General features: G+C 37.4%; 1 pseudogene; it reads left to right on the forward strand.

Moving 5' to 3' along the window:
• Window positions 1-42812: 42812 nt before the first annotated feature.
• Window positions 42813-113399, forward strand: LOC149142052 (F-box protein At-B-like; annotated as a pseudogene).
• Window positions 113400-124330: the final 10931 nt, after the last annotated feature.

The raw sequence follows: 124330 nt of genomic DNA on the forward strand, positions 1-124330 counted from the left end.
ATGTTCTCTGGGTAACTGATTTTCAACATGGGCTGTCTTTTCTCCCTCAGTTTCAATAATATGCCCAGTTCTTAACTGAAGATCATTACACTCCCTCAGATCAGCTCCTATTTATGATGTTTCTATTATTTGGACAGATTGGACCGGTCTGTTATTTGGATTGGGGTTGGGTTGCAGTCTCAGATTAGACTGGGGATTTTGTTGTAAGGCTGGCAGTGTAGGTTGAGGGAGCGGCATGGTTCCTATTGGCTGATGCATCGGTCTTTGCCAGTTTGTCTGCCAGGCTGAACTTTGTGAAGTAGGCGGAGTCCATTATGGTGGGTATGTGTTACTTTGCCAATATGGTGGAGTATAGGGAAAATTCGGCCAACCAGATGGGCTTGCCTGATTCAGCCACGGGGTTGATGAAGGAAACGACTGAGGTGACCAGTTTGGGGGCGGGGGTTGGGATTGAATTTGCCACATATTATATTGTTGAGCATTATACTGCGGAGACTGAAAAGAAGAGGTCGGGTCTGAAAACATACTAGATTGTCGCGGCTGCCACTGACGGCGCTGGTTGAGAAAATATACCGATTCTGGCTCTTCTTCTACTTCCTTATATACTGCTTTTAATCCGGGAAGTGAGGGACAGCTTTCCGTAAGGTGATCTTTTGTGCAGATGGCACATGTTCAGACTGCATCTAGTGGACACTCCTTATGGCTATGTTTCTTCCTACATCGGGGACAGAAGATTGCCAAATTCTGTTCTGCCTCCATTTGCTTCTGCTTGGCCTGCATAACATCAAGTTGTGTAGTTAGCGTCCCTAGTATATCAGTTTTAAAATTTTCCAATAGATTTCCAATTTCTACACGCGTTACTCCTTTTGTCGAAATTTTATTATCTCTTACAAACCGATCATGTTCTGCCGGTTTCAATCTTGTGCTGCCTCTCGAACTCCTGATACATAAGTCAATAATGTTAGCAAAATTTTCCTGATAAATATCTCCTTTTCCCATAATATTTAATGTTTCAATCCATTGTTCCTTCATGCCCCTAATTAATGCTGTTTTTAACACATTATCAGGTAAAGGTAGTGATGCATAAGGAGATCTTTGAAGATTATACTGAAAACGTTCCACATACTCCTCTAATGTTTCATTTGGTCTAGCTACCATCTGGAATATTTCATCCTTTAGTTCTCTAGACCTGCAATAGTCCTGATATTTCTTTAGAAAAGATTCTTTCATTTGATCCCAATTATATATAACCTCGCCACCTAATCCCATAAACCATCTTAAGGCAGCCCCTTTTAATGTAGAGGGAAATAATTTTAGTTTCTGGGGTCGGTGGTGTAATCATATCCCCTACACAGCACATCGAATTCAAATAGAAATGCATCTGGATCTTCTAATGTAAGACCGTGGAATGTAGGGATATGTTGAAGAGGAATTGATTTCATGGGTGCATTTGCTGCAGTATCCACTATGGGGTATTTCAATGTAGAAGTTTGGGTGTTTGGCTGGTTTTGAGCCATTTGGTCGAATATATGCCAATAACCTTCTGGGATATCTAGGAGGGTATTCCTAGGTTGAGAAGGAATGGCTTTAACAGGATTGGTTTTAATAACACTTCCTCTATCTGGGATAATAAGAGTGCCTAATGTCTGAGGAGATTGAGTTTCTTCAACAATGATTTTTGCAGCACTTCCCTTGTTTGGGCTGTTTAATGGCTGAGTTGTTCCAAGAGGAGGCCTTGGTTCCTCAGTTTCCCTTATTTCTCCTCCTCCTTAACAAAGATTGCTGAAATTTCCTTCTTGCAATAGTTCTGGAGTAGAATTTTCAATTTCTTGAAAGTCCTGCTTTTCAGTTTGACTATGCACCTCAGCAAAGGCTACAGATGGTGATCCTGTGGCCTGAAGGGAACTAGTAGGCTGTCTAGAAATTAACTTTTTTGGGTCCTACTGAAGGCTGAGATTCTGCTTTCTTGAAAATTTCGTCTATGAAGGTTGATCGGCCAAGGGTCACCGACCCTTAGCTTTTTCTGGCTTGGGTAGAGGTTTGGAATTCTTTTCTGGCTTTTTCTGCTTAGTCATGCACACAAATCAACTGCTAGATTCTACCCAGACAAAACAGTAGCAAATCTATAGGAAAGTGGGCAGGGGAGCAGGTTTGTTACATACTCCACACGTAGGTTCTTACCTTCCATTTTTAAAACCCAATTCTTCCCTAACAGGTTCTTACACTACTCTGAAAAAAACAAATGGCTACACTCTTTCCCCGGCAACGGCGCCAAAATGTGGAGCTAAGAAAAGGGTCTCTTTCACCTCTAATTACCTCAAATTAGTTGTCAATCCAGGAACATTTTGTTATTTCAAAGAGTGTCTCAGTCTGAGGCTATCATTTGTCAGAGTAATGCTAGTAGTACAGTGTTCAAAAATACAAGAGTAAACAAATGCTTGTTTACAGTAAACGACTTCAAAAGATTAAACTACACATTCAGAAAACTAAGCAAGTTATCAGTCAAGGGTTCAGTAGCAGTAACTCATCCCTTTGTAAACTGATGGAACTAAGGTAAATCAGAGAACGATCGTGGATCTGGGAGCCAGGCAGTAAATGTCAGTGCTCACTACAGCCCTGCATCGTTCTTCACACCAAAATGACAAAGAACAGGAAATAGAATGGTAGATAAGAAATGGAACAACGAAATAAGAAATAGAAAAACAAATCTGAAATGGAACAGCAAACCTGAAATAGAATAACAAATCTGAAATAGAACAACAAATAGGAAACTGTAACAGCAACTAAGTCTAGCAAGCAGTAACACCTTAGTCTACAAGATCAAATGCACAAATCGTGACCTACAGGAATCAAATGGCAATCCTTCACTCTTAAGGACGAATTGAACAACACACCAAAATGGAATAGCTCTGATTAATGATGAATTATAGAACAGTACTTTAAAACCATATATGCACACGACACACCTTAATAGTAACCTAATCTCGGTAAACCAATTATCACTCTGAGTTATAAAAGATTACGACTGCATTTCAAAATGGAACAACAATGTCTATAGATCCAAAAATCGCAAAGAACATAATCACTAAGATGAATTCCATAATATCAATGAATAAGTGCACAAAACAGAGACTCTGTAATTGAACAACAACAATATTCTGTAAAGACTGACAATATTATATCAACACTTAGAAGAACAGTGATACGTTGCAGAGTCAATGCGATAGTTCTGTCTCAGTAAAGTAAACATAACAGAGCATGTGATGTAAACTAACAAAACACATCAGATTACCAAATAATGCTGATAAGAAAACCACGCATAAACCAAACGTAATAGTACAGGAGCAAGTGTCCTCCAGGGCCGGGCCCTTAGCCTCCAGGGGTACACCGCTTGAAGTTATTCCAGACTCAGGGATGAAATAGCAACCGAGTTTGTATTAATGCATAAAATAGAATTACAGTAGATCAGTTCTCAACGAGACTCGATGATCAAAGTTCCAATCTTCAGAGAAATTACATAAAACATAAGGATTCGACCCCCTCGAGCTAACAATGCTACCCCTTTTATAATGATGAAGGCAGAGATGTCTAGGTGCAAAAATAGTTAAAGCAGTGATCTCTCAGGATCAAAGGATCCTGAGGGATTCACCGAACCATTAGTTCTCAGTTATCTCTTTTCCTTCTTGCGCCGAGCCGACATCTCCACTTCCTTTCTAGGGCTAATTCACTTTGATCTGTTTTGCCTTGTTTGCATACGGTTCCCCGTCAAAGGGACATCGGTTAACCCGGCGTTGTTCTTTCCTTCAGCACGGAAGTCTTTTGTTTTCCCTTCTTTCTACATAAGAAAATGACAATTGTCAGTGTTTCCGATTTGCACATTAATCTCACAGGTTTCATTACAATTTCTTATCATTTTCCTAGTTCTTGATGCAAAAGGTTTGTAAGTTCTAATGAAAAGATGCTAATTACCAAAAACATACCTTCTTTAGTACTCCACATCCTCCTTCCACGATTCCCCAAACATCCGTTCCAAGCGATTGTAGATATGCTATGGTTCTTATCTTCCAGTGGACAAAGTTGCTCCCATCAAAAAGTGGTGGCCTGATCGATGCCTCTTTCTCGTAGCTGCCCATGATGAGAGATCTTCCTTCAAGCGGTCAAGCTTCTTCTGAAGAACCTGCTCTGATACCAATTGTTGGAAATAATACTGAGAGGGGGGGGGTGAATCAGTATTATCAAATCAATAAAACTTTTTCATTTCCATATTAAGATTCATATATGCTACTTCAGTTAAGGATACCTGCATATATACGCAACTATGTTTAATGCAACTAGCGTATATCCAGTAAACTTATGATTCAGTTAGTTGATCTTCAATGAGTGCATCAGAACATTATCAACCATATTAACAGTAAACAAGTGTAGTAAAACAGAACATATCATCACACATAAGGAGCACACATGAACACCATGATATAAGGTGGAAACCCAATGTGGGTGAAAACCACTTGCTGCAATTCGTCTCTATCTTCCTTTAATAAGAAACTTCTTTTTACAATAGTACTAGTGCAGTCTTATACCAGTATGCAGGCTTTTACCTGCAGAAGGCTACAACCTTCTCTCATTCTCCAGACTCTCCTGGAAAGGAGCTACAACCCCCTTAGCTCTTGTACTAGTTGAAGTACTAGTACGTAGGTGCTGGCCTACAGAAGACTACAACCTTCTCTTTTCTTCCAGGGACCATGTTTCATAAATTTTTAGACTGGATCCATAAATACAAAACAATCACTGCTGCAATACAATCATCAACTTATACCTGCATCATAAATATCTAAATCACCCAATACTAAATCACTAAAACCCTATCATCAAAACATAGTTACCAGAACACAGACCAGAGCCCAGAACTCTGCAACAACCACTAGAACAAAACAGCAACCTGAAACACCAAATCTCATAATGCATATGCTACTTGACTATATCAAAACTGCGTGTATACGCACTTTCACCAGAGAGAACCCGCGTACAGATCTAAAGATAATTACTTATATCTTCGTTGCCATTTCCAACTTGAGCCAAGCATCACAAACCCATAACCAGCATACTAGATCTTCACACTTCGTTAGACATTCATTACTTGCTCATCTACCTTTGCCTAATGATCTTCTCCTTATATAGGCTTAGGCTTCTCTACCATGGTCCAAAACCATGTAGAAACAATACCTTAGACCCAATACCTGGGATCAACACTTCAGACCAAATACCATGAACCAATACCAAAATACCATGGACCAAATACCACAGACCAAAACTTAGTTTTCCAACATGTACGCGCCTTTCCTTGCGTGAAAGTGCGTGTATATTCATATGCGTCTTTGGAACGTCTAACCCACGTGTATACACGGCTTGGACACGATGAACCTGCGTATATCTCTCTCTTGACCTGCTGTACTAAATCTGTCCTCTGATTGAGTTACCATCACCTGTATCATACCTCTGAGTGAGTTGCGATCAAGGACAACACTTGTATCATAATGCCAACATTAAGAATCTCTATAAGTTGGAGGTAGAAGATTGTGCCGCCTTGAGCATGAAAGCAAAGATGGTGCAGATCTGAGACATCAATGAGTTGTGGCACAAGAGGTTGGGTCACTTGCATCATGGGGCTTTGAAAATCATGCAGCAAATTTATACTGGTCTTCCCAAATGTATACTAGAGCAAGTTAATACATGCAAGGGGTGTAATTTGGGAAAAACACACCAAAGATTCCTTTCACGACAGAGACATCAAGCACAGGCGATCCTTGATCGAGTCCATTTAGATGTGTGTGGACCATTCTTGATAGCATCCATGAAAAAACACAGGTATTATGTTATATTTGTTGATTATTTTTCTCATAAATGTTGGATCTTTTTCATGTAGAAGAAATATCAAACTTTTGAAAAGTTTTGTGAATTAAAGCATTGGTCGAGAAAGATACAGGCTAGAAGGTTAAATCTCTCAGGAGTGATAATGGTGGTGAGTATGTCACAAATGAGTTTAAGAAATCCTGTGCGACAGAAGGGATTAAACAAGAGTTGACAACACCCCATAACCCACAACAGATTGGGTGACTAAAAGGAATAATAGAAGAATTTTAGGGGCAGCATGGGCGATGTTGCATGACCAGGGTCTACCACTACACTTGTGGGCTGAGGCATGCAACACAACTGTTTATTTGCAAAACAAAATCTCTCATTGGATTCTTGGGATGAGTACACCAGAGGAGGCTTTCCCAAGGAAGAGACCAGATGTTGGTCACTTTAGGATTTTTCGGTCATCGGTATATTTCCATGTGACCAAAGATGCAAGGAAGAAGCTTGAGCTGATAACAGATTTGGGGATATTTGTGGGGTACACTGGTACACCTCACAACTATCGGGCGTACCTGCCAACCAACAGGATGACAATGGTTCGTAGTGATGTCATATTTGATGAAGAGAAGGCCATGCGATGTTCCCTTGAGAGGGAGATTTAGCTACATGCAGTTGAGGAGAATTTATCTCCTTAGGAGGAGGAGCCTCAGATTGATGTGGAGCATCCACATGAAGAGGAGCTAGGAGTGGAGGCACCCACTCAGGCAGAGTCTTCCAGAGATGGGAGAAAGCACAACAGAGAGGCTGACAGGTTATTGCATGATGTGAGAGAGAATGTGGGAGCACCCACATCACAACGCAGGGAGAGGAGGTTACCTGAGAGGTACACTAGATACATGGCTCTTATGAGCCGATGTGTTGAGATAGAGCCATCTTCCATTTAGGAGGCAGTGCAACAACTAGTTTGGGTTGATGCCATGGTGGAGGAGTATGACTCCATTATTCGTAACATTGTTTGGGATGTGGTCCCAAGATAGACAGACAAGTTAGTGGTGAGCTTCTGATGGCTTTACAAGGTAAAGGAAGTAGCATATGGTAGTGTGGAGAAGCAGAAGACCAGGTTTGTGGCCCGAGGCTTTTCACAGGTACAAAGGATTGACTATGATGAGACCTTTTCTACTGTTGCAAGGTACTCATCAATCATATCCATTTTGGCACTACCACTGCAGATGGGTTGGAATATACATCAGATGGATGTTAAGACAACCTTCCTTAATGGCATGATTGAGGAAGAGGTGTATATTGAGAAGCCTGAAGGTTTTGATACCTTTGACTGTGAGTTGCATGTGTGCTAACTTAAGTGAGCATTGTATGGGCTGAAGCAAGCACCTCGTGCTTGGTACACCAAGATCGATAGCTACTTCACCAAGTTGGGCTTCACCAAAAGTGAAGCAGATTAAAACCTGTACCACATTGTGGTGGAAGGTAAATTGTTGATTATTGTTTATATGTCGATGATTTGATCTTGATAGGTGATGATAAGTTGATCAAGTCTTGCAAGGAGGATCTTGCAAGAGAGTTCAAAATGAAGGACTTTGGGCTCATGCATTACTTTATGGCCATGTAAATATGGTAAGGTGATGGGGAACTGTTTGTCTCTCAGGGAAAGTATGCCAACGAGATACTAAGGAGGTTCCGCATGCAGAGGAGTAAACCCATGGAGACTCCTCTAGCACGTAACTGGAGGAAAGAGGATGCTACTTCGGATGAAGTAGTGCGAGCTACTGTTTATGGAAAGCTTGTGGGTTTACTAATGTATTTGGTGAACACATGACCAAACATGTGCTATGCATTTAACTCACTTAGTCAAGCGATGGTTAGGACTACCAAGCTGTATTGGAAGGCGGCTAAGCATGTGTTGAGATATCTCAAAGGCACTACTCAGTATGGATTGCAGTACAAATAGACAGAGGGAGTGAAGCTTCAAGGATTCACCGATGCAGATTGGGTATGTAGAAATTTTGAATAATAAACACATATTCAACAGAGATTATCCTGATCATGCACTATTGTGGAATACATGCACAATACATAATCTCCTCTACGTTGATCATCAATTTAGCAGCATCAAAAACAATGAAACATCAATCGCATGCACACATTAACACAGTATGTAACCCGGGGAAAGCTTACAGTTGAAAACCCCACACTATCTGTATATTAATGATTGAGAACATGTAACAATACATAGTACAATACTCCTCACAAGTATCCAACACTATCTCCACTTGTTACACACAAAAATAGCTCAGATCTGATCAATCACTGCTCAAATCTCCTCCACTGCTTTGCCTGCCTCCACTGCACAACCCTACAAGAGAATGAATGATGAATGGCTGATCCAAACTCCTATTTACCTTGTGAAAATCACTCACATTGGAAATCACGTGAGCATAGGCTATTCTACTGGGCATATGTTGTGCAATCCTCATGGGAATACTCAATACATTGCTTGTGCAAGATCTCATGAACAACTATAGTCACAACTGATAGTAATCTCAACCTCTAACACCTGCCTCCACTGAACTGTACATGCACTGAGTTAACTGATGTATTCTTCAGTTTCATTATGAGTTAATAATTAGTGAATTAATTTAATTAATTAATTCACATCACTCATCACTAGTCTATTTGCAATTAGACTAATTACAACTAGTTTAACAAAGTCAAATTGAACAAAACTCCATCAAATCCACATCCAACTCCACAAAACTCACATGCATGAGTTCTAACTGAAGTCCTCCATGCAATAGCTCAACTAACACATAAGAAACCATGTGATTCCTTCTGTCATCTGCATGTTCCACATTCGTAGCTCGAACTGAAGTGCTCCAAGAGAATAAGATAATGTTTAAAGTCCAAATATTACTGAGAGCTAATAATATTTGACTGTTTCTATTTTTAGCCTGGAAGTCTAAAAATAGACTCTGATCACCCGCTGTGTACCAAAAATAGAAGTCCATCTATTTTTCCCAACATGACCAATCATCCATAAAAAACATCCTACAACTCATGGACCATGATCCATATGTCTAAAAATAGACATAGTCTAAAAATAGACTTTGCGCCATAATTTGCCTGCGGGCCCACTTAGTGAAGGTGACTCCTTTCCACTAAGCTCCATCATCTTGTTGCATTTTCAACACTCCCTCTCAACAAGATATGGATTATCTGCAACCCCTATCCTGCCTCTGTAATGTTCTGCATGCAACACATTTGCCCGGTCCACTTGCTCCAACAACACTTGGAACAAAAGCACTCCCAACTGACCACTCTGTTGGGCTAGGAACATACTCTGATGCTGAAGCTCTACCTGTCGCTGAAAAGTGCTCCCTCTCTGACATCCACGCTACTGCAACATCTCCATGCATCTCGCACCATTGCACACCTCTCTGTGCCACCTAGCACTGTGCAAAACACTTGTGCCGCTTGCATTGCTGCAGCCTGCTAGCTACGCGTTGTCCTGGGATTCCCTACACTGTCGCTCTCTCTGCCGCTCCATCTGCATCTGTCTCTACCAAATCAGTCAGTTCCTGCTACTCCACATTGGGTCTCCCGTAGCAAGGTCTCATCCAAGAGGTTGGGTACCTCAAGGATCCTGCCCCTCCTCCTTGGGACGATCAATCCACATTACCCCACCTCCTACCTAGAGGTATGGCTGCATGTGATCCCTCAGCCCACCTGGCTCGAAGTTTCCCCCTACTGGAGGTCTCTGCATGAGTAGATGTCTCTACTCGATCTCCTCTCAGCTTCCCTTGCTGTGGCTGCTCCACAACCTCCTGAAGCTGCTGCACCAATCGTGGCTCCTCCACAATTGTCTGGGACTCTTCTGGCTCTGCATGTTGAACGGTAATATATGCTCCCTCTCAACCACCAAGTCTCCATTAGTTTCCTCGCTGCTCAAGGCCTTGCATGCATCTTGAACCTCAAGAGCATACAGGTTCTTGACCCGTGAACCAATCTGCTTCACCTATCTAGTGATGATGTGTCTAAGGAAAACCTTTCCCTCACTGAAGACTACACCATAGCCTCTGTCTTCCAGCATCGTGATCGACACCAAGTTTCTCTTCAGTCCTGGTACATACTTGACATCGGTCAAGGTAAGGCGAGCTCCATGCTCCCTCTGAAAAATAACCATGCCTACACCTGAGACACTATACTTCTCATCATTACCCATCGCTATGTGCATCTGGAGATCTTTCTCCTCCAAAGTACTGAACAAACTTTTGTCACCAGTCATGTGGAAAGAAGCTCCACTATCAAGAAACTAACCACTTCTCACCATGGATGAAACCATGCATGCGAAGAGTGTGAAATCCAACTCGAACTGTGAAGCAAGTGCCTCACCTTCAGATCCTGCCCCGGATCCCTTCTTGGACTTCTTCTTTGGGCAATTAGTAGCATAATGCCCCAACTCATGAAAACGAAAGCATCTCACCTTCGACTTGTCAACCTTCTTCCCATCATTGGAAGAACTGGATTCAGAAAGAGAACCCTTCTCCTTCCCCTTCTTCACCTTACTCGCTAAGGCATAATTCTCCTCATCATGCATGGATGAAGAACTATCTCTGGTGCTCCGTCTGATCTCCTCTTGCACAAGATCCGACCAAAGTCTCTCCCATCCTGGAAATTTATTCCGACCATTGACAGAGTCCTGATAGGAATTCCAACTCTTTGGAAGACCAAGGAGAGCCAAGCTCACCAAGTCCTCATCATCGACAGTCACCCCCACACTTCCCAGCTCATCCCTGCACTGGGTGAACTTCGTGAGATACTGGGGCATACTGTCTCCATTCTCACACTTGATGTTTCTGAGTTTATCTTTGAGCGCCAGCTTCCTCTGATTGCTCTTGCTTTGGAATAGATCTGTCAATGCTTTCCACATCAAGTATGGAGAGGCCTTTCCATGCAGGCTGGACACAATGTGATCCTTCACGCCCTCCAACAGAATCCTTCGACACCTTGCTATCTTCTTTTTCCAAACCACAGCTTCAACAACATCAGTAGGTTTTGGGACCTCAGCCTCTATGAAATCCTTCAACCCATTATCATCTAACACCGCCTCCATCCTGTCTTTCCATGCAATATCATTCGAGCTGCCTTCAAGAGCATACTCCAATCGCAATCTGTTGAAATACATTTCAAGTTTGACACCAAGAAAACACTGCTGCAAATTCGAATTCCACCAGCTCCAAACTCAACCGCCTCTGATCTAAGATTCACGAGAACAAAGTATTTCTCATACAGAGATTGACTGTATGGGATTTTACTGGATATCTCACCTTCCAAAGGAAGGATGAATCCAGAGGCTACCTGGCCCGATTACGGACTCTGCCTGAATAAGATGTAAACACTTTCTGAATAATAGATCTGATGATCAACAACTCTGATACCATGTAGAAATTTTGAATAATAAACACATATTCAACAGATATTATCCTGATCATGCACTATTGCGGAATACATGCACAATACATAAGCTCCTCTACGTTGATTATCAATTTAGCAGCATCAAAAATAATGAAACATCAATCGCATGCACACATTAACACAATATGTAACCCGGGGAAAGCTTACCGCTGAAAACCCCACACTATCTGTATATTAATGATTGAGAACATGTAACAATACATAGTACAATACTCCTCACAAGTATCCAGCACTATCTCCACCTGTTACACACAAAACTAGCTCAGATCTTATCAATCACTGCTCAAATCTCCTCCACTACTTTGCTTGCCTCCACTGCACAACCCTGCAAGAGAATGAATGATGAATGGCTGATCCAAACTCCTATTTACCTTGTGAAAATCACTCACACTGGAAATCACGTGAGCACAGGCTATTCTATTGGGCATATGTTGTGCAATCCTCATGGGCATACTCAATACATTGCTTGCGCAAGATCTCATGCACAACTATAGTCACAACTGATAGCAATCTCAACCTCTAACACATGTCTCCACTGAACTGTACATGCACTGAGTTAACTGATGTATTCTTCAGTTGCATTATGAGTTAATAATTAGTGAATTAATTTAATCAATTAATTCACATCACTCATCACTAGTCTATTTGCAGTTAGACTATTTACAGCTAGTTTAACAAAGTCAAACTGAACACAACTCCATCAACTCCACATCCAACTCCACAGAACTCACATGCATGATTTCTAACTGAAGTCCTCCACGCAATAGCTCAACTAACACATAAGAAACCGCGTGATTCCTTCTTTCAGCTGCATAGCCACATCCGTAGCTCGAACTGAAGTGCTCCAAGAGAATAAGATAATGTTTAGAGTCCAAATATTACTAAGAGCTAATAATATTTGACTGTTTCTATTTTTAGCCTGGCAGTCTAAAAATAGACTCTGATCACTCTGCTGTGAACCAAAAATAGAAGTCCATCTATTTTTCCCAACATGATCAATCATCCATAAACAACATCCTGCAACTCATAGACCATGATCCATATGTCTAAAAATAGACATAGTCTAAAAATAGACATAGTCTAAAAATAGACTTTGCGCCATAATTTACCTACGGGCCCACTTAGTGAAGGCGACTCCTTTCGACTAAGCTCCATCATCTTGTTGCATTTTCAACAGGGTAGAGAGTCCATTCGACAGGAAGAGCACATCAGGAGGGATCTTTAGTATTGGGTCAACAATTGTTTCTTGGTACAATAGGAAACAAAAATCGGTTGCACTCAGTTCGACAGAGGCAGAGTACATGGCTGCAAGTCAAGCAACATGTGAGGCCATCTGGATGAGGAATATTCTAGTTGGTTTGTTTGGTTAGAAGATGGATCCAACTGTGATTTTTTGTGATAATTAGAGTTGTATCAAACTCTCTGAAAATCTAGTTTTTCATGATCGGTCCAAGCATATTGATATCTGATATCATCAACTTTGAGATTGTGTTTTGAGGTGGATTATGTTGTTGGAGTACATTCCCACAGAGGAGTAGGATGCTGACATTTTGAAAAAGGCATTGCCAAGATGTAAATTCTAGTTTCATAGAGACAAGATCGAGTAGCAAATAATCCCTTTCTTTTTGAGAGGGAGTGTTGAGAAATGGCTATAAGAAATTCTAGTTTAATTTGTCCTTGAACTAAATTGTGAATTAAAATCGAATTCTATTCTCATAGAAACTTGTAAATAGTTAATTAAGTTTAATTGACTTAGGAATTTTGAGTTGGTGTGATCCCTAAATTTTAGGGCTACATATTGAGTTTATTGGAGTTGTAATTAGATAACTCAATTCCATTGAGTCATAGTCAGTTAAACTAGTTCTAATTGTTGGATGAACTAGTAGAGGTCTAGTAGTGAGTTGGTGCACTAGTGAATCCTTAGTGCCACACCAACTAACTAAATATTCACTCAAGAGAAACTCATGCATGCTAGTTCAGAGGAGTACCCAGTTGAGTTTAGAGTGTAGGGACAATGTACTATCAGTTGTATTATTTTCTGAGTTGTACAACTCATGCATGCAATCAGTTGAGGACTTAGTTTTGGATTGAACAGTTATGTAGGAAGGATTTCCAAATTAAATATGGGCTAATCCTCTTAGGAATTGCACAAGGAAATGGGGGCTTGGCAGGCAACATAATTGGCTAAGTGTTTGGCAAGAGTAGGCTTGTGAGGCAGAGAGTTGATTATACTTGTGCAAGAATGGTTCTAGGGAGAACAAGCTTTGCATTTTCTTCTCAAATTTATGATTAGTGCAATATATATAGTGATGGTTTTGAGTAGTGGATTTCCCTAGAGAAATATTGTGTTATGTGTCATTAATATTCTTCCTCTTGTTGATTATTATTTTTATTGATCATTGGTTCCGCTGTTGAGATTAGAGTAGATTCTTGTCTTGTGTTTTAGAACATTACATGAGATGCATAATATACATGAAAATCTACATTATGAAAAAATCCCTTGTAATAATTAAAGTAATATCCCAGGAATGAAACCTAGGTGTATATTCGTTTGTTTGATCGAAACCCTAGTTTGGTTAAAATTATTTAATATACCGATCTTAGGTTTACCTAATAGATATCGATGTGAAATAGATATGCATATGAAAATATGATAATTTAATTTTTTAATTTGTAAAATATAGGGTTTGTAACAAAACCCTAATAGAGAATTGTATTCTAGGGCATGATGATATTGATATGATTTAGCTTTGATTGAGGGTTTGCAACAAACCCTAGTAGAGTTTGAGGTGTAATTCTAAAAGTATATTGTTGAAACCTTAGATTGTTGATATCTATGGCCCCGTGTCTAGAAGATGGAGTCTAGGGTTTATAACAAAACCCTAATAGCAAGTTAAAGTCTAGTATGTAAAAATATGTGACCCTTGCCGAATATGAACCTAACTACGTTTAGGTATTTGATGTCTAAAGAATGAATGGTTTGATTCTTCCATTGTAATGACATAATTTTGATATAATTAACTTCATGCTTTGATTTGTATTTCGTTTTACTTGCTATTAAAGTTTTGCAGGTACATGATCCTTAAGATGTTGAAGATGTTCATAATTATGAGCATGATGAAGGAAGCTATAAGTGATCCAAAATGGATCTATCATGGCCCCTAAGTCTAAAAGGCATCAAATAGAGGTAAAGGTAGAAAAGGTGCTAATAGCGCAAACCGCATGTAAATCCGAGTTCAAATAAAGAAAATAGAACCAAGTCAAACTTCGGGCCAAAGAGTCAATGGCTACGTCAACAGGACATGTGGCAACCCAGAAAAGAGTTGCGGGTTTATGGTGATGTCAGCGCAGCGGATGATGTGGCAGTCGAAGGCCTTTGATAATGAAGAACAGGGTCAAAGGCGAAGGATCATCCGATCAAAGGAGATCAACGCATTTTACAGCTAAACCTACAAGCAAGCAGATCTGAAGAGTTTATGGAAAATAAGCTAAACCTTTTGAGTTCCAGAAGGAGGGCAGTAAACGGTATTTCGGGCGGGCTTCAGGCGGTAAGTGGTATTGGAAGGGCTTCACCCGATTCCATACACCAGCCGACACGTAGCACGCCGCAGGAGAGAGAAAACTGCTTTTTCAGGCGGGTAATCTCCGTGCAAGTGGGCCACTCGAAATGGCTGTCAGCCGTTGGATTGGAGATCGTGGATCAACGGTGGAGATTGAGCAGACTGCTTGATGTTTCAGGTTTAGTGCGAACTGTCGGATTAAACAGGGAATCAACGGTTAGGATCTGATCAGAGATTGCTGATCGGGGAAGCTTAAGGGCTGCGGATCATGGAAGCAGCGACCACCGATAAGTGATATAGTGATAGTGTTGATAGCCGATGAGGCACCGATCGGAGTGATCAGAGATCCGGAGATCGGAGCGCAGCAGAGCAAAGGGGGAAAACAGACCATTCGACATTACGATTTGTGATGGATGTGTGGACCCGAAATATTATAGATGTGGGTTGATGATCTTCGAGATCCGGATTAATCTGTTTTGCAATGCATTTCCCTGTATATTGCATATTGTTTAAGTTTGCTCTGTTTTGGGGATTTTGTTATGGAGAAAGGTCGGACGGTGGGGATTGCCGCACCCACCAGTCCTTTCATCTCCAAACCATTTCTATTTTAAACATCATTGTTCCCCACCGTAAGGAAATGATGAAATAGAACGTGTCATGAAAACACGAATTAGAATGTAGAAGAGAAGGCGAAGAGACGGAAAGAAGGGTCCAGCACAAAGGAAGGTGTTTTTGGGAGCCAAAAAGGTTTTGGTAACCATCTAGGGGGTCTAGAGGCGTTATTATTGTGGACTCGAGGAGTTCGAGCCATCTTAGGGATAAATCCCATTGTTGTGTAGAGACTCAAGGGGAGCTCACACATTGTAATAATTCGAGCCAGTGAGAGGAGAATAGAGAGAAGCCACCAGAGGTTGGAGGTAGTTATTCTCCCTACAAAGAGCCAAGAGCTAGAGCCAAGAGCAAGAGCCAAGAGCCAAGAGCCAAGAACCGAGAGCTAAGAGTCGAAAGCCAAGATCCGAGAGCCGAGAGCCGAGAGTCGAGATCCAGAGAGCCAAATAGCTAGGGATAAAGATAGCATTCTAAGCCCATTGGTTTAGTTGTAAACCTATGGAGTTGAGTGTGGAACTTGTAAAAGAATTTAAGCCATAATCCCAAAGAGCCTAGTTGAGTTGACTAGAGCTCACAGAGATGTAGCCCAAGAGGTTTGGGTGAACTCCTAATTATATTGCTGTTATGTGTATGATGTTTATTTGCTGCACTGTTTCACTATTATATGCTGCATATTAGTTTAAGCAAATAAACTTAAGGCATTTGGTCAGTTAAAGGAAAACTAAAAGCATACACCTATTTCAAGTTCTTTTAATTCCACAAATTATCAATCATAAGCATAGATCTTGGAAATTGTTTAAGCTTTGGAGTGGGAGAGGTTCTTGTAAGTTGACAAGAAGCCTTTAGGTCCCCATTTCAGATCAGGTGGTATCAAAGCATCAGGTTGATTAACCCCACCTTCAAAGAAGTTGGTGTCAGAGCTGGTTATATCAGAGCAAGTTATACCAGAGCAGGTGGTATCATGATGCTTGATTGATCAAAGCAGGATGCTTGATTGATAGAGCAATCTATTTGCTTGCTTAACTTGAAAGGTGTTTAAACAATCGAGGATTGATTGTTTGTAAACTGACTGTTGTTTGAGTTTGCAAAGGTGAAGGGAAAGCTATTGATAGCTAAGTCTAGGAGAGGACAAGAAGGAAGAAGGGCTGAAGGCATTCTTCTTATCCCAAAGGACCTCAAAGCAATCCTTGAAGCACAAGAGGTTTGTTGCAAAAGGTTGCTTGAATAAGCTCTTTGTTAATCTTGTTTGAAGTTCTTTTGTTCATTTTGATAATGACTACTTCTACAAGTGAGTCCTCAAATTCTTCCTTCATCACAAGATTCTTTGATGAAGACATGAAGCAATACTTGTTCATCATGATGGATATGGTGAGAGAAATGTATGACGATGGAAGGAAGAGAATCATACTTCGAGAGCAGTTGAATTCCATGAAGGAAGAGAATCAGTTGCTTTCTGACAAATTGCAGGAAATGGAAAGACAACTTCATATTGCAAATATGAGCTTGGAAAGGATGCATGAGTTGGAGACACAACTCTTTTTTTCCAAAGAAGACTTAGTCAAGTATCAACTTGAAGAAGAGGTAAATAATTCTAGTTTGTCTTCAATTTCCTCTAAGAATGTTTATATTGGTTCTTTTGAAAAACATACCAGAGGCATAGTTTCCAAGTTAATGTCCAAAATGGGATATGAAGGAAAAGGATTGGGAAAACATGCACAGTGTATTGTTGAGCCAATAATGGTTGAGGAAAGGCCTAAGTATTTGGGTCTTATCTATGGAAAACCTTATGGAGAAAGTTCCAAAGCTGCCATGAAGACAATTGAAACAGTTCCAAGAAGGAGTTTCATTTCAGGTCTTCTACCTCAAAAGTGTAAAGATTGTATTCATGGGGAATGCAATAGCTTGAAACATCATTTTCAGGAAGGTGTTCATAAGCATACACTTGAACCAGAGAGTTGTGGAAACTCTGAAATCCTTGAAGAGATTGATGGTGTTCCAAAGGGAGCCACTTCTTCATTTGATTCACCTCCTCATGAAGGTAATAAAGGTGAAAAAGAAAGGTATAAATATGGTTCTAATCATATTCATTTTGATTATGTAAAGCATGGTAAATTTCCATATAAGCATTGGAAAAGAATTGCATGTTCCTTTTGTGGTTGGGATAACCATAATGTTTCTAGATGTTGGAAGATGATGGCCACATGTAGGAATCTTTGAAAGGAAAAGAAGCAAGAAGCCAAAGGTCCATTGGAAAAACAAATCATGTTGTCAAGAAGATGCACATGCATTTCACTTACTGCCATAAGCAAGGACATATTGCTGCAAAATGTTGGACTTTGAATCCAACAATGCTTCCACGAAACTTGAAGAAGGTGGAAAGAAAGAATGGTAGGAATGGAAAGAAAGATTACATGATTGATTTGTTTCAGGATGATTCACATGTTGATGCTGATGTGCAGACAAAGGTAGCACCTTTGAAATGGATTGGTAAGAAATGGTTAGAATTCTTATCCAATTAAGATTGCATGTCTATTGATATAATGCATCTATTTGCATTTCTTTGTTAATGGAATGCAAGTTGCAGGGTTTTACCAAGAAGGTGAATGGAAAAGTTGAGTAGGAGACTCACTTTATTGCTGCAACATTATGTTCATTTCAGCTTCGAAAGTACAATGTACTTAAGTGAAAGTTGAAGGATGAAATGCATGCATGAGAATGATGTGCATGAACACAGGGATGTTGATGATTTCCTTGTATTTGAACATGTATGTGTGATTAACTTGAAGGGTTGATTACTTTGTTGTAAACATGCATGTAAGGTTTTGTTGGCTTGTTATCTAGTCAATCATTTGTATGCAGATGTAAAGACATGGAGGTGTTCACAAGATGTGAAATCCGTTTCTTCTGTTGAACCAAGAGTTTAGGCCATCCAGTTGTTGTATGTAATTCTGTTGTTGTTGACAATATGTCAAATAGAAACAAATGTAAATTTTTGTGAAGAAGATGTAACTTCACATTTGTTTGAGCCACCTTGGATCAATGATCAAAGAAGAGAAGTTCAAACTACCTTCTGTAACCTTCTCAGCAGGATTTCTACATGAAGTCAAGGAGGAAGACAGTTCTTAATCGGAGGACCAGCACATCCAGGAAGGAAGTGTTCAAAGGATTTGGTTCAGAGGCACTATGCAAGGCAAGTGTATGGAGGCTGAAAGAAGAGGGTGTTGTTACTCTCATCTACTGTTTAGATCAATATGTTAGTCTTTTGGGGTCCAAAAGATTCCCAATGGGGAGGCGTGATCCAAAATGGATCTAGCATGGCCTCTAAGTCTAAAAGGCTTCAAATAGAGGTAAAGGTGGAAAAGGTGCTAATAGCGCAAACCGCATGTAAATCCGAGTTCAGATAAAGAAAATAAAACCAAGTCAAACTTCGGGCCAAAGAGTCAATGGCTACGTCAACAAGACATGTGGCAACCCAGGAAAGAGTCACGGGTTTATGGTGATGTCAGTGCAACAGATGATGTGGCAGTCAGAGATTGGTTCAGGCCTTCGATAATGAAGAACAGGGTCAAAGGTGGAGGATCGTCTGATCAAAGGAGATCAACGCATTTTACAGCTAAACCTACAAGCAAGCGGATCCGAAGAGTTTATGGAAAATAAGCTAAACCTTTTGAGTTCCGGAAGGAGGGCAGTAAATAGTATTTCGGGCGGGCTTCAGGCGGTAAGTGGTATTGGAAGGACTTCACCCGATTCCATACACCAGTAGACACGTAGCACGCTGCAGGAGAGAGAAAATCGCTTTTTTGGGTGGGTAATCTCCGTGCAAGTGGGCCACCCGAAATAGCTGTCAGCCATTGGATTGGAGATTGTGGATCAATGGTGGAGATTGAGTGAACTGCTTGACGTTTCGGGTTTAGTGCAAACTGTCGGATTAAACGGGGAATCAACGGTCAAGATCTGATCGGAGACCGTTGATCGAGGAAGCTTAAGGGTTGTGGATCATGGAAGCAGCGACCGCCGATAAGTGATATAGCGATAATGCCGATAACCGATGAGGCACCGATCGGAGTGATTAGAGATCAAGAGATTGGAGCGCAGCAGAGCAAAGGGGAACAACAGACCATGCAACATTGCGATTTGCAATGGATGCGTGGACCCGAAATATTATAGATGCGGGTTGATGATCTGCGAGATCCGGATTAATCTATTTTGCAATGTATTTCCTTGTATATTGCATATTGTTCAAGTTTGCTTTGTTTTAGACATTTTGTTATGGAGAAAGGCTGGACGATGGGGACTGCCGCGCCCGCTAGTCCTTTCGTCTCCAAACCTTTTCTATTTTAAACATCATTGTTCCCCACCATAAGGAAATGATGAAATAGAACGTGTCATGAAAACACGAATTAGAACACAGAAGAGAAGGCGAAGAGACAGACAGAAGGGTCCAGCACAGAGGAAGGCATTTTTGGGAACCAAAGAGGTTTTGGTAACCGTCCAGGGGGTCTGGAGGTGTGATTCTTGTGGACTCGAGGAGTTTGAGCCATCAGAGGGATAAATCCCATTGTTGTGTAGAGGCTCAGGGGGAGCTCACACATTGGAAATAATTCGAGCCAGTAAGAGGAGAACAAAGAGAAGCCACCAGAGGTTGGAGGCAGTTATTCTCCTTACAAAAAGCCAAGAGCCAGAGCTAAGAGCCAGAGCCGAGAGCCAAGAGCTGAGAGCCAAGAGCCGAGAGTGAGAGTCGAGAGCCAGAGAGCCAAACAGCCAGGGATAAATATGGAATTCTAAGCCCATTAGTTCAATTATAAACATATGGAGTTGAGTGTGGAACTTGTAAAAGAATTTAAATCATAATCCCAAAGAGCCTAGTTGAGTTGACTAGAGCTCATGGAGACGTAGCCTAAGAGGTTTGGGTGAACTCCTAATTATATTGCTTTTATGTGTATGATGTTTATTTGCTGCACTGTTTCACTGTTATATGTTGCATATCAGTTTAAGCAAATAAATTTAAGGTATTTGGTCAGTTAAAGGCAAACTAAAAACATACACCTATTTCAAGTTCTTTTAATTCTGCAAATTATCAATCATAAGCATAGATCTTGGAAATTGTTTAAGCTTTGGAGTGGGAGAGGTTCTTGTAAGCTAACAAGAAGCCTTTAGGTCCCCATTTCAGATCAATAAGAATGGTGATGCTCAAGATGAACTTGATGCCATGAGAAACAAATGAAGCCTTGAAAATATGAAGTTTCTCTGATGTTATGAAGTTTTTAGTCTCCCTAAGTTGAGAGGGAACTTGGATAGAAGAAAAAGGTATATCTCCCCAATTGAGAGGGAGGGAATATTATGACAATCATAGTGAATACCTTGAAGAAAGATTGAATGAAAGTACTACAAATGGATCTACAAAAGACTTAAAGAGTACTGAAACTATTTGGTGTTGCTAAAGAAGTGAAAGAAGAATAAAATTTTTGACAAGTTGTATTTGGATAACTTGATGATGATATAAGTAGCATTAGGAGGATTGAGGACCCCAAAGGTTTGTGTTTACCTATATATATATATATATTTGAAATTTTATTGTTGTTTTGGGTCGTGATTGTGCAAAATCTCTCTGTAAATAAATTAAACATTTGTGGTATGCTTAGATTGATGTATATATATTTGGTAAGGAGAGGTGAAGCATCTTATGGAAACAAGTTGCTTGGGAGGACATCAGGGTAGCCTATGTGTTTATTTCTAGATCTCAAAGTAGGGAGGGTGGCATTGGTCATGGAGCTCTGACCTTGGATACACACCTAGATCCTTGGGTTGGTGATAGAGCATAAAAGCCTAATGGTACATATAGAGGCTAAATCTTGAGTTCAACTTAATCTCACCCGATTAGAGTACCCTGGTCAGGTATCTAATTTGTATCACTGCGTCTGCTATGACTCTTCATAAATTATATCACTTTGAGATCTTATATGTACCTTTGTATATATGTAATTATAAATACCTCCCTAGTTAAGAGGGAGTGTTGAAGAATTTAAATAGTGTCTGTCTTCAAAATTGTATTTGAGTCATGATGTAATGTATTTGTTAAAAGAAAGAAAAAGGAATTTTATTATTTAAAGAAACTGACTTATTAAAGCATGGGTTTCATCCCTGGGTCAATGGTTTATAGGTAAATTCTCCATTGTAGGTTTCTAGGGTGTTAGTTCCAGTCTTCGTAGCCTCTCACCAGGGATCAAAATAGGCTTTTACTATGCCTAGTTTTCTTAGCTATTTTGCACATGATCTTCAGTGAAAAACATTTCATAAGTGTGTCCATCAGAAGCAGCTCGGAAAAATCTCTCCAACATTATATCACACTCCCAAAACTAGCTCCCGGATCAAAAGATATGACCGAATGAGTGATTGACTCAAAGATCTCCCCGTGCAGTTGTTTATGTGTTTAATGATCCCGAGTTGTTTATGTGTTTAATGATCCCGAGGAAAATAGGAGATGTCAGTGGCTGGACTGTGATAGAGAAGGAAATAAAATAGCATTTGCGGTTTATTGCTGTGTTGTTAATCCTCATCTCAACATATGGCGAGCTCGTATAAAAGAGATATCCATGAATCTATGCAGAGGGCATTGTACATTGCTGATAATGATATTGCTGGTGAAAGGTTGGTTTACAGCTGCTGGTCTCATGGTTATAGAGAGGAATTACTTGGAGATTTATAAGTATGAATCTTGGGAAGGTTGAAATTGATGAGAAGGTAGATGTCATTATATCGGAATGGAGCAAGGGTTCCATTATCCCTGAAACAGGCACCCTAAATAACTGCTCTAGTCCCTATCAAGGAGTCTCAGTTGATGGCTAAAGATAAATTTAATGCAATTGAAATAATTGAAAATTCAGAGTCTGATTCTGTTGGTTCTACAACAACTGAATCAAATATGTCAAGGGAATTCATTTATCCCTTTGACAAGGGAGGGTGGAGGACATCAAACAGGCTTACAGATAAATTTAATGCAATTGAAATAATTGAAAATTCAGAGTCTGATTCTGTTGGTTCTACAACAACTGAATCAAATATGTCAAGGGAATTCATTTATCCCTTTGACAAGGGAGGGTGGAGGACATCAAACAGGCTTACAGATAAATTTAATGCAATTGAAATAATTGAAAATTCAGAGTCTGATTTTGTTGGTTCTACAACAACTGAATCAAATATGTCAAGGGAATTCATTTATCCCTTTGACAAGGGAGGGTGGAGGACATCAAACAGGCTTACAGATAAGAAAGTGGTTGCTGTCACAGCCCAAATTGATGCAGTGAAAGTAGGGAGAGCAAGTGTTCAACGTTTTGGTGTAATGTGTGAAGACAATGATGAAACATCCAAGGTTTACAAATTTCCCGGAGCTGGAAGAATTGCGGAGATACTCCCTGTGAAGAGATGAAAAGCACACATTTATCATAATGTAGACAGTGGTATTGTTACAACTTGCAACAACACTATGAGAGTATTGGTCCCATGGAAGTATCGTCGAAAGTCCAGCTCAGCTCCAAATCTCAACGCCCTTGCATCCACAACACATAAGTCAAAAATCAAAGCCATGCCAATTTACGAAGGAGGCGCTGCACTTCTGAAGTGTGATGCTGCGCGTAGCTCTTTGGCGCTGTGCGTAGTGGTTCAGCAGACCAGACTTACTTTTATCATTGATACATTTCACTCTTTTTCAGAATGCATTCGAATTGACTTCCTTCTTTTGGTTTTGGTGGCAGTTTGGTTATGACTCTTGTTTTCTCCGTCCACATTTGCATGTCTACATACGTCTGATGATTACAAGGCAGTGTTGATACCACCCAGAATCAGAAAAACAATTGAAAGGTGGGGGAAAGAAGCGAAGAGGAAAACAAGTTTTGGTACGGTGACTAATGACTCAACTGTAAGAAGTTGTGATTGAAGCACTGTATGTTCAAGTGAAGATAATCATCAGGCCATTTGTCAAGGCAGTTACGCTGGCAGATCCACTAATGAGATAAATTACAATGGAGTAACCAATTGTAATGGGAATGGTCCCATGGCTGTAGGTGCAAATTTGAATCGTGATAGTGTTCCTTGACAAAATTCAGCTTTAGTTCCTCAAGGACGAAGGCATCAAACTTTTTATTCTATTGAATCTCAATAGTTTATTGAATGCCGTGATTGTGGTGACTATTTGCAGAAAGCTGAGAGAAGGTTAAATGAAGAGATAGATAGGGTTTCACACTATCTTGATTCAAAGAGTGAGGTAAAAACTACAGATGTTGTTGAGAGAGAAATGATAACAATATCGTGGCTGAGGTAACCAAACAGCTACAGTCACGGTTTTTTCCCAACCCTACTGTAATAAAGAAACGAATAGATGAGCCAGACACTCATGTCAAGGCCGCCAGAATAGGGCATCAAGTTGCTCGCGTCTTCTTCTTCTGCCCCAAAGGCGAGGAGGTATTTGTGCCCCTTCGAGAGATGCAGGTGGAACTAGAACCACCTCAATTTCATACCTTTGAAATCGATAACTTCTCTGAGGAACCATTACAACCGTAGCCACTGCCCGAAGATGTATACTTGCCACAAATGCAACAAGCAGTTCTCGGTCATGGGAGACCTCAAAACCCACATCAAGCACTGCGGGCACAATCCGTGGCGGTGCTCCTGCGGCACCATGTTCACCAGGAAGGATAAGCTCTTCGGCCACGTTGCCCTATTCCAAGGCCACAAGCCGCTCCTTCTTGACCAGGAATTGGCTCGCCCTCCTGCACCCAAAGGCTCAAGGCCACCAGCAACGGCGGGGCAACAAAGGCACAATCTGCTGGAGACGACGATGATGGAAGTATCACTGAATTTCTCACTGAATATTTATCAGGTCTGGTTGACAACAAATTTCAGTGCTACGACACTAGGGATGATGATCTGTTCTTTGCACTGAAAGTGAATTAGATTGGCCATCGGAAAACCGAAGTGGCAATTGAGAGTCGGTTCTCGGAATCTGACTTTTGGGCCAATTTCTTAGGGGAGTTTTCAGAGCAGGAGTTCTTAGAAAGGGATAAGACGGACTGGAAATTGTTCAGATATCCTGCTTGAGATATTGCTGAATTTTTTTTACTTATGATCTAGATAAATTTGTACATGTCAGCAGAGAGGCTAGGGGCGCTGCGCGTAGGGCCATCCTCATGTGGCGTTGCGCTTCTGGCAGGAATTGTGCTGCGTGTAGCCCTTTGGCGCTGCGCGTAGGGGCATCCTTAGGTTCACATCAAGGAAAGATGCCAAGCATTCGGAGGCATCACCCATCATCTGCAAGAATCATTTCCAAAAGCAAGAACCATTACAGTGTGCCAAATGACAGCAAAAAAAATATTTATGTTTGGTTTGATGCTTTGACAGGGTCGAAACTGCCACAACGCCAAACAGGGGTAGCAATGACCTTGTCATTTGGAAGCAAATTTGTGCAAATAAAAGAGTTTCATATGGTGGGCCTGTATATTTACGTCGCCTAAACTATAAAAAATGGTTATACCAAATATTTCATCTGGAAGAGCGTTAAACAAATCACTGTAAATTCCCATCGCTCACCACTCGTCAAACACCAATCATTTGATTGATGGTTACAACCACCTCATCCATGCAGTCCGACAAATGAACACATATTACTGATGGCAAGTGTTTCAGCCATGAAATCAGCAGCATCGAGTTTTTAAAGGAGAGGTGGCAGTATTTAAAACATTCAATGAACAAATGGCAAAGATTTCAGGAAGAAATAGTCTATAACGCGACTTTTTGAAAGTCTTTCCGGTGAGTTTTTCCGGTCGAAATCCGACAGGAATTTATTGGAATCGGAAGTTTGATAGCTAGTTTCTGCACAATGAAAGCGTCCCAGGAGTTTTCGAGGGTGCTGAATCCAAATATGCAGTTAAAAAACCATTTTAACTGCAACAAATCAAGATTTAACCTCAATTTCTTCTGCCGGATTCCGTCACCGGAATCTCCAAAAAGTCGCATTATAGACAACTCCTTTCAGGAATCTAAAGTTTTTATAGGGGGCAGGTGCAGGATGATTTCATCAACATCCCAGATTATTCTGGGTTTCAAGCCATAATTCCAAACTAATTTTAGCAGCCAATTCCACTTGTGGCGGGAGATTTGATTTTTTAGATTTAATTTAATTCGTAAATTGTAATTTAATTTATATTTAGAAGAAATACATTTTATATTTTATTTTATTTTTGATTCCTATTTAATAGGAAAGATTTGATTTTTTAGATTTAATTTAATTCTTAAATTGTGATTTAATTTATTTTTAGAAGAAATACATTTTATATTTTATTTTATTTTTGATTCCTATGTAATAGGAATCAAAATAGATTTGTAATTTAGTATATATAGGATTATTTTTAAGAGATAGGGGTTCGATTTTTGCAGCACAGAGAGGCTGCTGGGGATTGTGTAAAGTTTTATTGAATATCATTTTAATAAAGCAGTTTTTGCCTTTTAGGCCCGGGATCCATCACGATGTTAATGTCTAGTATGTTTTTCATGTAATTCACTTACATATTTTGTTTTTCTACCTAGTTACAACATTATGTAAGAGATGTGTTAGGAATTCATCTGTACACGATGCTCCTTTCATGATGATTTTGTTGTTAAATGTAGTGGTTGTCTTTGTAGAATCCATCCTCTGTTAGATGCTCTGCTGAGTAACCCTGTGTTTCTCTTTCGTCTAACGCTGCTACTGTAGATCCATCCCCTGTTTGATGCCTACAGGGCATGGGGCTTTCTCTCCTATTCTTCTCACATTTGCAATATTTTATCTGGCTGAACATTTCACTTACTTTGCCCAAGTTTGCCGACAGAAACTAGCATCGACTCCATAGCACAATTGTCCTTTCTCTTGCTTTTCTTGACCCAAAAACCTTTCAAACAAATCCCCGCACTCCATAGCTAGCCTAAGATTCAGTTTATTGCAGCTACATCTTGTTGGCAAAGAGAGAGCCCTCTCTGGTATGGCAGGGCTAGATGCTAGATCGAAAGATTGGTATATGGTTACCTTGGAATTGCCTCTTCTCAGCCTTGAGGTTCATTCTGAGTGATAACATAGGGTTTATATCAAGTGTCCTTGTCCATGTCATAATGTAATAGATCATTCTTGGGCATTGCCAATCAAGAAACATATTTATTTTGATGTAAATTAGGTCTTCTAGGCCTCCTCCACCATGTCAGCCTCAAACTGGACAAGTTGGCCTAATTGAAGGGCACAATATCTTATATATAAAGGCAAGAACTCGACCTCATTTGGAGCACTCACTCATCAAGTTCGATCTACAATTTCTGGGACAATTAAAAGTACAAAATTCGAGGAACAAGGAGTAAAGGGCTAGTGAAAAAGAAGGAGGACTTTGTCAAGCACAAGAAGTAGAAATTTTTCTCTCTTTCTCTCACACATGTGAACTTTCTCAGTTGATGGAAGGGTTGACACTGTAGTCTTGAAGCTAGAACAAAATTCTGAAGGTGGAGGTCAAAGCTTGGAAGTTGGGGGTCGAAATTCTGGGTTGAATCTACATTTGAGAAGTTGCCACTTGGTGACTTTGGGAGAGATAATATATTGGAAGGAAGGGCTGACTTGGTGGAGGAGGAAGGTATTTTGTTCTAGGGTCTTGGTCTACCTTAACTTGAATTTACTAGTCGAAGAGTTTGAATGGTTTTTCCCCTATAGAGGGGTTTTAGCCTTAGCCGAGTGCCTACATTTGGTGTCATGATCTTCGTGTTTTTGTCTTGATGATTGCTTGATGAAACAAAGATAAAAGAAGAACATAAGAAAGTTAATAAGAACACAAATATATCACAAGTAATTATCAACATAAGAAAATATTTCTTCCTTTCTAATTTTCTAACACTGTGTAATGTTTTCAATAGGTAATTTACAATATATTTTTTTCATAGTTGTGTTTCTACAGGTGTAATAATGAAAAAGATGTTAGGTCACAAAGGAGATAGTGGAACATGTGGCAATGAATCTAGTCATATGGACAAACAATTTGCTCATTTTGCTTCCACAATAAAGAACAAACCAGAGTCTTCACATTTACACATTAATAAATTTTTGCTTTTTATTTTGCCATTTTAGTGTTTTTAAAACATAAAAAAGATACGAAGAGGAATGGATTTTCATTTCATAGCCAAGAAAAAAAAACAGTTGAATCGTCCATAATCGACATTTGCATGGGAAACTAAACAATTTTTTTTGAAAGATATGTGTTAGTGCTTCTAATTCAATTTCTTTCTCACCACCAAAGGGTCAAGTTGTACATGCTAATCTTGTTGATGTACATGTATAACTTACAAAAATTGTCAACATAAGTGATAAGCAAATTTATCGATTCTTGTCATATTTGTTTGTTGGGAGTTGTGTTCGTATAACAGATTCATCATCATAAAAAAACAAATATGAAAGAGGCAATGCTAGTCATTGCATCTCATTGGCTCCAACATCTGTTGTTGATACAATAGCAATGCTTTGTTTTGAATGTCATCTTGCTCCAGATACTACGATTGCGATGCTTTTAGAAGGAAATAAAAACTATTCTATTGGAATTTTTGCAACACTTGTTATAGGATGCCAACAAAAAAATCATCAATTTGAAATATATGTCAAATATGGTGAAACAAATAATGACAGAGCCACAATATTCTGTCGAGTCTTATATCTCTATATGGTTTTCTTTTTACCTCTCTATTTTTCCCCCTTTTTTTTGGTTTTTTTCCATTTGTTAGTTAAAGAGTTCATGTTCTCATTCTATTTTTGTTGCAACTAATCAAATTCATCACTTTGATTTCTATTAGGTGCATTTGGTTAAACAATAAAAACAAAAAATTATTGAATTGCAAAAAGATATAGCAATCGAAAAGATAAACATGCTTCTGTTCAAAAACATGGTTTGAAGAAGTCCAAAAGGATTGCATAACATACACACATGGTTATCAAGTTTCTTTGATTCACTTAGTGACGCATAAACACAATCTTATTTAAATACACTTGCAAAAACAAATTTCCAGACAAGTTTTTTATTGCATTTTGACTGTTTATAACCTTAAATCTTATCTACAGATTTTGTAAAAAGAAAATGTCTAGGAAAGTTTTCAATTGCATTTTAAATTTTTATAAGATTTCTTCTATTCTTTCTTTTGGAAAAAACTTGACCCTTCTACTACTCTTTTTCTTTTCCTTACATCGTTTATATACCGTAAATCTAACAAAATTGTATGTTGATTCACAAACAAACTAATGCAAATTACTAGAATCCTTAAACCAACAGATATGTTTTTCCTGCCATATAAGCCATTCTACAACGTGTATAAATAACTAATTAGAAAATTAGACTATCCAATAGATAACATGTTTTATTGCACAAACCATGCTGACAAGAAGTTATTTTCTTATGAACACAATTTGCAATGTAGAATCAAGGATGTAGATGGCAAGCTAGATTTCACCGTTTCAAAGGACCTTCTTCAAGTCTTCTTACCAAACCTTCTTCAGATATCATTTTCACAATACAAACAAAACATCTCAATGATTGCTTTCCTATTACGTGGATTCTTAATAACTGGAACCTTTACAATTTCGATGGAAAATATCTTTGTCGACATCAAAAGGATTTGACATCCTTGATTACTCTATTACAATATAGTTTGGTGTATTTTGTATATTCAGAGTCTACTCATGAATGATGCAAAGAATTAAGACATAACATTTTGTATCAAATGTTCTATGGCTCTGTAGCCTATGACCGTGAACATAAGTATTAATTGACCGTGGTTTTTCAAAACTATATTACACCCTTTCAAAGGATCATTTTCAAATCTTCTTCCCAAAGCTTCTATATATATCATTTGTAGAATACAAACAAAACATCTCAACAATTGTTTTCCTATTACGTGGATTATCAATAATAGGAACTTTTACAATTTCAATGGAACCATAAGTTTTCCAAGCACTACTCTTAGGTTATATATTATATCTAATGCTTTGTTGATCAATATGAATATAAATATTTGACAGGAGTTTTGTGTCTCACATATGTGTTCCATGTATAATATTGATTTTAAATCTAATTTGAGTTCTTGCTTCTATGGCTCTATTGGTTGTTATGTATGATTTTGTTAATGTATACAAAATAACCCATATTATATTGTGTCTTGTTTCCCACACATCCCTATGTTCCGTGCATCATTGTTCCCCACAATACTTTAGTATTTTGCACACTTCTTGCATGCTAGCTACTATGATTACAAACATGGAAATTGTCTATGTTCGCATTGTGGTGCTTATGTAAAGACATTCTTTTAGAAATACTTAGCGCAGAAAAAATCAACAGGCCGAAATTGATAATGCATCATTTAAAATTTTGTGGTATCTGTTACTAAACGGATGTGACAAATCAAGCAAATGTTATCTACCATCTCAGGGATACCACCATTGAATAAGTTAGCATGGCCAAACACTTGACATAACATGATCACGAAAGTAATTCATCGCGGAAAACTCAATAATGCATTGTTTAAAATTGTCGAAGGTCACTGACTAACACGACTCATGAGATGGATATTTATATGTCATTTAACAAAGCCTAACACCCAACTATTTCCCCTTGCGCATGTCCCCCCCTTTGCACACCTCCACTTCCACACTTCCATACATATTCTTGCTATTGTACACCATCCAAAGCATTCAAACATTGAGCAAGTTAGCCAAATCGATCACTTCACACAATGTAACAGAGGAATTACGTTGAACTAATTCCCCAAGACAAAGTCATAATGCATCCTTTTAAATTTCCAATGACCGCTGACTAATAGGACTCACAAGACTATGCTTTATATGTCATTTAACAATCTAACACTAACTACTTTCCCTCTGTGCTCCCCTTCCGCATCTCCACTTCTATACCTTCATACATATTCCTACCTCCACACACTTTTTAAAAAGCCACATATTAAAAAACCCACATTATATAAGTATTCAAAGCATAATCTACAACGCTAAGCATATTAGCATTAATAGAAGGAAAAATTATCTTATTTTATCTTGTGAATGAAAATATATTTTGGTGAACTATCACCAAGTCACCATGGTCGAGCATTCGACACATTGTGACCGCAGAACTAATTCCATGGAAGGAAGTTATAATACATAATTTAAAATTATCGATGGATGCCGACTAACAACACTCGCAAGACGGGGAAATGTATGTCATTTAACATAAATTATAACACCAAGTACTTCCCCATGTTCCCCTTTTTCACCACGGATTCCATTTAACATTAATTTATATTCAACAAAACCCACTGCAGAAGGAAAGAACATGATATCTACCATATGAGGCATCTTCCATTCATAAAGTCAATCCATCCGAAAATGGAAGAACATCATTGTAGAAGTAATTCCCTGGTATGAACTCGATAATGCATCATTTAAAATTCTGAATGGGCACTAACTAACATGACCCATGAGATGGAGATTTATATTTCATTTAACAGATTCTAACACTCAACTATTTTCCCTTATGCATCTTCCCCTTTTGCACGCCTCCACTTCTACACCTCTATACATATTGCGACCTTTGTACACCATTCAAACCATCCTGACATTGACCAAGTTAACCAGGTTGAACACTTCACACAATGTGACCAGGGAATTATGTGGAACTAATTGCCCAAGACGAAGTCATAATGCATCCTTTAAAAATGTTGACGACTGTTGACTAACATGAGTCACGAGATAGGAATTTCTATGTCATTTAACAATCTAACATCAACTACTTTCCCTCCCACATGTCCCCTTTTGCACACATATCCACTTCTCCACATCCATACATATTCTTGCCTTTACACACTTTTTAAAAAATTATACATTAAAAAACATACATTATATAAATATTCAAAACATAATTTACAATACGAAGAATCTTGGCATTAACAGAAGACAAATTTATCTTATTTTATCTTGTGAATGAAAACATATTTTGGTGAACATTTTTACCAAGTCACCGTGACTGAGCATTCGACTAATGTGACCATGGAACTAATTCCCCAAGAGGATGGCTCCCGGCTAACAACACTCACGAGACAGGAAATTGTATCTCATTTAACAAAAAGTCTAACAAAAATTAGTTCCCAATGTTCCCCTTCCGCACAACGAATGTCATTTAACTTCAAATTATATTCAAAAAAACCACCATGGAAGGATATTATTTAACATAAATATTGAACCACAAACAAAAGTAGTTTAATTACATATATAACTAGCGAGGTAAAAAGATCAGGCATTATGCAAATAATTATAAAAAGGACAAGCTCATGACAAATATGTGGATCATAATCTAATAAACACTAGTTATACTAGTACAAATAATACAAAATAAGTAACCTTATAACCCTTAAATTTAAAAAGTTGATTTTCCTACACTAATTTAAAAGGGAAATATTTCCCTTGTTATAATATATTATTATTAATAATATATTTTTAGAATATAGGTTTTAATAATTATCAATTAATATATTTAGATTATAGATTTTAATATTAGTAGTTAATATATTTTTAGATTATGGATTTTAGTATTAATTACTAGTAACTATATTATATAATTATTAATATTAATATTAATATATTATTTCGAGATTATAAATTAATACTAATTTATTTTAATATATATTTCTTACAATAATAATATTAAAAAAAATTAGGTTGTGGTTTTACCTACCGACCTTTCCTTTATTTATACCTATTCATTTACAATCACATATATACTTTTACATATATACATATACTTTTTCTCTACCTCTCCCTTTTCGACCATTGTCTCGTGGATGGATCCTCTTTTGGATTCGAAACGTCGACAACTCTCATACATCACTGTGAAAAATCCAAGTTCTTTGTCTGCAAAAAAACACCGTAGAACATAAAATCTACCACTAAAACAATTATAATATTAGCCTCATCAACCTCAATTCCTTGAGCCCCTTCTTGTTTATAGAAAATAAATGATCAAATTTAGGTAGTTGAGATGTTATTTAAACCAATTATTTTCGCTTAAAACCATGGAAATTTAACTTATCTCCAATATGACATGAAGATGGAGGTATAAGTCCACTAACCAATAGATTTTAAGGCATTTCTCAATAAGATCCAGTATTTTTCACTAAAGTAATGGCTCCATCAATCATAACCCCAATTTTGACATTCCATCTTGGGTCACCCATTCATATTGAAGCTCAAGAGATTTCACCCCTTTTAGTCAATGAAGATATTCTTTCTAATAAAAAAGAAGAAAATAATCATGTCCCAAACAGAGTTCAATTTCTATTAGGTATCTTAACTTGAAAAAAAAGACATCAACAATTGGAAGAAGCAGATAAGGATTAGGATGAAATGGTGGAGAGATATTTGAAGGAGGTAGGCAAGAGACCAACTAAAGACAAAGCTAAGAAACAAAAAATACAAAGAAAATCCTAGGCATCAAAAGACGATATAAAAATATATAGGGGTCAAATCTCAAAGTGTAAGAATCATAGAGTCAGTGCTGCATATTGGTGTGGAAGTCACAAACCATGCTCTATTAAATAATGAATATAGTCTCTTGGAATTGTAGAGGTACATGTAGCTAGTTAAAAGAATAAATAATTATAAATCTATTAAAATTGTAAAACCAACTACCGTCCTCCTCTAGAAGACTAATTAGATGAAAATATTGAAAATAGGTAAACTTCAATGGAAAACAAGTGAAGGAACATAATTAACTCCAAAGGGGTTTTGGGAGGCATTTGTACCCTTTGGGACAACTCATATATCGTTGTGGAATTTACACACCAAAGTCAAATTTGGGTCTTAATATGTATCATACAACAATAATCAAGTAAGTGTTACAATATTTTTAATGTTTACACACCTACAACTTACAAAGAAAAAGAATATTACTAGTTTTCTCTTCATACTTTGAAAGATTTAAAATTTATAAAAATGGCATCATAGATGGGGATTTTAATGTGATTTTAGTTAGCAAATAAAAAGGAGTAGGAATCATAGAGATATTTTTAGAGGAAAAAAGCAAGAACTTATGGTGGATTTGGATTTAATGGATGACAAATTAATGAAAGGAGAATATAATTGAACAAACCCATATCACAACAAGTATAGACAAATTTATGATTTAGAGAGATCTTCGGTCATTTATGATCGCAAATAAATAACTTTGGAAATATTTGAGACCCTAGAGTTTGGACCTCTACTCTTCAATTTCAATCCATTATGGCTCTAGGATCCCAAGGCCTTGGAAGAGTGGAGAAAATGGGTAATTGGATCTCATATCCACATTTGGGAGCAAAAAATCAAAGATTTAAAACTAGCCCTAGAGGAACGGGAAACACTTTCATACATTCCCCTCATAAGAAAAATCCATAATAAGATTTCAATTGGAAACTCTCATGGATAGAATGGAGGTGGAAAACATCACTAACCGATGTCAGAAAGAAGAAAGTATCTTATGTCACAAGCTACATAAAGATTTTAGATCCGAGGAGGAAGTGTGGTATCTTAAAATTTAAAATCTCATGGATGAAATTTAGGGATAGGAATGCCTCCTTTTTTCACAAGAAAGCCAAATTTAAGGAACATAAACAATGTTAAAGATATTTCCTTGGAATATGTCTCAAAGTTTATCAATTTTCTATCAATAAAAGAGATAGCTTGAATTCACTTTGAGCCTCTCTATTCCAAACAAGAGGGGGTTGATTCTATCTCCACTTTGGTAATGCTAGAGAATATTCTTCATTTAATCTCCCACAAGGAGAATGCAAAGCTAATTAAAGTAATAAAGGAGGATGAAATTATCAATACTATGCGGCCCTTAGCCCCTGACAAAGCTCCAAGGCTTGATAGTTTCCCCACCCACTATTATTAAGTCTATCAAGACAACATAAAAATTGATTTAAAGCGCATGCTCCCATTTGTTTTTAAATCCCACAAAATCAGTGGTGGAATGAATACATCCTCCAAATTTTGTCCAATCTCATTGTATAACTCTTTTAATAAAGTCTTAACAAAAATTAGGGAAAACAAGTTGAAGAGGATTCTTTCCAAAATTGTTGGGTATGCGTTATATTTGTTGCATGACTAGTCCCTAGCATGATCCATATGAATTAAGCACAACATGGGCTCACAAGAGGGGTAGAGCACCTGAAAAAAATTGGGTGGTTTTTTACATCTATTATTGCCAATTTTCAACACATTTTTTCACTTTTGGCAATTTTGTGGTGCATGGTTTTCAAGTTCCAGTTAACAAATTAAGTTTGTAACCTAATCTAGGCTGATGGATTAGGATTTTGGATGTTGAAAGATCTTATAAATCACATTGTAAATAGTGAAGTTTGACGATGATAAAAATTATAGGTGTGGATGTAAATAGTTTATTAGTTTTCTTGGTTTGGGTTTCCACGGTAAATCTTTAAGCATTATGTGTGATTTCCATTATTTACTTTTTTGTTTGTTAGGAATAAATTTGTGCATTACATTGCTATAAAAGGTTTAAAACTTACATTTTGTATCATAACATTTATTTGATTCACTTAACGATGCATAAAACATAATCTTATTTACAAACTCTCACAAAAACAAATGTCCAGTCAAGTTTTTATTGCATTTTGACTTTTTATTACCTTAAATTTTATTTACAGACTTTGTAAAAAATAAGTGTCTAGAAAATTTTTCAATTGCATTTTAAGTTTTTATAAGCTTTCTTCTTGTCTTTCTTTTGGAAACTATTTGACCCTTCTACTACTCTTTTTTCTTTTCCTTACATTGTTTATGTAACATAAATCTAACAAAATTGTATGTTGAATCACAAAAAAACTACTGCAAATTACTAGAACCCTCAAACCAGCTAATATGTCTTTCTCGCCATACAAGCCATCTTACAATGAGTGCAAATAACTAATTAGAACATTGGACTATCCAACAAATAACTTGTTTTATTGCATAAACTGTGCTGGCAAGAATTTATTTTCTTATGAACACAATTTGCTATGTAGAATCAAGGATGTGGATGGCAAGCTAGATTGCACCCTTTCAAAGGACCTTCTTCAAGTCTTCCTCCCAAACCTTCTTTAGATATCATTTTCAAAACACAAACAAAACATCTCAATGATTGTTTTCCTATTACGTGGATTCTTAATAACTGGAACCTTTACAATTTTGATGGACAATATCATTGTCAACATGAAAAGGATTTGACATCCTTGATTACTCTATTATAGTATAGTCTAGTGTATTTTGTATATTCTAAGTCTGCTCATGAATGATGCGAAGAATTATGACATAACATTTTGTCTCAAATGTTCTATGGCTCTGAAGCCTATGCTTGTGAACATAAGTATTAATTGACCATGGATTTTTCAAGCTATATTATGCCCTTTCAAAGGATCATCTTCAAGTCTTCTTCCCAAAGATTCTACATATATCATTTTCAGAATACAAACAAAACATATCAACAATTGTTTTCCTATTACATGGATTCTTCATAACATGAACTTTTACAATTTCAATGGAACCATAAGTTTTCCAAGCATTAGTATTAGGTTATATATTATATCTAATGCTTTGTTGATCATTATGAATATAAATATTTGACATGAGTTTTGTGTCTCACATATGTGGTCCATGTATAGTATTAATTTTAAATCTAATTTGAGTTATTGCTTCTATGACTCTATTGGTTGCTATGCCTGATTTTATTAATGTATACAAAATAAACCATAATATACTGTGTCTTCTTTTCCACACATCTCGAAGTTAAGTGCATCATTGTTCTCCACAATAATTTAGTCTCGTGCACACTTCTTGCACACTATCTACTTTGATTACAAACATGACAATTACTTATGTTCACGTCGTGGTGCTTATGTAAAGACATGCTTTTAGAAATACTTAGTGCGGAAAAATTCACTGTGATGAAATTGATAATGCATCATTTAAAATTATGGGGCATCAGTGACTAACAATATGTGATAAATCAAGCACATGTGATCTACCATCCGAGGCATCCCACCATTGAATAAGTTATCATGGCCAAAAACTTGACATAACATCACCGCGAAAGTAATTTCTTGGGACGAATTTGATAATGCATTGTTTAAAATTGTGGAAGGTCGCTGACTAACAAGACTCACTATATGGATATTTATATTTCATTTAATAGATTCTAACACCCAACTATTGCCCCTTGCGCATGTTCCCCCTTTTGCACAATTCCACTTCTGCACTTCCATACATATTCTTGCCATTGTACACCATCCGGACCATTCAAACATTGACCAAGTTAGCCAAACCTAACACTTCACACAACGTGACTGAGGAATTACATGGAACTAATTCCCCAAGACGAAGTCATATTGTAACCTTTTAAATTTCCAATGTTAGCTAACTAATAAGGCTCATAAGACTGTGATTTATATTTCACTTATTAGTCTAACAATAACTACTTTCACCTCTGAATTATGTGTGGAAAGAACAGCGCGCACGATAGGTAATGCGTTCTGCTAGGTTTACGACCAGCTGCCGCCGCCATGGCTGCTCCAGGGGGTGCGGAGCCCTCTCCCACCCCTCCGATTTCGCCTGCAGAAGCCTTCAAGAAGATCCTTACGCAGAGAGGGAAAAAACGAATGCAGCCTGAAGCTCCGAAGTTTATCAAAAAATTAGAAGAAATTCCAGAAATTGCTCTGCCAGAAGACCAGACAATCAAAATCGCCCTTGCCCTGGCTGACAGAGGTTTAGTAGGGCAGTTTATGGGATGATGGCCAACAACCAAATCGACTGATGAATGGGTGCAAAGAAACTGGAGACCCCTGCTCCCAAACAATGTGATCAGCTACCCGATTGGAAGGGGCTACTTCATCTTTGAATTCACTACCAAGGAAGACCGAGATTTGGTGTTCAGAAATGGCCCATATTTCATGGGAAACCAAGGTCTCTTTCTGAATAAATGGACACCCGACTTTGACCCCTCAGTCGATGTCCCAAAGGAGGTCCCTGTTTGGGTTCGGCTTCCCAATCTTCCAATACACTGTTGGAGCTATCAAGCACTGCAAAAGATAGGAAATGGACTGGGAAGATTCATCGACAAAGCTGATAACAAGGGCCAATACACCTGCGCCAGAATATGCGTGGAAGTGGATCTCGAAGCTGGGCTACCGGAAGCTATCAAGTTGACAGTGGGAGATTGGCTTCACTACCAGAAGCTGGACTACGAGCAACTCCCATTTAAATGCAGGATCTGCCATGAACATGGCCATTTTCAACGAAACTGCCCTAAAGCACCATCAGGGGACAAAGAGGAAGAAGAAGGATGGAAGGAAATAAAAAAAGGAAAGGTAGTCTCAAAGCCAAACGAGAAGAAGCAGACAGAATCAAAGGGAAATCCCCAGCCCAACGACAAAACCAAACCAGTCTCAAATGAAGGCCCATCCACAGCTGAAAAGGGGGAGGCCTCAGAGAAACATGAAGAAACTGAAGGTCAGCCGAAGGAAAGGAAAGAATCCGAAGAAGAATCAAATCCCCAACTAACCAAGGCAGATCAAGGGGGAAAAGCAGGCGATGACGAGCATATTAGTCTTGCCTCTGAATCAGGAGAAGAATCAGAAGAAAGAGAATCTGAATCAGACAGTTCTCAAATCTCTCCTATCAAAACATCCAGGGGCTGAAAATCCAAGAAGAAACAAAGAGAGGAGAAAACCTACATGGATGTTCTCCAAGGTTCCCAGAAAACCCTCAAGGGAATGATGAATACCAGATCCGAGCGCAAGAATAACAAGGCTCCAAAAGGAGCCACTCCCCCCCTCTCCAGTAAATAATGAAATACGTCTCCTGGAATTGCAGAGGATTAGGTAGCAGGTTGAAAGAAGAGGCCCTGAAAGAAATTGTAAGGTTGCATATGCCTGAAATCCTTCTCATCCAGGAGACAAAGATGGAGGACTCTCTTCTCCTCCAATCCAGCAAAACATTCTGGCGCAAAGGCCCTGGAAGAGCTGTCAGTGCTAGAGGTGCCTCTGGTGGGATCGCCTCCTTCTGGGACAACTCCAAATACGACTTGATTCAAGAAGAAAGTGGCCAGCACTGGATTTTCACTCAACTCCTTCACAAAGATTTTGGTCAACAAGTAAGTTTATTTAACCTTTATGCTCCAGTCTTGCCATCGGAGAAAAAAATTTGCTGGGACTCGCTCCAGTCCTTTCTTGTTTTGCACAATCCAGGAAATATCATTATTGCAGGGGATCTGAACGTTACTCTAGCTGTTGAAGAGAAAAAAGGTGGTTCACCTGTAAGGGACCCTGCCAGAGAATGGGTAGAAGACATCATGAACGATTGGGATTTGGAGGACATCAAACCTTCAGCTGGGAAATATACTTGGTCTAATAAAAGACTAGGTCCCAGCCATATAGCAGCTCGCTTGGACAGATTCCTTGTCCAAACCTCCTTCCTCACTAGTGGTCTAATGACCTCATCCAAAATTCTACCCAACTGCACCTCTGACCACAAACCCATAAGTCTGGAGCTCTCCATGGATAGATTTCTTGGACCCATTCCATTTAGATTTAGCCCATTATGGATTCAACAAGAGGGGTTCAATGAGGTGGTTGCTGAAGTCTGGAACCGGAAAATTCAGGGTTCCCCTTTCTTCGTGTGGGAAGAAAAGTTGCGGGCTCTTAAGAGAAAGCTCAAGGAATGGGCAAAAGCTTTGAAAACTCCTGCTGCCAACCGAAAAGAGTCTATAGAAAATCTTGCTGCCCTCCAATCCTCAATGGAGAATTCAGTTATTACCCAAATTCTACTCCAAAAAGAAGTTGAGTTACAAAAATCCTTTCATAAAGCCAGTAGGGACGAAGAGGAGTATTGGAGACAAAAATCTAGAAATTTATGGTTACAAGCCGGCGACAAAAATACTAGTTTCTTCCACAAGCATGCCGAAGCCCGAAAGCAATACAAAAATGTTTCAGAAATCCGATTCCAAGATACAGTGGTTAATGATTTTGAGGGCATAAAGAGAGCAGCATTCTCCTTTTTTAAAGATCTCTATTCAGCTCCTGATGACCAGCCTATAGATCCCCAAGCATATCCGTACAATCTGATCCCCTTCTGTGTGCAAGACCCCGTCAATAATATGCTGACTGCCCCGATCAGCATGGATGAGCTCAAGAAAGCTTTGGATTGCATGGATCTGGATAAAGCGCCAGGGCCTGATGGGTTCACTGCCAGGTTCTTTCAGTCTTGCTGGTCAATTATCAACAAAGACCTTCTGAGAATGGTAAGGAAATCCCAATTTTGTACTAAGATAGGAGGCAGCACCAATTCAGCCTTCCTGGCTTTGCTTCCGAAAGAAAAAGGAGCTTCTGAGTTCAGTAGATTTCGCCCCATTTCGTTGTGTAATACTAGCTATAAACTTATTACCAAAATAATATCCATGCGCCTCAAGAATATATTGCCGGACATCATACCGGAGAACCAAGGAGGCTTCATCAAAGGGAGAAAGATACTGGATAATATTGTACTGGTTCAAGAGGCAGTACATTCAAGTGTCCAGAGAAAAGAGAAAGGAATGGTAATAAAACTAGATCTGGCTAATGCCTTTGACAGGGTGAGGCATGACTTCCTGTTTGCAGTTATGACAAAAATGGGCTTTTCAACAAAATTCACAAATTGGGTGAAAGCCTGCATCGCCTCTCCTTGGATTGCTCCGCTGGTAAATGGAAGATCAACTGAATTTTTTACAGCTTCAAGGGGATTAAGGCAAGGCTGTCCGCTGTCCCCGCTTCTCTATGCCATACAAGCCTCAGTGCTGAGTTTCCAGCTTGACTACTGTCAGCAAATCCAAATTCTGCCAGGTCTCAGAATGGTGCAAAATGTCAAAGAAATAAACCATGCTCAATTTGCCGACGATACTCTGCTACTAGGTGGAGCGAGTATTATTTCGGCCAATTCTTTCAAAAAGGAACTGGACATCTATAAGGAAGCATCCGGCAGCAAGATTAACTACTCAAAAAGTACAATCTATGGCTGGAATTGCTCAGCTAAAAACCTTGCTGACATAGCTAGGCTTCTTGCAATGAAAATCTGTCAAGACTGGGATTCTTTCAAATATCTTGGGATCCCAATTTTCAGATCCATCCCCAAAGTTTCCCATTGGATGCCCCTTTTGGACAAGCTCAAACTCAGAATTAATGCCTGGGGAGCCTCCTGGCTGAACACTGCTGGGAAAATTATCCTTATAAAATCTGTCTTAACAAGTATGCCTCTGTTTCAGCATTCCATTCTCCTCGCCCCCAAAACCTTTCTCAGTAAAATGGATGGTATGCTGAGAAGATTTCTGTGGGAAGGGGGAAAAAACAATGAAAGAAGGCTTCATTTAGTAAATTGGGATACCATTAAGAAACCTTTCATAGAAGGAGGTCTGCAAATTAGAGACTTGGCTGCCCAAAATCTCGCTCTTGGCTCAAAAATATTGTGGAATATTGTGGCAGGAAAAATAAGCTGGAGCAAGAAAGTGCTGTGGAAGAAATACTTTCAAGGTCAACGATTGAGATGTTTTGATCTTCCTCCAAAAAATTCCAAAGGCTCCCCAATATCCAAACTTTGGATCGCTGCTCTGGACAACTTCAGCCCCAACCTCTATTGGATCCCAGGTAATGGGAAAAAAATAAGAATTTGGAATGATCAGATTCTTGGAGACCAGCCTCTTCATCATATAAAAGGCCTGGCAAATATTAAGCTATGGCTGCATTCCAACAACAAGGAAACTCTGTGGGACATAACCAACTGGACGGAGGATGCTGAAAGAAGATGGGACAGCTGGAATCTCGGGGAGGTACCACACCATTTGCAATCTGAAGCTTCTTTACTGTTAGACAATCTGCAAGGGAAATCACCATTATCAGCAACAGCCAAGGATAAAAGAGGGTGGGGCTCCCATACTGGCTCCTTCTCGGTAGCTGAAGGATACAAAAGTTTAATTGCTGTCCCGAATGTCCCTACAGACCCAACGCAATGGAAATTCATATGGAGCTTTCCTTCTCTCCCTAAAATAGACTTTTTCTGCTGGACACTTGCTCATAATAGTATTCTCACAGGAGACAACCTGAGAAAACGGGGAATGGAAGGGCCTTCCAGATGTCCATTATGTATATCAGAGGAAGAAACAGCTGATCACCTGTTGCTGCTGTGCCCCTTTGCCAAGGCAGTCTGGAAAGGGGTCCTGAGTTCAAGGGCGGACAAGATTGAGCTACCAAGAAGTGTGCCATCCCTGTTCTACGAGTGGGCCAAGCTACCTCCTATCTGCACCAACAATAAAAACCTCCTTAGGACTGCTTGGATGTGGACCCCTAAATACATATGTTGGAAATTATGGCTGGAAAGGAACAACAGAATCTTCAGAGGAGAAATCTGCACTGTAAACAATGTTATATCCAAAATTAAAGCTTTATTGGGAGAGACTTTGGAAGCTAAGCCAACCCTAAGGAATGAAGTAAAGCTGGACAATGAGGAGGAGCTGTGGCTAAAAGAAATCACTCCAAATAATCAACCCATCCCTACTATTCCAACCACTTGCCATGCTAAGTGGGAAATCCGTCTGGAAGAACAAGAATTTCTAAAGTGGAGATCGGCACTAGATGACCATTGTCTTTTCTTCGACGGGGCCTCTAAAGGCAATCCAGGAGCTGCAGGTGGAGGTGGAGTGCTGCTGAAACCCGATGGGTCTACTTTACTCAAGTACCATTGGGGTCTGGGAATCGAATCAAATAATAGAGCTGAGGCTCTAGCTTTGTGGCAGAGGCTGACTCTGGCTCTAAAACGGAACATTCAAACATTGACGGTCTTCGGAGACTCTCGGCTCATCATTCAAGCAATGAATTCTCCTTCGAATCAGTTGCAGATCCATTTAGGCCGAATTCTAAAGAAAATAAGACCCATGCTGGCTAAGTTTCGGAAAATCTCCTTCTTCCACATTATGAGGCAGCTTAATACACAAGCTGATTTTGAAGCCAACCTTGGAGCTGCCAGAAGCCAAAGAACCCTATCAGTCAACTTGGAAGATTCTCTCTACATCATCCCATAATCGGATTAACCAGTAATTCTGTTTTAACACAGAAAACCCAGAAAATCGCTTGCTAGAAATGGTGTTTCAGCAACACAGTTATTTTATCAGTTGCTGAAACTGGTGTTTCAGCAACGCCGCTCGTGGTGTTTCAGCAATGCAAATTTTTGATGTCAGGCTCTGTACATTCAATCGGACAGCTGCCCATCCATATCGCACGGCTCTTTCTGCTCCAGGGGAAATTGCTTTGGCAAAAATCAAGGCGCTGGAAGGTTAGAATGAAGACTAGAGATGGAAAACGATATTCATACTCCCAAGTGGAAATAGCTCATATCCGATTCGCTCCTCTAGCAACAGAGTTAGAGGAAGGCTCCAGAAAGGCAAACTCAGGTTGTCAGAGACAGCTGGTAACATCAAGGTAAAGAACCCTTCGGCAGAGACACAACGTTGCTTCTCCAAAAGGCGACCCTGAATCAAAGATTGATCATGGAATCGTGGACATCATGAACTCAGAGAGAAATGAAATTGAGAAACTCAATCCAATGTAAAAGCAAGCGGTAGCTGTTTTGCCGCCTTTTAAATAAAAATCTAACCGTTAAAGTCAAAAAAAAAAAAAACTACTTTCCCTCCATATTCCCCTTCCGCACATATCTCCACTTCTACGCCTTCATACATATTTCTGCCTCCACACACTTTTTAAAAAACCACATATTAAAAAAACCCACATTATATAAGTATTCAAAGCACAATCTACAACGCTAAGCATCTTGGCATTAATAGAAGGAAAAGTTGTCTTATTTTATCTTGTGAATGAAAAGATATTTTGGTGAACTATCACCAAGTCACCATGGTCGAGTAATCAACACAATGTGATTGTGGAATTAATTCCATGGAAGGAAGTCATAATGCATCGTTTAAAATTATCGATGGATGCCGACTAAAAACACTCGCAAGAAGGGGAAACGCATGTTATTTAACAGAAAGTATAACACCAAGTACTTCCCAATGTTCCCCTTTTGCACCATAGATGTCATTTAACACTCATTTATATTCAACAAAACCCACTGCAAAAGGAAAGAAAATGATATCTACCATTTGGGGCATCTGCCATTGAAAAAGTCAATCCATATGAACATGTAAGAACATCATTGTAGAGGTAATTCCCTGGTACGAACTCGATAACACATCATTTAAAATTATGGACGGGCGCTAACTAACATGACTCATGAGATGAAGATTTATATTTCATTTAATAGAGTCTAACACCCAACTATTTTCCGTTGTGCATCTTCCTCTTTTGCACGCCTCCACTTCTACACCTCTATACATATTGCTACCTTTGTACACCATTCGAACCATCCCAACATTGACCAAGTTAACCGGGCTGAACATTTCACACAATGTGACAGGGGAATTATGTGGAACTAAATCCATAAGTCATATTGCATCCTTTAAAAATGATGATGGATGATGACTAACAAGAATCATGAGATAGGAATTTATATGTCATTAAACAATCTAACATCAACTACTTACCGTCCCCCATTTTCCCCTTCCACACACATCTCCACTTCTACACCTCCATACATATTCCTACCTATGCACACTTTAAAAAAACCATACATTAAAAAACCCACATTATATAAATATTCAAAACATAATTTAAAATATGAAGCATCTTGGCATTGATAGAAGGAAAATTTATCTTATTTTATCTTGTGAATGAAAAGATATATTGGTGAACATTTTCACAAAGTCATCGCAGTTGAGCATTCGACCTAATGTGACCACGGAACTAATTCCCCAAGAGGATGGCTGCCAACTAACAACAATCACGAGACAAATAATTGTATCTCATTTAACAAAAAGTCTAACAAAAAGTACTTCCCAATGTTCCCCTTCTGCACTACGAATGTCATTTAACATCAAATTGTATTCAACAAAACCACCATGGAAGGCTATTATTTAACATAAATATTGAACCACAAACGAAATTAGTTTAATTACATATATAATTTGTGGGGTAAAAAGATCATGCATTATGCAAATAATTATAAAAAGGACAAACTCATGACAACTATGTGGATCATAATCTAATAAACACTAGTTATACTAGTACAAATAATACAAAATAAGTAACCTTATAACCCTTAAATTTAAGAAGTTGAATTTCCTATACTAATTTAAAAGGAAACTATTTCCCTTGTTATAATATATTATTAATAATCATATATTTTTAGAATATAGGTTTAAGTATTTATTAATTAATGTATTTAAATTATAGATTTTAGTATTAGTAGTTAATATATTTTTAGATTATAGATTTTAGTATTAATTACTAGTAACTATATTGTATTAATATTAATATTAATATATCATTTCGAGATTATAAATTAATACTAATTTATTTTAATATATAATTCTTACAATATATATATATATATATATATATATATATATATATATATATATATATATATATATAAGCTCTGCAGGATTGCATCTTCATCATGTATAATATATCATCCCTATCGGGGTGTGGAATTGAACAGGTGACTTCACATCAAGAATTGTCTTAACAGAGTACCCAATCACTGTCTATCGAAGAACCTGTGGACCTTTCTTTTGTAATATTGGTAGGATTACATCTTCATCATGTCCAACTTCTCAACCCGATCGGGGGGATAGCACAAGATTTGAACCCAAGGCTTTCGGATTGGTGAGACTTCATTTCCACAACCATTTCCAATTGAGCTACCCCAAGCGGACCTTACAATAATAATATTAAAAAGAATTAGTTGTTGTTTTATATGCCAACCTTTCCTTTATTTATACCTATTCATTTACACTCACATATATATATTTACATATATACATATGCGTTTTCTCTACCTCTCTCTTTTCAACCATTGTCTTGAGGATGGATCCTCTTTTGGATTCGAAACATCGACAAGTCTCATACACCATTGTTGAAAATCCAAGTTCTTTGTCTACAAAAAAACACCATAGAACATAAAACCTACCACTAAAACAATTATAATATTAGCCCGATCAACCTCAATTCCTTGAGACCTTTCTCATTCATAGAAAATAAATGATCAAATTTAGGTAGTTGAGATGTTATTTAAACCAATTATTTTGGCTTAAAACCATGGAAATTTAACTTATCTCCAATATGACATGAAGATGGAGGTATAAGTTCATTAACCAATAGATTTCAAGGTGTTTCTCAACAAGATCCAATATTTTCCACTAAAGTAATGGCTACATCAATCATAAGCCCAATTTTGACATTCCATCTTGGGTCACCCATTCATATTGAAGCTCAAGAGATTTCACCCCTTCTAGTCAATGTAGATATTCTGTCTAATAGAAAAGAAGGAAATAATCATGTCCCAAACAAAGTTCAATTTTTATTACGTATCTTAACTCGAGAAAAAACACATCAACAATTGGAAGAAGATAAGGATTAGGATTAAATGGAGGAGAGACATTTGAAGGAGGTAAGCAAGAGACCAACTAAAGACAAAGCTAAGAAACAACAAATACAAAGAAAATCCTAGGCATCAAATGACGATATAAAAATATATAGGGGTCAAATCTCAAAGTGTAAAGAATCCTAGAGTCAGTGCTCCATCTTGGTGTGGAAGTCACAAACCATCCTTTATTAAATAATGAGTATAGTCTCTTGGAATTGTAGAGGTACATGTAGCTAGTTAAAATAATAAATAATTATAAATCTATTAAATTTGTAAAAATGACTATCGTCCTCCTTTAGAAGACTACTTTTGATGCAAATATTAAAAATAGGTAAACTTCAATGGAAAACAAGTGAAGGAACATAATTAAATCCAAATGGGTTTTGGGAGGCATTTGTACCCTTTGGGACAAATCATATATTGTTTTGGAATTTACACACCAAATTCAAATTTGGGTCTTAATATGTATCATACATGAATAATCAAGTAAGTGTTACAATAATTTTAATGTTTACACACCTACAACTTACAAAGAAAAAAAAGATTAATAGTTTTCTTTTCATGTCTTGAAAGATCTAAAATTTCTAAAAATGGCATCGTAGATGGGGATTTTAATGTGATTTTAGTTAGAAAAGAAAAAGGAGGAGGAAGCATAGTTAGAGATCCGTTTAGAGGAAAAAAGGAAGAACTTATGATGGATTGGAATTTAATGGATGAAAAATTGATGAAAGGAAAATATACTTGAACCAAGCCATATCACAACAAGGATAGACAAATTTCTCATTTAGAGATATATTCTATTGCAGGAAAACATTATATCTTCCAAGATCATCCCATTTGTCATTTATGATTGCAAATAAATTGCTTTGGAAATCTTTGAGACCCTATACTTTGGACATCTACCCTTCAATTTCAATCCATTATGGCTCTAGGATACCAAGGCCTTGGAAGAGTAGAGCAAATGGGTAATTGGATCTCATATCCACATTTGGGAGCAAAAACACAAAGATGTAAAAATAGCCCCAGAAGAATGGGAAAAACATTCATACATTCCCCTAATAAGAAAAATCCATAATAAGATCTTGTTATCACCCCAAGAAACTCTCCTAGGTTGTATCTCAGAGATGCTCGGGAACATTACAAACTCAACAAAAATGTTGGAAACAGGTGGATGAATGGAAGGAATGATGCATATTCAAGCCAGATAAACACTTCTACTATTCTTAACCCCAGACATGGGTGAACACCCCCAGACTACAAGGCTTTAGACCACCAATTACTCACAATTTGAGGATTAAGTGGAAATGGAGAATATTGACCACACCAATAGATGCAACCAGTAAAGAGGTCTGTAAATCTATTTCCTAATGCTCAGACAGGATGATAGCTCTCTGGCACCAAGATAACAGAAATCTTCATACATATTCAATGATACATACTAGATTCTAACACAGAGGTGGGATGACAGCCCCTCTAATACTAAGCATCAAGAGTACATGAAAAATGCATAATAGGCACAACCTGGAACAAAGAAGAAGTGGAAAGTGAGAAATTAACAAGAAAAGAAGCTTGCATTAGCTGAAAATGAAGACCAGACGCTGTAGGTATCACAGTAGTTACAGTCTCCAGAAGTTGAACTTTACATCAAAACAATATCCATCAACCCTCATTACATCTTGTTTCTGGGTATATATGGAGGTTGATTACAAAAATATCTGCTATCCTATGCGTGGAGGGGTCATAATGGACCACCAACCACATTAACTATTTGATATGGGTCTCTGATACAATCTGTTGCTTTCATGAACAAAATTTGACATTCTTTGGTACTTAGGTGTACTCCTCGAGCAGGTGGAGTGTTGTATGAATAAATTTCCATAACTGCTGGAGGCGTTTAATTGCTCGAGGCTGTACTTTCCTTCCTTGGCCGTGCTGTCTCTTGAATGAGGTAGTTGAAGATTAACTGCGTAGAGTGCTGGTGGGTAGCCGATCGTTGTTATCCTTCGTCCCTTGGAAGCATGGTAAATGCCAAACACACGAAAACTGCATGGAAAATGAACGAAGGGCTGGGAATGAATATTAGCCATTGGATGGCATAGACGGACGGCTGAGATCTCTTGGTGGGCGGCGTCGGGAAGAAACGGAGGTGCAATTGATTGTAAGCCGTCAGATCTGGCAGATGGACGGTGGAGATCAGATTACATGGGCTATCAGAAGGAAATGTGGACGGGTGAATTGTAGGAATTTACAGGGTAAGTTCCTCAGACAGAACACCAAAGGACATAGCTCACAAACAGATCACAGATCAATACACCAATATTTTGTCGTGGTTAAAACCCTCAAGGAGGGAAACAGTCCACGGCCTGAGCCAATGCGGCCACTTCAGGCAATTTATTAATAAAAGAATGAAAATTTACATATGCTTCTCTCATAGACGGATTACCCTACAAATGACCCTCCATGCACTTTAAATAGAAATCATGGACCAATCAGGTGTGAAGCCACGGATCAAGTGTCGGTAATACCGAGGAGAGAATGAACCGTCGGATCACTACATATCGTGACCGTCAGATTGTAAGCTACAAAATGTACAAGGTAAAGAAACACACTTTACCTAACTCTATACCTAACTCTATACTAGACCAAGTTGTACTTAACTATTTCCTATGTGTTGGAATATCCTAACATCCCCCCTTCAGAGCAACTTGGGATAGGATTGAAGGATTTACAAATATGACACAATAGGAGAAGGAAGGAGGCACTAGAGCCTATCCCCCCTTAGTGACAACTTCCTGAACTCCAACCATAAATCAAAGTTTAGTGAACTTCACCTCTGTGAGAGCCTTTGTAAAGATGTCTGCAACTTGATCATCTGTTGAACAATATTGCACTTCAAGAACATGGTCGTGAATGAGCTTTCTGATGAAGTGCATGTGCAGTTCAATGTGTTTGCTGCGCTGATGTTGGACTGGATCTTTGCATAGTTGAAAGGCACTTTTATTATCACACCAAAGTGTAGTCGGATGTTGCTGCTGAAAGCCAAAATTTGACAGGATCTAACGAAGCCATAAGGCTTCCTTACTAGCTTCTACGACACCACGATATTCTGCTTCTGCTGAAGAAAGAGAAATGACACCTTGTTTCTTGCAAGCCCATGTAATAGGTCCTGAACCAAGAGTGAACACATAACCTGCAGTAGACTTCTGATCATCAGGGTCACCAGCCCAATTGGAATCAGTGAAACCAACCAATAGAGGAGATGCTTCGGCACTGTAATGAATCCCAAACTGAACTGTACCTCGAACATAACAAAGTATTCTTTTAGCTGCTTTCCAATGACTTTCACGTGGGTTTTGCATAAACCGAGCAACAAGGCCAACAATAAAGGAAAGGTTAGGACGAGTATGGGTTAGATACAAAATTTTTCCTACAAGTTGACGGTATAAGGTAGCATTAACTTCAGGAGAAGTACAAGTGACAGAAAGTTTGACTCCAGACTGAAAGGGAGAAGGGGCTGGCTTACAATCTTCCATGTGAAATTGGCGTAGAATATCACAGGCATACTTGGACTGAGAAAGGGAAATACCTTCCTTGGATTGCAAGACTTGAAGACCGAGAAAATAATGTAAGTGTCCTAAGTCTGTCATTTCAAACTTCCTTTTAAGGCTAGACTTCACATCGTTTATAAGGTTGGGATAACTACCAGTCAGGATAAGATCATCAACATAAAGAACAAGAATGATAAGAGACTTTCCCACTTTCTTGGTGTAGACAGTATTGTCAGAATGACACCTAGAGAAGCCAGATTCTAAAAGAAAGTTATCCATTTTGGCATACCAAGCTTGAGGAGCTTGCTTGAGACCATAAAGGGATTTCTTAAGTCGACATACAAGGCTGGAGTCCGTTTGTATAAATCCAATAGGTTTTTCCATATAGATTTCTTCATGCAAGTCCCAATGCAAGAAGGCGGATTTAACATCCATCTGATGGACTTCCCATTTGAAAGAAGTAGCAAGGGAAAGAACAAGGCGGATAGAGTTCATTTTGGTAACAGGGGAGAAGGTTTCAGTGTAGTCAATGCCTTCGACTTGTGAAAAACCCTTAGCAACAAGACGAGCTTTATGTTTATCAACTTTCCCATCTGGTCCATACTTGGTTCTGTAAACCCATTTGCATCTAACACGTTTTCATCCCTTTGGTAGAGGAACAAGATCCCATGTATCATTTGCCAATAATGAATGATATTCTTCATTCATAGCTGCTTCCCAATCTGGATGGCCTTAAGCTTCTGCAAAGGTGTCAGGATCATAATTCACTGAAGCTTGAGCCAGTAAAGAAGAGGCTCTCTTGAACTGAGAATGTGTACGTCGCTGATCTGTAGGATCACCGGCAAGATCACTTGCTGCATCCCGAGTAGCACGGACCCATTTTGGAAGCTGAGGAGCTGAAGGAGGATCCTGAGAAGGTGGGGGAGGATTTTCATCCTTGCTTTCATCATCTGAAGAAGAAATATTTTCAAAAGTAGAATAGATAGGGAGAGGTGGCACATCCGCCGAACTAGGCTCGCAGGCCGATATATTTTCATCAAACTTTACATCTCTTCTAATGATAACATTTTTGGGACTTAAGTGCAATAAGTCTATATCCTTTGAAATCTTCAAAATATCCAACAAAAATACATTTTTCACTCTTTGGTTCTAAAGCTTTATGTTTCTCATCTGGAATATGGGCCCATGCTTCACTTCCAAAAACACGAAAGTGACTTACATCTGGTTTGTTTGAGCTCCATGCTTCTTCTGGAGTGATATTCTTTAAAACCTTAGTAGGAGTGCAATTTATTATGTAATTTGCACAGTTAATTGCTTCTGCCCAATAATTAAGACTAAGTCCTTTAGATTGAAGCATACAATTGGCCATTTCCTTTAAGGTGCGATTCTTCCTTTCAGCTACACCATTTCGTTGTGGAGTATATGGAAGAATATGTTGCATTTGAATTCCATTCTCAGTGCAAAAGTTGATGAATGTGTTTTTAACATATTCTCCGCCATTATCAGATCTTAGCTTAAGAATTTGATGTCCAGATTGTTTTTCAACAAAGGCCTTAAAGGCCAAGAACATGTTAAATACTTCACTCTGGAGTTTTAAGAAGTATACCCAAGTGCGTCTGGAGAAATCATCAATGAAAGTTAAGAAATACTTGTAGCCAGAGAATGAAGCAACTGGAAGTGGACCACATAAATCACTATGCACGAGCTGTAAAGGGGCTGAGGCGTGCCAAGAGGCATGTTTTTCAAAACTGTCCCGATGATGTTTCCGAGTACACATCCGGAACAAACACCGTCTTTGCAAGATACCATTGGAAGACCTGTCACCATATTTTATTTACATAGATTCTGAAGAGAGCGATAGTTTAAGTGACCAAATCGATCATGCCAAAATTTGCTCACTTCATCATTATGAGCAACAAATACTGAGGGAAGATTTGATGACCCAAAGTTGTCAAACTTATACAACCTTGTAGAATCATCAGCAATGCCAGTAGCTAAAATCTGTCTAGGATCTCTTAGGTCCTTAATTACAACATCGTGAGGTGAAAATTCAACGATTTTACCTTCACCTGAATGGGTTATCTGATATACAGATAAAAGGTTGCAGGATAAGGTTGGAACACATAATACATCGTTAAACTGACCATTGTCTAGATGAACAGTTCCAGTCCCTACAACACTAAGAGATCTATCATCACCAACATATATACTTTTGGTGTTACAATCATTTAAAGAAGAAAACATGGCTTTGTTTTTTGCCATGTGATAAGAAGCTCCAAAATCAATGAGCCACTCATGAGAATGAGAAGAAGAAGATACATTTAGTGCATAGCCAGACCGAGATGCTTGACAACCACATGCAGAAAGTGCCCTTCCTGAAGATGAAGTTGAAGTTGAAGAGTGCTCCAAATGGATGTTATGCTTCTTCATTGCTCCTTCCAAGGCTTCCATCTTCTTAAAGCATTTGGATTCTAAGTGGCCATCTCGATTACAAAAGTTGCAATGTCTATCAGTGTTCTTCCCTTTGTTTTTTTTTGTCTTATCATTTTGTTGAAATGATTTTTCATTTTGAGGCTGAAATTGCTTAGGACCCTTGTTTGGTTTAGGACCATTCTTTTTAGGATACAAGATTCTTTGGATTTGGTTGCTGCTGGGCGGCTAACGCTTTCTTAGAAGAGTTTCCAATAGACTATACCATCCGATCCCCAATTTTCAATTCTGATCAAATGCACTATGGAAAGGATTTGACCATAAATTGATCGAGCTTTCAAACTTTTTCAATTTGATATTTGAGTGTGAGAGGAGAGGGAAATTCGTTTCTTTTTTTTCCATTCCAGATGATGAAAAATCATCATATGTCACAGGTATAGTTGGTATCGACCCGACTTTATGCATATAGTTAGGGATTATACGAAGGGGTAGAATAGAAGTTGTCCCCGGGAGAGATGGCCGAGTGGTTAATGGCTCCTGAGCGTAAGTTTTATTTTACCCAATTTTTATTCCCGAATACCTTACCTTTTCTTTCCCCAAAAAAGAAGAACGGAAAAAATATCAAATCACACCATCTCTGTAATAGGTAAATGCTTCTTTCTCCCCCGGAGCCATCGGGATTATTCGCAATAATATATCTGCTACAATTGTGAAGGTCTTATCAATAAAATTGTCATTTCTCTGAGATCTAGGCATAGTCAATTACAGATTTGATAATTTCCTTCATTCCCTTACGCAAATGATTCCATGAACGAAATTTTTTTCTGGTGCACAATACCATAAAATGGATTTCCTTACAATCGTAAATATGTTCTCATTCTATCTATTCCAATCTATTCCAATCAAGGTGTAAGAGTTTTTCTTGTTCTCTTATTAAAGAATCACAAAAGGAATCAAAGGAAGGGGACTTGTAGGTTTGTCCTTGAGAAATGAAGGCTTCTATTGTAGAATGGAAGGTGGAAACAAACACAGAATAGGCTGGTCCCAACTTAGTAAGAATGGAGTAGATAAGGCTACTATCTTCTTTCTTAACCTTAACACCTTCCAAGAGAAGTCTAAGGGTCTTGAACTTGGACAAAAAATCTTCAATGCAAGAAAAGTTATTGGGGTCCAATGTAAGCAATTCATTTTCAAGTTGATGGGCTTTAAGTTCATTTTTAATTCCAAAGACTTTAGTAATCTGTTGCAGTGCTTCATCAGGAGTATCAAGTTTTGCAATATGGAATCTAATATCTGGAGAAATAGACATCCCTATCAACCCACGTGCTTGGTCTTGCCTATTTTCCAATTTAGCTGCCTTGTCTTCATCTTTCGATTTGGTCTCTTGGCCTGTGGCTATTCTGTAAAGACCTTTACTTCTAAGTAAATCCACAATGTAGGACCACCATTGGAAGTAGTTGGTGCTGTCAAGAATAACTTGGCATGGGATTTCCATTTAAAAAAAAACTGAAGCTATAGATGCTAAAACTAAGTGTACCAATGGAAAGATCTCAAAAAATTAGGCCGTTTAAAAAAAAACGGTTCTGAAAACAGCTTCCGGATGAAGAAGTTATGGCTTTTTGAAATTTTTTTTTGATGAAGTCGCCGACGAAGTGCGGGAATGTGCGGAAATGAAAAATCCGCCCCCCACAAAATGGAGACTTGAACCCAAGACCTCTACTCTCATAAATTAGCTTTGCACCAAGTGAGCTATACAAAAAGTTTGAGAGAGAGAGAGAGAGGGAGAGAGGGAGAGAGAGAGAGAGGGGGGGGGTACAAAAAACACAAAACCCAACACGGACATACAAAAAAAAACGAACCTTGCGGCTTGAAGTTAGCTTTAGCTGGAAACTAGATATATTCAAAAATGAACCTTGCGGCTCAAAGTTAGCTTTAGCTGGAAACTAAATATTTTCCTCAATGTTTTTGATTTTCCGAGATCACACTAAGGCGCAGTGGAAAAGAGCATACACATGAGAAAAATCCTTCCTTAGCGTTTCTGATTTGCCCAGATCACACAGAGTCGCAGGGCAAAGAGCATACGCAGAAATGAAAGGTATAGATCTGGTAATAAAAAAAAGCTAAATAAACCGAAACCGAAATAAACAGAGAGAAAATAACTGTAAACTGCAAATAAACACTGTATACCTCCAGATCTTAAAAATGACGCAGCTAGGGCTACCGGAAACCTTTTCACGTGAAACGAAAGGGGTTCCTCACTGGAACAGATGCTCCCAACACAATAGAGCAGTCCTCTCAGTCTGAAAGCAGTCAGAAACAATAGATCTAGGAAATGACAGTCGGATGCAGTTCTACCGACTTCAGATTTGGATCACCAACGGACGCGGCCCTCAAATAGCTCTGATACCATGTAGGAATTTACAGGGTAAGTTCCTCAGACAGAACACCAAAGGACACCGCTCACAAACATATCACAGATCAATACACCAGTATTTTGACGTGGTTAAAACCCTCAAAGAGGGAAACAGTCCACGCCCTGAGCCAACGCGGCCACTTCAGGCAATTTATTAATAAAAGAATGAAAATTTACATATCTTTCTCTCATAGATGGATTACCCTACAAATGACCCTCCATGCGCTTTAAATAGAAATCATGGACCAATCGGGTGTCAAGCCACAGATCAAGTGTCGGTAATACCGAGGAGAGAATGAACCGTCAGATCACTACATATCATGACCGTCGGATTGTAAGTTACAAAATGTACAAGGTACAGAAACACACTTTACCTAACTCTATACCTAACTCTATACTAGACCAAGTTGTACTTAACTATTTCCTATGTGTCGGAATATCCTAACATCCCCCCTTAAGAACAACTTGGGATAGGATTGAAGGATTTACAAATATGACACAATAGGAGAAGGAAGGAGGCACTAGAGCCTATTCGAACATGGGCTGTCGGATCGCAGTCAAGCAGATCCGACGGCTATCGGGCGGCAGAGGTGTGTGAACATTAACGTGTGGGGAACGGAGTACGGGCAGTAAGCGGTATCCCTTGCACCGCTTATCGGAGGTGAGTGGTATACGTACACACTCGCATGATCACAATAAGAAGTCGACACGTGGACGATGGGATAGGAGGAAAACCGCCGCGATCGCGAGTTAACGCGCGGGCAGGTTTCAGCGGCGGGAGGTGCGAACAATGTCGGATCATGTGGCAAATGATCGGACAACAGAGAACTGAACGGGGTTTAACAGGACTGATGTGACAGGGAAAGCCGCGGGCCAGGGACTTTGTAAGAGCACACGGTTATATAGTTTAAAACCTTAGCTCCGTGGGGTTAACTAAAAAGGGGCTCACACAGGGGAACACACTGAATTGGCGGATAGCGCTTGCTTCGGAGGTTATATGACTGCGGTTGTATGACAGCTTAAATTTGGCGCTTGGGAGCTAAAGAAATCAAGGTTTATACTAAATATTGGAGTAAAACAGGGATAGCGGGAAATTATGGGAATCGTAGAAAAATTGAAGGAGGAGGAGGAAATGGAGGTAGCAGAAGTTATAGAGTTATAAAGAAAATGAAGGAGGAAAGAAAACCAACTGCTGTGACCCCCTTTTTTGATCATCAACAACCCAATCAGGCCTGCATTTGTCCTTCAAATGTTAAAAGTAATAGCAGAGCTAACAGATCTCAATTGGAAACTCTCATGGAGATAATGGAGGTGGAAAACATCAGTAATCGACGTCAGAAAGAAGAAAGTATCCTATGTCACAAGCTACATAAAGATTTTGGATTCGAGGAGGAAATTTGGTATCTTGAAATTTAAAGCTCGTGGATGAAATTTAGGGATAGGAATACCTCCTTTTTTTAGAAGCAAGCTAAAGCTAAGGAATATAAAACAATTTTAAAGATATTTCCTTGGAATATTTCTCAAAGTTGAGCAATTTTCTATCAATAAAAGAAATAACTAGAATTTACTTTGAGTGTCTCTATTCCAGACAAGAGGGGTTGATTCTATCTCTACTTTGGTAATGCTAGAGAATATTCGTCCTTTAATCTCTGACAAGGAGAATGTAGAGCTAATTAAAGTAATAAAGGAGGATACAATTAACAATACTATATGGGCCTTATTCCCTAACAAAGCTCCAAGACTTGATAGTTTCCCCACCCACTTTTATTAAGTCTACTGAGACAACATAAAAATTGATTTAAACTGCATGCTCCAGTTTGTTTTTAAATCCCACAAAATCAGTGGTGGAATGAAAACAACCTCCAAATTTTTTCCAATCTCATTGTATAACTCTTTTAATAAAGTCTTAACAAAAATTAGGCAAAACAAGTTGAAGAGAATTCTTTCCAAAATTGTTGGGTATGTGTTACATTTGTTGCATGACTAGTCCCTAACATGATCCATATGCATTAAGCACAACATGGGATTAGAAGAGGGGTAAATCACTTGAAAAAAATTGGGCGGTCTTTTGCATCTATTATTGTCAATTTTCAACACATGTTTTTCACTTTTGGCAATTTTGTGGCGCATGGTTTTAACCCATGGTTTTCAAGTTCTAGTTAACAAATTAAGGTTGTAACCTAATCTAGGCCGATGGATTAGGGTTTTGGATGTTGTAAGATCTTATAAATCACATTGTAAATAGTGAATTTTAATGATGATACAAATTAGAGGTGTGGATCTAAATAGTTTATTAGTTTTCCTGGTTTCGAGGGTAAATCTTTACGCATTATGTGTGATTTCCATTGTTTACTTTTTTGTTTATTAGGAATAATTGTGTGCATTACATTGCTATAAAAGGATTAAAACTTACATTTGGTATCATTGCAATTATTTGATTCACTTAACGATGCATCAACGAAATCTTATTTACATAATCTCACAAAAACAAATGTCCAGGCAAATTTTTTATTGCATTTTGACTTTTTATAACCTTAAATCTTATTTACAGACTTTGTAAAATACAAATATTTAGGAAAATTTTCAATTTCATTTTAATTTTTTATATGGTTTTTTTCTATTCTTTCTTTGGAAACTATATGATCCTTCTACTACTCTTTTTTCTTTTCCTTACATTGTTTATGCACCATAAATCTAAAAAAATTGTATGTTGATTCCCAAACAAACTACTGCAAATTACTAGAATCCTCAAACCAACTGATATGTTCTTCCTGCCATATAAGCCATTCTACAACGTGTGTAAATAACTAATTAGAACAATGGACTATCCAGTAGATAACGTCTTTTAATGCACACATTGTGCTAACAAGAATTTATTTTCTTATGAACACAATTTTCAATGTAGAATCAAGGATGCAGATGGCAAGCTAGATTGCACCCTTTCAAAGGATCTTATTCAAGTCTTCTTCCCAAACCTTCTTCAGATATCATTTTCAAAACACAAAAAAAACATCTCAAAGATTGTTTTGCTATTACATGGATTCTTAATAACTGGAACCTTTATAATTTTGATGGACAATATCATTGTCGACATGAAAATGATTTGACATCCTTGATTACTCTATTAAAGTATAGTCTAGTATATTTTGTATATTCTGAGTTTGTTCATGAATGATGCAAAGAATTCTTACATAACATTTTGTATCAAATGTTGTATGGCTCTGAAGCCTATGACTATAAACATAAGTATTAATTGACCATGGGTTTTCCAAGCTATATTATACCCTTTCAAAGGATCATCTTCAAGACTTCTTCCCAAAGCTTCTACATATATCATTTGTAAAATGCAAACAAAACATCTCAACAATCGTTTTCCTAATATGTGGATTCTCAATAACATGAAATTTTACAATTTCAATGGAACCATAAGTTTTCCAAGCATTAATCTTAGGTTATATATTATATCTAATGCTTTTTTGATCGATATGAATATAAACATTTGAAAAGAGTTTTGTGTCTCACATATGTGGTCCATATATAGTATTAATTTTAAATCTAATTTGAGTTCTTGCTTTTATGGCTCTATTGGTTGCTAAGCCTGATTTTATTAATGTATACAAAATAACCCATATTGCACCGTGTCTTGTTTTCCACACATCCCTATGTTATGTGCATCATTGTTCTCGACAAATACTTTAGTATTATCCACACTTCTTACATGCTAGCTACTATGATTACAAACAAGGAAATTGTTTATGTTCACGTCGTGGTGCTTATGTAAAGACATGCCTTTAGAAATACTTAGTGCATAAAATTCATTGGGATGAAATTGATAATGCATCATTTAAAATTGTGGGGCATCAGTGTCTAACAGGATGTGACAAATAAAGCGCATGTTATCTACCATCTGATGCATCCCACCAATGAATAAGTTAGCATGGCCAAACACTTGACATAACATCACCGCGAAATTAATTCCCTGGGATGAACTCGATAATGAATCATTTAAAACTGTGGAAGGTCACTGACTAACAAGACTCACGAGATGGATATTTATATGTGATTTAACAAAGCCTAACACCCAAATATTTCCCCTTTCGCATGTTCTCCCTTTTGCACACCTCCACTTCCGCACTTCCATACATATTCTTGTCGTTGTACACCATCTGGAGCATTCAAACATTGACCAAGTTAGCCAAATCGAGCACTTCACACAATGTGACAAAGAATTACGTGGAATTAATTCCCCAAGACGAAGTCATAATTCATCCTTTTAAATTTCCAAATATCGCTGATTAATAAGACTCACAAGGCTATGATTTATATGTCATTTAACAATATAACACTAACTACTTTCCCTCAATGTTCCCTTCCACACACATCTCCATTTCTACACCTTCATACATATTCCTTCCTCCACACACTTTAAAAAAAAACCCACATTATATAAGTATTCAAAGAACAATCTACAACGCTAAGCATCTTGGCATTAATAGAAGGCACAATTATCTTATTTTATCTTGTGAATGAAAAGAGATTTTGGTGAACTATCACCAAGTCACCATGGTCGAGCATTCGACACAAAGTGACCGTAGAACTAATTCCATGGAAGGAAGTCATAATGCATCGTTTAAAATTTTCGATGGATGCTGACTAACAACACTCACAAGAAGAGGAAATGTATGTCATTTAACAGAAAGTATAACACCAAGTACTTCCACATGTTCCCCTTTTTTACCACGGATGCCATTTAACATTCATTTATATTCAACAAAACCCACTGCAGAAGGCAAGAACACGATAGCTACCATCTGAGGCATCCGCCATTGACAAAGTCAATCCATCCAAACATGGAAGAACATCATTGTAGAAGTAATTCCCTGGTATGAACTCGATAATGCATCATTTAAAATTATGGACGGGCGCTAACTAACATGACTCATGAGACGAAGATTTATATTTCATTTAACAGATTCTAACACTCAACTATTTTCCCTTGTGAATTTCCCCTTTTGCATGCTTCCAATTCTACACCTCTACACATATTGCAACCTTTGGACAAAATTCGAACCATCCTGACATTGACCGAGTTAACCAGGCTGAACACTTCACACAATGTGACCGGGGAATTATGTGGAACTAATTCCCTAGGACGAAGTCATAATGCGTCCTTTAAAAATGTCGATGACTGTTCACTAACAAGACACAGGAGATAGGAATTTATATGTTATTCAACAGTCTAACATCAACTACTTTCCCTCCCACATGTTCCCCTTCCACACACATCTCAACTTTTGCACCTCCATACATATTCCTGCCTCTGCACACTTTTTAAAAAACCATACATTAAAAAACCAAAATTATATAAATATTCAAAACATAATTTACAATACGAAGTGTCTTGACATTGACTGAAGACAGATTTATCTCATTTTATCTTGTGAATGAAAAAATATTTTTGTGAACATTTTCACCAAGTCACTGTGGCTGAGCATTCGACATAATGTGATCGCAGAACTAGTTCCCCAAGAGGATGGCTGCCAACTAACAACACTCACAAGATAGGGAATTGTATCCCATTTAACAGAAATTCCAACAAAAATTACTTCCCAATGTTCCCCTTCTGCAATACGAATGTCATTTAACATCAAATTATATTCAACAAAACCACCATGGAAGGTTATTATTTAACATAAATATTGAACCACAAACAAAAGTAGTTTAATTACATATATAATTAGCAGGGTAAAAAGATCACACATTATGCGAATAATTATAAAAAGGACAAGCTCATGACAAATATGTGGATCATAATCTAATAAACATTAGTTATACCAGTACAAATAATACAAAATAAGTAACCTTATAACCCTTAAATTTAAAAAGTTGATTTTCGTATACTAATTTAAAAGGCAAATATTTCCCTTGTTATAATATATTATTATTAATAATATATTTTTGAATACATTATTTAGTATTTATATGTCATTTAATATAGTCTAACACCCAACTATTTCCTCTTGCACATGTTCCCCCTTTTACACAATGTGACCGAGGAATTACGTTGAACTAATTCCCCAAAATGAAGTCATAATGCATCCTTTTAAATTTCCAATGATCGCTGAGTAATAGGACTCACAAGACTATGATTTATATGTCATTTAACATTCTAACAATAACTAATTTCCCTCCATGTTCCCCTTCCACACACATCTCCACTTCTACACCTTCATACATATTCCTGCCTCCACACACTTTTTAAAAAACCACATATTAAAAAGCCCACATTATATAAGTATTCAAAGCACAATCTGCAATGCTAAGCATCTTGGCATTAATTGATCCTAATGGAAAATGGCATCCACCCATGGTATTCATCCACCCATAGCATTCATTCACCCATGGAATTTACCCATGGTATTGTAAGTTGCATCCACCCATGGTATTCATCCACCTATGGTATTTATCCACCCATGGAATTTACCCATGATATTGTAAGTGACATCCACCCATGGTATTCATTGACCCATGGTATTGTACGTCACATCGACCCTTGGTATTCATCCTCCCATGGTATTTATCCACTCATGGAATTTACCCATGGTATTGTAAGTGACATCCACCCATGATATTCATTCACCCATGGTATTTACCTACCTATGGAATTTACTTGCGATACTGTGACAAAAAAAGGCTATAAGTGACAAGTCGTATTTTGTAAAAGGATATATTGTCAACCACAATGTAGCCTTTACAGTTATTATCTGTTTTAATAAAAAAAATTTCTTTGTTGTTTTTTTATTTTGTGTTCTCCTCTTTTCTTATGGAATTTCAGTTTTTCAGATCTTGGGGGTCTCTCCCCCCAAGATCCATTTCAATTTTTTAGATCTTGGGGGCCTACCCCCAAGATCCAGATCATTAATAGAAGGAAAAATGATCTTATTTTATCTTGTGAATGAAAAAATATTTTGGTGAACTATCACCAAGTCACCATGGTCAAGCATTCGACACAATGTGACCACAGAACTAATTCCATGGAAGGAAGTCATAATGCATCATTTAAAATTTTCGATGGATGCTGACCAACAACACTCACAAGATGGGGAAATATATGTCATTTAAAATAAAGTATAACACCAAGTACTTACCCATGTTCCCATTTTTCACCACGAATGCCATTTAACATTCATTTGTATTGAACAAAACCCATTGCAGAAGGCAAGAACACGATATATACCATCTGAGGAATTTGCCATTGACAAAGTCAATCCATCTGAACATGGAATAACATCACTGTAGAAGTAATTCCCTGGTATGAGATTGATAATGCATCATTTAAAATTATGGACGAGCGCTAACTAACATGACTCATGAGACAAAGATTTATATTTCATTTAACATAGTCTAACACTCAACTATTTTCCCTTGTGCATATTCTCCTTTTGCATGCCTCCATTTCTGCACTTCTATACATATTGCTACCTTTGTACACCATTCGAACCATCCCGAAATTGACCAAGTTAACCAGGCTGATTCCCTAGGACGAAGTCATAATGCATCCTTTAAAAATTTTAATGACCACTGACTAACAAGACTCGCGAGAAAGGAATTTATATGTCATGTAACAGTCTAACATCAACTACTTTCCCTCCCACATGTTCAACTTCTGCACACATCTACACTTTTGTATCTCCATACATATTCCTACCTCCGCACACTTTTTAAAAAACCACACATTAAAAAAACCACATTATATAAATATTCAAAACATAATTTACAATATGAAGCATCTTGGCATTGACAGAAGACAAATTTGTCTTATTTTATCTTGTGAATGAAAAGATAATTTTGTGAACATTTTCACCAAGTAATCATGGTTGAGCATTCAACATAATGTGACTGCATACCTAATTCCCCAAGAGGATGGTTTCCAACTAACAACACTCACGAGAAAAGGAATTTTATCTCATTTAACAGAAAGTCTAATAAAATTGCTTCCCAATGTTCCCCTTCCATACTTCGAATTTCATTTAACATCAAATTATATTCAACAAAACCACCATGGAAGGCTATTATTTAACATAATATTGAACCACAAACAAAAGTAGTTTAATTTTATATATAATTAGCGGGGTAAAAAGATCACACATTATGCAAATAATTATAAAAAGGACAAGCTCTGACAAATATTTGGATCATAATCTAATAAATATTAGTTATACTAGTACAAACAATACAAAATAAGTAACCTTATAACTCTTAAATTTAAAAAGTTGATTTTCCTATACTAATTTGAAAGGCAGTTATTTCCCTTGTTATAATATATTATTAATAATAATATATTTTTAGAATATAGGTTTTAGTATTTATATGTCATTTAATAGAGTCTAACACCCAACTATTTCCCCTTGTGCATGTTCCCCCTTTTGCACACCTCCACTTCCACACTTCCATACATATTCTAGCCATTGTACACCATCCAGAGCATTCAAACATTGAACAAGTTAGCCCAACCGAACACTTCACACAACATGACCAAGGAATTACGTGGAACTAATTCCCCAAAACAAAGTCATAATGCATCCTTTTAAATTTCCAATGACTGCTGACTAATAGGACTCACAAGACTATGATTCATATGTCATTTAACTGTCTAACAATAACTAATTTCCCTCCATGTTACCCTTCCGCACACATCTCGACTTCTACACCTTCATACATATTCCTTCCTCCACACACTTTTTAAAAATCCACATATTAAAAAACCCACATTATATAAGTATTCAAAGCACAATATACAACGGTAAGCATATTGGCATTAACAGAAGTCAAAATTATCTTATTTTATCTTGTGAATGAAAAGATATTTTGGTGAACTATCACCAAGTCACCATGGTCGAGCATTCGACACAATGTGACCATGGAAGGAAGTCATAATGAATCGTTTAAAATTGTTGATGGATGCCAATTAACAACACTCGCAACATGGGGAAATATATGTCATTTAACATAAATTATAACACCAAGTACTTCCCCATGTTCCCCTTTTGCACCACATATGTCCATTAAGATTGATTTATATTCAATAAAACCCACTACAAAAGGAAATAACACGATATCTACCATGTAAGGGATTTTCCATTGACAAATTCAACCATTCCGAACATGGCATAACATCATTGAAGAAGTAATTCCTTGGTACGAACTCGATATTGCATCATTTAAAATTATGGATGGGTGCTAACTAACATGACTCATGAGACAAAGATTTATATTTCATTTAAAAAAGTATAACACTAAACTATTTTCCCTTGTGCATCTTCCCCTTTTGCACGCCTCCACTTCTGCACCTCTATACATATTGCTACCTTTGTACACCATTCGAACCATCCGGATATTGACCAAGTTAACTAGGCTGAACACTTCACACAATCTTACCGGGGAATTATGTGGAACTTATTCCCCAGGACGAAGTCATGATACATCCTTTAAAAATGTTGACAACTGCTGACTAACAAGAATCGCGAGATAGGAATTTATATGTCATTTAACAGTCTAACATCAACTACTTTCCCTCCCTCATGTTCCCCTTCCGCACACATCTCCACTTCTACACCTCCATACATATTCCCGCCTCTACACATTCTAAAAAAAACTATACATTAAAAAACCCACATTATATAAATATTCAAAACATAATTTACAATACGAAGTGTCTTGGCATTGGTAGAGGGAAAATTTATCTTATTTTATCATGTGAATGAAACTATATTTTAGTGAACATTTTCACCAAGTCACCGCAGTTGAACATTTGACCTAATGTGACTGCAGAACTAATTCCCCAAGAGGATGGTTGTCGATTAACAACACTCATGAGACATGGAATTGTATCTCATTTAACAAAAATTCTAACAAAAAGTACTTCTCAATGTTCCCCTTCTACACTACGAATGTCATTTAACATCAAATTGTATTCAACAAAACCACTGTGGAAGGCTATTATTTAACATAAATATTGAACCACGAATGAAAGTAGTTTAATTACATATATAATTAGCAGGGTAAAAATATCATGCATTATGCAAATATTTATAAAAGGACAAGCTCATGACAAATATGTGGATCATAATCTAATAAACACTAGTTATACTAGTACAAATAATACAAAATAGGTAACCTAATAACCCTTAAATTGAAAAAGTTGATTTTCCTATAAAATGCAAGTATTTCCCTTGTTATAATATATTAATAATAATAATAATAATATATTTTTAGAATATAAGTTTTAGTATTTATTAATTAATATATTTAGATTATGGATTTTAGTATTAGTAGTTAATATATTTTTAGATTGTATATTTTAATATTAATTACTAGTAACTATATTATATTAATATTAATGTTAATATTGATATATTATTTTGAGATTATAAATTAATACTAATTTATTTTAATATATAATTCTTACAATAATAATGTTAAAAAAAATAGGTTGTGGTTTTATCTGCCGACCATTTCTTTATTTATACCTATTCATTTACACTCATATATATACATTTACATTTATACATATACATTTTCTCTACCTCTCTCTTTTTGACCATTGTCTCAAGGATGGATCCTATTTTGGATTCGAAACGTCGACAAATCTCATACACCATCGTGGAAAATCCAAGTTCTTTATCTGCAAAAAAACACCATAGACAATAAAATCTACCACTAAAACAATTATAATATTAGCTCCATCAACCTCAATTCCTTAAGCCTCTTCTCGTTCATAGAAAATAAATGATCAAATTTAGGTAGTTGAGATGTTATTTAAACCAATTATTTTGGCTTAGAACCATGGAAATTTAACTTATCTCCAGTATGACATGAATATGGAGGTATAAGTTCACTAACCAATAGATTTCAAAGCATTTCTCAATAATATCCAATCTTTTCCACTAAAGTAATGGTTCCATCAATCATAACCCAAATTTTAACATTCCATCTTGGGTCACCCATTCATACTAACTCAGAATAAATGCTAGAAGTCTTGAATGGGGAATTTGACCTAAAACAAGGTGACCCAAGCATGAAACCCATGCTTTAATAAGTCACAATAATAATAATAAAAATTCTTTTCTTTATTCTTTTGACAATTACATTACATGATGACTCAAGTACATTAATGAAGACCGAACATAGTTAGATTTTCCAACACCCCCTCTTAACTAGGGAGGTATTCATAATGTATAAATACAATGGAAGATCTCAAACTATATGAACCATGAAGAACTTTAGGCACTACAATGCCATGGACTAGATTCTTGACTAGGGAAATCTATCCAAGTGGTCTCTCAACAATTTAGGCATCACAATGGCACAAACTAGATTCCTGACTTGGGAAATATATCCATTGGTCTCTCAACAATTTAGGCACCGCAATGCCACAGAATAGATTCCTGACTAGGGTAATCTATCCATGTGGGACTAATATGGACTCAATCTTTCAACATCTCTAGGTACCATCAGGCTTACTTGCTAAGAACCAACCCAAAAATCTAGGTGTATAGTCAAAACAAAGCTCAATAACCAACACCACCTTTCCAACTTCGGGACCCAGACATCAACACAAAGTGCCGGCGAGATGTATTCCTAGTCAATTCTTCACTCACAAAGCCTCAACACCCCTTTATCCAACAGATCAAGTATGACCAATCTCTCCCAATCAAACTGATTGGTAACCAATATGCTATCAAAACTTCCAAGAGATTCACCTGTACAAACACAACCCCAATCAATAATATACTTTCACATGTACATAATCACATACAAACCTCTGGGGACGTCCTATTTGGGGCTCCTCAACTCCGTAGGAATATCAACTGAATCTTAGACAAAAGATTCCTCAATCATATACTTTCCTTTCCTACTTTTCATGCGGCAACATATCCTCCAAAATTCATTAATCAAAACCAAGCTATGCCATCCCACTCAACTAGGAAGATCTCTTCATCCAGACTCTCTCATAATCTTAGGGAGATCTCTCTTATTTATGCTTCACCAGGGAGACCAACTTCTTATTTTTTTCATTAGCGAATCTTTCATGGCTTCCAATCATTTCATCAGAGTTATTATCATCCTTATCATGCTTGTTTCATCAAACATCTTCACCAAGTTGAAGGTTGTGTACCTACACAACTCAGATAGCAAGTACAAACAAATATATAGAAGCATGAGGTTAGCCATATCAGAATTATAGAAGCATTTCAACTTTATACATATTAGATACCTAGACTTAATTACAAACATGAGACATGTACTCTTCAACATCTTGCTAGGGAATTTGTCATAAACCTTAGACTACTTCATAATAGCTTTCATTCCTTCTAGGGTTTCCATGTTACTTCCAAAGGTATGACATACCTTCCTACAACATAAAACCTAGAAATAATTCAAACAAATATAAAGCATCCAACAACCTTTCAAAATTCATATGTTAGACTTCTTACTAGGGCTTCATACAAATCCTAGATTTCATACAAAAGAATCAATCAAAGTAAATCACCATTTAGTCATTATCATGACCAACTTCCACTAGGGTTAGTTCCAACCCCTATATTTTCAATCAATCTTCAATTACAACTAAAACTCAGATTTCAACAATCATACAAAAATCTCAAATTATCATATTGTCATCATACATTAGAGGTTTCTACTTCTACTAAGGTTCAACTCTAGAACCCTAGAATTCGATTTTCACAATCTCAACAATCATTAAATAGATTTCAAATTGTTACATACTAGATAATGTTACTACTAGGATTTAGCTGCAAAACCCTAGATTTACAAATATCATTATCCTAGAATCTCAGACAAGGACTTCCATTAAATCCTAAAACTTATGACCATCAAAAGCTAGGTTAGCACACATATATAGGAATTCATAATCATACATAAGCATATCATATGTATGACAACATTAATATATCTGACTTAGACCAATCTAGGGTTTCAATCAAAAGATCATATCTATATATGCCTATATTTCATCATGCAAATACATTTTATATCATGTGTTAGTCAAACCCAACTTCACAAAAATATCAAATAAGAGTTAGACACATACACTTGATTAGACTAGGGCTTGATCAGAAAAACACACCCATACCAAGAAAATCATTTCTAAGACATTGAAAGGGTCTTTCTCACACATTCCACCATACCCTAATGAGTTAGGGTTTCAATGTAGAAACAAAACAAACACAACATTACCAAAACTTCAAAGGTTCAAGATTTTAGACCTTATCATTCAACTTTGACAAGTTAGGTTTTCTTGATCATACTGAAATCCCAAACATGACATCATCAATAAAAATTCAAATAGCATTTCACAATATCCCTAAACAACTTAGGGTTTCATAAATTCACATTAGCATACCCTTCAATTAGGGTTTTCCAGAACCTATCTAGGGTTCTACAAAATCAGTTAAGAATATGAGCCGAGTGGGTAGATTTATCAAGTGATGAATCACCCAAAGAAAGAATCACTATGATTCAATATAGCTAAACATAACAATGTTAGTAATAGATTATCAAATGAATAATCCTTTCAATATAAAGAAATCAATGTATTTAAAGCATACTTTTGTTCCTTAACCAACCTTGTCTTGAGAGGTCCTCTTTCATACTCCTTGCCGATGTTTTTCCTAATCAAGACAATAGAGGGATAATGGTGATTAGTATTTAATATAATCAAAACTAAATGAATACATGAACGCAAAACTGAAAGGAAATGATATACTTATATTTAGGAGTTGTTGGGGGCTCCCTCCGAATCTTGAGGGATACCTACAAACTTATAAAAATAATAAAGATGTATTTTCCAGAATATGTTAAAAACCGATAAATTCTAAAACATATAAAATAAGTTATATAAATCTACAAGAAAATGACTTAGTAGTGTAAGTACCTAATGCTAGATTCTTTGGGCTTGACTTTCTTTGAGTCTCCTTCCTCAACAGAGTTAACATGATCTCTATCTCTCTTCTTATTCTTTGCATTGTCGGGACAATCACTGTAGTGACCCTTCTTATGGCATTGATATCATTCTATCTTGGAAGTATCAACTTTCTTCCTTGGTCCCTTCGATCCCTTTCCTTTATGTTGAACAATGTAGGCATTTGAAACACCTTTAGAATTATAAACTAAAGAGATCCTCAATTCTTCTGGAATGCAGGCCATCCATAGTTCTTCAAAAGTGGAAGCTTCATTCCAACTGTTAAGACTTGCAACAAATGCACCCCAAGTAGGTGGTATTCCTAATAGGGTAGTGATCACAAGTTCTTTGTATGGAAAAATTTCATCAATGGCCAAGAGATCATCCTTGATTCTAGCTATATTCACAAAGAAGGTTGCCAGAATGTCTTCTTTAGTCATCTTTGTGGTCCTTAGCTCATTCTTCAAACTTGCGACTTGACCAATGCTCTTAATAGTAAATAACTTTGACAATGCCTCATACATTTCCTGAGCATGATCGATGTTAGCTATGAATGGGACACTGTTGTCATTTATTCCTTCTACCATCAGAGTCATGGCCACCAATTGTAATTCTCTGCATTTCACTTTGTCAGCATCATTGGAATCCTATGTAGGGTTCTTTACTTTTCCTTTGACCAAGTCCAATACCTTGTTATTTTCAAGGATTAGGCCAGTCCTCTTCTTCCAGGACCTGTAGTTAGAGGCCCCTTCAAATTTGTTCTCTCCCTTGATTGTGTTAGACAGCTTCCTTGAATATAGTAGAATCCTTCCCCGAGATAGTACTTTTGAATGGTTCCTTGATCAAGTGCTTGCGACTGCCATTTTCTTCCTTCTTCACCAAAGTTCTGAAACCATGTTAGAAAATCATAAAGTTAAAAATATTTTCTTATACTTGATAATTAATTGTGATGTTTCTTATTATTATAATTATTTATCTTCTTTCCTTTAGTTCATCAAGCAATTACCAAAGCAGTAGCACATAAAATAATAGACACCAGATGTAGGCACTATTCTAAGGAAAAACCCCCTTCGAGGGGAAACCCCAGTCAAGAAATCATTCCTTTCAATAGTATTCTTCGATACTCTTCACCCTAGACCAAGACAATACCTTCCCTCCACACCAAGTAAAATTCCCAGATGTTAGACCCCTTCCAACAACTTTGACTAGGTAGCAGCTTCCGGCAACAGACGACTTCCGACAACAACAAAACTTAGGAGACTTTGATCTTCCAATCCAGGCCATGAAACAGAGAGAGAGAGAGGCACCAAAATTTCAATTTTTCCTTTCTCCTTAGGCTTCCACAAACTTGCATTCACTTCGGATTCCTGACAACAGACTTTACACTTCTTCCCAGTTACAAGATAATTTCACACTTCTTCCTAGCTACAAGAGATATCAAACTTGTGTGTGAGAATGATGCTCCAAATTAATTTGATGAACTTGTATTTATAGGCTCCATGTGAGGTCGAATAGGGTCCTTAGGCCGACTTGATCTTCTTCTAGGTGGACTTGGTGTGGAGGATACATAAATCATATTTGACTCAATACTTAACCTTTTTACATGATTCAAAATCCCAAGAAGGGTCTCTTTAAAAGTACAATGACTCTATTGACTTAGAATAAATCATATAAGTCCTCAATGGGGACTTTGACCTACAACAAGGTGACCCAATCATGAAACCCATGCTTTAATAAGTCACAATAATAATAATTTTTTTTTCCTTTATTCTCTTGACAAGTACATTACATGATGACTCAAGTAAATTAATGAAGACCAAACATAGTTACATTTTCCAACAAGAAGAAGATAAGAAGTAGGATGAAATGGAGGAGAGAAATCTAAAGGAGGTAGTCAAGAGACCAACTAAAAACAAAGCTAAGAAACAACAAACCAAAAGACAATATAATAATATATAGGGGTCAAATCCCAAAGTGTAAAGAATCCTAGAGTAAGTGCTCCATCTTGGTGTGGAAGTCACAAAGCATCCTCTATTAAATAATGAACATAGTCTCTTGGAATTGTAGAGGTACATGTAGCTAGTTAAAATAATAAATAATTATAAATCTATTAAAATTGTAAAACTAACTATTGTCCTCCTCGAGAAGACTAATTTAGATGCAAATATTGAAAATAGGTAAACTACAATGGAAAACAAGTGAAGGAACATAATTAACTCCAAAGGGGTTTTGGTAGGTATTTGTACCCTTTGGGACAACTCATATATCATTTTGGAATTTACACACTAGAGTCAAATTTGGGTCTTAATATGTATCATACATCAATAATCAAGTAAGTGTTACAATATTTTTAATGTTTACACACCTACAACTTACAAAGAAAAAGAATATTACTAGTTCTCTCTTCATGTTTTGAAAGATCTAAAATTTCTAAAAACGACATCATAGATGGGGATTTTAATGTGATTTTAGTTAGCAAAGAAAAAGGAGGAGGAAGCATAGTTAGAGATCCTTTTAGAGGAAAAAAGGAAGAACTTATAATGGGTTGGGATTTAATGGATGAAAAATTGAAGAAACAAAAATATACTTGAACCAAGCCATATCACAACAAGGATACACAAATTTCTCATTTAGAGAGATCTTCTATTGCAAGAAAATATTATATCTTCCAAGATCATCCCATTGGTCATTTATGATCGAAAATAAATTACTTTGGAAATATTTGATACCCTAGAGTTTGGACCTCTACCCTTCATTTTCAATCCATTATGGCTCTAGGATCCCAAGGCCTTGGAAGAGTGGAGCAAATGGGTAATTGGATTTCACATCCAAATTTGGGAGCAAAAACTCAAAGATGTAAAACTAGCCCTAAAGGAATGGGAAAAACTTTCATACATTCCCCTAATAAGAAAAATCCAAAATAAGATATCAATTGGAAACTCTCACAGAGAGAATGGAAGTGGAAAACATCACTAACTGACATCAGAAAGAAGAAAGTATCTTATGTCACAAGCTATGTAAAGATTTTAGATCTGAGGAGGAAATGTGGTATCTTAAAATTCAAAGCTCGTGGATGAAATTTAGCAATAGGAATACCTCATTTTTTCAAAAGCAAGCCAAAGCTAAGGAATATAAAACAATGTTAAATATATTTCCTTGGAATATTTCTCAAAGTTGAGAAATTTTCTATCAATAAAAGGGATAGCTAGAATTCACTTTGAGTCTCTCTATTCCAAACAAGAGGGGTTTGATTCTATCTCCACTTTGGTAATGCTAGATAATATTCTTCCTTTAATCTCCCACAAGGAGAATGTAAATCTAATTAATGTAATAGAGGATGAAATTATCAATGCTATACAAGGCTCAGCCCCTGAAAAAGCTCCAAGACTTGATAGCTTCCCCACCCACTTTTATTAAGTCTATCGAGGCAACGCAAAAAATGGTTTAAAGTTCATTCTTCAGTTTTCTTTTAAATCCAACAAAATCAGTGGTAGAATGAATACAACCTCCAAATTTTGTCCAATCTCATTGTATACCTCTTTTAATAAAGTCTTAACAAAGATTAGGGAAAAAAAGTTTAAGAGGATTCTTTCCAAAATTGTTGGCTATGTGTTATATTTGTTGCATGACTAGTCCCTATCATGATCCATATGAATTAAGAACAACATGGGCTCACAAGAGGGGTAGAGCACTCGAAAAATATTGGGTGGTTTTTTGCATCTATTATTGTCAATTTTCAACACATGTTTTTCATTTTTGTCAATTTTGTTGCGCATGGTTTTCAAGTCCCAGTTAACAAATTAAGGTTGTAACCTAACCTAGGCCAATGGATTAGGGTTTTGGATGCTATAGGATCTTATAAATCACATTGTAAATATTGAAGTTTGACTATGATAAAAATTAGCGGTGTGGATCTAAATAGTTTATTAGTTTTCCTAGTTTGGGTTTCCAGGGTAAATCTTTACACATTATGTGTGAATGACATTGTTTACTTTTTTGTTTAATAGGAATAAATGTGTGCATTACATTGCTATAAAAGGTTTAAAAATTACATTTGGTATCATAGCAATTATTAACTTTAACATGACACTTTGTGGCTAAGGATTCAGTTATTTTGGATCTGTGATAAACCTTGTCATAGTGGGAGTTCTACAATGGTGATTGTTGTGCTGGGAAGGAATGGTGAGTAGTTTGAAAATAGAGGTCGAGAAACTTAATTGGATTTTTTTTGAGTTGTGGATGCTCAACATTGAAGATATTTTTGTAGAAAATATCAATGCATAGTTGTCGATCGAGGTAATGCACCTACAATAATTTCAACAAAATATTGGATGAAGTTGTATTAGAAAGAAAATAACACAATTTGGTTGTCTCTCACAAAATAAATATTATTGAATGTTTTAGGAGAAGCTATAACCGATGGATTATGGGATAAGTTAGGGGATTTGTATCAATCTAAGTCCTTGGTAAATAAGCTTTTCCTATGGAAGAAGTTGTACAACTTGAGGATGAGTGATGGAGACTCAATGACAAAGCATTTGAATGCCTTCAATATTGAGGTAGATCAATTATTGTCTATTGATATTAATTTTTTTAACTGAATATAATGTATTAGTTTACTATGCGCTTTGCTAGACTCAAGGGATAGTTTGGTTGTAGCCATAGGTAGTGTTGGGATTAATTTAAGTTTCAATTGTACGATATTATCCTTGTTGTTTGAGGATATGAAGTAGAAAAGCATGGAAATTCATATCACATATGAATTATCTATATAAGGATGTTCATAGGTTAGAAATAAAAATAAGTCCTTGAGTGTAAGATCTAAATCTCTAGGAAAATTCATAAATAAATGTTGGAAATGTGGTAAAGAATGGCATTTTAGGAATAATTGTAGATCCAAAAGTGTTGATAGAGGGAAGGGATCTGATGATGGTCCCTCCAAAGAAGAGAAGGACTCCTCATAGAAAGGAGGGGATGTGTACTTGGATTTTTCAAGCGCACGTGTAGGCCATGATGTATATCTAATCGGCTCATGTGATTCCTTTCATATGACTTTTCATAGGGAGTGGTTTTGTGAATATGAAGGGTATGATGCATGTGAAATTTTCCTTAGATATGACTAAATATACAAGATCACAAAGATGAGGCAAAGCCAGATTGATGCCCAAGGATGGAAGGATGAGAACACTTCCTACTGTTCTACATAATCTCTGACTAGCTAGAAACAAAATATATATAAGCAGGACGAGTGATGAAAGTGTAAATAGTGTGTTTGAAAGCAAAACCTATAGGAGTCTTCAAGGAACAACGATGTTGTTGAGGAGATTTTGAACTAGAACTTTGTACAAGTTGTTGGGAAGCACTGTCAGTGATGGGTGTAACGATTCCATTGTCATGAGGGTTGAGATGAAGTCAAATCCTCATTCTCTTTGGAGGAAAGATAATGTTGTGGGATCAAAGATGGGGACATATTGGAAAGAATGGAATTGGAGCATTACTAAGTAAAAGTATGGTTGAAGGTATGTTTGAATACACTGTAGATTTTCATTTACGTGAACATTGCATTTAAGGTAAACTAAATTGGGTAATATTATCAATAGGTTCTACAAGAGATAAGGGAATTTTAGAGCTAGTAGATAGTGATGTGGTTAGGCTTGTGCCTATTCCATCACTATTAAAATCCATGCATTTGTCTCATTCATAGAGTATTTCTCTAGTATACATGGATTTATTTCCTCTAGAAGAAATCTAATATCTTTGGTAAATATAAATATTTCCAAGCTGTTGTGGAGAATCAAATAGGGAAAAAAATCAACTCATTGATGACAAATAATGGTAGACAATTATGCAGGAATGGGTTTGAGGAAATATGTAAGAAATGCAGTATAGAAAGGCAAAATACGGCTTCATACACACCTCCACAAAATGGGTTTCAAAATGGATGAATATGTCAAACTTGTGATTCCAATAAAATTCTTCTCAATTTCAGGCAACTTTGACATGAAAATATGTGGTGAATACCTCCAAAACATAGAAAAGTTGGACTACATTTTTTTTAAACTGATTTTTACCCTTAAAAAAGTATATTTACAATTTTTTTGTCATAATTTTAATGTAAATTGTAAAATAAATAGACAATTGATGATTAAAGAGTAATTATACCCCACTGGGATGGAAGAACATGAAGGATTGACTACCATTTAGGAGAAACCCTGTAACAAACCAAATATTGTACCTCTAATCAATTCAGCCATTATATGAACTATTGATATTTCCACGTGCTCTTGATGGTTTCAGTTAACTTATGGTTTTTTTTACTTCATTTGGAGTTTAACAAAGTCCCATGTGTGTGTGTGTGTGTGTGTGTGTGTATATATATATATATATATATCTATTCAAAAGAGAAATTCCAACCCCACTTGAGCAGAGAGTGCCATGTGAGGAATTTTCTAGTGAGAACCAACCAAGAGGTAAGCTTGGCATTTAATGAAACACTAATGCCCCAAATTACTTTCCACCACCACTTCTTCTAAGCATAGGATCGATCCTTGATCTCAATCTTGTGGCCAATTTTGGCTATGGTGTTACCTAACAGAGGAATTTTATACCGACAGAGTTGATTTGAGACATTATCTAAAGCAGACATGAGTAGGAAACCAATAATTCAACAAATCTTTCCCACTCTTCCACAATATCACCAACAATCCCAAGATCCCGAGTTATCTTCCACCGAGTCTGACTTATGATTTTAGAGTCTTGTGCCTTTACGTCAGCTAACATAAACATGTTTGGGTAGCTAAGGGCATGTAACAAGGGAGAATAAAGGTTGAAATCATTCTTTGCACCATACCAAAGATCGAGGCCATTACTGACTTTCCTACCATATGCCACTTGCCAAGCAATCCATTTACCAACCAGAAGAGATGTCCTGACCAATGCTTTCAAAACTTTTGAACCAACATTTGATTTTATTTAGAATTAGAAACCACTTTGCTAAAGACTTCCCTGTAAAATATTTCGATTGAAAAAATTTAAACCATAGAGTGGATTCCAAAGTGAGCCTCCAATTTTTTTTTCTTGCTAAAGATTTAGAAAATAAATGGATATATTTGATGCCACATCCTCCTAACTCGTTCAATGTGACAAGATAGGACCAAATAGCCAGATAAATACTCTTATGGCTACTTGATTCGACCCACTGGAAATGAGAGAAAGTCTTCCTAATAATAGAGAGTAACCCCTTAGAAACACCAACAATAGATGTCCAATACATCAAAATACTCTCTAGCACACACTTCAAAAGCATAAGTCATAGTCCACGAGAAATAAATCTATTGGCCCAATTATAAATACGAACCTCCACCCTTTTAACCATCCACATAAACCCAAGAATCTAATACTTATTTGGTTTAATAAAGAATCCCAGATATTTCAAGTCCTCATCCAAAGACTTGAGAGGGAAAGGAAATGTAAGCCTTACCTAGTCGATAGAATCCTTAGAGACTCCATTAAGAATCAAACAATATTTATTTGAGTTGATATCCATATTTATGGCCATACAAAATAGATCCTTAGAGTTCTTGAGGAAGGATATATCCCTTCTCTCCCCCATCATACAAAAAAGAATGTCATCAACAAATAATAGATGGGAAATTGTGACAAAAACAAACACTTTGATTGCATGGAATATTCCCCTGGATCTAGAGTCTACAATTATCCAACTAAGTGCCTCGATCAAAATCAAGAAGAGGAGGGGGAATAAGGGATATCCTTGAGGAAGCCTCCTAAAAGGCAAAAACAATTGAGACAAAGACCCATTTATTAGTATAACGAACGAAACAAACTAGACACACTCCATAATGTGGTTCATCACCTATAATGAAAAACCCAACTAAATTAAAACCAATCAAAGGAATCTCCAATCCACTCTATCATATACCTTATAAATTTCCAATTTAAGGATCGCTGCTTTCAGATTTGGGATGTTAACTGAGTTGAAAAACTCTTGAACAACTGTCACTGCATCGTGAATATTCCTTTTTTTTATTAAATCAAAATTCTCCTTAGAGATGGGGCAGTTGAGAATTAGATTCATTCTTCTAGAAAGAACCTTTCAAATCAACTTATATATGATGTTACAACAAGCGATCGACCTATAATCAACAAAGGAGGTACCCTCTTGAGATTTGGGAATGAGACATAAAAGGGTGGAATTGAAAGATCCCAATACCTTGCATGGATTTTGATATTCATAAATTGTCAAGAACAAGCCATCCTTGATCATATCATAAAATCCCAAGTAAAACTCCACGGAATCCCATCAAGACTCAAACACTTCAACTTTTACATGGAATTTAGAGCAACCAACACTTCATGTTCAGAAACCTCATGTGAAAGATACACATTTATTTCTTCAAAAACGACACTTGGAAATTTACGAACTACATGGATAATTTCCTAAATGGGGAATTCTTGAGGAGCTTCGAAAAATGATTGCAAATGAATATCCCCTTCCTTACCCTTGTCATTGAAATACAATAAGGAACCACCATTCAAATCTACTATACTCCAAGTAGTATTACTCTTCTTCCTTGAATTCACACAATGATGGAAAAAATTGGTATTAATGTCCCTAGAAGATAGCCATATGGCCCTACTTTTCAACCTCCATCACTCTTCTTCCAAAATAATAGAATGTCTTTCAACTTCTAGGGACTTAAGATGTTCCAACTGATCTAAAGAAGGAGGGGAAGAATCCAAGAGGGAGTAGATTTTAACAAGGTTATCTTCCTCTTCAACAAACCTAGCTTGATTTTTAGCATAATATTCTTTATCCTAGACTTTAAAACCTATTTGATGGAGGCCAAATTATTAGAGTATTGACACATAACAGAGCAAGAATATGAATGGAAAATGCGTCTCCAATGAGAGGCAATCAAAGCATGATAGTCCTCCTCTTCTAGCCAAGAAGGATCGAACATAAATGGGATAGATTTTTCCCCTCCAAGCTCAGGAATATATTGAATAATTAGCCTATGATCAAAGATTTAAAATAAAGTGGTACGCAATGAAACTTGTTAACTATAATGTGTCAATTTCATACCCATTTATGTTTATAACACACATGTATATATTATTATTCAATATTCAGATGATGATTACAAGCCCTTGGGTTGTTCTCCTTTATAGGAGTTTACTAGCCACAAGGGTTAAAGAGCACATCTTTTGACATAAGTGCCTTTTCAAATTAATTAGGAAACTTAATTTAATTAATGAATTAATTATTTTTTATTTAATATATATATATATATATATATATATATATATATATAATTTTATTCATAACATTTCCTCTCCCTTAAAATGATTTGCCCTCAAAACATAGGCAATGTTGGGTGCTGCTGGTGAAAACGTTTTGTCTCCCATGATGAATCTTCTTCTGGTAGTCCCTTCCATTTGATAAGGTACTATTTAATAGTCTTGGATCATAGTACCTTCTCTTTGGTAGTGAGTATGCATTCAGGTTCTAATATGATCCTTCCATCTTCGTTAGTCTTAGGTATCTTTGTTTGAGCTATTTGATTTTGCCACAATACTTTTTTGAGACTTGATACAAGAAATGTGTTGTGGATTCGACAACTATTTGGTAGCTTCAATCCATAAGCCACACTACTTAATTTTTTGATTATTTGGTATGGTCCATAATACTTAGGAGATAACTTATTTTTCCCTTGTTGTTTTAATGATAACTGCTTATAGGGTTGAAGTCTGACGAAAACCCAATCTCCTTCTTCAAATTCTCTTTCTGTGCGGTGTTGGTTGGCTTGTTGCTTCATTCTATTGCGTTCCATTGTTAAATTTTCTTTTAACAAGTTAACAATTCTTTGGTTTTCTTCTAAGTGGTTCCTTACTGCTTGAACCTTAGAATTGTGCAACGCAAAATCCTTCCACCTAGGTGGTTCATAGCCATATAGGGCTTGGAAGGGAGTCATTTTAGTTGAAGTATGATAGGTGGTATTGTACCACCATTTTGCCAGTTGTAGCCAGTGAGACCATTTGTTTTGTTTTTCAACAACGAAACAACATAGATATGTTTCCAAACATTTATTTACAACTTTAGTTTGACCATCTGTCTGGGCGTGATAGCTTAAACTCATGTTGAGATATATTCGTGCTTGGTGGAAAAAATATTTCCAAAAATTGCCTTTAAATTTTGCATCTCTATCACTAACAATAACCTTGGGAAAACCATGTAGTTTGTAAATGTTTTTACAAAACACTTCCACAATTTGCTTGGTTGTGTCAGTTTTTCTGATTGCCATGAAGTGGGCATATTTGGTGAGTCTATCTACTACAAAAATTACATTGTCCTTACAATCCTACATATGTAGTCCTTCAATGAAATCCATCGATATTTCCTCCCATTTTTTATTTGGAATATGTAATGGGTGTAGTAAACCAGGAGTTGGAATATTTTCACCCTTATTTCTCTGACAAACATCACATTCAATGACATATTTTTGGATTTCCTTACTCATATCTTTCCATTAGAACGATTGCCGAATGTTGCAGTAGGTTTTGAGGAATCCAACATGCCCAACTACCAAAGAACTGTGAGATTCTTTTAGAATTTTCATTCTAAATTTGGATGATGGAGTTAGATAAATTCTACCTTTGTACCATAATATTTCATTTTTCTATTCAAAATTGGCATATTGACTGATATTTTAAATCATATCACCACAATCCAAATCCTTGGCATACTCAACTTGTATTTCATCTAACCAGTCAGGAACAATTACCAAGGCGACACATGTTTTGTTATCATCATCTTTCTGTGAGAGTGCATCAACTACAACATTTTCCTTTCCCTTTTTGTGCAGTATTTCCAAGTCGAATGCTGAAAGTTTCTTCATCCATTTTTGTTGTTTTATTGATAATCTTTTTTGTTGAAGTAGGAATTGAAGACTATTGTGATCGGTTTGAATAGAGAACTTATCTCCGAGCAAGTATTGTCACCATTTAGTTAATGCATGTATGATGACAAGCATCTCTTTTTGGTAAGTTGACTTCAAGCTTTCCCATTTGTTAAGATTCCTTTTTTCGTAGGCTATAGGATGGTTATCTTGCATTAATACTGTTCCAATTCCAAATCCTGAAGCATCACATTCGAATACAAAGGGTTTGGAGAAATCTAGAGTTGCCAGAACTAGTGTGGCTAGCATTAATTTTTTTAGATTCTCGAATCATTCGTTTGCCTAGTTATTCCATTGGAAAACATTATTTTTTAATAAGCTTATTAGTGGCGTAGTCAAATGTGCATAGTTCTTTATGAACCTTCTGTAATGCCTAGTTAAATCTAGAAATCCTCTTAGTTTTGATATGTTCTTGGGTTTTTGCCATTCTTTAATCACTTTAATTTTGTTGGGATCCACTTTAACTCCTTCTTTAGATATGATGTGTCCCAGGTATTCAACTTCCTTCTGCCCAAGGGTACATTTTGATAACTTTGAATTAAATTGATTCTTCTTTAATAAGAAAAGTACTTCTTCTAGATGCTTAAGGTGCTCCTTCCACATTTTGCTGTAGACGAGGATATCATCAAAGAAAACCAATACAAAGTTTCGCAAGTATGTATGGAAGAGTTCGTTCATGGTTTCTTGGAAGGTGGTTGGTGCATTTGTTAAAACAAATGGAATTACTTTAAACTCGTAGTGCCCTTCATGAGTTTTGAATGAAGTCTTCTCGATGTCTAATACTCTTACTTGAATTTGATAGTAGCCTGATCTCAAATCTAATTTTGAAAAATATGTTGTGCCATGGAGTTCCTCTAGCAACTCATCAATAAATGGAATGGGAAATTTTTGTTTAATAGTAATTTTTTTTAATCCCTGATAATCTATACATAACCGGAAGGATCCATCCTTCTTGCCGATTAACACTACTGGTGCAACATATGGACTTCTGCTTTTCGTAATGACTCCACACTTTAATAGGTCTTATATCAACCTTTCTATTTCTGTTTTATGATGATGGGGGTAGCGATATGGTTTTAAATTTACCAGTTTTGAGTATGGTTTGACTTCAATGATATGTCAAATTTTCCTTTCAAGAGGTAATTTCATCGGTAATTATTGAAACACCTTGTCATATTTATGGATTAAGGATGTAACTTTACACTGTTGGTGAACTCCTTCCATCGATAATAACTCTAATTGTTGGCATTGTGCGACGAATACCAGAGCTCCCTTGTGAATAATCTTCTTCATTTGCTGAGCAGAAATGATTTGGGTAGGTGGGGCTTGGAATTCGAACAAATTATACTTCCTCCCATTCATTTTGAACTTAATGAACTGTTTTTGAGGATTTGCAGAATACGTCCCTAGTGTTTGCAATGATTGTACCCCTAAGACAACATCTACACCTCCTAAGGGGATTGTATAAAAATTGGACTTCATTTCATATTCGTTTAGTTTCATTTTAACTTTATGGCACTTCCCTACTGCATTTATTCTTTTTCCATCTACCACCATAACTTTTTAACATGCTACGGGATAGGCAAAAATGTTCAAACCTTTTGCAAAATTGACATCTATAAAGTTGTGTGTACTTCATGAATCTATTAACACAAGAACATTCTTCTTCATAATATGTCCTTTAAGATTTAATGTTTGTGGTTGAGCTGTCCCTATGATAAATGCCAGAGAATTTTTTGGCATATTCTCTTCTTCTGAATCTAGATTATGAGTCTCATTTTCATCATTTTTTTCTTTGTCAGATCTATTCTCTGAAGATTCCTCTCCTTGTTCTGCTTCGCAGTTGTAAATTTTTTGCGTATTGCATCTGTGTCCTGGAGAATATTTATCTTTGCATGTCCAACATTTTCCATCTTTTTTCTTTCAAAATTTCACAGTTTTTTTATTGGTGGTGGAATGTACTTATTAGTGTTTTCTGAAGATGACTTACTTGACTTCCCTTTTGAGTAGTTGTTTTATTTTTAATTACTAGCATATGGTGTTTTATGGAGCTTGTGTAATTATTGCTACATATTTAACTTCTTCAATGGTTTTGAGTTTATATAGTTTTAATTCTCCTCAAATATACTCTTTAGGACCACATTTATACATTTTTAAAAGTTCTTCGCCTGAGAACCCCCTTTACTAATACTTCCCACTCGTGGGTGCATTCACTTACAAATCCTTTTTGTTTGAGGTGAATGAAATTTTCCTAAACATCGTCTTATTATTCATCATGGAACTTTTTGAGTAGGGCTTCCACAATTTTTTTCGAATTGAACGAACGAGCCTCACATCTATTGGACCACCATAGGAACCAATCATATGCTTCAACTTCCAGGTTGTTGGATGCGGTCATGACCTTATCTTGTTCACCTATTGGCGAGATTTCTCTGAAGATGGCATCCATTTTATTTACCCACACAATGGATCCCTTATGGTCCTTACCATCGTACTTAGGTAATTCCTTTTTAGTTTTGTGGTAGTCTCTTTTGGGAAAATTAGTATAGTACTGATTTCCTTGAAACTATATATGCAACATTCGTGGGACTTCGTGCATTGACGAAAATTCATGAGTTGGGAAAACTTCACCTTCTGGAGTCTTGGGATTTTGTGGTGATTCTTGTGTGCTTAAGGGATTAAAAGGTGGGTTGAGTCCTCCCATAAATTGGCTCATCATGTTCTCTATATTTTCGATATTAATTTCCATTTGGCCTTGAGTACTAATTATCCTCTCTTGGCCTTTTCTGAATTCATCCTACTTTTTTTCCACATTATCAAGGCACTAACGCATTCTATTTATTTCCTCCTGAAATTTCCTTGAATTCACATTGTCATGGCTACTCCCCATTTTTATCCTCTTTTTCTTAGTAGAATTTTTTATTTTATTATTTTTTTTAATAATAAAATTTTTTAATAGTTAAATTGTATAATTGAATTAATTATATAACTTTGGAACAAAAAACTTTGTAACTATATAATATATGGAGATATATGTAATTAAAAAGGTTTTGATTGGTGATGGAGGGTCACACTGTTTTGATGTGGAGGTTGACCGTTTGACCCGCATAACAAATAACGAGGGATGGGAATGTGGAGGTGTGGCGAATGTGGTAGCCGAAACACAACCTATCAACCTATCACTATCAGAGGGTGAATGTTATTAGCGTACGCGATAGTGGGTGCTCAAAAGACGATGACAAGAAACACAGTTACATCGAACAATGGAGATAGGGGACCTGACGAGGTGAGGGGCTTCAGCAGGCTAACGACACAGGGAGGAGGTGGATGGAATACACGTAGTAGTAGGAGGACAATGTGGGGAAGCCACAAGCATGGAAATCGACTACTCTAATACCACTGGTATGCGGTGAACCTTGTTCACTATAGACTCATTTATGTTTATAACATATATAATGTTATTATTCAATATTCAGAAGATGATTACAAACTCTTGGGCGGTTCTCCTTTATAGGAGTTCACTGGCCACAAGGTTTAAAGAACATGTCTTTTGAAATAAGTGCCCTTTCATAATTAATTAGACAAATTAATTTATTAGCTATTAATATTTATTTATTTAATTAACACACATATATAGTTATGAATATTTTATTCATAATAGAAGGCCTATAACTTATGAGGGCTTCATAGATAAAAAAATTATCTAGTCTCTTTAAAATTATATTTTCCCCACAACACCCTTTCATCAATGTTAGAATTATTTTGGTTGGCTCCAAATCTAGAAAATGATTATTGACTAGATAATATGCAAAAAATTAACGTCGAGGATCCAAACGAGGTCTGGGACCCCATATTTCTTTGAGGGAGAGACTGAAATTGATATCTCCTCCAATAATTATATATGGTTCTGAATAGCCCTTGTAGAAGCTACATCTAGAATAAGGACCATACACATGGAGAATGGTCATAGGGAAAGAACATTATTTAAAGGAAAATTATATTAAGGTAGTAGAAGGAAAAACGTAGGTGAAGATGTCCTTGCACTTCGAGCTCCATCTAGTAATAAACCCCCCTGAGAGTCCATCTAAATCCACATGACAGAAGGACCAAAAAACCCTCAAGGAAGGATCTAGCTTTTGTACTAGAACACATTGTCTCCTGTAACATAATGATGCTAGGTTTCTTGGAAACTAAAATCCTTTTGAGCGCTAGTCTTTTGTGGGCTCCCCCAACACTTGTTGAATTGAAAGAGAGAATAATTATGATTCACCTTTGGCTAGGGCTATATTTTTTCTAAAGGCCCTTGAAATCAAAGACTGTTTCCCTTTTTTAATTTATAACTTGGCTTCCTCTTGTTCCTTGTGGAGATTGAATTTCCTACCGACTATATTAACCAAGGGAAGATCCATAGCTAACCCTTCGTTGGATGGAGGAAATTCTTTGACTTTTGATTTGGAGCGCAAGGCATAATGTTTCTTTCCTTCTTGAGCATATGGAGAGGAGAAGGGGGCGAAGGGAGCCGATGATGATGGGAAAAAGGATTTAGAGATAGAGGGAACACAAGGGGGAGCAACATGTGAAAGGGATGGACAAGAGGAGATTTTCACTTTGGGGGCCTAGAAGAGGAAAGCAGTAAAAATTATAGAAGAGGTAGGAGTAGGGATTATTGAGGAAGAAGGAGGGGTAAATGAAACATAAACCATACCAATTGAAGAGTCATCGTCAATTCCTAAATCCAATGGATATCTTTGCACATCAAAATCCTGAGAAGGACCATTAGAACCTATCATCGAAATGAATTAAATGGGGGGAACCTTTGAAGGTTAACAAAAGGGTCGAGCCAAACTTATGGGTCCCATAGACGGAAAATTCTTCTAGATGTGTCCCATCTCATTGACATATGAATGGGAGCTTCCCCTAATCAACCTTTTGATTCCAAGAAAAAATGATGTTGTATAATTCTAGATTTTCCACTAGTCCACCTTTAAGATAATTCCAATTTGTATCCGTTCCATCCTCGTATCCTCTTTTATCTACTAACCATCCTCAAAAGCAAAGAAGGAACCCAATTTATTTATGATGACTTTAAAAACATCCAAACTCTAGAAGGGAAGGGGAAACCTAAGCAAAATGGCCTAGACCTTGAGCTCATTGACATGCTCCCTTACCAGGTTGAATTCAATAGACCAGGGTTAAGTAATAACCCATCCTTATTCCAATTCCAACTTTGTGCTAGAATTTGGGTGCAATCATCCTCTAAGAAAAAACTGAAGGCCATCCATCACTTGAACACGAGATGAATAATTGGCATATATCTAAGAATTGGCTCCCACAAAGTAGAAACCCATGAACGAAGCGACGAAACCTCATAATATTTTACTCCATACCTACCCACCAAGGTTTTCCTACATAGTCCATGATATGTTCATTCACAATATCTTTCCTGACTACAAGACTCACAACTTCACTTCGCTTGTGAATACATTTACCCCTCTGTCACAATGCATTAACGCACAATTGAGCAAAGGGGGATGACTTCAAGAAGTCAAGAGCATAGATAAGTCGATGGGAACCATATGATAGAGGGAATGAGGAAGGAATAAAGGGGAATGCGGGTGATGAAACTTGAGGAAGGCAACTGGCTGGGGGAATTCCGATGAGGCCATGTAAAGCAAAACTTGTTGTGCCTGAAGAGTCCCTAAATATATATGGAAATCCTTCCACATTAAACATTGTTGGTAAGTTGTGTGGAGGGAAATATTCATTTTCATTACAAAATATCGGGCCTTAGGAAGGGCTTAGATCATAATCCACATTTTCCTCTTCCTAACAGGTCATATGGCATAGGATAGAAGGACCATTTTCAATCAACAAGGCAATGAAGGAACCAATGGAGGGCAGGATGGAAAGACATAAAAGGGAGAGATAACGGAAAAAGTATACAAAGAATCTATCAGATAAGCCTTTAAAGCATTTGAGGGCCACATAGGATGTGAGTCTCGTCCTTGTAGGAAACAAACTACAAAAAACCTTAAAGAAGAAAACCCTTCGCTTTGTGAAAAAATTCCAATAGCCACAAAACTCCTCACCCTCTCTCCTAAAATATTATTAATATATTTTGAAAAAATTATAAAATAGAACTAAAATTTACATTTAAAAAATTCATTAAAAAAAAGAAAAAAACTATAATTTAAATTTCAAAAAATTATAAAATAAATAAATAAATTTAATTTAATTTAATTAAAAAAATGAAGTGTTGTGTGGGGGAGGGTGATGGCCAACATTGCCTCTCTACCTTTGTGGGGTGGCGGGTGTCGCCTCAAACACATTTTCAACCTGGACCACCACCCCCCTCACATATTTTTATATTTTTATGTTATTTTTTATTATTTCTACTTTTTTTTGTTTGCTAGGTAATGTGAGTCTTGAGATGACTAGTACGCCTAACCTGTGGCTTGAGTAATTGCGGACCACGAGCATCTAAGCCATCAAAATCACCTAGGGATTGCACCTAGCCAGGGCCACACCAACCCTTATCATGTATGGATTTTTTCCAACGAAGTTTCGAACCGATGACCTTTACACCCCGAAGTGTCTCACCAAAACACATTGTCACCGTTTGCTCTACGCTCCATGGTTTTTTTCTAGATTATTCTTTTTTCCCATTTTAAATATTTTTTCTAAATTCATCACTTTTTTATTTTTATTTTTAAATTTGTTTTTAAAATTTCTTTAAATTTTTGGATTTTGATCATTCTTTTTGTTTGGAAGAGATATTTTTTAAAATTATTTAATTTATTTAAAAAATAAAATTTTCACGTTTTTAATTAAAAAATTAAAAATTGTCAAGTGATTTTAAATTGAGTGGTTTGGTGACAATTTGTTTCCCCGATTGTATGGGTTCAAGTCTCCAAAGACATGTTATAACTTGCCCGTTTGTGGCTTTTATGAAATTGTTATATTTGGTGTATTAGTGACATCTGATCTTTCAAAGTTACAATTTCTCTAGAAATTCTCATTCTGATTAAAAGAAGAAGAAGAAGTTTTTGCGTTACATCATTTGTTTTTTGAAGATTGTTTTTCAAGATTTTGTGTTCACTAATGATGATTTTATAAGGCATAGTTAAAAATATATTGCAATTTTAATGGCCCATTGAAAATGGGCCAATTTAAAAAGAGCTATATGCTTAACCTTATATAAAAAATAAAAAATAAAAAATAAAATAAAAAAATGCTCTTGGTAGAAGGAATTTTTGATTTAGGTGTTGATTTTTAAGGTTTTTTTTTAGTCATGAGATTTGGTTCATAATGGCATGATTGAAAAATGTTGAAATTTTAAGATTTCTTGTACTCGTAGTATTTGATTATAGTTTTGTGGTTTAAAAATGTTAGAATTTTAAGTTTTTTTTGGAGCCATTCTATTTGATGTTTAACTTAATGGTCAAGAATTGCTGGAATTTTAAGGTTTTCCATGATCATGATTTTGGATTTTAATGCCATGGTTGAAAAATGTTAAAATTTTAACCCTAAAAAAGTGGTTTTGCAACATCACCACTTTTTGATTTCGGGGTGTTTTTTCTTGTTTTTACTCAAAAATATGGTTTTTTAAGCTAGAGTTCTTCTTTTGAGGTTATAGTTCTTGTTGATTTGGTAACTTTGTTAATTACTAATGGTGATCCCAAATTGTTATTCAAAGGATGGTAAACTCTGGAAAAAGATGATGGTTGGGGAAATGGAAACTTTAGAAAAGAATGAGGCTTGGGATCTATAAGAAATCCCATTGGTAGCAAATGGATGTTTAAGAAGAAGTTTAATGCAAAAGATAAATTGGAAAAATACAAAGCTCATTCAATAACAAAAGGATATTCCTAGGTAAGGGGAATTGACTTTAATGAATCTTTTATCCTATTGCTAAGTTAACTTCTATTACATTACTTTGTCAAATCATTGACAATATAATAATGGCCTAGGAAGTAATCCACTCAAGCAAGGAGGGCAAGGATGAATGGATGGTCATCAAAATTGATATGGTCAATGCCTTTGATAGAGTAAGGAATTCTTTCTCGTTCGATGTTCTAATTAAATTCCTTTTTCCTCCTCTTTATTTGGTGGATTTCTACTTGCATTATTAACCCATGGATCACAACATTAGTAAATGGGAGGAAAACCTATTTTGTTAAAAGAAAGTAAGGATTGTGACATGGTTTCCCTCTTTCCCTTCTTTTGCATGACAATTGAAGATTTAAGTAGGAAATCATAATTGAATTGGGTCATGGGAAACTTGTGGGGAATTAAATTAGTAGAGGCGTCAAAAGTATGAATCATTCATAGTTCACTAATGACACTCTTCTACTTGGTGGTGCTTCAAATATCATTTTTGAGTGCTTCAAAAGTGTGTTGGATCGATTTCTTAGTGGTTCACGTGGCAAGGTTAATAATTTCAAAAGTTTATTTATTTTCTGTAATCTAGCTAGGAATGCTATATTAATCAAGGGAAAAACTTAAACAATTACAATAATTGTTGGCCTACCATTAGGGAAACCAAACAAGAACAAAGATACAATGCTTTTGTCCATCGATTTTGATAGATATCATAAATCCATAAGTTTTCCATAAAGGAACTAAGCCTAATAATGTGATTGCTAGGAAACCTAGTACTATACTATAGATTGGTAACGATATTGATACCAATATTAGAAAAAAGAAAGAAATTTTTTTTTTTCATGTCAAATGGAAAGAGAGTTGACACTTCTTCAATGTTGGGCGCAACAAACCCCTTAGTAGTTGCAAACCTCGAGCCTATTATTTTTCTGGGCAATTTGGAGACCTTGTTATCAACCTGCTAGATTTGTCATTGCAATGCATTTAAGAGAAGTAGAATTTCCTAGTGAGCATCATTTCCTTCAAACGAAAATTTGGCCATGATGGTTTTCATTTGCCTAGAAGTCCACCATTTGAAGATATGTGGTGTTCTTGATTTGGGTGTTTCCAATGTTTGGAACCCAATTCCCATTATTATCATCATGAATGTAACTATGCTCCACCCTAGCCTCAACCTCTATCATATTAATTTATGCTCCAAGGACCAGGAGGATTTGTGCTTAGTACATTGCTACAAAATATTCAACACCTTGTTGAGCTTGTGTAACTAGATGATTGCATCAACCTTATGGCCTTTGTGTATATAAAGAAGGAATTTCATGGTTGAGGGTATGAAAATGTATAAATCTAATGAGAGTGGGAAGGAAGGGTAGAATACTCCCTATACTCCAAATAGTGGATAAGGTGCACATAAATGGCTTTGGACTGAGAGAACATAATGAAAGAGGGATAGGAAAACAAGGGGTGAATAATATAGATATTCATATATATACATAGAAGAATTATGTGCCTCTAATGACAAACAAAACTAATAACAATAAATTGAGCATTAGTGAGGAGGAAGAAAGAAATCTCATTCATGAGAACAAATACAAACTAATCTAAGTACCCTTCTATCCATTCTTAAGTTGATGATTCTAATGGGTGGCTAGAAAAACTTCTTGAACTTGTTTTCCATACAAGAAGGTACCATATGATGAAAGCCCATTATGGCAATTAGAGCCTAGACACATACATTCCACTTCAAGAAACTTTGCATGGTAGAGATAAACTTATGTGTTTCCATCTATTATGTTGTCTCACACATGGTTGGGGGTTGGTAGTGGTCCATTAACAACATTGTGTGGAGAGTGTTTCCCTATTGCCCCATCTAGGGGAATGATGTCATCTTGGGCTAAAGGTAAACAATTATGAGCCAGAAAGTCTAGAATAAATGAATCCCAAGATTTATCTAGCATTGATTGGTCATACTTAAGTCTTTGATTAGTGAGCCGATTCTGAATTTTATTGAATATTCTTTTGACATGAGATGACACAATCGCCAAAACCCGCATAAAGAGAGTTTTAATGTGCACTAAACCCCCTTCTAATCACTAACCACTAAATATTTCACTTATGAAAAGGTCATGTTGAATCAACTTAAGAATTTGAATAACTATTTGAAGTCATCTTTGCTATTAGCTTGGAGAATCCTTCCCTAGTTGCAACATTTAAAGGTTGAATTTGAGAGCATATGGTTCCATTACGTTGTCACTATATATGCCAATATGTCCAACATAAAATCATATTATTTCTACTTAATCATTGTTTATGACCCCTCTAAAGCCTGTTGGTCTTGGGTTGCCTTTAGAGGCACCATCAAAGTTTAGTTTTAGGGAACCTATATGGGAGTGCTCCCATTGGTCCGGGATATGTCTTCTAGGAAGCATATAGCTTGGAGACTTAAGAGCAATATAAGGGTATGGCTCCAATGCCTCCACGATGTTTGTGTCTTGTCAACCATTACCTTTCTAGTACTACTTAGTCCATCAAGTTATCAGGATTGGTTCCTTGATGTTTTTCTTAATCATGCACCATATTTGGTTTAAATATAGGGAGAGATTCTTAAAAATATTTATTCCATTCTTTCCAACCTTCCCGCAAAAAAATCCTAGAAAAGAGTTTCCAGGCTCAATTAAGAATGGGATGGGAGAAGGTTGTTTACCTCAAGTTTGAAATAGTCTCTACAAGGTTGATCTTATTTTGATCCAACTTCCTAAAAGTAGAATCCTCCTTGTCCCATAAAGTTGTTTCAAAATAATACAAATTAAGGAGATGTTCTGCATTTTCCTTCAACTGAAAAAGATGATGAAAGACAGGGTCCTAGAAGCCTCGTTGAACCAATTTATCTTACGTGAGAGTTTTGACTTATGTAGGAATCCAAGGAAACAAGGAGGTATTTGACCATAGGTTTTGTTTCCAAATTTTAATACATATATGTAGAATGGGGAGTTCTAAATTCCCTACTGCTAGGCAATATGCATCTTTAAAATTAAAGCTACCACCAAGCTCATAACTACACCATGGATTATCATTACCTTCTTGAATTTTGATTTTCCTAGTAGTCAAATCTTACCAAAAACCTTCCTAATCAAAAGCCTTAGGAATATGGATGCAATATTTTTTGAGCAACCATGAATTTCGACAAGGGTTCAAATACAAAGGGTCCAAATAATGTGAAAGCGAAGTTTTGGTTTGGTTCAACATAGCTTCATGGAGTACTTGGAGTTATACTCATGTCCTATCTTGGAATTCACTACCAAGAGATGTGAAAAAATAAGGTTGGTTGACCATTTTATCTAGGTGGATATTGGTGTCCACCTACTCATTCCGCTTACTCAAACCACAATCCTCCACCTTGGAATTTTTTCTATGGTTTTTTGGGTCTTCAACTTCCAGGGTTGTTTTGAGACTCTAAATGATGTTTTTTAATGTGGCCAAGCCCATGCACTATGCATAGGATTTGGCCTAGGTCCATTCAAAATGTGTACTTCTTGGGTAGACCTTTCTAATTAGCTATCGGTGCATTACACAAAGATCGTATGTGAAAGTTACAACCCCTGTAAGTTGATGTTTCAACTAACCCCATTGGGGCCCACAAAACTTTTGGCGTTTCATCTCCTAGGGTTAAGTTTTTGGATGTTTAGGGTTTTCTTATTATTGCTTTATGTTAAAAAGGGCCTTTGGCCTCATTGTAAAGTTCTCTAGAAAATGTGTATAACCCTCATATCTCTTCTAAGAGCTAACACCATTCAAGCAAGTTTGTGTCGTTTTTTTATAGTTTCAACACATTCCATTTATTAATAGAAGTCAAGTTTTACTATATCTTTTTGTTTTTTCTATAAATATGTTTTCATTTTGTTCCCTTCATAAATCTGTATCACTATTACATATTTCCCAAGGGTAATGATTTTGAATATGATGTCAATTTTTCCATGATATATCTAAATGTGAGAACCAACGTTGTAACCCTCCAATCTAATAATATATTGTTTGGAAATATTTGATCTGTACTTTCTCTGCCATATCTTACCTCACAATTCCCTTTCACTTTGAAGTCATTGCCACTAGGTATTTTCTTTTAAGACATAACTCAATATTTTTTTTTTGCAGGCCAATACCTTCTACCATTTTTTGGAAACAAAGTTTATATTGTGCTAGAAGGGCCCATTTTTTTTCTTTTTGAGGCCCCCCTCAAGAAAGGAGAATTGAAAATTGCATACAACTTTGAGAATATATTTGGGGCTGCCAATGCTTAAAATAAATAGAGGGACATTGTTTAAAGAAAAAAATATAGGAGTATCAAATTACCTACTTGTTAAGAGAATGAAAGGTCCATCTTGACAATTTATATTCCAATTTGGTTAGAATATCCTCGCATAAGGCATTGAAAAGTACATTATCCACAAGAGGGTCACACAATTATTTAGACAAAAGGGAGCTTTGTTGAAAGCCTAAAATCCATGAAATGTTAATTTGTATAACAGGTAGAGTATTGAAGAAAATAATCTAGGACTTATAGTAAATTATGGAAGTTCCTGAAGCTTCCGTAAAATCTAATAAAACTTGTTTGAATGTAGAACCCTCATAAGTTGTAGGAATTCCCATAAGCACAGTATCATTTACAATTTGTTGATGAGATATTGCAAGATCATCTCCAAGAATCATAAGACCTTTGATTTTATGTTTTCCACCATTGCTTCAAGTGAGTGGCGTAGTCCTTCTTCCATGAAAATGAAGAGGAAGTAGGAGAGTGGTTTCACCTACCAAATTCCTCATGATTGGAAAAAGTAAATAAGGGGAATCCATTGATAAGAATCAAGAAAAAAAACTTTGGAAGTGAGAAACTTAGCTTGTCAAATGCATTGGACATGTCGAGCTTAATGAACATATCAACTTTTTTGGTGGTTTTTAGTCATACGACCATTTCATGGGTGAGGGTGATATTGTCTAGGATATGTTGTCCTTCTATGTAGCTTAACTAGTCTAGGGATATGAATTTTAGAAGGAGAGACTTCAATCAATTAGAAATGATTTTTTTTATGATTTTATAAAAACATTATAGAGTGAGATAAGCCTAAATTTTCTTGGGCCTTGGACTTTTTCTTCCTTGGGAATTACAAAAAAAAGATGGAACTTAGGGTTGGAAGGATGGAAGACGATATGTGAAAATTCTCAACCAATTCCCATACATCATTTTGGATTATTGACCAACATGCTTGAAAGAAGTCAGTGGTGAATTGCATCTATGTTTTCGGGAAAAGTGTCTATTCAGAACGACCCTATCCCACTGGGTTGTGACAGAGACCTCAGAAACAAACAGGGAAAACTACTCTTGTATTCTCCTTTATGAACTATAAACGAAGATGAATAGGATGAACCAACCTGTGTCTTGCGCTAGTCCTTTGATCCAATCTCTCTTCTCTTTGACAGCTTCCAGCTACCTGCTCTCTTACTTGCCCAGCGTCACCAAGTTCCTGCAAGTTCACAGAAGAGGAAAACTACACAAAGACATGGATTTACATTCATAAATAACTTAGGATCAGATTTAAGTTAAACATACAAATATAACAAACATCAGTGATATACAAGCATGTAGGAGAAACTCAAGTAGTTTTATTTATAAAACAAGAAGATCCAGGAGGAGTTACAACCGATGATTCCTGATCCAGCATCAACCTCCCAGCATAGAATCCCTTCTTCACCTCTAACAAAGCATAAATCACCCAATACTCTGAAATCTATCACAAAACCAACAGCAATTCTCTGCAATGTACAAAAGTCCAGCCTCTGGATCTCTTGGTGAGGGATCCATATATAGATGTATGCAAAGAGGATGAGTCAGCTCATGAATTGATTAGTGGCTTCTCTCTGTCAGTTCTTGCTTCCACTTGGAGACTGAGAGCCTCTTACTCATCATTGGTCGAATTCAGTGAGGCAAGTGTCATTGGAGAAGATTCTGGAAGCTTCCATTGTCTCTCCACCTCGTGGAATGACTCTGCCACTTGTCATTTCCCGCTCAACGCACCCTGGTAGTGCATTCAAGTGCGTTGCAACGCACCTAGCCAGTGTATTTGGGTGCTTTGCAACGCAGCTAGCTAGTGGAGCATCTGAAATGATCCTGATTTGACTAGTTTTGAGCAGTTTCTGGTGGAGAACTTCTGGGAGAAGCTGTAATTTGTTGACCTTGTTTCTTTAGGAGCTGGAACAACACTTTTAGGGACTTAGGATCCCTTGGTTTATGGACATTTCATGCTTATAGCTGTAAGGCACAAAAATTTCTATAACAGTTGTGCCCTAAAGTATGAGGCCGTTTATCGGGTGAAATGCTTTATTAGGAGGATCCGAAGTTCTTCTAATGCTGGGGAGGAGACCTGTAATAAGATACAATACAATACATTATCTTCATACTGTTTTCATGATCTAGCTGAGGCGGGCATTCCCATGCTCAGCTTTATAAATTCATTTTCATGTACATAGGACAGACAATCGTCTGATGGTAGACTGATGATTCTGATGAAGTCATCATCCTTTTGGTAGGATGATTATCTTTGCTGCAATGCTGTACATTTCAATGTCTTTATTTTCCCTGAACATATATCGCAGCCCAGATGGATGAAACTAGATCCGGGGTCTTCAATCTCGTCCGATCTTCACTCGAAGTACAAGTCGATCCATGTGAGAAATGTTTTGAAGTCGAACATGGAAAGACATCGCTTGATTACCAGTCAATAATGTAAACTGTTAACAAGCGCGAGAGGAATCACCGATAATGATGATGACCCTCAAGGTACTGCAGTACAATTCACGTGGTGTGAATAAAGGACTTGGCGTCGAACACCACGCAAAATCTTTCGGTCGAAGGTCATTGATGTATACCTGTCGCCAGAAGTGAGAAACTTGCCATTGAGGCATGCAAGCTTCAAAGTACTGAATGGGGTGTTCCTAGATTAACTTCTTGGATAATGAGCTGATGTCGACAAGAAGTGATCCGTCAAAGGAGGGCCTTGATGAATCCCACATCAATGACACGGAACGGAGCAAATGATTTTGATGAAGGTGAAAACGATCTGATGATATATGGTTCACGATGGCGGTCATGAAGGAATGAAGTATAATGTATGGTAGTGGATGGGACACGGGTGACTTCTCTGGATGACTTCTCTTGAACATGTCGGCGACACTTATGTGATGGATTGGTAGCATTTACCCCAAATGTGGATGGTATGGCGAGACCATGGTGATGTGACCGGTGAATGAAACAACCCAACCCGACTCAGGCACAGAGTGGAAGTGTCATGTTTAAGAGCGACTTGCTACCAATAAAGATTCTTTGAGTTTCTTCCCAATTTTTCCCCAGTCATTGCTGACCAGTACCTCTTTATTTTTGTCAAGCTTGAGGAGGATAACATATGCTTGTTCTATAATTTGCCCTTCGGGCAAACCCATCGCAATGTTTTAACGAGCCTAGTGATAGTGAAACTCGTTCTCGTCTAAAGACAAGTTTGTCGCTATTAATATTTTTAACGAGTTTAACGACAAAGATAACTCGGTCCTTTTCATTTTTAGAGAGTCTGAAAAGGTACGTAAAGGTAACTCCAAAATTCCTTTTTCATCATCTAATCCCTTAAGTCCGAAAAAGTATAAAATAATACAGAAGGGATGAATTTTCTATAGTTTTAACGAGCTGAACAAAACAAGCGCTCGATCTTTTTGTGCAATAATCCCTCAGGTCCAAAAAGATTAAAATCTAGAGGAGGGATAACACTTCTGGTCGCTTTAACGAGCTGGAAGGCCAAAACTCGGCAATCTTTTCATATTTTACGAATCAGTTGAAAAGAGCTTAAAGAAGACTCGTCTTTTGAGGAACGAGTGATAAAATGGGTAGCAACTGATTCCAGGTAATGTTTGGAATTTTCCAATCACGGCAGTGTCACAAGGATGGCTAGTGAAATCACTCTTCGCAGCTGTTCCTCAAAATGGGTAAACAATCAAATGGAGGTGAATGATCGGCCAATGGAAAAGTGGAGGTGACGGTGCAAACACGACCAAGGCTTTAATGGCTGAAATCTTCATCCACGGTGGTTATTTACCGGAGAATAGTTCATTTTTTAATGAGCTTAAATGCGGGTCGAAACACTTGCTCATGTCTTATGTTTATTTTTTAACGAGCTTGAACTATGTGCTAAAACTGCTCGATTAATCCAGTCATATGATAAGAATGTCTCATATAAAAATGGCAACTTTTAGATTTTTTCCCCACATCCTTTCTTTATGCAAGTTAGGAAACGACTAATCCAAAAAACAGATAAATAATCACTCTTTGCTTGCACTCCAAAAGGTTTGCATGCCCCCAGGTATAAAATATGGTTTCAAGGTTACCTCTCAATTTGCAGACAAAACATTTGTTCTATCAGGAGAGGCCTACCTCTTACAGGTTACCCAAAGATTGCTCTATTCGCAGCGCAAACAAAACACTTCTTCGGCGATGTCTACCGAGATAAACAAAGGCGAGTGACTCCGTCTGTCATCTCACATAACTTTGACAAGAGAATCTTATTCTAGAATAACCCCTCTTCCAATCACGGACGGGGTACAGACTAGTCATATTCTTCCGCGGAAACCTACTCTATACCCGAAGTTCTCCTGCCGAAGTAGACCAGGATGCATGCCCCCTGGGTTTCAGTCATATCCCTCCGAATTACTCGCGCTCATCGGGAGGACGGACTGGGGATTGAGACATTTCTTGCATGAAGAGACCATTTAGGGACAGTATATGACTATTTGCTATGCGTGATCCGGGAAATGAAAGCTGGTCTATGAGCTTGACCACTCTTCCTTCGTGCGGAAAACACATTACTCTAAAGAGTGAGGAGACGATGGCTCCCATGCAATAAATATAGTCTCGTCCAAGGAGTAGGTTATAATCCAAGGGTCCTTGAACTACCATTACGTTCATTTGAACTGTCTTCCCTCTCAATGTTATGGGCACATTGGGAAGGATCCCTAAAGGTCGACTGGTTCCTTTATCAAAGCCTGTCAGATTTCTCATCTCAGGCAACAGCGATGGCGAACCAAGCGCTTTCCAAGCAATAGAGGAAAGGATACTCACAGAAGCCCCCTCATCTATGATGGTACCAGCCATGACCATTCTATATATTTGAACGATAATTCGGAATGGTATGCTTGCTGGTAAACGGGGTCTGCCTAGTTGATTCCAGTTGAAGGAGACAACTAGGTTGCTTGGAGGTGGGACCGAATAGACGGCCGGGTATGGCTCTGATGAACTTCCCTCCTGCGGTAAGGGAATGGGTAGATTGCCCCCATGTTCGTCAGAGTCTGTGTTGATGAAGAGAATTTGGACGATGTCATCTTTGTCCTCTTCAGTGACTGTATCATCCGAAGATAAAACCTCTGAAGGCAAGACTGGGTCAACTGCCGTCTCGACCTTTTGACTTTCGTCTGGTATGGATTCAGATGGTTTATCTTCGATGATAGGCGCTTCAGCCGACCACTTGAGCGGGCCAGCTGGATTCTCAACTAGAGACGAACTCGGCAAGAGTTTTTTATATCCAGGAGGAAGTCGTAACTGTGAAACCGAATGATCATCCAAAACTCTTTTCGCTTCGTCTAAGAAGGGACAACGGTGGACGGCATGATTGCCTTCGCACAGTTTACAAGGAAATCTAGCTTTCCCTTTTTGTCCTGGGGCTTCACTTTCGCTAGTTGACGCTGTGCTTTTAACATGATCATCAGAGGTTGATGACACCGGATTGTGCAAACGAGGAGACCAGTCCCTTAGTATCCGGGGGATGCAAGGACAATCTCTGTGAAAGTGGTCTCCTCTGCAAATAACACATGGCGATTTAGGCCTGGTCAGTGCTGTGTGTGGATTTTCGTTAGACGACACTCATTTTCCCTTATTCGCCTTTGGCTCCTTCTTCTTTTTCTCTTTCTTCTTCTTTTCCTTCTTCTCCTTAGGAACTTGACTTTTGGCTTTGCCAGCCCCATCAAGCGAAGAGGAAGGGGGAGAGGAAGAATTAGAGGAAGTAGAAGGTTGGTGGGCAACTCTGGACTCGTCTGGTTGCTGATTCGATTGTTCAGGAATAATGGTGTTCTGAACGACATTGGTTGAGAAGAGCCAGACCGGCAGGCCAATTGTCAGTCCTGGAAGCGACAATGTGGCCATATGGGGTGCACCAACATCTCCCCAAGAGGATAAGGGACTAGGATTTCCACCAAGGGGAATTCCTTGGTTGGTAGACTCCATTTTCTCAACCTAAGACCAATGTAGGAAAAGGGTATGAATATTCCATTTAAAATAAATTTTATGACGCTTTGACACAACTTGTTTTTTCAATTTTAAAGAGTCGAGAAAAAACAAAAGATGACTCTAGTCTCCTTTGATTTTTAATGAGCCTGAAGTGAAAAGTGCTCAGATGGACCTTTTCTGTTAAGGAGTCTGAAAAGGAACGAAAGGGACTGCTCTGGAGATCTAGGTAGAGGGAGTACCAAACTAATCGCAAAACTCCAGAATACTTTTTACGGTACGGTAGTCAATCTTCCCGAATGCTGTGTTCGGTGCATTGCGATCAGTAGGGCGGCCGACACGACTTCCTATGGATAAAAGGTTTTAAGCCTATAGGGGTCTCCCAATATATACTCGATGGTACGTGGGAGCACAAGTCCGTACTGGCACTTATCGTCTCAAAGTGGAGGAATCACCCAACCATCAGTGAGGACAACAGTTACCAGGCTTTACGACGCCGGAATACGTCTCTAGCCTAGACCTCTAAATGTTGTGCGTTAAGTTTCAAAGCGTTGTTAGATTCATTCAGTTTATTTTAAGTTGATCTTTCTTAGAAGTTTTCCTTTTAGGATCACCACGAGATGTAGATGTAATTCCTAAAATGCAATCTAAAGATGATAAGCAAGCTTTTATCTCTTTTTAGCAATGAAAATCCTAGCTACAAGGGGAAAAGAAAGACACAATCTTTTCTCAAAGAGCAAAGAGCACACTGTAAATGCACTTTTCCTAAATCAAGGCAAACAGATTATCAATATGCAAATGCACATATGCATGTATTTGTTTTCACTTTCTTAATATTGATGCCTAAAAAGAAAGTTGTTGTACAAATTTGAATTCGCTTTCAAGTGAAAAACACAAACAAGCTTCTTTTCGAAATCAAAAGGTAGAGACGATTACGACACTTTATGATTAGAAATAAACACTTGTTTCGACACTAGAAAGAGACAAATTCAAACCAAAGGTAAAAGTAAAAGTATAATCAACTGTCAACAGCAAACAAACTTTCTCCTAAGATCAAAATCGACACTTACGATAGATCTAAATCCAAGGACGATAGTATGGCTATTCTACTTTTTCAATGGAAAACTATAAATGATGTAACAAACACACAAAAACAAATACAATTTATTTTATACAACTGAGGTGGAATTAAGGCAAAGAAAAGGGGCTTTTAAACAGACACACACACTGATCACAAGCTGCAAAAATCAGAGGCAAAACTGGAAAAAGTGAGCAAAGAACCTCAGCTAGACAGGGCTAGGCTGATCAACGCACCTGCTACACAGAGAAACTGAATTGCAACGCAGGTAGCCCTCTCGGGAACTGCGCTGAAATGCAGAGTCTCTTCACAGAGCCTGTGCTGGAGCAGAAACGAGAATTCTCTCCGGGTTCTGGGTCATGGTTTGCAGTTTAATCTATGGTTTTTGACCGGGTAAAAACAATCAGTAATGCACAATCAGAGGGTTGATTTACAAGAGGTTTAAGAGCTATCACAAAGGGTAATCAGATCATTCGTGAATCAACTGTTCAGATCATAAACAGATCCAGTGAATGGACTAGAGTAGCAGATGTCTACTTTGCATTTGTAAATGGAAAATGCAGTTCGATTCGCTACTCCTAAGTTTATGAGATGAACAACAATAGAAACACAAACAAACTAACTAGACACATTCCCCAGCGGAGTCGCCATTTTGTTTTCGGGAAAAGTGTCTATTCAGAATGACCCTATCCCACTGGGTTGTGACAGAGACCTCAGAAACAAACAGGGAAAACTACTCTTGTATTCTCCTTTATGAACTATAAACGAAGATGAATAGGATGAACCAACCTGTGTCCTGCGCTAGTCCTTTGATCCAATCTCTCTTCTCTTTGACAGCTTCCAGCTACCTGCTCTCTTACTTGCCTAGCGTCACCAAGTTCCTGCAAGTTCATAGAAGAGGAAAACTACACAAAGACATGGATTTACATTCATAAATAACTTAGGATCAGATTTAAGCTAAACATACAAATATAACAAACATCAGTGATATACAAGCATGTAGGAGAAACTCAAGTAGTTTTATTTATAAAACAAGAAGATCCAGGAGGAGTTACAACCGATGATTCCTGATCCAACATCAACCTCCCAGCATAGAATCCCTTCTTCACCTCTAACAAAGCATAAATCACCCAATACTCTGATATCTATCACAAAACCAACAACAATTCTCTGCAATGTACAAAATTCCAGCCTCTGGATCTCTTGGGGAGGGATCCATAAATAGATGTATGCAAAGAGGATGAGTCAGCTCATGAATTGATTAGTGGCTTCTCTCTGTCAATTCTTGCTTCCACTTGGAGACTGAGAGCCTCTTACTCATCACTGGTCGAATTCAGTGAGGCAAGTGTCATTGGAGAAGATTATGGAAGCTTCCATTGTCTCTCCACCTCGTGGAATGACTCTGCCACTTGTCATTTCCTGCTCAACGCACCCTGGTAGTGCATTCAAGTGTGTTTCAATGCATCTAGCCAGTGTATTTGGGTGCTTTGCAACGCAGCTAGCTAGTGGAGCATCTGAAATGATCCTGATTTGACTAGTTTTGAGCAGTTTCTGGTGGAGAACTTCTGGGAGAAGCTGTAATTTGTTGACCTTGTTTCTTTAGGAGCTGGAACAACACTTTTAGGGACTTAGGATCCCTTGGTTTATGGACATTTCATGCTTATAGCTGTAAGGCACAAAAATGTCTATAACAATCTAGCTTTGGATATTTTCCATTTGGCATATCCATAATAACTTGTTTGACTTTTGATAAGGCGATTTCTCATAATATAGCATCATTCTATTCTTCACGAAGCAAAGGATGTGCTTTGTTATATTATGGATTGTTTCCCTATGATCTTGTTGCAGATATGAAAGAAGATATTTATAATAACTTATCATCTCTTTCTCAATTTCTTCATGTGTAGTAAGTTTATTACATTGGCTCTCCTCTATGGTAGAAATTTAGTTATGATGTTTGTGTTGAATCATAGATTGGTGAAAGAACTTGGTATTCTTATGAATGTCCTTGAACCAATGCATTGTAGAATTTTATTTTATAATATCTCTTCTTGTGTATTTTGGAACTCTATTTGGGTTTGAAATTGAGCTTTCTTATCAATAAGAGTATTTTTTATTTCCTCAAGGAGCATATGTTATTGGATCAACTCCATTTTTTGATCCAACTCTCGCCAGAATTTGAAAGTTTCTCCAAACTCCTCCTTATTCCAATGCTTAAGATAATATTTGACATATTTGAGCCATTTTTGAAAGTAGAACATCATGTTGCCCCAAATAAACTATTGCCTCCTTCCACCACTTTGCTATATTGTCCTAGAATGTTTGGTGATTAATCTGAAAAACTTAAAAATGAAAGGGATGATTTATGGGGTTTCCTTTCCATTCAAGATTATGGTAAATCGGCCAGTGACCCAAGCCAAAACTTGGAAACATGTTTTATTTCAAATGGAAGCTAGTAAATAAGGCATTTTGAATGGAGGAACTGATCCAATGTTGAGGCAACCTAGTGGAATCCCCCCTGCTTGTTGTTCTATGTGTGCATTTCATTAGTGGTCTTGAAATATACCATGTTTAATTTCTAAATGGTTTCATTAAAGAATTCAAAATCCACATCCAATTAGTGGATTCCTATATGCATTTCTTTCACTGATCTGGTAATGCTATAACCACATCCCACTATCCAGTAGCTATCCCCACAGACCGCATGGATGGCCTAAAGAGATCCTAAAAGGTTAATATTTCCATTTTGGAATTTGGACCATATACATTGGTGAGAAATTGAGTTTCCATTAAACCAATATTTTAAAATATAGTTGTCAATATTCTTTGAGTTGAGAAAAATCAAAAATTGAAATCTCTAAAATATACCAAAGAAAAGATAGTCCTCTTATTGCCCCTTGCACATCTATAATCATTTATTAGCAACCTTTCTAGATAGAAGAAGCTATATTTGAAAGTGATTCACTACGAAATTTAGTTTCCTAAAGCCTTATAATTTTCTCTTTGAGGATTATGTTCTTGAGAAGCCCATGGTTATATTGGGGGGAGGGGTTTGAAACTTATCTGTCATTAAGGCGATTCTTCTAGAGTTCACAAGTATCTTACCTAGCTCTTCTAAAAGTTTCTTATTACTTTGTTGGCCTCTTTTTTTTAGTAGTGCTAGGATTATCATTTAAAGGACTTGTTTTGACTCCAAAAGAAGAGGACATATTGTGTCTACTTTTGGTGTGGGAGTCATATCTTTCCTTATTTTTAATAAAAGTGTTAGCTAGGAGCTATAACAACTAATATGGGATAGAATTTCGGTCTTTCCTCTCCAATAGAGCTACTATGGTTTGTATATCTATTTCACCAAGCTCCATGTCCCCGCCTTCTTCTAATTCACCTAAATATTCATCTTTTGGAGTCACGTCTTCATCTTAATTTTCCAAATTAATAGTGGACTTAACATTCATTATCCTCCTCTTTGATTTCTCTTTCAAGTTTGTAGGGTGACCTTGAATTTTAATTTCTTGCTCATTTGAAGGTGCCTCAGAGTTATATGGGGCCTCTTCCATGCTCTTGGATAGAATATCATAGCAATTGCGAGTTTTAACCCATGTAGGGTTTGGCTATGAAAGTTTCTTTTTACCATAATCACCACTCAATGTTTGATACTTTCTAAAAACCATCTAAATCTTTATCTATTCAATACTTCAAGGGATTAGGTGGTACATTGATGGGGAAACCCTTGAAGAGATGGCCATGTTCATGGCTCTTTCAATAGTGAAATGGGATATGATCATAATCTATGGTTTGGAACCAATCATAAGCTTGGTAACTCAAGCAAATGGAATCAAGGGGGGCTTGTATATGTTCACATAGACATAGATGCGAGCATATGAGGTGTATCAACATTGTTTAATGGCTTCATAAATATTAACGAAGGAGCCAACGACATTACCAATTCCTTTCAAAATTTCCACATACCATGACTCCCGAGGCAAAGAATATAGATGGATATAGACTAGGGTCATCATAAAATCTTCTTTAACTAGACTGAACTTTTCCATGCAAAACTGTATATAGCCATATGGAGTTAAAGAAGTATGGGCCATTTCCAAAGACTTGCTCTCAATATTTCAAGTTACTAAAAATGGTAGTTAAAAACCCTTCCAGATACAATTTTAACTCTAAATTTAATTTTGTCTTCAAACAAGTGTGGATCCACCATATCAGGATTTGTTTCATTGGCCAAATACCCATAACATTTCCTATGACCACATTATCTTGCATATACTAGATGTACTCACTAGTTTTTTTTTGAGGTGATCTCATATTTGGGGATAATATCCACCTTCGGGACACATGTAATTATGCATCATGGATGTGACTTCTCTATATTGCATTGTACTAAGTCCTTCACTCCAATTACCTCGACACTAGGGCCTCCAACATCTCGTTGTTGTAGGGTATTCTATATTTTTTCCTTCATCATTTCTTTTTTTCAAGCTTTGGATTTGATTAAGCCCATTTCTAACCACCACATTGCAAATGGAGGGACCAATGTCCCTCTAAATTTGTTTTCATTGTAGTACATATATTAAAACCCTCGCTGGATAGCTTCAACGAACCCTAAGTGTTAGGGAGCACCAAGTTCTATTGGAAATATAATATGGTTCTTTTAATAAATGAAAAATTTATATCTATGGATGGAACATAAATTATAAGCTTCTAAAGGAAATTTGTATATTTTATCATTCCCTTTCCAAGTGCCCAAAACCTCCTTCAAGTACTTGATGAAGCCAATATCTTTGACCATTCCCACAGTGCAATATTGGCAAAGCATTGTTAGCAAAATCAAGTACAAATTCCATTAGTGGAGCTCTCAATAGTTGAATCCAATAGGTGGAGTATGTCTTATTATGTCAATACTTTCAACTCTCCCAATCTCCAATGTTTTTCTATGTTACAACATGTTTCTAGGAAATTCATAAATTATTGTGGTGGGGCTTGGGGGAGGGCGGAATCAATATATATCCCTCCCTTGTGATCCAATTTATAAAGACATGTTTGGCATAATGATGACTTATCTTAAATTAACATATTTTTTTGAATAATGGTGAATTCAAAGCTTTGATAGTGGAAAATATATAAATGCATAGGATTCAAGGACCATCCCATTGTGTATTGTGCCTAGTCGAGGCTAAAATGACTCACTATATCTTCTTTGACTACTCTCTTTTGTGAAATATCCCAAGCAATCAACCTCTACATGATCTACAATAGAATGAAAAAATTGAACTCATGAAAGGATATGTTTACCCATTAGAAAAAAATATTATGTTGAGGGGTCATTTAGTGACCCCAAATTGGCCAAGAGGGAAGAAAATAGGGAAATATTTCCTCAATTAAAACAATGAGGTAACTCAGGTAATATGTCTAACAAGTATGATGTATTATCATAATATAAACCACTATATTATGCAAAAGTAGTGGAAAACTCTATTTCCACTCTTGTTAAACTTTTCATTTAGACCTTGATGTTGAAAGAACCAACATTGATACTCGATGAAGAGGAAGTTGTATCATATCACTAGGAAGATGAGATAGATAAAAACCCTGATCTAGTTCAGTCTACTTTAGGAATGTTAAAAAGGAAAAAAGTTCATCGACAAGCAAGTGGAGATGAGAAGGAAGATTCAAAGTAAGGAGGATAAACAAGTCAAAATAACCTTGAAAAAAACTTGCCAAAGAAAATTAAGAAGAAATAACAAAAAAGACATAAAATTGGGTACATATATAACCATAAAAAGATCGATGGTAGAAAGCACAAATCTTGTTAAGAACTCCATCCCATTGGTCTCTTTAGAGAGGGGAGGATTAAAAATTGCAAATAAATGATGATGATGATCTCCTAGAATTAGAGGCATATGGGTAGAAAAAACAAGGAAACTTGGTTATTCTCTTAATCTGGGAGACAAAGGTAGGAGAAAATGAAGCTTTAGAATAAGGTAAAGCTCAAAGGAAATTTGTGATGCAGTTCCAATCAACTCCAAAGGTGCTTCTTGGGGAATGTGCATGATATGGAATATTAACAACATGAGATTAAAATTATGTACAAAATCATAGCATGCACTCCCAATAAGTATTATTCATCACAATTTAGGCATAAACTAAATATTATCAATTTTTGCATGCTAAACAATTATAGTGAGTAGGTCAAACATAGAGATTATTTACAAGATTCAAGTGTAGAAATTATGGTGTATATTTGTAACTGCTCATGAAGTTTTAATCAAAATCACAAGACATAACCTACTTTACTGCTTTGCAGAAAGTAATTCACAGTTTAAAAAAAAAACTCAGACATGTAATAAGAAATAACACACATGCACACAATATTTTTCCTAAGGAAAGAAATCTGGCAAAAATACTAATTCCTTCTTGCATTAATATGATGAATAGAGATGTATTACAATTGATTTGCTCAACTCACCACAACCTACAAGTGAATAACCTATCTCTCTTCTCATTGAGAAGCTATGACCGAGGCTTAGTCAATTATGCCTCTTCTTGAGCCCCTATTTCCTTGCGCAATTCCTTGAGAAATTAGGCCCCTATTTTTTAGGAATTTCTCCAAAATGGCTTGTGCAATTTCCAAGGTTAATCATCTAACTGCATGCAACACTTGTACACTCAAGGCTAGTCTACAATTGATGTTACATTGCCTTGGAATCTCCACCACGGTCGAGGAACTCAAATTCTCTGCATACACTAGCTATTTTGGGTTGATTAATTAGTTAACTGGATGATCAATGAGTTTGAATGAAGTCCCACTGCACAACTCACCTTCCACTAGTTCCTTCAACAATTAAAACTAGTTTAATTGAAAACAACTTGAGATAACTAAATTTGATTGCTACAAATTAGCGATTACATGTGCTTAACTGAACTCTAGCTCCTCTAACTCGAATTTACTAAGTAAATTAGGTGACACAAGCCATGTCACACAAGTTAACCACATCCACATTGTCTGTTAATGTGGAAATGCAAATTTTATCAATTTAATCAAGGCAAAATCAAATTGAGAATTTCTTACTACATTTTTCAACACTCCCTCTAAGCAAGAAAAGGATTATCAACCACCCCTATCCTGAACCTGTGGAACTTGAACTTCCATCTTGATAATGCCTTTGTCAAAATGACAACATCTTGTTTCTCTATCAAAATATACTGAAGAAACATTATCCGCCTCTACACATAATCCCGTAAATGGTGATACCAGATATTTATATACTTGGATCAGTCATGAATATAGGCTTCTCAGAGAGTTTGATGCAACTCTTATTATCACAGTAGATCATAGTTGGATCCATCATTTGACCAAATAATCCAACAAGTATCTTTCTCATCTAGACCATCTCACATGTTTCTTGACTTGCAACCATGTATTCTTCTTCTGTCGAGCCGTGCACCATAGATCTTTTCTTCATGCTGTACCAGGAAACAAATGTGGACCCAACACTGAAAATTCCACCTGATGTACTCTTTTAGACTCCCTGCCCAATCTACATCTGTGAAGCCACACAACTTCACTCCTTTCCATCTGTACCATAGTCCAAACTAGGTAGTACCTCTAAGGTACTGTAAAACATGCTTAGATGTATTCCAAAATAATTTGGTTGGCCTAACCATAGCTTGGCTTAGCTGGTTGAATGCATATCATATATGTGGTCATGTGTTCACAAGATACATGAGTGAACCCACTAGTTGTCGATAAATGGTAGCATCTACTTCCTCACTTGAAGTGACATCTTCCTTCCTCTAGTTGGTTGTTAGAGGTGTCTCCATGGGTTTGCAACTCTCCATGTAGAACTTTTGTAGTATCTCATTTTCATACTTGCCTTGAGAGACAAATAGTTCCGCATCGCTTTCCATACTTCCAACCCACGGAAGTAGTGCATGAGACCTATGTCCTTCATTTAAAATTCTCTTGTAAGGTCCTCCTTGCAAGATCTGATAAGCTATTCATCACCAGTTAAAATCAAATCATCAACATATAAGACAACAATAAGAAATTTACCTTCTACCAAGATATGATAAAGGTTTGAATCCTCTTCTCTTTGGTGAAGCCCAAACCGGTGAGATAGCTATAGATCCTAGTGTACCAAGCACAAGGTTCTTGTTTGAGATCGTACAACACTCACTTGAGTCTGCATACATGAGATTCTTGATAAAATGTCTTAAAACTTTCTGGTTGCTCTATGTACACCTCCTCCTTAATAACTCCATTGAGGAATGTTGCTTTCACATCCATCTGGTGGATATTGCACCCCATTTGTGCAACCAGTGTAAGAATTGATCTAATGGATGAGTACCTTTCTACAGGAGCAAAGGTCTCCGCATAATCATTTCCCTCAAATTAAGAGTACCCCTTGGACACAAATATGGCCTTATACTTCTCTATGCTTCCATATTCTACCTACTTAACCCTAAATATCCATCTCGAACCCACAACTGATTTTTCTACTTGTCTTGGGACCACTTCCCAAACATTGTTCTTTACAATGGATTCATATTCCTCCACCATTGCATGAACCCATACAGGTTTCTCAACTACTTTCTCGAAAGAGGATGGATCAGTCTCTACAAGCTTAGTCATTAGAGCCATGTAGGCAGTGTACTAATCAGGTGACCTTCTTTGCCTGCACTAATTTGAAGGAGCACCCACATTCTCCCTCAAATCCTACAGAAGTCTTTCAACTTCCCTGGTTCTTTTCCTTCCTTCTCTGGTTGGTTCTGCTTGAGTGGCTATCTCCACTCTCTGCTCCTTAGTTTGTGGTTGCTCCACAACTTCCCGAGGCTACTCCTTTGGAGCTAACATATCCTCTTTTAGTGGGATCTCAAGCTCCCTCTCAAGAGAGCACCAAATCACTTTCTCCTCATCAAACTTTACATCCCTTCGCACAATAGTTGTGGGGATTTTCTGTGTAACCCAAAATACCCGCAACTCTATTATCAGCTCAAGCTTCTTCCTTGATTCTTTGGAGACATGGAAGTAGATAGAGGCTCCAAAAATACTGAAGTGTGACACATCTAACTTCCTCCCCAAGAAAGCCTCCTCTGGTGTAATCATGCCAAGAATTCGATGAGGAATCTGATTCTACAAATAGACTGCTGTGTTACAATCTTCAACCCACAAATATAGAGGTAGGCCTTGGTCATGCAACATCGCCCTTACTACTTTGGCAATACTATGGTTCTTTCTCTCAGACACCCCATTCTGCTGTGGGTTATGGCATGCTGTCAACTCTCGTAAAATGCCTTCTTCTGCACACAAATTTTTAAATTCATTCGACACATACTCACCTCCATTATCGCTCTTGAGATCCTTCACCTTATTGCCAGTTTCTTTCTCAACCAGTCCTTTGAATTCTACGAACTTGGAGAATGTCTCATCTTTCTTCACATGAAGAAGATCTAACAATTATGTGAGAAGTCATCAATAAAAATGCCAAAATATTTGTGCCTGGTAGTATAGAATGTCAAGAAAGGTCCACAGACATCAGAGTGGATCCTTTCTAGGACTGCATGTGCTTTGTTGTCCTGATCATCGAATGTGGATTTTTTGTACTTCCCTAAGGTACATCCTTTGCATACATCATGATGCTCAAGTGCTCCTTTGGGGAGGCCCGTGGTTATTTGCTGCATAATCTTCAGGGTGCCATGATGCAAATGGAAAAGTATTATGTGCCAAAGTTCATCGACATCGCGACTCTACACTTGCTGAAAAGTGTGCAACAAGAAATGATAAATTTAGGAAGTGCTAAAAATAGAACTGCTAAAAATAGCACTTCTAAAAATAGCAGTTTGGCCAATGAGCATTTTGGCCACCTTGGGTGAGAGGTGAAACTGCTAAAAATAACATCTTCTAAAAATAGCATTTCTGGGTCCCTTCCTATTTATAGCAGTCCGTGGTCTATCTTTAGGAAGTAAATTCGAATTTGGTCTTACCAGCAGTTTGAATATTAATTAATTAATTCAGGTTGAGTTAATTAGTTAAGGAAAATCAAACTTGAAGTCTTTGTGAGAGCATGCAATAATTTCTCCACTGATTGGGGAATGTGTCCTGGATTTTCTCCACTGATTGAGGAATTAAGGATGAGTTCTATATTGAGAGGATCAATTGACTTAGTTTAACTTAGTCACGTCCAATTAGATTAATTTAACAAGTTGTTAAATCAATGAGATTCATTTTGTTGATGCTTGCATGCATGTGACAACTAGTATTTTCAGATAACTGAGTATTCACTCATGGATAACTGATGCATTGCAGTTCAGACAGAGACACAATTGATATCAGATGTGGGACAGTGTACTATCAGATGCTAGGATATTTCTAGTAAGTATTCCTTGCATGGGGAAGGAAGCTTCTTCCTTCTATGACTGCGTAGTTGGACTTGAGGTGACAGCAGGTATGATCATGCCAATTTACATGTGTTTTGTAATTGGACCCCAATCAAAACTGCGCAAGGAAATAGGAGCTTGGACCTGAGGTGCAACCTTTATATATAGGGCTAGGTAGTCCATGAGCTTCATCATCAGAGTACAGAGAGAGTAGGATAGCTTTTGAGCTGATTCTTTTGGTATGTTGTTGAGGATTTCCACTTGATTGATAATACAACATTGGGGTTTTATAATGGTGCTTTCCCCAGTGATATTTTCTGTGTTATGTGTGATTGATTCCTTCTTATCAGTTATATGTGTTCATGCTTGATGTTGCTCATGGTTGATTAACTTCCGCAAAGTTTATGGTAGATGTAGATCTAGTATTATGCTTTAGTACATTGCATATATCAATTTGATCTGCAGGTGAAATTTCTACATGATATGAGTGAGCTAGCTGATTTGTAGAGAAAATTCTACATGGTATCAGAGCACAGGTGATCAAGGAAGAACATTATACAAGAAGGAATTCGAAGTTTATTATTCAGGATATAGATCTCAAGTTATTATCACATCTATTTCATTGATGGCATTCTATGGTTTGAGGCTTGAGTATGCCCTTGATGGCAGCTCAAACTATATAGCTTGTAAGGATCGCATGGAGGCAGTATTGGACGATAACAACCTTAAGGAATTCATTGATCAAGAAGTCCCTAAGCCTACTGATGCTACTCAACTGGCGGAATGGAAGAAGTGTGTGGCTAGAGCTAGGAGAATTCTCTTGGAGGGAGTGCGAGATCACATTATCTCGAGCCTCCATGGGAAGGAGACTCCATTTGAAATGTGGAAAACATTGAAAGATTTATATCAGAATAGTAGTGATCAGAGGAAGCTGGCACTGAAGGACAAAATTCAAACGATCAAGTGTGAAAAGGATGAGATGATCTCTATGTATCTGACCAAGCTCATCACATGTAGGGATGAGCTTGCAAGTGTAGGGGTCGTGACAGCTAATGATGATATGGTGAGTCTAGCACTCCTTGGCCTTCCTAAGAGCTGGCATAGCTACCAGGACTCAGTTAATGGAAGGGAGAAACTTCCAGATTGGGAACAACTATGGTCATATTTGATGCAGGAGGAGATCAGACAGAGCACCAGAGACGGTTCTTCATCCATGGAGGATGAGGAGAACCGTGCCTTAGCAAGTAAGGCAAAGAAGGGGAAGGAGAAGGTTTCTCTTTCCGAATCAAATTCTTCCAATGGTGGGAAGAAGGTTGACAAATCAAAGGGATCCGGGGAAGGATCTGAAGGTGAGGCACTTGCTTCACAGTTTGAGTTGAATTTCACACTCTTCGCATGCATGGTTTCATCAATGGTGGGAAGTGGTTGGTTTCTTGACAATGGAGCTTCTTTCCACATGACTAGCAACAAGAGTTTGTTCAGTACTTTGGAGGAGAAAGATCTCCAGATACTCATAGTGATGGGTAATGATGAAAAGTATAGTGTCTCAGGTGTAGGCACGGTTATTTTTCAGAGGGAGAATGGAGCTCGCCTTACCTTGACCGATGTAAAGTATGTGCTAGGATTGAAGAGAAACTTGGTGTTGATCGCGATGCTGGAAGACAGAGGCTATGATGTAGTCTTCAGTAAGGGAAAGGTTTTCCTTAGACACATCATCACTAGACAGGTGAAGCAAATTGGTTCACGGGTCAAGAACTTGTATGCTCTTGAGGTTCAAGATGCATGCAAAGCCTTGAGCAGCGAGGCAACTGATGGAGACTTGGTGGTTGAGATGGAGGGTATGTTACCTCTCAACATGCAGCGCCAGAAGAAGTCTCAGACGATTGTGGAGGAGCCACGATTAGTGCAACAGCTTCAGGAGGTTGTGGAGCAACCACAAAAGGGGAAGTTGAGTGGAGATCGAGTAGAGACATCTACTCATGTAGAGACCTCCAGTAGGGGGAAACTTCGAACCAGGTGGGCAGAGGGATCACATGCAGCCATACTTCCAAGTAGGAGGTGGGGCGATATAGAGTGTGTTAGAGTTGGCATAGTCATACCTCCGTTAGAGATCAAAACCTCTTTATTGCATTTCATTTTTAGGTGTCTCATTCCGTCCATTCATCTGCATTCCGTTAGGGGCATGCCATCATCTGACGGTAGGAAGGGTCTTTTACTCATGTCCCCTTTTTACTATGTATCTGCTAGTTTGTGTCCGAATCATCAAAGTTCATCATCAAATCAATTTCACAGTCATTTACAGTCATGGATGGTATTTTGGTTAGCAAAGAGTCTTAGGTCTAAGGTTTCACAAATTTAGTCTTCAAAATGTCAAATAATACCAGCAGACGCATGAGGGAGGTTTCCAAATAAGTTTTTGTCATCGCAATATTTGATCATGACTTTTCTTCAAAACTCTGTTTTGAAGAAAATTGTCGTTTTGTCCTTCGTAATAAATATGTGATTTTTCAAAGTTTTAAGTCACGAAATGTTTCAGGCACCGCCTTGATCCTTTGCCGAAGTTCCAGCCATCCATTCCCTGCAAAAGAAGGCCAAGAAGTCCATCATCAGTCCGAAAATCATAAAGGAAGCCAAACAGAGTTAGAGTGAAGTGTCAAAGGTTTCAAAACTTGCAAAAGTGGGTGCGCCCAAATAAAAAATCAAAATCCTTGTCATAAGAGATATGTTTGTATTCCAATAATCCAATTTCATGCCAAGATACATTAGCGAAACCATGATAAATCTTCGAGGAGTGAAGAAAACACGTTGAAGGCCGAAAATGTATTGCATTTGCAGAGCGCGACACATGCGCTGAGTGTCGCGGCACATTGGTGAGGTGCGTTGCACTGGGCCTCAACATTCAGTGCATTTTTACAAGGGCGCGGCGCACTGGTGAGGCGCGACGCATACAGCCAGAGGCCCGAAAACGGTCAAAACTCGCTCAAATCGGATTTGCCTCGTTTCAAGTAGGAAGCTTTTCCAGATAAGAAGGTCTTGAGTTATCTGCTTTCTGATAATGATTCAGTTAGGAATATTACCATAAATTGCAGCCCACTGGATGACTCAGCAACATACATTTTTTCTCTTTCACACCTCAAAGAGCTGGTTCAACAGAAATGTTCCAATATCTCTCACAGGCTTTTTGTTGCACTGGGGCAACATTGCCCCAATCTGAGATTTTTGTCCGTCGAGTTGGCATACTACCGAAGGCATCGGGCTCTTCAAAACTACAAATCAAGTCTCAAAAAACTTTTCGATGGTTGCCACTCTCTGGAATCCTTGTGCATCAGGGGGCACAATTTGATTCTTGCATTTTTGAAGCGACAATATCTTTCATGCCCATGACAGTAAAATACTTGCATCAGCAACAAGTAACAGAAAAAGATACAAGACAATCATTACACGGTTGGGGTATTCAAAGGATAGCTGCTGTCCTGGGACAAAATGGGATTCCCTTCTCAATGGGAGTTTCCTTAACACTTGTTGTAGATCATATCACAGATGACCTTCTGAGTTCTATCACAAAAAATCTCATTCTCCTGGTTAATTTAGATCTGAGGGATGCACCTCTAGGAGAACCATTTCTACGACATGATCTGACCAATAGTGGTGTGCAGTATTTGGGTTCTTGCAATTATTTATGTCACCTCTCCCTTTCCTATAGCAGAGTAAATTATCCAGCATTTTTTTAGATGAGTAAATGACATGGGCATGTTTCTCATGGCTGAAGGCTATAAAAACATGGAGTCCATCAAGCTCGGAGGATTCTATAGAGTGACAGATGCTGGTTTTAGTGCGCTCATACATGCTTGCAAAAATTTGAAAACTTTTGAACTCTATAACACATTTCATTTGTCTGATTTGGCTTTTCATGATCTTCTAGCTACTTCTCTTTCCCTTGTGTCTGTCAGACTGATCTCGTGCTGTCTTTTAACTAGTGAATCAGTGGAACACATTACTCTCTATGCAGATCTAGAGGTGCTTGACCTCACAGGCTGTAAAAGTGTAGCAAATGATGGTATGCGAGCTATTTCAAAGCTTAAGAAATTGAATACTTTATCTCTTAGCGGAGCAGATATCACAGATACTGGAATGTCCATCTTAGGAGGTGGAAATGTTCCCTTGGTAAGAGCAGAATGGATCCTGAGGAATAATTTGAGATCATCATTTATAATTAGATTTGGTCTGTTGTTTGAGGATTTGCGAGGACCATTGTAAGGGCTAAAAATGGCAGGGAGATACCAGTTGCTTTTGTGGTCAAAGTCGATGGAGAGTGTTGCGAATCTTGTTGGATATGTGTTCCCCGATATTAAAGGAGAAATTGCAACTGGAAATTGGCGAAACTCTATTTCCCTTCATTAAAGGAAAAATCTTCCTTCAAAGCTATTTTTATTAAAAAATTGGTTTTATTCAAACGACAAAAAGGAAAGTGAACAGTCAAAGACTGAATGCCTAAATTTAAAATGAAGACATCTACCATAGCAGAGAAATAGGATTAGATGGTCTATTTTTGTTTTAAGTTGCGATTCAGAAGGTCTACACTACAGGTTCTGCCTACTCATTGGTCATCAAACAGATTTCATATTGAACGTTGCTCCCTTTCAGAACAAATAGTTGGCTCTTCAACTTTTGTTTGTTAATGATGATTAAACAATTCCTTATTTTGGTCGATCTGTTTTCAACATTTGAGTCTATTTATTGTATTGAGAATCATTTGTAAAGGGTCTGAGTTCTGGGAAAGGTGTGGAAGAAAAACTCAGCGCTTCACTGTACAGTTTGGCAAGGAAATTAATGAAATGATGCAGCTCTGATTCATGAGATTCATGTGGTATGAGTTTAGCATATGTCTCTTCTTTCTGTTTCATATGTATTTTGTTATGTTTTACCGTTCATTCATAAACATTTCCAGTTGAATGTTTTTAAGTAAGAAAGGTAGAATCCAGTTTATTGCTCTGCCTTGGAAAAGCATTCATGCTTTGTGTGTCTTCTTCTGTTTGAAAAGGATTCATTTATTATGCCCTTTTCAACCTCTCAATAGTCCTTCCACTCCACATTATTTCAATTTGATTGCTAAACCTCCTGCCTATCTTGCCTCACGAAATACTCTATGTCTTTGACTTAATTTCCCAGCTCATGCTGTCCTTTGTCCCATACAGCCCTGAAAATTCAGTCATTCATTAAATTACCTCTTTCATATTTATTTACTAGCCTAAAATTAGTATCCATTATCCATTTAAGTCATCTCAAACCCCATCGAATATTTTTACTGAGATTGACCTGGAGAGAGCCCTCTCCTGTCCTCGTAGGGCTAGCTATGAGGCTGAGCGTGGTTTGATGTGGACCTAGAAGCTTACCTTTTCAACTTGAGGTAAATCTAGGCTCTAACGTAGTGGCAACCATACTGGGGAAGAAATTTTATTATCATTGTTTTGTTTTATAGACTACAGACGGAGCCTGAAGTTAGCCAGGTAGCCTTCGAAACGCTCTTGCTTTGCATTAGCGGAGGTAGATAAAAGCTGCTTTAGTCAATCTCTGGTCTAGTGTTATAAGCTAAACATCTGACTTGCAAATTGACCCAGTAACATGTATCAAGCTCAGATCTGATTGTTGATGGTGGACAGCAGTCAGACATAGGAAGGCTGAAATCATTCACCTAGCAACTCCAGTATCAAAGAATCCCAAGGTTCAGAATTTTTATGGCGACTCTACCCTTCAAGAATGAGTAGCTTGAAAATTTCTTGGTCAATTCATTGTTATCAAAATGGATTTGCTTGCTAGAAGATACGCTCCCATGAGCCGAGATCACATCCCAGGTTTTCCAAATAAAATGCCCAAGGTGGATTGGCTTCAGAATTTGCCTATGTTCAGAAATGTGGAAGGTAATGACGCTGCTCTTCATCTGGTGAAATTTCACATTCATGTGCATAAATTAAAGATCAATTTTCCTGAAGACTGTTTGATGAAAATGTTTATGGCTACTCTGGAAGATGAAGCCTGATCTTGGTATGAAAGTTTGCCACCTGCTTCTATTTATTGTCTAAAGGATTTTCATACAATATTCTTTGAAAGGTATAAAGAATCTTGTCCATCCTTAATATTAGTGCAGAATTGTTGTGAACACGTTAGTAGTTTCATTGAAGATCTTGAGAATTTTTATGGAGATAATGAATTGATGGATGGAGAAATCATGGAAGCATTGTATGAAAATTCGTTTCAACAGCATACAGAAATCTTAGAGGATACTTATCAAGATCAGTAGGTTGAAGATTTCCATATGGCTGAAAATGATGAAAGAAGAAGTTTCATTTCAGATTTGGATGAAATAAAAGATGATACGCAGGAAAGTGATGTTCCAATATTAGATAATGATGATGATAAATCAAATCGAGAGACAGATTGTGATGAGGAAAAACATGTTGTTCTGGATCTCATAAAAGAGAGTTGCATTGTTGAGGCTACCTCAAATGAAGAAAACAGAGTTACAGACCTAAATGCTCTCATGCACTGGAACTAGATCTTCACGAGGAGGTAGTTCATTCCCTCTATCAAAAACAAGACAAGATCTTCTTTCAAGTAAGTTGTTATCTCAAAATCAGACCGTGGAAGGTTGTTGACCAGGAAGACCTTAAGTAACTATTTCAAACCTACTTTAGGCTGAGGCTTAGCCTCCCCAACTTGAGAGGGCTCTCTCACAAGATTAAAGATTTGGATAATGAATAAGATGGCTAACTCTATGGACTGAAATCAAATGAAAATGTATAAATGGTTGAAATTCCAATCAACAAGCATCTATTGGGCTATGGAGTTAGAGTATGTTTTAGTACAACAACAGATCAGCTTACATGGAAGTTAGGGCACAAATAGTTTTAATCTACTAGCAAAACAGAGACATGATATAGGAAACACAGTTTATGAACACATGAAGGAAGTTAGAACATTATCAATGAATTCTAAGTAACATGTGTTCATACCACTACAAGTGAGCAAATGAAGAAATCCATGAGGAAATAAAACACATAAAACCCTCTTTGAATCCTGAGTAGTAAAGCCAAACTTCTGCATTAACATAAAACATATAGTGTTCTGCAATAACATAATATGCACCGTTTCTCTTGAAATTTCCCCTGTTTCGGTTCCTTACATCTTCTTCTATATATATAATTCTTGAGATTCCTCCTCCAGCATGAGGGGAACTCGAATTCTGCTTGCTATGACCTCTACTATAACTTTAACTAACTATTAAATGCAACAATCTACTAACTGGAAGATTTTAGAGACCTAAGACAATTAGGAATCTAACTCCACATCATGTTGGTAATAGCATTTATTATTACAATCAAAACTCGTTCTCTGACACATGTCTTTCTTTAGTTTAGCTGTGGCGATGGTTTGAAACTCCTTGCTGGCCCTTGATGTCTCACCTCTTTACTGCTCCTAGAAAGTAGGAAACTGCCCCTGTTTTTCTGTTTTCAGTCTCCACTAGGATATTCGAAATTAATTATCCCTGCTGTTCTTCTTTGATTACACAAAAATGTATTGGGCTGCCATGTTTTTCATGTACTGTAGACCTGGCTCATGTACATGTGTTAACACAAAACTTGTCTAATGCTGCCTAAAGCATCATGAACCGAACTGGCTATGAATAATGACCATTAGATGTACTAGGCCAGCATGTGTAATATTGTTATAGGCCATGTTCAGAGTCTTTAAATTCAAAAGTCCTTCAAGATTTTGGCATCCAGCATCAGTTATACATCATGAATTTATGTTGAGATATGTCAAAGCAACAAGACTTCGAGAAATTTGCAGCTCCTTCAAGTTTGTAAGCCCAACCAGAGGTTTGATATCTGAGTTCTTTATACAATTGCACCTTCCAATGTTCAATGCTTCTATTTTTGTAAGCCCTTTTAGATGCACCAATCCACCATGAATCCCTGAGCACATCTCTATATCTAGACCTGTCAAGTTCACAAGACCAACTAAGGCACGCAAGCCTGATGCAGTTATTGCATTGCTCTTTTTTAAAACTAAGTGAAGTCAAGTTTGTAAGTCCAAATGTTGCCAGTGATTGCAATCTTCCTAGTGTAAAGATGAAAAATGTGCTCCCTAATATTGCCTGCTCTAGAATTCAAATAATGAGGCCTGTGAGATATTCTAGTCCAGCATCAGAAATACGTTGACAATAGTTAAAATTCAGATGCTGCAAATTTAGACAATTTTGCAATAGTGAAAGCCCTGAATCTGTCACGTCTGAACTAGAAATATCAACTGCCAGGAGGGACGGTCCCTGCGTTGCAAGAATTTCAAGCCAACTATCTTCCACACCAGGGTATTCTCCCAGAAAAACATCCTGAAGATTACAGTCTTGAAATGCGTGGAGCGAAGTTCTTGTGAGAACTTGAGTACGAACCAACTCATTAAAAATCTGCTGACTCAGATCTCTAGGAAGCATATTAAGAGAGTCATATCTGCCAATACTCTCACAGATTTTTCGAATGGACAGCTCTAGAAGAGAAGGAGCTTTCCCATCTCCTTTGCCAATGTCCACTACTATACGCGGACTTATTGGCCATCTAAGGCTGATACTTCTACTAGACCTCCCTGAACCACCTCGCTGGAGGTCTTCTGCACTGTCTTGTTGATCTCTTTTTCTTGCAATAACATTGGTATTTTAGGTTGGCTGCAGCCATTGTCCACCAAGATGTAACATTGCTGTTCACATACTTGTAAGAGCAGACAATCCACCGTCTGTAACTTGTCATGTATCCAGATTCAGAGATTTAAGCGTTGTCAATCCAGATAGCTTTCGCAAGCCAATATCAGTTACTTGGGTGAATGACAGGTTCAAACTTTCCAAATTCCGTAACCCTACCAAATGCTGGAGTCCATTGCGGCCTTTTGCCAAGATGGCAAAAATTTGAATTCCCATACCAAGCGCTCTTGATAATAAGTGTATACAGAGTGGAACACGATACAAGATACTCGTGAAAATGCACTGGATCAAGACCACTGAAAAACTAAAACTGAGCTCAAGATTGTTTACAAGGAATAGTTTCAGACTGCCCCAAATCCAAAGAACAGATGCAAAAGCCAGAAGGACATTTCCCCGATTGCTCTGATACCATTTTGAAAAGCCTAGTTGAACGACCAAAACCGCAGAGCAAAGTACAATTGCAAACATGTGCCAATACCAAAACACCTAACGACCTAGTGATGAGGATAAGCGGTTGGATATGATAGATGAAGTGTATAAGCTGACAACTATTGATGTAAACATAGCGGATTTTGATAAATATGACAGTTGCGTGAGATTTTCTACGGATCCGAACGAATCCCTGATTTCGTAGTGCAGCCAGTGTAAATTCTGGGTTTTGCGCTATGAAAACACCTAGACAGTTTCATAACACATAAGAAGATTAAAACAAATTTGATACATGGAATCTATGTGAGTTATGTAACCAGTGATGAATGAGAATGGAGTGTTTGACCTTTCTTTAACCATACCACCAAGACTCCAAGGACTTAGATACTAAGCAAATTTGAAAGAAAACTAAACCCGGACTAACACCAAACCTTTACAATCAAAATGATGTGAACAATTTAGAAATTGTTTCTTAGGTGATAACATAAGTGAAAATGTTTCCTTGGATGAATCATTGGTAGATGATAGAAATGTCATGTTTGAGTATCAAGAATCGTCTAAAGTTTCTTTTCTTATGATTGATGAATGTAATGAGAAACATGACAATATGGTTGTTATATCATATGAAGATGATCAAAATAATATTCAGACTACAGAAGATCAAAACATTCAAGACTGTCTTTTAGATTCTTCTTCATATGTCTCATGTTTTGAAATGCTTTTCCAAGAGGAGATTTGCTCATCTACTTGTTCAGAATTATTTGAGGACCAAGAACATACTTTTACTGAAGTACATTATGAAGGAAGATTAGAATCAAAAGAAAACGACACCTTGTTCTTCAGCGAGAGGTAAATCTTCATGTTTTTCAAGATCCTCTGGCAAATCTGTTGTAGTTCGCAGTGAAGGTGATTGCTGTAGTAGTCAGTGATGAAGGAGACCATGGTCAATTATGTTTTTGGATGCCCAGTTACCAATATTTATTGTTGACCAGGAGATCTGATCGGGAGAATCAGTCAGGAAGGCATCTGCTTGATTGGTTACATTGGAAAGCTCATTACACATTATTGTACATATTTCATTAGTATGCAGGTGGTTGTCATCATGATTTGAAATCTTGATGGACTGCTACCCTTCAATAAGCCTTGTAAGTTCTTGTTTTAAGTAAGTCAGTCATGAGTCATTTGTGAGTCCGTTGTCAGTCTTGTTATTAAGTTAGTTTGTGTCGGTTTTTAGTCATGCATTTTAGCTTGGGTTTTGACTCCATTTCCAAATGGATGAAGGCACTATCTGCTCTCCCAAAGATCTGTAGTTCTTGGCACCTCCCAGGAGCTACCATCCCCATTGGAGCCAATGTTAGAGTCGGCATAGTCATACCTCCTTCAGAGATCAAAAACTCTTTATTGCATTTCATTTTTAGGTGTCTCATTCCATCCATTCATTTGCATTATGTTAGGGGCATGCCATCATCTGACGGTAGGAAGGGTCTTTTACTCATGTCCCCCATGATTATGTATCTGCTGGTTTGTGTCCGAATCATCGAAGTTCATCATCAAATCAATTTCACAGTCATTTACAGTCATGGATGGTCTTTTGGTTAGCAAAGAGTCTTAGGTCTAGGGTTTCACAAATTTAGTCTTCAAAATGTCAAATAATACCAGCAAACACATGAGGGAGGTTTCCAAATAAGTTTTTGTCATCGCAATCTTTGATCATGACTTTTCTTCAAAACTCTGTTTTGAAGAAAATTGTCGTTTTGTCCTTTGTCATAAATATGTGATTTTTCAAAGTTTTTAGTCACGAAATGTTTCAGGCACTACCTTGATCCTTTTTCAAAGTTCCAGCCATCCATTCCCTGCAAAAGAAGACCAAGAAGTCCATCATCAGTCCGAAAATCATAAAGGAAGCCAAACAAAGTTAGAGTGAAGTGTCAAAGGATTCAAAACTTGCATAAGTGGGTGCACCCAAATCAAAAATTAAAATCCTTTTCATAAGAGATATGTTTGTGTTCCAATAATCCAATTTCACACCAAGATACATCAGCGAAACCAAGATAAATCATCGAGGAGTGAAGAAAACACGGTGAAGGCCGAAAATGTATTGTAGTTGTAGAGCGCGGCGCATAGGCTGAGTGTCGCGGCGCATTGGTGAGGCGCGGCGCACTGGGCCTCAACATTCAGTGCATTTTTACAAGGGCACGACGCACTGGTGAGGCACGGCGCATTGGGCATGCCGAGCAGCGTATACAGCCAGAGGCCCGAAAACAGTCAAAACTCGCTCAAATCGGATTTGCCTCGTTTCAAGTAGGAAGCTTTTCCAGATAAGAAGGTCTTGAGTTATCGGCTTTCCGATAATGATTTAGTTAGGAATCTTACCATAAATTGTAGCCGACTGGATGACTCAGCAACATACACTTTTTCTCTTTCGTACCTCAAAGAGCTGGTTGTACAGAAATGTTCCAATTTCTCTCACAAGCTTTTTGTTGCACTGGGGCAACATTGCCCCAATCTGAGATTTTTGTCCGTCGAGTTGGCATACTACCGAAGGCATCGAGCTCTTCAAAACTACAAATCATGTCTCAAAATTTTTTTTCGATGGTTGCCACTCTCTAGAATCCTTGTGCATCAAGGGGCGCAATTTGATTCTTGCATTTTTGAAGCGACAATATCTTTCATGCCCATGACAGTAAAATACTTGCATCAACAACAAGTAACAGAAAAAGATACAATACAATCATTACACGGTTTGGGTATTCAAAGGATAGCTGTTGTCCCAGGACAAAATGGGATTCCCTTCTCAATGGGAGTTTCCTTAACACTTGTTGTAGATCATATCACAGATGACCTTCTGAGTTCTATCACACAAAATCTCATTCTCCTGGTTAATTTAGATCTGAGGGATGCACCTCTAGGAGAACCATTTCTACGACATGATTTGAGTAATAGTGGTGTGCAGTCTTTGGGTTCTTGCAATTATTTATGTCACCTCTCCCTTTCCTATAGCAGAGTAAATTATCCAGCATTTTTTAAGACGAGTAAATGACATGGGCATGTTTCTCATGGCTGAAGGCTGTAAAAACATGGAGTCCATCAAGCTTGGAGGATTCTATAGAGTGACAGATGCTGGTTTTAGTGCGCTCATACATGCTTGCAAAAAATTGAAAACTTTTGAACTCTATAACACATTTCATTTGTCTGATTTGGCTTTTCATGATCTTCTAGCTACTTCTCTTTCCCTTGTGTCTGTTAGACTGATCTCATGCTGTCTTTTAACTAGTGAATCAGTGGAACACATTACTCTCTATGCAGATCTAGAGGTGCTTGACCTCACAGGCTGCAAAAGTGTAGCAGATGATGGTATGCGAGCTATTTCAAAGCTTAAGAAACTGAATACTTTATCTCTTAGTGGAGCAGATATCACAGATACTGGAATGTCCATCTTGGGAGGTGGAAATATTCCCTTGGTAAGAGCAGAATGGATCCTAAGGAATAATTTGAGATCATCATTTATAATTAGATTTGGTCTGTTGTTTGAGGATTTTTGAGGACCATTGTAAGGGATAAAAATGGCAGGGAGATACCAGTTGCTTTGTGGTCAAAGTCGATGGAGAGTGTTGCGAATCTTGTTGGATATGTGTTCCCCGATATTAAAGGAGAAATTGCAACTGGAAATTGGAGGAACTCTGTTTCCCTTCATTAAAGGCAAAATCTTCCTTCAAAGCTATTTTTATTAAAAATTTGGTTTTTATTCAAACGACAAAAATGAAAGCGAACAGTCAAAGATCGAATGCCTAAATTTAAAATGAAGACATCTACCATAGCAGAGAAATAGGATTGGATGGTTTATTTTTGTTTTCAGTTGCGATTCAGAAGGTCTGTGCTACAGGTTCTGCCTACTCATTGGTCATCAAATAGATTTCATATTGAACGTTGCTCCCTTTTAGAACCAAATAGTTGGCTCTTCAGCTTTTGTTTGTTAATGATGATTAAACAATTCCTTATTTTTGTCGATCTGTTTTCAACATTTGAGTCTATTTATTGTATTGAGAATCGTTTGTAAAGGGTCTGAGTTCTGGGAAAGGTGTGGAAGAAAAACTTAGCACTTCACTGTACAGTTTGGCAAGGAAATTAATGAAATGATGCAGCTCTGATTCATGAGATTCATGTGGTATGAGTTTAGCATATGTCTCTTCTTTTTGTTTCATATGTATTTTGTTATGTTTTACCGTTCATTCATAAACATTTCCAGTTGAATGTTTTTAAGTAAGAAAGGTAGAATCCAGTTTATTGCTCTGCCTTGGAAAAGCATTCATGCTCTGTGTGTCTTCTTCTGTTTGAAAAGGATTCATTTATTATGCCCTTTTCAACCTCTCAACAATCCTTCCACTCCACATTATTTCAATTTGATTGCTAAACCTCTTGCCTATCTTGCCTCACGAAATACTCTATGTCTTTGACTTAATTTCCTAGCTCATGCTTTCCTTTGTCCCATACATCCCTGAAAATTCAGTCATTCATTAAATTACCTATTTCATATTTATTTACTAGCCTAAAATCAGTATCCATTATCCATTTAAGTCATCTCAAACCCCATCGAATATTTTTACTGAGATTGACCCAGAGAGAGCCCTCTCCTGTCCTCGTAGGGCTAGCTACGAGGCTGAGCGTGGTTTGATGTGGACCTAGAAGCTTACCTTTTCAGCCTAAGGTAAATCTAGGCTCTAACAGAGTGATCGTCCCAAGGAGGAGGGGCAGGATCCTTGAGGTACCCAACCTCTTGGATGAGACCTTGCTACAGGAGCCTTGATGTGGAGTAGCAGGAACTGACTGATTGGGTAGAGACAGATGCGGATGGAGCGACAAAGAGAGCTACAGTTTAGGCAATCCCAGGACAACGTAGAGCATGCAGGCTGCAGCAATGCGAGAGGCACAAGTGTGTTGCACAGTGCAGGGTAGCACAGAGAAGGGTGCAACGGTGCGAGATGCATGGAGATGTTGCAGTAGCACAGAGGTCAGAGAGGGAGCATTTGTTAGCAACAGGTAGAGCTTCAGCATCAGAGTATGCCCAACAGAGTGGTCAGTGCAAAGTTTTTTTGTTCCGAGTGTTGATGGAGCAACCGCACTTGGTAGATGTGTTGCATGTAGAACATTCCAGAGTTATAGGATCGGGTTTGAGAGGAAGCCTTTCTTGTTGAGAGGGAGTGTTGAAAAGTGTGCAACAAGAAATGCTAAATTTAGGAAGTAATAAAAATAGAACTGCTAAAAATAGAACTTCTAAAAATAGCAGTTTGGCCAATGAGTATTTTGGCCACCTTGGGTGAGAGGTGAAATTGCTAAAAATAACATCTTCTAAAAATATCATTTATGGGTCCCTTCCTATTTATAACAGTCCCTGGTCTATCTATAGGAAGTAAATTCGAATTTGGTCTTACCAGCAGTTTGAATATTAATTAATTAATTCAGGTTGAGTTAATTAGTTAAGGAAAATCAAACTTGAAGTCTTTATGAGAACATGCAACAATTTCTCCACTGATTGCGGAATGTGTCCTTGATTTGCTCCACTGATTGAGGAATTAAGGATGAATTCTATATTGAGAGGATCAGTTGACTTAGTTTAACGTAGTCAAGTCCAGTTAGATTAATTTAACGTTGTTAAATTAATGAGATTCAGTTTGTTGATGCTTGCATGCATGTGACAACTGGTATTTTCAGATAACTGAGTATTCACTCATGGATAACTGATGCATGGCAGTTCAGATAGAGACCCAGTTGAGATCAGATGTGGGAGAATGTACTATCAGATGCTAGGATATTTCTAGTAAGTATTCCTTGCATGGGGAAGGAAGCTTCTTCCTTCTATGACTGCATAGTTGGACCTGAGGTGACAGTAGGTATGATCAGGCCAATTTACATGTGTTTTGTAATTGGACCCCAATCAAAACTGCGCAAGGAAATAGGAGCTTGGACCTGAGGTGTAGCCTTTATATATAGGGCTAGGTAGTCCATGAGC

Source organism: Pinus tabuliformis, chromosome X (assembly GCF_031772625.1).
Source record: "Pinus tabuliformis cultivar Carrire ecotype Pingquan chromosome X, CPIR1, whole genome shotgun sequence".
Taxonomy (NCBI): Eukaryota; Viridiplantae; Streptophyta; class Pinopsida; order Pinales; family Pinaceae; genus Pinus; species Pinus tabuliformis.